The sequence below is a fragment of the Halichoeres trimaculatus genome, unplaced genomic scaffold, assembly GCF_033239565.1.
Source record: "Halichoeres trimaculatus isolate MK-OKI-2021-1 unplaced genomic scaffold, fHalTri1.1 fHalTri1_scaffold_11, whole genome shotgun sequence".
NCBI classification, from domain to species: Eukaryota; Metazoa; Chordata; class Actinopteri; order Labriformes; family Labridae; genus Halichoeres; species Halichoeres trimaculatus.
The window spans coordinates 37,104,560-37,248,738 of NW_027437189.1; the positions used below are offsets into that span (position 1 = coordinate 37,104,560).

The 144,179-nt window shown below is 44.6% G+C and overlaps 3 protein-coding genes across 5 annotated transcripts in view; 1 reads left to right on the forward strand and 2 right to left on the reverse strand.

Moving 5' to 3' along the window:
* Nucleotides 1-8,358: 8,358 nt before the first annotated feature.
* Nucleotides 8,359-99,861, reverse strand: skia (v-ski avian sarcoma viral oncogene homolog a). The gene is made up of 7 exons (XM_074682070.1): nt 98,514-99,861; nt 16,362-16,478; nt 14,592-14,707; nt 13,825-14,126; nt 13,413-13,741; nt 10,688-10,918; nt 8,359-8,707 (listed from the first exon to the last, which is right to left on the reverse strand). The coding sequence occupies exons 1-7, from the start codon at nt 99,417-99,419 to the stop codon at nt 8,519-8,521; spliced, it is 2,190 nt and encodes a 729-aa protein (XP_074538171.1). The 5' UTR covers nt 99,420-99,861; the 3' UTR covers nt 8,359-8,518.
* A 21,973-nt stretch (nt 99,862-121,834) lies between these two features.
* Nucleotides 121,835-133,509, forward strand: LOC141798993 (uncharacterized). The gene is made up of 5 exons (XM_074681004.1): nt 121,835-122,113; nt 125,395-125,510; nt 129,822-129,969; nt 130,231-130,688; nt 132,753-133,509. The coding sequence occupies exons 1-5, from the start codon at nt 121,835-121,837 to the stop codon at nt 132,823-132,825; spliced, it is 1,074 nt and encodes a 357-aa protein (XP_074537105.1). The 3' UTR covers nt 132,826-133,509.
* A 7,460-nt stretch (nt 133,510-140,969) lies between these two features.
* Nucleotides 140,970-144,179, reverse strand: part of prkcz (protein kinase C, zeta) — a 169,339-nt gene continuing 166,129 nt past the window's right edge. For all 3 annotated transcript variants that reach the window (XM_074682230.1, XM_074682232.1, XM_074682231.1), the window contains 2 exons: nt 142,016-142,219; nt 140,970-141,985 (listed from right to left, as the gene is read on the reverse strand). In XM_074682230.1, the coding sequence (XP_074538331.1) occupies nt 142,132-142,219 (88 nt within the window). In that variant the 3' untranslated portion in view covers nt 140,970-141,985; nt 142,016-142,131. The remainder of the gene's footprint in view (nt 141,986-142,015; nt 142,220-144,179) is intronic.

The window sequence follows — 144,179 nt, forward strand, 5'->3', positions numbered from 1 at the left end:
TGAGAACGTAGAGCTTTGAGAACATAGAGCTTTGAGAATGTAGAGCTGTGGGAACATAGGCATGCTCTTTTTTCTCTGATGAGATAACCTAGCTCTGTGTTTTCACTGCTCCACATTCCCACCGCTGTACCTAGGCTGGCCGAAATAGAGGACCCTCTGAAAGGTGCAGTTTTACTCTACTGGGGATGGGGTCTGATCGAGTCCAGAGGGGTAAGAAACCATTCAGTACCTAGTGTGACCTCCATTTGCCTAATGCAGTGACACACATCTCCTCCTAGAGTTGATCAGGGTCTTGATTGTGGCCTGGACTGTTGGTCCACCCCTCCTCACTGGATGTACCAAGCTGCTGGATACTGGAGGAACTGGAACACACAGTGGGATACAACGATTCAGAGTGTCTGGTGAGTGTTCTGGCCAGGCAAGAACTGGGATATTTTCAGGTTCAAGAAACTGTGGACAAATCCCTGCAAAATCGGGCTGTGCATCATCGTGCTACAACACAAGGTAATGGTGGATGAATGGTGCAACTAAGGGCATCAGGAGCTCATCACAGTATCTCTGTGGATTCACAATGCAGTCATCTGCCATGAAAGGATGCCATCCAATGAGAACATTAGCCCTCCCAGGTTAGGTTACATCAACAAACTGCAGTCAGGTCCAGGCCTTGATGAGGGCGATAAGCATGCATGCCTTCCTTCCTACCACAGGTGTTTTTTTTGTGACTCATTCAAGTACTCATTAAAGGGGACATATCATGCTTGTTTCTCCTTTTCACTATGCCAGACTAGGATGCCTGTAAAGCATTTCTGCCCTCAGTACAAGTCATTTAGTTCCTTCATTGCCCCACAATAGTGTTCTCAATATCCTCATTTTAGGCCATTCTGAAGATTTTGTTGAAACGCTCCGTTTCCAGAATGACCTCCAGTAACCTTGCAACGTCGCAGCCCTTTGTGCTCTGATTGGTCAGTTCTATCAGAGGGGCAGAGGGGGTAGAGCCAGGGGGCGGTTTTTGCAGCATGGCAGTATTTACAAAATCACCACATTGAATGGAGCAGACCAAGCGAATTTGCTGTTTGCCAAAACTTCACCGTAAGGCATTGATAGCACTAATAAAATGGCAGAGCGTAGGATACGTCCTTTTGTATTGGACCCGAGTCAGACCGGACGGTTCTGCAGCTCAGGAGATAGAAGATCCACCTGGACACAGATCATCTCAGGACGCTTCAGTGTGGTGAGTCAAACCTGTACTGTAACATGTATAGTTTATACGTGGAAATATAGACAGACTTCACCAATAAACTATTTCTATAATAGGGCTCCATCCTGCTCCTTCACTTTTCTCTGTCTGTTTTATCCATCATGCTGAAAGTGTAGTCTAAAGATCGCCTCTACCGTCAGTTCCTCACTGTTATTACCGCAGCATTATTGTGGTCCAGGTTCACAGTACATGTCAGAACAAGCATGCAAATATCACAGTCTCACAAGTATTAAGACGTCTGCTAAAACTACAGTGTTTTAACTGCTAATTCACCATGTAAAGCCGAGCTGCTCAGCAGAGCAGAGTCCCTGCATCCAGCACTCAGTCAGTCGGCTCTTGGTGGGTGTATCCCTCGGTGGCGGTTGTGTGACTAACTGACATCACAGAGGAGGAGCTGCTTTATCAGATTACTCCAATAAAAAGAAAGGATCCTCGTATCGTCACGAAGGTAGAAATCTCGTGGCCAACTGGCAATGACCTATTTTCAGAGGCATCAAATCTCCTTCTAGGATATCAGAAAAAATACAATATCTCATTTTTGAAAATTCAGGGGGTGAAAGGTCTTGTTTTCAAACTTATCATATTATATGTAAGTACTAAATCACGGATCGGCATGATATGTACCCTTTAAAGAACATGCATGTTGTAAAAATCTGTATAATCCTCTGGTGTTTCCTCTTTCATGGTTTACTGACACTGGCTGCACAGTACTCATGCAGAGAAGTGAATAATGGAAGCAACAGTTTTTACTTTCCTCCTCTTTGACCTCCGGCTCTGATATCAACATACCCTGCCTCAGAGAGAGCTCCTTATCACCCGATAAATGTCTGAGTTATGTATGAATTAGTGCATTTCTCCAGGCAGTTTGAATGAAAAGAGTAAATTTAGCTTCATAATCTTTAATTTGAGATGTGTTTAAAACACCAGAAATAAGATTTAACCTCCAGATGACTGGTCAGAGCTCCTTCTGTAAAGCTGAAGTTAAAGAAGATAAACTCAACTTCTTTTTCTCACAATGCTCACTGAGGAGCCTGCAGCTAACTCAGACTGTGCACACACTCACACACATCCCTGTACTACCATAGCTGTGTGTGTGTGTGTGTGTGTGTGTGTGTGTGTGTGTGTGTGTGTGTGTGTGTGTGTGTGTGTGTGTGTGTGTGTGTGTGTGTGTGTGTGTGTGTGTGTGTGTGTGCGCGCGTGTGTGGACACTAATGAATGTTTACATCCAGCGCTGTCAGGCTGAGTGGGCGTTAACTTGAGATCGAGCGTACATTCCTTTCTAGTTAAGTGTTTGCAGCTCATCCTTTTCTTTTTTAAGCTTTTCACAGTAATTATGGAGGTTTCTCTGCAGCTGTCCTAAAACCACATCTGACTACAAGAACCGGATGAGAGGCTGAAACTGGAGGTTTGTTCTAACGTAGCCGGGAAGTTGCTTTGCCTTTGCACCGACACAAATCCATGGCAGTTTAGCTCTTAGGGTGTGAAGGTTTTTAATTTTTCATAACCTTTTATTCTCACTTTTAATCTGGGTTATACTTTGTTGGCTCTTTGTGTTTGTGTGTTTGGCTTCTGTTTGTATTCTCGCAGTGCTATAATCATGGTTTCAGGAAAAAAGACTGAAAAGCAGCTTAAGGTTTGTTCCCTTCATCGCATTAGTTAAATTCTCTGAAACTTGAAGCAGCATCATACCTGTGAGACAGAAAACTAAACATGCATGAAATGAGAGGTTTTTACTGAATCACTTTTATTGAGCTTGGGCTCCTCTGTACTCAAATATTATTTTATATTATCTGCACAAAATCTGTATTGATAATGTTGAGCTGAAATTGTGTATGTTTACTGATGTGATAAAAACTGCTATCTGTATCTAACAATAATCACATCAGTTGGACCATTGTTAAAGTTAAAATCTCAGAAAACCTCATAAAACTAAACAAAAATTGACTCTCTTTCTCAGGTCAGGACTCAGCCATGGGTCGACTGGAGGCGACCTTTTGTGTGACTGTATCTCAATAAATAGCACTCTAAATGCTTTTTTGCACCTTTTATATTGTGGCTTTATTGTAGTTTATTGTGTTTCATATTTATGATACCAGGATGTTACGATTTGTATTTTTCTCACCTTTGTGGTTATGAACTCTGCTCTGACTTGCTTTGGAGATGAAAATTTGCTTTATAACTAACTGTGGCATTTTTGAATGGACACTATGCTGAGATGCTCATTAATATACAATGTCTCTTTAAATAATTACATAAATAAATGATGGAAAAAAACTTAATTGTTTTTTTTTCTTTGATGTTTTAATTTTGAAGCAACAACTGCAAATACTGGTAAAACTTCATTATAAATGTTTCTATGTTATGGATATATATCTGTCCATTTTCTACCACTGTAACCTCTCCCAGCTAAAGGCTAGAGGTGGGGTACACCCTGGACTGGTCTCCAGTCAATCACAGTGCTGACAAACACAGTGCAAAAAACAGAAATCTTGTCAAGTATTTTTATCTTATTATACTAGATATGAGTCACAATCTACTGATCAGTCCAGAAAAATGTCTCGTTTCAAGTTATTCAAAGATTAAAATAAGGTCTGAATTGTTGGTAACAAGTCTAAAAAATGTGCCAATGAAACAAGAAAAAAAATGCTGGATAATTTTCTTGAAACTAGTACAATGTCTCGATCCAAGTCCACTGACATTGCAATTTTTTGGGGGGGTCGCAATATATATTGCATTATTAAAGATAGAAGAATTTTCACCAGATGACTAAAATAGCTCTGTTGGGGAAGAATTTGGTTGACTCACAATGACACCATTGTATTCCTATAATACAGTTTAATCCAGGCTAAGGGGGTTTATCTGTGAATGATGAAGATTGCTGTATATGAAAGGGATCCAGGAGGCCATATCTCTGTACAAAATAGAATAGGTTTCAATTTTAGTTGCTGTTTTTCCATTTATCCAATAAATGGGGTAAATGCAATAGTCACATCACATGTGTGATGTGACTATTGCACATGTGCATATTGCGATGGGGATGTTCAAACGATAGGCCTAACGTGTACTCACACACACACACACACACACACACACACACACACACACACACACACACACACACACACACACACACACACACACACACACACACACACATATCTATGGGAAATTTAGGATCACCAGTTAACCTGATGAGCATGTTTTTGGACTGTGGGAGGAAGCCGGAAAGAAGCACGCTTGCCCTGGGAAAACAACCACACTCCACACAGAAAGGCCCACCTGATCCCAACCAGGATTCAAGCTGGTGACCTTCTTGCTGTTGCTGCTGCGCCAACCTGCACCATTATGCAGCTTGCTTCAATGCACAAAAATAGGTTTTGATATAATCTCCTATATATTGATGTTTCATTTTAATTTTTGTCTTCGACAAAGCAATGACTTAAAAAAAATCTGAAAAGAGGTTTTTATCTTCCATGTTGGTGCAGCAAAGCTGTGTGTGTGCTTGTGTGTGTGCTTGTGTGTGTGTGTGTGTGTGTGTGTGTGTGTGTGTGTGTGTGTGTGTGTGTGTGTGTGTGTGTGTGTGTGTTTCTGTATTTGAGGATGAATTAGAATAAAAAAAATTCTCTGTCTGCAGAATCTGCAGGATAATTAGGGTTTGTATGTTGCAGGCAGTGAAAAAAACAAAACAAAACTGGGTCATTCAATCTGGACAAACAACTTTATTTCTGGTAATGCATCTATACACTGTACATTCAGTCACTGTAGTATATAAGCATAGCTATTTTCAAACATAATCTCATAAAGTCCTTTACTTTACAATATAGTCCGTGTCGTGAGAGAAGGGATGGGGGGATGTTTGTTGGACAGGGGGATGAGGAAAAAAGCGTGAAACGATGAGGGAAACAAGGGAGACTGATGAATAAGCCAAGCTCTTTTTCATACTGTATATGTGGCATCATTAAATGGGAAAGCTTACATTAACCTCTTACATAAAAATATTTCTAGAACTGTAAGGTTTAAAGAGTATTAGCAGCAGCATAGGGCTAAAAAGATACATGAGGATGGGGGCAAACAATCTGCAACATGGCTGAGGAGTCACGTGTGTGTGACCCTGACTGCTATCTGATACTGAACATATGTTAAAAATATATGAACTGGTGAAAAAGTCGTCGATATAAAGACTCTACAGTAAAAAAAGAAAAGGATTGGATTAACATGTTTATGTAGGGAATATTCTCTTACGCACTGCATTAACTGTTTTTGAAACATCTCAGTTAAAACACAAATTCAAAAAAAAAAAAAAAAGACAGCTATTGTAAGAAAAGATTTCTTTTTGAAAAAGGAAACACCATGTACATATATTATACAATATCGTAAATGAAAAAAATATTTACATTTGTAAATTCTTATTCAAATCTTCACACTGGCTAGTATTTTTCTGTTAATATGGACTGTTATTGCTGCGTTTCTGTCCATTATTTAGCAAAATGATTCTCCTTTAGAAAACAAGACTTTGTTAAACCGCTTTTTCTTTTTGCATCGGGAGAATGAAGAGCCAATGTCGTTATTGTCTCCCTTCTTTAGTAGAAAACCATGAGTAAAGTAAACTACACATAGGCTATCAACTCTTCAGAGTGTAAAAACAACTACAAAATGTACCAATTTAAAGTCTGCCAAAGTCGCAGCGTTGTTCTCTGAGCAACATGAGTGACGTTAGATAAGAAAAGGGCGTCTTCACATAATGCCCTCTTTATCGTCCCCGACGAGTCCGCCGCGGGACAAACTGGGAATAAACAGTTTCATCTTTATGTACAACCCAAAGTAACAATTCACCAAAAGCAAGTGGCTTTTCAAGGTCATCTATAAAAACTGTTTGAACATGCATATCATCGATTTGAAGAAAAAAACACTCATTCAGAAAAAAGCCTGAAGCATCATCTAGCATTTGCTCAATTGTTCTCTGCATTGAAAAAAACAAAAAAAAAGGTTTGTAAACTGGTTCATTTTTAGGAATACTGATATAAAGAGCTGCTGAGCGAGGGAGGGGCTTTTAATTTGAAACCTGCAAACAGGAAGTTGATGAGAGGCCCAGCCCCAACAGCTTCGTCATCAGTTTTCCTTCTCTGGAAACCTTTCGCCCACGTCCAGGCACTTGAGGTTGTCCAGCATTGCATTTAGACTTTTTTTTGTCATCTTTTTTTTTTTTTTTTGCAAGTGTGAAGTTTTTTTTAAGAACAATATACGCTGTGTTTCTTTTTCATTCCTTTTCTAAATAAGACAAATTGCTTTATATTGCATAACACAATAAAACCCTTACACGTACAGTATCAATGCCCAATAACTGACTATATGTATGGCAAACTCTCTCAAATTTCATGCATAAAGAAAATATGAGTTTCTATTGAAAAAAGTGAACATAACAGACGAGCAATAAAATATCTCCACGTTTAAAACAACATCAACAACCAAAGGAAAAATAGCATAAACACAATGTACATTCTGATTGCATTGTACCCACTATATGACGGCAGATTTACACGTCTGCCTTTGGAATAAAATCGCGTTTTATTCTTCGAACATGAGGCTGTTTGTTCAGGCTCCTCCCACCTCCCGGCACGCTGCGGCACGCTGCGGCACGCTGCGGCACGCTGCGGCACGCTGCGGCACGCTGCGGCACGCTGCGGCACGCTGCGGCACGCTGCGGCACGCTGCGGCACGCTGTGGCACACTTTGACCGTCTGCTCTGTGCATCGGTTATTGTACACGACGCCACAACTCGACACTTCAGCAAATGACGGGTGGAGCCTTTTTTCTTTCAGTCTATTTACAATTCTTTGCCTTTTAGAAAACAGAGCGACAGGGTTACTCAGGTATAATCAACAAAATGCTTACTGGGTTTATATGATAGCAGTCATGTAATATGATGTTTTCAAATTAAACTATTGACAATAGTGGGAGTACAATGCTTTATAACAGTTTTTTGTTATGACAAAGTGCGATTCATTATTGTAAAGTTAAAAAACAACAACATATATTTCTATTTACAGACCTTAATTTAATCAAAATGAACATGTTGTGGTTCAGAGGCCCCCCCGCGTCACCCCGCTGTGATTTCAGATCTGAGGCTCTCATGGAGTGAAGAAACATGCCTCTTATCTCTCACACTCACATCTGGAGAGTTTTATCTTTACAAGATAAAGACTTCAGGGTTTGACCTAAATGCTCGAAATAACAAAAGGAAACCCGTGTGTGTGTGTGTGTGTGTGTGTGTGTGTGTGTGTGTGTGTGTGTGTGTGTGTGTGTGTGTGTGTGTGTGTGTGTGTGTGTGTGTGTGTGTGTGTGAGTGTGTGTGTGTGTGTGAGTGTGTGAGTGTGTGAGTGTGTGTGTGTGTGTGTGTGAGACAGCGGCTGTTGGAGTTTGTTCTTTATCTTCCCAAACAAGTGCTCTCTAGAAACTTAACACAGCTCGGTGTTGTTTCCAATCCCCGTCCCAGGGTCGGATCCAGAAAGAGGAAAAGCACCTACCTGAGAGCGCGCCGCTCTGAGAATCAGACAGAAACGATTTTATAAAACAACAATGGGAGGAAGAGACGGGTGGCTCGACCTTCGGGCTCGATGCGTTTCCCCCTTACTGGACCACCACGGCTTCCTGAAAAACCGACAAAACCACGGTGCCACTGTGGAGAGTTCATTTGCTTGTTTTGTTCATCTTCTGATTTGTTTGTATCTTTTTTATATATATCAAACTCCAATAGCACAGAGACACAAAGAAACTGTCTTTTTTTTCTTTACATATCGCTATGTAGTCCCTTAAATAGCTTATCCTGTGTTCCTCCATCTTCGTCGTGGCCATGTCGACACCTCGGCGGCTGTAAGTTTTTCTGTCAGCTCTCAGAATTTCAGATCACTGAGTGTCCAACTGTCCCCCATCAGAGAGAAAACAGATGTGACCGTCTGTTGCAATGTGTTTCTCTTCGTTCTCATAATCCAGTTTCAGTTTGATGAGTCCAGGAAGTTCGAGCCGTTTCCTTCGCAGTCTTTCTCTGAGGAAACCTCTCTTGGTTTGAACAGGTGAGAATCAGGACACAGGAGGTCTTTCTTCTCTGTCTCTGGTTGGAGGGCGAGTCTTTTAGTTTTGTGGTAGACGGTGTTGTGATGTGGCGGCCCTGGACTCCTGGGCGTGTTAATGGTCCGAGTCGTGTGGAGGATGTCGGGGTGTCATGGCGATGGTGGTGTGGGGGGAATGGTCGGGCGTTGATGGTTAGTTGTCAGCGGTGGTCTCCTTGGGCGTCCCCTCCTTGTCGCTGCTGGATTTGGGCCACAGCTGCTGCTGGAGCTCCTTCACCACCCTCTCCAGGTGCTCCCTGGCCTCCCGCTCGTGCAGCAGGTCTGCTCGAAGCTGCTCACGGTCGGCCTCGGCGTGCTGCAGCTTCATCTGGAGGTCCTCGATCTGGAAAACACATGGCAGAAAACAGCTGAGGTTATAGAGCAGAAAGGATCCCACTACAGAGCAATTTGGTATCTGATGATCCAAACAGTGACCAGGCTTTGAAACCTGGACAGCACCACGAGGAAGGCACCATGGTGAACTGAGCCCCTCAAACCAAGTAATAATCAGCGATTAGGAATAAGATCTCCATCTGCAGATCAGCTCTTTAGCTGGCTACAACTTAGCATGTTTTGCTAACTGGCTAATGAGTTTCAAGGACAACCAATCAGAATAAACTGAATGAACCTCTCTGCTTTGTGAGCTCCTTCTGGGATTAATAAAAACCTCCAGTCCCGCCCACTTCTCGAACTCAAACCTCTCAAAGGGAGGGTGACGAATTTTGCATTGGAAATGAGGAAGAACCCTCATTTCAAAGACATGAGTTCAGTCCTGTTTCCACCAAGTGGTCCGGTATGGATCAGTACAGTTTGGTGGGATCGGTAAAGCCTGATCCTGTTTGTGTTTCCCCAGCCAACTGCGCCACTCTTGGTAAGCGGTGGGTAAGACAAATGTAGAACAACACAGTGTACCCCACTGATAAATCCAACCAAGAAAAACATGACACAGTAAACTAATTTTCCAAACAGAAAGTTCTTAAGGAAGTGGACTGGAGATTTGAGCATGGCAGGGTTATGTGTCGTTCTCTATTACTGCTGGTGCACAGGAAGTGACAATTCTTTAAACCAATCGATGGGCTGCAGTGTGTCTAGCTACACCTTCTGGGGTCGGCTCGATATGTGTGACACTCCAACAGAAGGGTACCAAAAAGTGGGACAGTACGGGTTGGTAATTTGCAGACCTGTCCCGGAAACGCCATGAGATGGGTGCTGTATCGTGACGAACCATTGCTTGGTGGAGATGGGGCTTAAGACCAGCAGGGGTTGTAGTTTTCAGCTTTTCAGCTTTGATTTGAGAAAACTCTCCTACAACATAGGTACAACTACTTAGGGATGTCCTGATTCGATACCCTGATTGGTATCAGTGCCTCATATGGCCATTTTAAAAGGATCTGATACCATTGGCTTTCATTACATGACTGGGACCGACCCAGTTTTCACGTGTTTTCAGCACCGTCACACTTTACGGCTGCTGTAAATAAAACCACGTTGCAGCCATGTCCGCTGTATGGGACAACTTCTCTTTGGAAAGCAATGAAAACAGCGTCTTGTAACATTTGTAAAGTGAGTGTTCCTCGATGAGGTACCAACAGAGCTCTCTTTGGTACAATAAATATGATTTGTCATTTACAGCAGAATCCCCCAACGGAGAACAGGATTTATCACAGAAAGGTACTGGATTGGATAGGTGTTGGCAAAACATATCGTGAAAAAATCCATATCGGGACAACCCGAAGCTAATATTAGTTTCCAGTTTCCAAAATAAAACCAGACCTTTGTCTGGTCGACGAATGTTGATGTTTCCATCACACAAACACCAAAATCTGCAAGTTTAGGAACAAAAGTGAAGTTTCTACAAACACTTGAACTGTTTTTAAACTGTTCAGAGCCACCATCTTGTGTCAAGAGGCTCTGAAGCATCTTGTTTTAAAGACAGGCTGCACTCTTTGCAGGGAGGAACACAGACACAGCTGGAGAGCATAACCTCCCTCTTGTTTTGTCTAATCTGCATTTCCCATGGAGCCTGAGGGAAGTCAACGTCTCTTCCTGTTTCCTTTCTGAGCGGACTTATCATACATCTGTGCTCTCTGTGCTACACCCATTTATTTTCAACGGAGGAAGAGGAAATGTGGGTTTCTCCTGCCCTCATCTCTGCTGACCTTGAAAGCAAATGAGACAGCGATCGGCTGAAAGTCTGTAATTAGTCTGAGGGTGTTGACATAATCGTCTAGACTTTCTACCATCACATGTTTACCAGATTTCTCTGTCAGGGCCTGAACATGGGGCTGTGAATCTCAGGATGTTTGTTCTTTCTGTGACTGACCTGTGCCGAGTACTTTGCTCGCAGACGTCCGGCCTCGCAGCCTTTGTCGCACACCCTCAGCTGCCGGGCCTGCTCCAGCTCCCGCTTCAGGCGGATCCGCGACTCGTTGGCCTCCTTCATCTTCTTCTCGCTCTCAGCTCGCAGGCGCTCGATTTCCTTCCTCAGGTTTCGTTTGGCCTCGGTCGCCTCACGAAGCTTCTCCTTCTTCGCCACTCGCAGGAACTCCAGCTCCTGAGAGGACGACATTGTCAAAGTTAGTGTCTCTTGTCTAAAAACGAACATTCTTAAAGGGTTCAGATGATCAGTCTCAGTGTTTGTTGTTCTGATGTAACCTCTGAGAGCCCAAGGATCTGCGTGTCACGTTTGACTTTGTCTCGGAGCTGCTGACACTCGAGAGCAGCGGCTTGTTGAGGAGGTTAAAGTGTCCATGTCAGTGTTTACTCTGGGCCCAGTCAAGGGTTAGGGCAAAGTGTGAGCTGACAGAAGTTAGGTTTCCTTCCTCTGAATCATTGACAAAGTGTGAATGTGTGTGTGAGTGTCTGCGTGTGGGGAAACACACCCAGAGTCCCCTCTTGGGAACAGAGCAGCAGGGACAAACACGTCTGTCCTCCAGTTTTGTTGTTTCCCACAAAAAGAGTGAAAGAAACAATCCCCAGCACACCCTGGACTCTGCTGAGGCTTTATGCAAGACCTGAGAGCTGCACCGGGTCCCGGTCAGGGTGAGGGCCAGTTCAGGTGTCAGGGTTTAACACCAGGTCTTCATTTTGTAGGACTGATCCTGCCTTTCCACAGCTCCTCTGATGGAAAGTGAAAGTAGAACTCTGTCCCTCTCCTTTCCCCTCCCACACAGACTCCTTCGTCTGCGGTTTTTTGTTCTCAGTCCAAGACCAAAAATAAAATGGAAGTCTGGCCCTTTCCCTTCACAGCAACATCCGCTCTCATTGTTATCACTTGCCAACTCATGCTAAGCTTAGCGGACGGCAGTAACCACTTCTAATCCCTTGAATTATCATGCCTGAGCTGGAGCCGTTCCCTCAGAGTGCCAACTTTAAAAAAAAGTTTCTGTCTCGTCTGATTTCAAGAAGCTTAAGGTCTGAACGAGCTGTCAGGCTGGGAAATCCCGTTCTGAGAGCCAGCAGTGATACTCATCACTGTGCTCTTAAAGGAGATGAAATAAGGAGACACTTCATCAGCTGCTCCAAATACTCTCAGCGAGACCGGCGAACACAAGACTGTGGCTGAGAAATGTCTTCATCATTGTTGGTGTCAATCTCTAAATAAAGCAGAAAGCCTGAGGCTTTAAATTATCTCTAAAAATAACAAGAAGAGTCCAAGGCAGAGGTCTTCAACCTATGGCTCTTTGACTCCTTTGCAGTGGCTTTAAAAATATAATTGAAATAAAGAATTGTTATTTTTCTTACAGAGGGTATTGATGATTAAAGACACTAAATAAAATCCTGCGTTAACATTTAGTTGAACTAAATCTTCATCCCATCTGTCAATAAATCCTGCCACCGCTCTACTTCACCTCCTACAACATCAACAGCCCACCAACTTTCCATGCACCTGTGGCTAACCTCAAGTTTTACAGCCCTGGGAAGATAAGTACATCTACAGAAAGACTAATCTGGAAGAAAATACTGATTTTAATTCTGTGTGGATGGATTCATTTAACTGACAATGTGTTGGCTTAATGTACATGTTGATATGGGGCAGGACATTAGCAAACATCAAAAAATGATGAGTTGAGTAAACTTGTCCAAGGCCCTGTTTACACGACAACATTTCACCTGAAAACGCTAAAACGCTGTGAAAACTCAAGTGAAAAAAATCTGGGTTTACACGGAAACGGTGTCGGGAGTGTTTCAGAAAAATCCCACTCTGGAAGCCATTTTCAAAACTTTGCGTTTAAGGTCAGCTAAAACGCCATTTCCATGTAAACGCAAGGCTGATTCACGACAAAACTTTTGCGCTTCACCCTAAAACGGTTGTCATGTAAACGGCCCCTAAATGTAACAATTTAAAAAACATTTTAATTTTCATTGTTCTAAATGTTTTTCCACCTTTTTTAAAGTCCTTTTATTATTTCTGCAAATTCAAAATGTTTAAATTGTCTTTTTTTGCAAATATACTGAGTTATTTATAAAATTTTTGAAATTCCTTTAAACTTCAAAACATTTTTTAACTCATTTTCTTTCATTTTTGCAAATTTTTGAAATTTCAGAATCTTTAGCAATATATTTGCAAAATGTTTTTGCATTTTTTTTATTTCAAAAACGTATAACTTTAGATATTAGCAAAAAAAAGTGTTTATTTTAAAAATTGTTTTGAAATATTTTCAAATGTTTTTTTTTTTTAAACTTGACACTTGAAAAGACATAGCATGTTAAATAAATTCAAAAAACTTCTAATTAGAATATTATTCACTAGATTTTAACCATGTATTATTTTTTTACACTTTGTCTTTATTGTGAAGCTCTGGATTGATTTTAATCCGGGTGAGCAGAGGCAAAATGGCTTCCATGACGTTAAGGTTGCAGACCCTGGTCTAAGGTCAGTCCAACGAGTCAAACCAAAGACTCAGATCAATTAAAGAACTCTTTTTTGAGTCATGAGCAAAAAATGTCTGTCTCTTTTCTTTTTGTTCCTTGATTAAAAACCAGGCGTTTCATTTCAGACTGATGGGGATTAAGAACCTTTCCATGGCGGCGTGCGGCGTCCCTACCTGCTGGAGGCTGCGTTTGGCCTGCAGAGCTGATCCCAGCTTCTCCTCCTGCTTCACCCTCATCTTCACGATTTCGTGCAGGAACTTCTCCTTGGACTCTTTGGAGTCCAGCCCACTGTCCAGCGCCTGCCTCAGGCTCTCCAGCTCTGACTCGAGACCCAGCTCTGGTGGGGTGATGGGGGCTGCCACGGGTGGGGCTGCAGGGGGTGTTCCCTCTGAGGATGTGACGGTGCAGACGGGGCCCTGGGCGCCTGGCGAGCTTAGATCCTTCGCCGAGCTGCTGGATGAGGTGAAGGACGGTGACGACAGCGAGGACAGGGACGAGGTGACTGTTGGAGACAGAGGACGGGGTTAGGGTTCAGAGAGCTGAGCATTAATCACCCCATGACTCAGGCACAACCTCCGTGCTTACATTCATCACGGCTCTCCACTTCGATCTCCACCTCAGAGTCTTCCTGAGGTGGCGGTGGTGGCGGTGGCTTGCTGGCAGCTGATGGAGGAGGGCAGGGAGCTTCCGGGGCCGGCAGCTCTCCTGTGGCCCTCCTCTTGCGGGGCCTGGTGGAGGCGTGGGCGCCTTCACTTGGGGGTTCACCTCCACTCGGGTGGGAGGTGCTGGGCACAGACGGGGACATGGGGCCTGCCTTCCCCAGGGGCAGGGGTGTGAGTGCCACATTAGGGGCCACAGCTTTCTCCAGGCTCTTGTAGTTGTAGAAGCTGAAACGAGACAAACAGGGTCACTTCATGAAGCTGGGGACGTACCGAAGGGTCTGATTTTCTGCACGCAGGAGCATAGAGACTGAAACTTAGAGCCTGCAGCTCTGTCCTCCCACTTCAGAGAAACTGGGCCAGATCGACTGCGATACGGTGCAGCCAGAGCCGAGTGGGAGCCCACAGAGCCTCTGTGTGTGTGTGTGTGTGTGTGTGTGTGTGTGTGTGTGTGTGTGTGTGTGTGTGTGTGTGTGTGTGTGTGTGTGTGTGTGTGTGAAATGTGAGTGAATGGTGGAGTGTGGGATGCTGTGGTACAGTCAGACTTGACCCCCCCTGACACCAGCCCACCCAGACAAGTGAGGAGCATGCTGGGAGATCATCAGACCCAGATGAAGAGAATGCATGCTGGAGAAAGGTTGTTTTCTCTTTGTTTGAGCTCCTGTCTTTCGTCCTGCGCTGTGCTGGTCTCACCTGTCTCTCAGCAGGGCCAGGGGGTGACTGGAGGGCTCCTTCTCACCGGCAGAGATGTGGGGGGACCAGGGTCTGAAAGCTGAGGGCCTCTGCCTGGGCTGGATGCAGTTAAGACCCTGAAAAAAAGAGGAACAGAATAAATACTGGAAAAATCCAGACGGAAAACAGGAACGTGATAAAAATGGATCCATGCTCTTGTATTTAAATCTATCAACTGAGAGTTGTCTTTTTCTGGCAATCAGGACAAAAAGAATCAGGAAAAACTTGCTTAAGTTGTTCTTATTTCTATGAATCTGCAGTAACATGCACCCTTTTGTTGATTTGTTTACCAGAAAAGTAAATTTGCAGGTCCAAATTGGACCCCTGACTGTTTTTCCCTTCATAGATTTATCTGGGTTGGGTTTAAACGTTTAGACCCAAAGTAAAGATTTAAGGAGGAAAGATGCTAACTGTTAAGATCATCACATGTTAAAATTAACTGAACTCCTCTAACAATGGTCTGTCTAAATGTAAGGATCTTCAACCTCTGGAGCTCTGGAGCCTCATGCATCTCTTTGACTCTTTTGCAGTGGCTCCTTGTAGCTTTAAAAATATAATTGAAATAAAGAATTGCTATTTTTCTTACAGAGGGTATTGATGGTTAAAGACACTAAATAAAATCCTGCATTAACATTTAGTTGAACTAAATCTTCATCCCATCTGTCAATAAAGCCTGCCACCGGTCTACTTCACCTCCTACAACATCAGCAGCCCACTAACTTTCCATGCACCTGTGGCTAACCTCAAGTTTTACAGCCCTGGGAAGATAAGTACATCTACAGAAAGACTAATCTGGCAGAAAATACTGATTTTAATTCTGTGTGGATGGATTCATTTAACTGACGATGTGCCAGATTAATACATGTTGATATGTGGCAGGACATTAGCAAACAACAGAACATGACGAGTTGAGCAAAATTATCAATATGTGTTATTAAATTAAAGTGTTCTTTAGAAAATGTTATAATTTTTGAAAAATATATCTTTAGAAAAAATGCGATATTCTGAAATTTCAAGATAGTTTGAAATAGTTGCATATTTTTTATATTTATTTTGGAATTGTTGTAATTTTTATTTCTTTTTTAAATGTAAAAGATTGTGACATTTTGTCAATTTTTGAAATGTAAAATAAAAATGTGTCATTTTTTTGCAAATGTATTATTAACATTTTTTTGAAAAGCAAACTATGGATTTTTTTTTATTTTTTATTTTTTTTGCAAATTTATTAAAAATAAAAAAACTAAGACATCACTTGTACAATGTAATAAATTTTAAAAAATAAAACAACTTATTGTTTAGGTAATAGTTCAATAGATTTTAAGTAGAACTTTATACACTTTATGGCTTTACTGTGAAGACAAAGTGGATTTTGTGGCCCCTGAATGACTGTAATCCAGGTGAGCTGAGGAAAAACGGTTCCTATTAGTAAAGGTTGCAGACCCCTGGTCTATAGATTAAAATAACCCTGTCACTCTCAGCATCCATCATGCAGACACTCTCTCCTCTGAGGTGGATTCTTTTGGGAGACGATCGATATTTCAGGGAGATATTTCGGTTTTATTCTGCCACACTCCTCTCCCTGTCAGCCCTCTCCTCTACAGTTACTCCTTCTGTTTGCACAGCTTGCCAAATCTAAATTTACCCACAATCCTGATCTGCAAACCTCTGTCTAATGTTACACCTCATGCATCATCATCATCTGCTTCCTTTGGCTCAGCAGCACCTACATACCTTAGTGGAGGAGGAGAGGGACTGGAGCCAGTCGTGCTGCTTCTCTTTGTCGGACAGTGGCGACTGAGAGGGGAAGTCTTCATATTTGGACTTTTTAAGCGGGATGGGATCAGACACCTGGGAGACACAGACACAGGGAGAGACTGAGTTAGGTTTTAAAGATGGAGAAAAGAGTTCACAGCTTAACTTGCAAACAAAAAACGTCTGAGTCTAATCGAATGTGTTTTATGGCTGCAGCTGTGAAACTTGATATGACGCTAAAAATGTGTTTTATGAACTCTAAATCTGCACCACACTCAGTCTGCAAACAGAGAATACAACAATAAAAGACTTCACAGAGATTTTTAAGTGCAAACACATCAGGCACAAGTTGCTGATTTTTCCCACGTGATGTAAACGCACCACATGTTGCCCACTTGGCAGCGGGCTGAAGGCTGTCACAGTGAATGTCAGTGAACTGAAAACGCACCCAGTGGTGTCAGACAGACCGATAACTCCGAGTGTTTGTGTGTGTGTGTGTGTGTGTGTGTGTGTGTGTGTGTGTGTGTGTGTGTGTGTGTGTGTGTGTGTGTGTGTGTGTGTGTGTGTGTGTGTGTGTGTGTGTGTGTGTGAGTGTGTGTGTGTTAGTGTGTCTGATAGAGCAGTGCCAGGAGAGGTGTCTGATAGCTGGAGTGTGTTTAAAGGTGGGTGTGGTGTTGACTCTGTGTGTTTGTGTGTCCATCTAGGGCTCAGGAAGTTGCATCAGGGATACCAAGTCTGACACACACACACACAGACACACAGACACACAGACACACAGACACACACACACACACACACACACACACACACACACACACACACACACACACACACACACACACACACACACACACACACACACACACACAATCCAGGTTATGGCACTGTGTCATACACTCATCACACACGGAATCCAATACTGCAAGGTGTGTTTGCTCATGGGCAGCCAAGAGAGGAGGCAAGAGGTGACTAGGGCAGTGTGTGTTTCTGTCTGTGCGAGCTGCTCCTTATTTGTGTGAGTGTGTGTGTGTGTCAGTCACACACAGATGCACTCACACAGACTCACACAGACTCACAGACAGACAAGTAGGGGTTTGTTCCTCTTTCCCTCATTCGTTTGTTCATTCCCTGGTTCTCTGGCTGTGCAGCGATGACCTCAGCCTTTCCAAACTGTGGCTGTCACTAACTGCCACACACACTCACACACACACACACACACACACACACACACAGTATACTTTTCCATTGTTTTAACAACATGAACCCAGTTTAGAAAGCTCTTTTTGGGGCTGAAGTGGTGCAGCTCTCTGCAGATGAAATGTATCAGGAAATGAATTCTCACACGTTGTGCTGAGCAGAGCCAAAGCTCCTTTGCAGAGGGTCTTTAGTGGGCTTTACATGCTGAATGCATGCACTTTTAAACCTCTACTGGAAATCTGTTTCACAAGAACTTGAATTAAAGCAACCTGTGAACTTTAAATTTGACATGAGTTTGGTGTTAAGTGAGAAATGAAATAAAATATCCAATAAAAAAACAAACTCTTCTATTTGCTGAGACGTTTTGAGAGCAGCTGGCTGGATGCAGCAGGAGCAAACAGACAGAGAACAGCTCTACACCTCACACTGTCTTCAGCTCTGGAATTCTCATACATGTTGCATGTTTCTCAGCGTGCAGAGGTCATGTGTTGGAGTACAGGTCACACATGTGATGCACAGCTCGCTCCATGAATCTGTGTTTCCAGAGGCGAGATAAACTCTCTTTCTCTTCCTGTCTCTCTGCACCCTGCTCGTCCTCTGTCTCTCTTAATTTCTGCGTGTGAGGAGCTCCCTCAGGAATCTGCAGCATTCAGCCTGCAAAATACTGCAGCGCGCACACATAAACGCACAAACAGCACCATCCCCTGCGTGGTGTCAACAGGTGGTCATTTGTAATGGGCTTATAGATCCTCTGTCTCTGTGTTGGCAGCGTGTCACACTCTGCCACATGTCTGTGTAATCAGAGCCGCTCTCTCAGGGAAAGTAGCGTGGCTAGACGAACAAATAGCAGTGAAGTCTGCTGACGTGACAGCTGTCCTCGAATCTGCCACGGCCTTGACGTACAGCTCCACGACTTTCAGCCACTTTCAAGGTCGAATCCAGGGAGCTGCTCCGGTTTGAATGGCTCTGAGTAATACCTGCTCTTTAGTCCCTTTAGGGAAACATCTGATCAGTAGAAATCACTTTCTGTTTGTTTCATCTACAGTCAGCAAAACAGACCTCTGGATATTTTCTGAAGAGATGGTTTTCTAGAAAAAGCCCCATCTATGGAGGTATTCATGATCAGTCCAAGGCCGTCGTTAGAGCCTGCCTTTTGTCATCAGTGTCAGCTTTTAGAGTCTGAATACATGTGTGGTGAAGGGACAGCCGGCTTTCACTTTATCTTAATCATAGTTTTCGTAAAACGCTGGCGTTTTGCATGCAGCACATTCTGTTCCTGAGCTTTTTCCACCACTTTCTACATTTTCAGTCTTTGCATCACCTCAGGTTGGTGTTACACCAACATACCACACAGATGGATGCAGAGATACCTGCAGCTTATCATGCATTGAGGTGCACCAGGCAAGATAAAAAGCATGCACAGCAGAAACTGAAACCTAAGCAAGTGTGCATCTCTCTTTTTTAATCAAATCATCTTATCAGACTTAGGGCTGATCCCAGTTTCACCCCTTAGCCCTCAGTTTTGCAAATTTTTGCCTAGTAAAGGGGTGTCCCAATTCTCCATAGGGTTAAGGCGAAGAGGTACATGGCCCCTAAAGCAAAGACAAACCAGGACCTTACTTGAGAAATTTCACATGATATGGAAACTTCTGGAAATAAATATACTCAGGTTTTTATCAGATATCCAATTCTTTGCCATGAAAATATTAGCCATGTTTTGAATTTTTTGTTATATTTCGAAATTGCTGGTTAAAACAGCTAACGCTGCTACAGCTACAGCTACAGCTAATAATAGCTACACTGATGTCAGAGCAGGGAGACAAATCCACAGCAAACAGACTTTAGTACAATTCACTGTCTTTCATGAATGATCAGAAGCTTCATAGTAAAGCTTCTGAATGCTGTAACGTTCACCTGATGTTTCCTCTTCATAGCTTAGCAGTCCTTCAAAACAGAAGGCCGAGAGGAAAAGGGGTACGATGGGGAGACCAATAATAGACCAATAATCATCGTCCGGACAAATTATCAGCGCTGATATTGAGCATTTTGAGTCATACCAGCATTGGGCTTTTTGTAATCTAAAATTTTGTTGGAGTTTATGTAGTATCACTTCTACTGCAGATGAATATTGGCTGCAAACATGGGCCATCTGCCTCCTTGACCACTGATAATCGGTATCGGTATTGGCTGTGAAAAATAAAAACCGGTCAGTTTCTATCCTTACGTAATTTATTCACCCTTCAGAAAAACTCAGGTGTCATTTTTGTTGCTTGAATTAAGGCATAAATAAGGAAGTTAGACTTAAAATGTTACACTTGGTGTATTTAATTGTCATTTTTTTTTTACATCTTTTTCAATTAAACTTCAATCCCGCTAGTCTCTGTTGGAAGAATCCAGACTGTCGTTGCACGGGACAGCATGACTTCCCGACTCTCCATCTAAACATTTGGTTCAGGTGGAGAAAAAAGTGTGCATTACTTTAAGGCATGAGCAAAGTTTAGGTCAAAATGTTTTGGCGTTTTATTTTTGTGGTGCACTCTCTGAAACCTGCTGGCTCTGCGTTGGAGAAGCCTTGTCTGTGGTTTGTGGATTATCTCGAGATGAAGAGATGTGGCCTACATATCAGAGCAGCAACACAGGACCTGAGGCGAGAGGCCGAAGCCTGCAGATCAGTTCCCACACACACACACACACACACTCATCAAAACACACACTCACACACACACACACACACACACACACACACACACACACACACACACACACACACACACACACACACACACACACACACACAAACACACACACACACACTGCAGTGTGTCTGGGCAAAGTCTCTGTGCCACGTGCCCGCCCCCGTCTCGTGGATTACCGGTTGCCAACGCCACGGCTTTCCGTCAGGGCGAGATCCGGCCCTGGTAATCTTGGACGGAGGAAAGCGTCAGGGGGTCAGCAGTTGGCAGCTGAGCCTGCGGGACTCAGCGGGGAAGGGAGGGAGGGAGGGGGAGACTTCAGGGAGCAGAAATCTGCATGTCTAGATCACTGAGCCCTGGGACGGTGAGACGTGAAGCGAGCAGACAGCTGAGGAGGGAACTCCGGCGTTGGCAGAGCCAGCCTTTCAGGTGCAGAAAAAGCAGAAACTTCACTTTAATCTCATTCAGCAGAATGATCCCATTACAGGCCCTGATTTATTCTGATCAGGGCCTCTGGGATTTCACATTATCCCAGAGTGCCACACAAAAACGTGAGGATCCTGACACACACGTGCATGCTCACACACTCACACACAGACCCTGACCGAGGGGTGAGAGGAGGCGCAGGGGCTGCACAGCGCTCGGCTGATAAGCCCCTGACTTACAGCAGGTGATAGACCTGAGCTCACTTCAAAGACACACAAGTGAGTGTGGTGTGTCGGTGTCAGTGTTTGTGTGTGTGTGTGTGTGTGTGTGTGTGTGTGTGTGTGTGTGTGTGTGTGCGTGTATGCTCTTTATGATCCGGGCTGGATTACACAGCATAGACAGGAAGTCACACGTCTAAAATAAGAGCTGCAGATTAACAGAGGTGTGTGTCTTTTTACCTGACACCTCTCTGAGAACATGACACTTGGTAACATCTAAAAACTAACATTACACCAGTACCAAACCAGACTTTGTTAAACCCTTCAAAACCCCAAAAGACCTGGTCCAACTCCTTCAGAGTATTTTCATAATAATCTGTAAAATCTGAAGTCTAGTGTCAACTTTTTCACCACCAAATCTGTCCAACTTTACAAACCATGTCATATGAGATGCCAGAATCACCTGCAGTGATCACTTCACGTCTGTGATAATCACTGTTTTGTTGTGAACTGGGAGGAAAGGTTGCTTTGTACTCAGATCATGAACAAGCTTCAGACTGAAGGTTTTGGGTTATTTCTGTAAAAAGAGTGAGATTTTATTTGACATCACGTTAACCATGAGCGTGTAAAAACAACCCAGAAACATTTTAGAAGAACGCCGTCTTTCAGTTATGGTTCAAGGCTCGAGTATAAACTCGACACCGAGAAATGGCACAAATATTGCAGCTGGCTCTTTGAAGCATGCATCTGTCAAACGCTAATTTACGGCTCCTTACTTCACACATGGCAGCTAGGAATAGCCCCTGCATGAGAAACGCACAAAGCGGCGAGTCATGGGGCAGCGAGTGTGGAAACAGTGAAAGTGGCAGCCTCGTCTCAGCTGCCATCAGGAGGCCGCATGGGGGGGTTCATGTGAGAGCATGTGTGAGTGGTGGATGTGCTTGTTATAGTGTGTGTGTGTGTGTGTGTGTGTGTGTGTGTATGTGTGTGTGTGTGTGTGTGTGTGTGTGTGTGTGTGTGTGTGTGTGCGCGCGCTCAGACAGGATGGGTGGAGTGATAACAGTGTTCTCTGTTCAGTCTGTCTGTGCCTTTCTGAAACTCTCACAGTTTGAGAGCACTTCCTCTGTCTGCAGGATGCCCCTGTTTGTCACTCAGACATCAACACTTTTAGCTTTTAGGGTTTAATGAACTGAACAGTGAGATACACAGAGGATCATCTGTCCATTTCAGCCTGAAGTTTTCATTCTAAATGTCTGTAAAAAGACTGTGATCAGGTCGTTTGTGTCCATCTGTAGCTCCAAACTGTGGCTGAAGTTGATGGTTTACTATATGTAGCTGAAAGTTTTTGTCACTTTGCATCCAAAATATTTGTGCTGAAAGTACACTGATGCTTTTTAACAATGCATTCATACAATTAAGAACAAATTGTTGCCTCTAAGCTAATGATAATGCTAAAAACCTCATTCTTTGGGCTGCACAGGTTTGGTCCTAAAAAGCAAAACAAGCTGATTTTAGCTCAGATATGTTTTTATTTGAAGCTTCTAGTGAACTCTCAGGTAGACTTTCAATATCTTTTTAATAGATTTGTGCCATCTTCATGCCCAGATCCTTTGAAAAACTGTGAATCAGAGTACGGGTAGAGACAGACCTCCAATAACCTCTCACAAGAGCTGCGAGCTGCATTCACACGTCGTTTATAGAAGTTACATAACCGTCACAGAGACAACGAGGGAAATGAAACTTTTGCTGTGTTTGACCCTAATGTAGTTTAATCATCTGTTTCCTCACCGAGCAGATACATCCCCCTGTTCTCCCTCTTTAGGAAACTCTGCTGCACCAAAAAATAAAAAAAATCCCCAGAAGGAATGCCTGAAATGCTCCAAATCAGCAGAGGTTTCTGCTTTTATTCTGTCATACTTATTTTTAACAAATCAGAGGGTTTGTTTCTGTGTGGGAGGGTAAACTGAGGGAGCAGGAGAGACGATTAACACGCTCATCGGAAAGAGATGTTTGCAGCGTGAAGAGCTCAAAGTCAGAGCTCTGATGAACATATCCTGGTTTTATTAATAAGAGCTCAGTGCAGATCTGGGGGAAAGGTTACCCCTGATGAAGAGGAGCTGTGAGACTCTGCGTGCCGCTGAAAACAGGAGTGTCACTCTGAAGTCTGCCAGCTTTCAGACGAGCCGCTCTGGTGACAGACGCCTGTGCAGGAGGGAACACTGAATCTGTTTCTTGACACAACCTGTCATTTTCATCTCCCCTCCCCTCTTAGTTTCATTTCTGCTCCTCCCTAACCCCATCACCCTCCTCCTCAGCCTCGCTCCGTTCGTCTATCTGTCTGAGAGCGTTTCCTGTGTCATAGATTACAGGATGTTCTCTACAAACAAGCAAGATTCCAGTCGCACAGAAAAAAAAGCAAGCAAGCAAAACGAGCCAGACGGAAACTTCAGGAGGCATTATGGGTACAGAAAGAGGGTGTAATCTCAAAGCAAACGCCATCCATTTAAAGACAAAATGTGTCCAGACAAGTTTCACATCAGGACACATTTGAAGAGTGACCCAGTAAGGTTTAGCTTACAACTTCTGCGGGATGCACTTCCCATCACGTTTAGAGTTCATCTTTCTGCTCTGCACATCCTCTGCCAGAAGCTGTCAATGAGTAAAACAAGATGAATTCAAAAAAGACATCAATTCAAGAAAGTTCTCAACAAAGACCAGGGAAAAACTGTGGTTTTTGTTATTCTGTTCTACAGGAAGATGCATAAAGTGTCCATTAAGTGTTATAAGAGTTGAAGTTTCTGAGTTTGTAGGAAACTATGACAGCCTAAGAGCAGACAAAGAGTCAACCCCCTGACTGGTTTGTGGCACAGACCAGACAGTCTGTCACCAATGACTTAGTCAAAGACATGCAAGTCTGTGTAATGTCAGCAACAGCTACCAAAGTTCAGAGCACCTTACCAACACTAAGGATGCAAAATAATATCAGCACTTTATCCCTATCAGCCAATATTGGCCCAAAAAATAAAATATCCAATATCAGCCATCACAACAAATTCTGCCGATATCATAAACCAATAAAATAATGGGCTGAAGCTGCAGATGATTTTTGAGTTTTTTGTGATTTTGTTTGCACAGTGCAGATTGAGTCGTCCCATATTTGGCTCCTGTTTTAAGCTAAAGTTGAATTATCCTATATTTAAATTATGAAATATTTCAATGTTTTCCATCAAAATAATTCTTCCGGATGCACACAAGTTTTTTTCAGTTGTAAACTTTTATTTCCTGTAAGACTGGTGACGCTCGGCTAAAAGAGTTGTTAGATATCAGTAAAAAAATCGAATATCATGCATCTCTTACCAAGATGTCTGCAGCTTTGAGCTTGGTTGATGACTGTGCATGCTCATTATGAGTTCTTGTGTAAAAGAACCTCAGTAACTAAAGAAAGAGTCTGAGGATGATGATACGATAAAACTCAGGACAGTGGGTTTTTCGCTGCTCGTGACCTTTAAACAGTTAGAAACCTTCCTCACTGTGAGGCTACTCATCACTTCCCACAGAAAGACGTCTCTCCTGCTTCCAATGTGAGCGCCGTGAGCCAGACAAACGGAGACAAACAGGATGCTAAACAGGTTGTCTAACTCCCCCCAACACACACACACACACACATACACACACACACACACACACACACACATACAAACACAGGCTAAACTGAGATGAAAGGCCGAACAACCCGTTCTGTCTTTCTTGGCTCAGGAGGGCGCTTGGAGCCACACCCTGCCTGTGACCTGACTTTGGCCTCCCTGCATGTCTTACTGAGGGGCCCGTAGTGGTGGAAAGGGAGGGCCCCTTCCTGGAGGCAGAGTGAGAAAACAGCACATTCAGCAGCAAAACACAAGAAGAAAGACAAAAAGCCACATACGGCATGAGACAAACAGGTGTCAGACGACACGTCCTGCTGCCGTTGGTGCAGGAACGCCGACCTGACGCTCAGATCAGAGGACGAGTTCATGAACAGAGATACAGACAGGCTGAAGGAGAGCTGCTCCACGGCGTTCAGACAGACTTCTGATAGAAAGAGAGAACACCACTCACTCCTCTCCTCTTCTGTGTGTGTGTGTGTGTGTGTGTGTGTGTGTGTGTGTGTGTGTGTGTGTGTGTGTGTGTGTGTGTGTGTGTGTGTGGTGTAACACCCAGACAAACATAGAGGATAAAAATATAGCGAGTGCTGTGGCTGCTCACTCGAGTGAGATTCCTCGACTGTGTGTTTGTGGGTAATACACACACACCATTACACTCGCCATCACATACACACACACACACACACAGAAGTCCAATTTTGGCATCTAGTTCATCCCACCACCGTCTCGTTGGCTGAGGAGTCGCTCAGAACAATAGGGCCTCTGTCTGCACTGAGGTAAATAGCAAAAACACTTTACATAGTTACAGTCGGAGCTCTGCAGCGCTGCGCGGTGAAGGATCAGATTAATCTCATTATTCAGAGTGTGTGCTGCTCTGACTTCAAGATGAACTGGTTTGCTGACTACACTTGAAATGACCTCATCTAAAATTCCCTTTGATACGGAGAGCGGTAATTTCTCCTGCGCTCAGCATATAAGTAACTCTGTTTGTTCACCTCAAGTTTAAAAAGAGCAAGTATTAACTTGAAGGAGAACAATGTTAGGACTGGAAGACGCCTGCCAGGCACAAACTGGCAAACACTGAGCCTGTGTGTGTGTGTGTGAGTGTGAGTGTGTGTGTGTGCAGATGTGCAGACTATCAGGTAGCTGAATACAGGCGGGGGCCCTGCAGTACCTGCCCGTGCTGCCTCTCCCCTCCTAACCCATCATTTATCCCATTAGAGGGGAAGCGTCTCCTACATTCCCCTGCTACTTGAAAGAAAAACACAGAATCTGACTCTGTTTCCACACTCGTTGCCAAAAACAGCTTGTACTGATAGAAAACATGCTCGCTCCTCTGTCACCTCCCAGAGCTGTCCTGGAGCGACAGGATGACGCTGACTCCTCAATGCCTTCCTTCTTATTTCAACATTTCCTTTCATACATTGGAGAGTTTTTTTTTCCTAGATGACTGCACGGCAGCCGGTTTGCTGTTGGTCTCCTCTTCCAGGAAGAGTCCAGGGAGGCTGGAAGAAAAAACAGGAGAGAGACCTCCCAGAGCGCCCGTCGCTGGCTAGGCTAAAGGCTAAACTCTGTAAACAACTCCCAGAAAATAGTACCTTTAAATAATAAAATAGTCAAGACATGTCTGAAAAAGCGAGTCAGAGCTCATTAAAGCGCCTTTGAGGTAAAGCTCTATGAAAGTCATAGACAGGAGGGTTTGAAAATTCTACTATGGGCAGAACATTCACATCCTTTGGGTTTCCAATGACATAAAGCTGTTCTGGTTTAGTCCATCCTGCAGCCATAGAAAGTCCTAATCTGTGTCATTAACAAGGATGCATGATGTTAGATTTTTGCTGATATTTTACAGCTCATTTAGTCGATCACTGATGTTAATATTCTTTTTCAAAGTGTTTTGATCTTATTTGTCCCTGTATGTTGCAGATACCCGTGTTGTTTCAACGCAGATCTTGTGTAATATGGTAGATGCGATGCTTGCTGTTTGTAGTTCTCATAAATATTCGCTCTTCTGTTTTGTTTTTGCTGTTTTCACTAATCCATGTAAGTGTAAATTTATAAATAGGGATGGGCAAGTACCGGTATCGGGATCAGGTATCAAGTCGATACCAGCCTTTTTTCATAGAGCTGGTACTCCTGAAGACTGCCAGTACCAGCAGCCAATACTCAAGGCAAGACATCAGTAGTTGGAGCATCATTGCTGCGGTTTGACACCATGGCAACCAGCCTCTGGTCCTGTTCAGACAACATGAATGAACCAGGGAAAGTTAACTTCAGTTTAACTTAAAAAATACCTGAACTCTGACTGTTGTTGGTTTGATTTTGAACTTTTGTTAATCAATAACAACTCATAAACTCTGAGGAAATTATTTGTGTTTTATTTTGGACTTAATGTCAGAGTGACTGCTGTCAAAATGATTCGTCACTGTTAACTGAAACTTTGTGCATCAAAAGTACAAGTGGTATTGGAACTTGGTACTGGTGACTACTAAAAAGGGAGTACTGTTACTGGTATCAGTCTGAAAAACATCCCTAAATAAATGTAACAACATATAGCTTTAAAGGCAGCTGGGATTCATGTAAAGCACTTGAGACTTAGACAGCGTGCTGCAGCCTTTGGGTTAGTGTCATATTGTTATTGATCATAACGTACTTTATTGTTCACAACACTTCTGGACAAAGCATAATGTAACATGTTGTGTTATGCTGTATTTTGTTTTCTAATGTAATGTATTCTATTCTGTTGTATCAAATCTTAACATAAGTGTCTTAAAGTTTTGTGATGTAGCGAAATGTAACAGATCGCGTTGTGTCATATCTTATTGTAACAAAGCATGATGTAACATTGTATCATAATGTTTCAAAATGTGACATACTATAAGGTAATATATGGTAATGTATCGTCATAACATTTTGTAACCTTTTGTAATGTAGTGCAATGTAACCTATTCTATCGTGACATATTGTGTCATAATGTTTTGTAAGGGATGGTAACGTAACCTTGTGTTGTGTTGTATCGTATTGGGTCAAAACATTTTGAAACGTATCCTAACGTAACTTATCGTATCATAATGTATTGTATTGTACCTAAAAGAGATTGGAGCTTCGTTCAGACAGTTTGTGGTGAAATAAGAAGCATAAGACAGGGAGCGACAGACAGAAACCAAACATTTTTTTGTTCCTGCTGTTTTCAGTCAGACCATTGTAAATCCATAGAACCCTGATGGATATTAAAAGGTATCATTAACAACACGGGTCAGAGAGTTCCCCTAACTGTGTAGGAGCGTGTACGCGTTCTAACTTTACTCTAAATTACTGTTTGACAAGTTTCACATGACAACAGCACTGTGCGTGGAAAAACAGAAGGGAAGAATAATGAGAGGGAAAGGCCACAAGCCTTCCTATTACTGCCTGTGGGCCGCGCACACACACACACACACACACACACACACACACACACACACACACACACACACACACACACACACACACACACACACACACACACACAGACAGAAAAAAGGGAAGGAAAAGGAAGAGATTGGGAGGTTTGGGAAGGGAGAGAGCAGGGTCTCCATTTCCTCTCGCCAAATTTGCTTTGGCAACTCTTTCCGTGGGAATGATGAGGGACCAGCTCTTCTCAGCCGCAGAGAGCGCCAGGGCCCGGCCCACTGAGGAGATGGAAAGCTCAGAAAACGTAAGATGGAGAAGGAGTGGTGGGGGCTGAGGTTGGAGGGGGGGTAAGTAAATACAGCTGGACTTCTCCAGAGCTTTTCCTTTTCCATCCCTTCCTCTGGCTGCGGCTGTTTTCAGAGGGATCGAATGCAAACACGTACATGCTGGACGGGGAGATGGAGAGGCTGGGAGTGCACAATGAGGAGTGATTATCAGTGTGCGCAATTAGGAAACACACCAACACCAAGTCTGTGCTCTCTCTGCATGGCTCCACATGTCGACTGGAGCACAAAGGATGCCGGAGTTTTATCAGATGTTTAAGACAGTCCATGTATTTGTCCAAAAGATGTGTGTTCATCAGACTGATGATGTGCATTTTCAGCTTGGTCTCAGTAAAAAGAGGTGAATGCATGAGGGTAGAAATGCACATTAATATGAAATATATGACACAAATAATTGTTGCATGCTGATTTTTTTAAATGTATTCCAAGGACGACTTGTTGTGTACAGAAGCTCAATATGCATGTGTTAGAAGGACCATATGTTCACTATTTTTATGCAGTCAGGAGTGTTAGACCCTTAATGTGTGGAGTTATCTCATTTTTCTGCAGTACACATTGACGCAGATTAAAACACAATCGAATACTTATTGATGTTGTTAGCTTTTTCCTGAATTTTTCATCCCATTACAGCTAGCATGACACCAACAGTGCAGCTTGACCATGTAGACCTGCAGTACCTTGAGTGTCCAATTGAGGCTGACTCCAAACCCTGAGGAGTCTTCATTGGGGCTCATTTTAAGATGCAGATTTCTGTAGCTAACACTTTTTATAATGCACCTGTTCAGGTCATAGAAGATAGTAAAAGCTGCATATATTTGCATCAGGGGTGTGGTTTGTTTGACTGAAAGGTGCCAGGACAGTGGGAACACTCAAACTGCACCTCGGTCACTTTTACAGTATTTCAGTTTGGGTTTGGAACCAGAGCTGGTCTTCTTGTTTATACAATAGTAAGAGTCGGAGTGTCAGCTATTTAGGTTATTGGGATCGACTGACAAAAGGCCGTGACTAGCCAGGGTTTAGTTTGGCATCAGAGCTGAGGAGCGGCAGAGCAGAGGAGAAAATTCCTGCATTTACAGCGCTCGTAAACGTTTGCTCTGGTTAGAGGAAGGTTGTAGGAGGAATCTGCTGATGGCTCTTTTCCTTGCAGCGGTGCAGAAAGCTGCCCTGTTTTAAAGGAGGCCAGATGTGAATTATGGGTAACAAGGGGAGGAGCACGTCTGTGTGTGTGTGTGTGTGTGTGTGTGTGTGTGTGTGTGTGTGTGTGTGTGTGTGTGTGTGTGTGTGTGTGTGTGTGTGTGTGTGTGTGTGTGTGTGTGTGTGTGTGTAGGTTGGGGAATGCAGGGCAGAGGGCATATTTCTGCTTGGCGTGTAACGTGCCCTGAGGTTGAGGTTGCTTGTGAAAGGGTTAAGTCGCATGGCTGAGCAAATACATAAATAGCACTGGGGGGGTGGGGGGGTGGGGTTGTTTGGCATGGCCACTGCTGCCAGCTGGCGTCGAAGCTGAGGGTGTACACACACACACACACACACACATTAATTGGCGACTTCATTTCCCTGTATTACTTATGGGGCACTAGAACACAAGCAGGCACTCTGGGTACCCCGATCCAGACTGCAGCACATGCCTCAACATGTGACAGGCCAGCCAAGAGTGCTGTGCAAACAAGCACACATGTTTGCACACTAACTTACACACACATACACACCAAAAACAGCAGAGTGGCCTCCTCCCACACATCAAAAGAGCTCACAGCAGAAGACGAGCCTCATCCCACCATGATAAATCACATCCCAACACCTAAAACAAGCCCCTAGCTAACCCGCTAACAGCTAACAGCTAACAGCACCGGGATGGACACCCAAAACAAAACACTGCCTGTTAATCAGCCTGTACACACACCTCAGGACACTCTCACTGGTCTGCAGGGATTACGGCTCGCTCTCTGGGGTCACGTCTGAAATCTGACGTGCAGACCCAGTTTGATTCTCAGATACAGGTGGGAAACATGCACACATGGACTTGGTTTTAAAGCTGTTTATGTTTATCATCAAGGCTCAGGGACGCTTCAGCTCACTGTGTGCCAAGCTAACTGAAGCTAACCTCACATTTGGAGCCTTGAGCTCTTTGCACACCAGACACATCATTCTTGTGCAAATATTTTGTACGTTGTATATATTTTTTTCAATGCAAGCTTTCATACCAGCAACGTTCTTTTACTGTGCAAAATTGCAGCTTTTATCTTTTCAGACCGAGGTTGATTTTTCCAACGTTTCGCTTGCCACGAGTACACATCCAACCAATCAAAAAGCTCGTTGTTGATGCATCACAAACCAAAACATTCAACATTGATTGTGTTTGTGTCCCAGCACCTGGTTCTTTACAACAAAAGACATAATATCTACAAAGACAATGATTACAAAGACGTCATTTGGAGGACAATAGCTGCAGAGATTGATGTGACTCCTCCAAACTTTTTGCAACTTTGTGCTGTGTATTCCCGTCACAGTTGGTGTGCAGAGGCCTTTAAACTAATTACTGAGTGTAACTGAGCTGGATGTTTTCCTCAAGTTGTGTCCGCACAGCGTGCGATATGCACAAAAAAAATTGACTTTCAGAGTGTTTCTTTCCATGGTTCAGGAAAAAACTGGTCTTGATGTTGGGAAGGTGGAGCAGAATGATGAAAATAACCCATAGTTTCTCTCAGATACATTAAAGCTAAAGAAAGGAGCTTGTTGGAAACATGAGATGTAGAAAATGAACCTAAACTCAGTTTATTCCTCCACCTTTATCTGCTCAGGCTGAGTGTGAGTAAAGCTCTGTTTTTCAGAGTAGACTTCATTAGAAACATCAGTCCAGTGAGGTTTCATCCCTCACTGAAGGCATCATGTCCGAGCGCCGGCACTTAGCCGTGATTCCTCCTCCTGTCAGAGAAGAGGATGAGGGGGATTTAAGCGAGGGCGGGGGCTTGCAGTCAAATCCCCTCTCATCTTACAGGCATCATTACGCCTGCTAAAGCCTGATCCCCAGAGCCCTGCACTACCAGGGACCGGGACAGACCACCAATTAGAGTCTTAACCTCTGCGCTGCCCTCTCTGTCTCTATCTCCCTGACACCTAGACTGTAGCTGGAGGGGGCTGATAAAGATGCTGCCTCATGGGAGACGCTGAAAGCCGACGCCATTACTGAGTTTTTCTGCTGAATGGGTAAAGCAGAGTCTTTTTGTCTCTTTTGACCAAATCCAAATGGATTTTCTCAGGGTATCATCATGTTCCATCCTGTTTCTATTACACATCGAGCTGTGCTGAGGAGCAGACGCTTCATAAATCAGATTTAGCTCCAAAAAACAATATATGATGAACTACTTTGATCAAATTAAAGACAAAATGAGAGAGACTGAATGATTTGAAGCATAAAGCCAGAGTGTTTGATGTGTTAATGTGCACTGATTGCCGAGTTTGCAGCTGAACGCAGCCTCCTGTAAGACTTGATTTCCAGCCCAGGTGATGCTTCCAGTGCTCAGCTTCAGTATAAATAAAAGGCTCATGGGATGGTAATTCACAGATGGAGTGGTCTGCTGTGACTCAGAGCCTGTAAATGAATCGTTGATAGCATAAACAAGCCTGCAGCACTCCAGACAGCGAAGGTGATACGACGACGGTTTAGAGGATAATGGAAGGTGTGAATCCAACAACGTGTGAGACTGTGAGAGTCCTCCTCTGAAGCAGCACCTGGAGGAGTGCTGAGCCACTGTAAACAAGCAAGGTCACAGGCCCCGATGAATGAATAAATACTGTATATGTGTGATGATTACCCAGTCCAGCCGTGTGCGTCAGTGTTTACAGCCTCTGAGCTGTAAACACGGCCGGGAACCAAGAGGAAAACACGTTTAAACGTGGAGCCGGATGCTCCACGATGAAGCACGACGGCTGCAAAGACAGACACAACATCAGCGACGGGGACCCGAGCTGACACAAACATCAGATGCATTTAGCCCAAAGCGTGATCAGATGAGACTCGTGGATGTTTGGGGAGGATGGGGTTCTTACAGGCTGTCTGAGGAGCGAGCAGCAGCAAGGTCAGCCATGATTCTTTAGTGCTCTGACAACCAGTGTGTGTCTGTCTGTGTGCATGGAGCTGAGTGCACCCAAAACTTCACAAATATGTGGTTTGAAGTGGAAAAAGGGACTGTTTCCAGGGTTTGGTCTGCAGAAATGCCAACACACTTCAGTTACTGACTGTTTTTAGGATGTGTCTGCCATGCAGCTCTTTACGTTCACCTTTCTTTGGGTGTTGGTAAAATGCAAACAATGTGATCCAAAAGCTTTACATCAAAGTCTGAGACCAGTTTCGCTCTCAGCTCTATCTATAATTTGCAGGAACAACAGGAAGAGGTCTGAGTGACAGATCATGGTACTCTGAATGGTTAGCGAACTCAGACAATGTGGAGCCCGCCCATCCAGGTTAGGTTGGAATACTTTAGTCGAAAGTTGGTAAAAACGTACAAAGGATGAACTCCATCTGGAGATTCCTTGTACGTTTAACTTCAATGTTGGGACTTTGAAGCTTGAATATTACACAACTACCCCCATCCCTCATAGCTTTTGTCTTAAGAGCCCCTATCCAGGCAAAGTGAGGCACTCTCAATAGACCAGATAGAGATATGCGAGGCGTTCAGGTCCTAATCTTTATCTATGGTCTATTGAATAAACATCTATCAGGATTAATGGAGTCAAAGTAAAACTTCTCTCTCACAGATGTGGAATATTTTCACTGTCTGAACCCCTAAAGGGTAGAAGTGTTCAAAGCTGCTGAGCTGCCCTTTAGCCCCTGCGCCCCGTGGCTGAGCTGTCTCAGTAAATCCCCCGCTGCTGGTCCAGTGACGAACCCTCTCTGTCCACAAAACAAGCAGTCTTTGAGCGAGCAGAGCTCAGACGGCCAGAGGCTACACTCCTCTTCCTTCCTGTCTGTGGGGTGGGATTAGGTCAGCCTGTCAGCTGGTTCAGACATCATGTCTAGCCACCGCCACTCTCCTGACTAGGCCGTGTCTGAAGGGCCCTGCAGCCCCGACCTGCAGGCTCTCCAGACAAACTGCCGAACACAGTCTTCACACAGACAGCAGCTCCCTATATGCTGCGTAACAAGGTGGCTGTATCTATTGATGGCTATGTTTGTTGTAGTTGGGCATTAAGTGGGCCAAACATGGCTGCACTAATGGATCTGCAGACATTGCGAGTCAATTAGAGCACCACAGCGAGCCTGTTGTCGTCATGGAGGAACAAGCTTTTACACATACCGTGGTCTTCAAGTGTCATTATATGGACAGACGGGGGGGGGGGGGTTGACAGGGGGGAACTGCAAGGAGTCAGACTGCTGGCAAGGAGTCAGACTGCTGAGACAAGAGCTGGGCTTGAAAAAGAGCTCAACAGCCGTGCATGGTGTTCACACAGGGCGGAGACTCTGAGGTCACCAGGCGCTCATTGGGTCAGCTTCAACCCCCCAGGAGGGCTCGGTCACTCTGGGACTTCACAATCATTGGTTTATGAAAACACACTAATCATCAGAAAGCCACACTACGTGCAAGTCCATTCCTCTGACCTTCAGCTTATCCTGCACATCTGAAATCTCCAAACCAAGACCGATCCTGGCAGAGTCTTGGAGCTCGCTGAATGGATTCTTTGCAAACTTTGCAAAGGTCAATTTAGGGAAGCGCCGATCCAACTTTTCTGGTTCCAATACCAACACCTGGGCTGATTCGATACCAGTGTTAAAAAAACCCTGCATGCCTTACTGTGGGATAAGACTGGATATGTTTTGGACGAAAGGCAAAAAATGAGTAGCTGGAATTACTACATTTAGTGTTTATTAAACTGTGAAATATTTCACTGTTTACCAGCAAAACTTTTATACTTTCAATGTTAAACTTATCAGTACCGGTATCAGTGCATGCCTAGATTAAATCTCATGATTTAGCCAGGAAATGTGTCCAATTAATTTCAAGTTAAAGATGAATCTGCCATGTGCTTCCTCCTCTTTACATTTAGAACACACCAAGCTGTCCCAGCAACCAAGAGCATCCTCTGACCTGTTTGTGCAGACCAGCCCTCACACAGTGAACACTGCAGCAGCAGCAGCAGCAGCAGCAGCAGCAGCAGCAGCAGTGGAGTGGAGTGGAGAGGCATCAGGACTCACATTAGCGCTGTTTCCATCGGTGGAAAGCTCTCAGTGTTGGAGGATGTGTGGAGTGAAAACACCTGAACACATCCACTGATTGTTTCTCTTCTCTCAGCCTCTCTAATGGTATGCAGATGAGAGGCTCCATGTTGTTGTTTTGGTCATGCTACCACTCATGCTCTCCTGTATCAGTGGGAAAAACTGAATTTGCATTTGAACTTGTTGTGTTTTAATCTCTTTAAATCTGTTGATCACACACTGCTTGTTAATCTGATACAGGCTAAAAACTCTGACAGCTCTGAAATCTGATACTTCCCTCTTTTTGAGTCACCATTCTGTTTTCTTTCAGGTGCCGTCGTTTAGCTGTGGTTCATGCAGTGTAACACATGGGTGAAAGCATGTGCTGTTGGGGTTGTGTGTGATTACATGATTACATGGTTTTTGGTCATATAAAAAACAGCTCATGCAAAACTAACAGGACTTAAGTGAAGTACCTGTTGCACAGAGTTTAGGGGTATATGCATTCAAAGTTCAGCAAAGAACATCATGCTAACAGTTCCAGCATGTGCACTCATAAATTCAAAGTGTTGAAAAATATATTCTCTTGAAGGCTGAACTGCCATTATTCCTGGGCTCATTGGTCTGGGAGGTGTTTTATAAAGCTAAATCTGTTTTAGAGTCATGTCAGATTTCTTTATTAAAGACACATTTTCACTGCTTTAACCTTCAATGTGCAGAAATACTGCACTGTGAGCACCAGCACACCGTGCACTGCAGAGTTTTAGTGATGTCTGGTGTAAAGCAGAGACCAGAGTTAGAAAAAAAAAGTCTATATTGAATTCTGCTAGACAGGAAGTTAGAGAGTACAAGATAAAAAAAACGAGAAGTGCTCCAGCGAGAGAAATTAGGTCATGTCCTCCTCACGCCAGTGTGCGTCTCAGGGACCTTTAAGAAGAGACACAGCAGCCATGTTCCTCTAAGGATGCAGCAGGAAGCTGTGGCTATTATAAGTCATTAAGCAGCAGCAGCAGGCTGGAGTTCAGCTCACACTGGAAGGATTTAACCCACGAGAGGAGCAGGGAGAGGAGCAGGGAGAGGAGGGGAGGAGCGGGGAGGGCAGGGAGCAGGCTGAGCTCCATCCTCAGCTGCATCCATAAAGTATTTTAGGAGGAAAACTTTCCCAGCACTCCTGAAATGTCATATGCATTTTCCTGAGGTGAGAGACTCTATAGTGAGACTCTTGACACACTCCACCGAGGCAAGAGAAAATGGCTGCAGCCGCACACAGGCAGTGTGCGGGGCTCGGTCTGCAGGGCTCGGTCTGCAGGGCTCGGTCTGCAGGGCTCGGTCTGCAGGGCTCGGTCTGCAGGGCTCGGTCTGCAGGGCTCGGTCTGCAGGGCTCGGTCTGCAGGGCTCGGTCTGCAGGGCTCGGCTGGCGGACGCGGGTGCAGAGGCATTAGGTCAGGGTTGTTAGCGAGCACTCCAGTTGCGCTGTGTTGGGAATGTTTTCGACAGCTTTCAGACACTTGGCGCTAATGATGTGCTGCATGCCCTGTGGCCAGCAGGGAGTTTTTCCTCCTCTCCCTCCAATCAGTGTGTCGAACACTTTCACCAGCAGCCATATGAACTTGTAGAAACATGCCAGATCAGCCAGAAGCTGCTGGAGTATCGGAGTATAGTTATGCTTGAGCTGAAGAGCTCTGCAAACATTTAACTCTGAGAACTCTGAAGAACTTACCATCCATCGGCGTTTGCCAGGATTTGGGGTTTGTGATGTCACGGCATCAATCTGCAAGAAAAAAACCCTGTGGCAATGAAAGTGCTTCATTTTTAACATTACTGATCAAAATCAGAGTCTCTGGTTGTAACGCCATTTTGCATTATATGAAACACATTTTTTAGGTGTCCACACTTGAAAACCATGAGCAAAGAACAGAAGGCAACTCATGTAGGTGTTGTTTTCCTGCTCAGTCTACATGCAGGTTCATGCAGGTGATGTTGGCGGTGGTTTGATTTCAAAGGGAAGAACCTTAATTTAGTGAAACTGATATGGTGAAGGCTTTTTTTTTTCAACACGATCAATGTTTTCTTGAGTTGTTGCTGTGGCAGGACATCGAACCTTGGGTAGTCCTTGGGCTCTGCCCACCCCTCTTGAATTCAGCTGCCCACTTTTCACAGTTGATAAAGCTGGAGCATCATCCCCTAATATAGCAACCATGTCAGCGTGAATGCCCCTGGGGGATAACCCTTTTTTCTGTAGATATTAGATAACACCACCGTGCCAAATTTGATCCATATTCACAAAATGTCTCTGGTTCTACTTTTCAAAGTCCTCGAACACTACATCAGCGTCAGTTAATGTGAAAATAAACCATGCCATAAGTGTCAGAAAAAGTTGAATTTAATGCACGCCAAGTTTCATCATTATGGCAGAACTCCTTCCCTAGTCAGGCTACCAACTTTTCAGCCCTCCTTTATAGACACTAAAACCAAAGCCAGTAGAGATTTAGTGAACACAATCCCTTTCAGGATCCAGCACGCTGCCCATTTGCTGTGAGTCCTCTGTGATTTTAGAGTTTGGTGAATTTTCATTGATGACGTGTGACTGTTTTTGGAGTTTGAGTTCATGGTGGTCATTACTAGTCCATCCATCAACCCCAGAACACCTCCAGAGGTCTCTGCTTCCATCCTGAGAGAAGCCGCCCAGACTCAGATATTGTATCAATGTCAATTTGTCCAGGTAGTTTGCTCCAAGCAGATGACTCCAGTAAATCCTGGCTGTAAATTCAATCTCTGTCATGTTGAAGCAGAGCGGCCTTTAATAGGTGAAAGTCCAGTTGGAGTCAGTCAGAAAGAGCGGACAGGAGGAACGAATCAATGAGCAGCAGAGGCTCCCCGAGGGCCGGCGCAGAGGAGGGGGTTATAGTAAATCAATTGTCAGCCAATTCATTTCCATTGATAGCATCAGAATAATGACATGCTGTAATAAAATGGTAATCAGGCCCTCAGCGGCGGGCGGCGGGCTCGCTCTGTGATTGGAACTGCAGGGAAAGTGTTCCACATTCTCCGCTCTCATCATGTCTGCTCTTATTCATGTGTGTGTTTGTCTGCTGGAACGTGTCATTTGTATTTGTTTTTGTTGTGTCTGCATATGTGTGTGTGTGTGTGTAATGATGGGTGTGCTTGTGTGCACGAGGAAGACCTCACGTGCTGCAGCCTCTGATTTAATCCTGGAGATATGCAACCCGACGACAGCGGCAGATGGCCGGGCGAGCAGATTAAAATCTCAACAGCTAACCTCGCAGCCATGCAAACACACACACACATAAACACACACACACACACACACACACACACACACACACACACACACACACACACACACACACACACACACACACACAATTCAAGCAAATAAGAGGAGCTGAGATAATTGCTGCACACGTCTATGCACGATCAAAGGAGAGGAGGTAATGTGTGCAGGATTCTGTCTGACACTTGGGCAACCGCAGACACCTTGGACTCATCCAATCAATGCAGAGGAGGGGATATGAAAAGTGGGGTCAGAGCTGAGGTCAGACCTCATGAATCAGGATAATTGGATGAGAGATGTTGTTATGAGGGAGCGAGGGTCGGCCGTAATAAGCTGCAGATCTTGTTTAGTCAGAATCCGGTTGTTAATGCAAACAAGTCTTCTTTAGCTTAGCTTAGCTTAGCTTGATGGTTGGATGGGTGATTAAATGTCGGCTGGATTAAAATGAGGCTATCTGCCTCTTTCTGCTGCAGAATCCACAACCTCACCTCAGGGTTTCAGGTTTAAGCTCCCAAATTTTTCTACATTTCTGGATGAAAAAACTCAGATATCTGGGATTAGGGAACAAAAAGTGGGCATGAAGAAATTTGTCTCGATCCCTGTTGTTAAAATCTGATGCCTTTTAGACAAACATGTTCATCAGCTGATGCAGAATGTGCAAAATGGAAGAAAAGAAACACAACATGCATACAAGTCCCTGCAGGGTCAGTCCTTCCTGGAAGTGAAGCGCTCAGACTCTCACCCAAACACTCCGCGACAGATATTTGAAACAAGAAGAGATACTGGAAATGAACCAGAACTGGCCTCCCTGCTTCATTATTCCAGGCAAACTTCCCTGTGAAAGTAGGAGGAAGGGAAACACTGACGCTCGCTCTGCTGCCAGGATCACTGCCCTACTTCCACCCATAAAACACACACATGCAAACACACACACACACACACACACACACACACACACACACACACACACACACACACACACACACACACACACACACACACACACACACACACACACACACACACACACACACATTGGCTGTGCCAGCTGCCCCCCCAGAGCCAAACACATCCATCCTGGCAGAGATTTCAGAGAGTGGGGTGATATCACCTCACACATGATCCTTCAGTCAAACTTCATGGCCTCATAGAGAGACTGCTAAACGTCCAAGGTCTGATAAAACCTTAAACAGGCAGATGGTAAGCCAGGCTCTAAAGACCAGATACTCTGCAGATATCAGGTTCCTTAAACCACTTCCCATGAGATATGTGCCTGAGGACGACGTGTGCAGAGACAGACGGATATGTTTTTTTCAGGGCCGATACTGATGCTGATTATCAGTGGTCAAGGAAGTGTGTTCATTTGCAGTAAAAGTGGAAATATTGGCGCTGAAATTTTGGACAATACGAACTCCAATACCAGGCTCAGCAGCTGTCTTAAATTTAATTTCTCATTGGCTGCCAGATTTAAAAAAAAAATGTGATGCCAATATGCTTCAAAATGCTAAATGTCAGCACCAATCACCGGCCTGGGTGATAATCGGTCTATCCCTGGTGGTGTGTCATTAAATTCACTCCAGCCAACAGAAATCATGCACTGAATGCGACATTAAGTCACTGCAGACTTTTTTCTGTCAGTCTGAGAAGTCTTTAAACTACCTTCAGCTGTGTTAAAGCTTAAAATAGTTTCCTTTAGTCATGAATTTAATTAATGTGACTATTTCTTAATGCTGTGGAGCAGAAGAATCTCCTGTGTTATCATTAAACCAGAAAACAGAAAATTAAATTCCTACAAACCATGCAAACCCAAACCCAAACCCAAACCCAACAGTTCTTTGATTTCTGCCTTGCAGAATACGGTGAGCAGTTAGGGCCAGATCTGACACTTTGAAGACAGAAAACATGGTGGCTAAGAGAGGAATGAGACTTCCAGATGTCACCCCCAATCATACCAGTGTTCCTCAGGTTCCCAGGTTATCCTGGTCCAATGAGGATGGGGCTGAAGTTACCTTTCATCAGCGAGCAAAGGTTGATTAAACAGGCTTCACTGGCTGGAGTGTTAAATAGGCATTGGAGGCGGCTGTGAATGGAGGACTTGTATGAGAGTAAAGGCCTGCAGTCCCATTGAAGCGGTCCAAAGTGCAGGTCGGGCCGGGTGAAGTTGGGGTCACGTTGTTCTGAGGGGATGGTTTCTGTCTGTTGGCAGGTTCACTCGGAGGTTAGCGAGCAGACCCACGCCATAAACAAGTCTGAAGTTTATAGCCACTATTTGGGTTTGTTGTTCCGCCGCATTCTGGCCCTAACGGCTCGGCAAGGAGGGGTGAAGACCCAACAGAGACGAGCGGAGCAAGGACGCTGTAAAAACACAAAGAGAGGAGCAGAAAAAAAGCTCGCCGCTCAGAGGGAGGCCAACTGGACACTAAAACCCAGGGTCACTCAGGGAGCAGCTTCAGGTCGGCTCGCAGGTCAGAGCGGACGCCATGATGGGTACGGCATGCTATCTCTGTCTGTGCACACACACACACACACACACCTCCAACAAAACAAGGCTGAGCAGTGGGAGGAAGATAAAAAAAGGGGATGGGAAGGAAAATAAAAAGGAAGAAAAACAAATGACAGGATGTTGCGTTTGTGTGTGTTTCAGTGTTTGTGAGAGTGTGTGTGTGAGTGTGTGTGTTTGCATGTGGGGGTAGCAGTTGCTCTTCTTTCTCTCTGGAATCTGTTTTAATTAAAAGGATTGGTTTTACAGTAAGTGTGCGCCTGGGGGGAGACGGCTGCATGACGTGTTGTTCTGAAGCCAGGCGACCATGAGGGAGAGAGGGCTGGGTGGGACGCTTTCTCACACACACACACACACACACACACACACACACACACACACACACACACAATCACTCACACACACATTTTCTGTGCACAGTACAGGAAGGTTCGGCCCATGAGCCTCAGACCTGCAGAGCCAGACATCCACCTCAGAACAAAGCCAACGCTAAGAATGCGTGGTGATGTCATGGCGCTCTGCAGGGACACTTTAATGACTCCAGCACCTGTTTGTTCCAGGTGTGAGGTTTTATTAGCAGGTGATGAAAGTTTCATGAAGAGCCAGTTTCAGGTTGAGTGGGAAAGACATAGATGAACTTTGAAACAAGCTGCTCGGCGCTCTTCAGATATTTTCTTTTTCTTTTTGTTGCCACAACAAACTGGAAACCAAAACAGGTGTGTGTGTGTGTGTGTGTGTGTGTGTGTGTGTGTGTGTGTGTGTGTGTGTGTGTGTGTGTGTGTGTGTGTGTGTGTGTGTGTGTGTGTGTGTGTCTCAGATCATCAGCCGTCTCATCAGTCAGGGTTTGTTTAATGGGAGGTTAATGCAGTAACGTCTGCACTCTCACACCTAGACAATGAGCCATTCAGAAAGTACTTTAAAGCAGCCTGCCCTCTTCCCTTTTTTCATTATTCTCTGCTGCAAGTTTATAAATTTAGAAGGAGACCATGGTATAAAGAAGGATTTTAGGTTTAGAGTTTTCAGAGATCATTTATATTGATGACACAAATGCAGAGAAGCTATAACGTCTCAGGTGAAACAATCAGGAAGCGCTGAGTCAGCTTCAGTGATGCTGTATTTTCATGTTAGCATGTTAATGTTGTAGTTTTTAAAAACTAAACGCTGTCGGTAGATTTTAAAACTGTTGCTGCTGCCTGTCTCATCTAAAGACTGAATGAATTTTTGTTTTATTTTTGTGAAAACAGTGAATACGTGTTTAAAGGGGGAGGACACTTGATGAGCCACTCTGAGAAGAACTTCATGATCGGGTCATAAAAGGCAGTTCAACCCGTCCTTTATCAGCATAGCTGTGGCAGTGGGGTCACAGTAGCCGTCTTTGGATGTGGGAAACACTCCAAACTCACCGCCAGTGAAGGATGGAGGCAGCCAATCAGACGCAAGAACTGGAGCAGTCACTGTGGCAACTGGTAAACCCAGGGCTCTCTGTAACAGGGCGTAGACTAAACTGTTGATGCAGAGTCAAAGCAGACCCCGCTATGACTGATCCTCTGTGACCCCAGTCACCTGACACACACACACTCACACAGACACACACACACACACAAAGCAGGGATCACTATGACCTCACAGAAACAAGTCACACACACACACTCAGACACACAGGCTGTTGTTTTTTTCAGTCAGTGTGACATCCATTTGTGGATGTGGCTTCATTTCTGTGTGTTAACACATTCACATTTGAGTGTGTGTGTATGGCCCGTGTGTGTGTGTGTGTGTGTGTGTGTGTGTGTGTGTGTGTGAGAAAGTGAGAGGGGATAGGGAAAAAGACAGAGACACTTGCTAAGTAGTAACAAAATGATGGCACACACACACACACACACACACACACACACACACACACACACACACACACACACAATCAGTAGAAGGGCAAAGACTGCAAGTGATTCATCGTGTCTGTTTGCAGACAGGCAACACCAGCCATGAGAAGTGTGAATCTGTGTGTGTGTGTGTGTATGTGTATGTGTGTGTGTGTGTGTGTGTGTATGTGTGTGTGTATGTGTGTGTGTGTGTGTGTGTGTGTGTGTGTGTGTGTGTGTGTGTGTGTGTGTGTGTGTGTGTGAGCATGCAATGCTGCGCCTCCGTGTGCCAATATGTGCTGACTACCTTCTCTGGACTGTGCCAACACACACACAAAGGAGTGTGTGTGTTGGCACAGTCTGTGTGTGGGAGTTTTTTATTTTTTTTTACTGCAGGTGAGCTGCATACCTCGAGCTGAGCCACAGATGGATGGACTGATAACAGACAAGCAGGTACGGGCATGACACACACACACACACACACACACACACACACACACACACACACACACACACACACACACACACACACACACACACACACACACACACACGTGGAAGGATGAACAAAGAGTGTTCTAATGCAGCTACACGTACAGCGGTCTGACAAAGAGAGCGCTTTGATTCAGTTTAAACACTTGCTCTCACACCTGCACCCTCACACACACATACACACATTTCCACACACACGCACACACCAATCAAGGAAATGGCAGCAGCAGCGAGCACTTACTGATGACCTTTCACTCACTTCAATCTGTTAAATAAAACGCACCCCATCAATCGGGCTATGACACCACCAACATACCTCATCTCGCACACATACACACACACACACACACACACACACACACACACACACACACACACACACACACACACACACACACACACACACACACACACACACACACACACACACACACATGTGCAGAATAAGCCTCACACACACACACATTATCAATCACATGTCAGTGTGCACTAATGCACCTCATCTTTCATTCATGGGGAGGCAGCAGCAGGAATAAGCAGCATTGAGTTTTACTGCTAGCTGACCTGAACCTCACTTGGAGAGCGCGTCTGCTGGGACACCCAAAAGCTCTGCTGTGATTGGTCAAGGTCTGGTGAGGGTTGGAGACCTTCAAACTTTTGGATTTCTTTCGAATGTATGTCCTTTATCTAACAGACTGCAGGGGACAACTCCCCAGGTTGCAAAAAGACTTTCCCTCTCTAATATTCATTTCTCAATGCTAATGCTCTCAATCTTCAGTTTGAAGTCTTCTTCAATAAAACAATTTCCTGTTTGTGAACAGCTAGGGCTGTGCACACATTTTGGCTGCGAAGTGAAGTGGTTTGTTGAGTGATGTGGGGGTGTTGAGTTTTTTAACTAAATAACAATTTGACAGATGGTTGACGACTCACAGGTCAAGAAGACATTGATATACAATATAAACCAAAGACCAGCATGCAGACCGCTTAGACATGGTTCATAATAAAGACGCCAGAAAACGACATCTAGGCAGAGTACAGTTCTGACAAATCTGTCCGATTTGAATGGGTTGTATTTTAAAACTACTAATTAGACTAGTTCATAGTTGAAGTATTGTAGTTTCACTTTGAGCATATAATCCTGCAGTTAAAATGATTTATTTTTGATCCAACCTGGTTAACTAGGTTGAATAAAGAATACACATTTCATCCATAACAGCTGCAGACCTCACTGGTGTTTGAGTGTAAAGTGTGACCCTGTAAACTGGTGACTCTCAGCCGTGAATTACTGACACATTTTGCTAAGAGTCTCCAGTTAGTCTGGTCACTCTTTGCTCCAAAACACCAGTCACTCTGTAATGGTTAGAACTGGACAGAAGTTGACTTCAGGGTAGGGGTGTGAAAAAATATTGATACGACAATATATCCCGATACTTTGACCTCTGACACAATATCAATATTTCAACTCTGAGTATTGATATTTTTTTTTAAAAAAGAGAAATTCATTTTTTAGGTGAGGTGGAAGTACAATATGTTTTCCAAACCTCCACTGCAGCAGATGGCGCTGAAGAGCTACTCTGCTGTATTTTGCCTATAAACTGTATAATAAACATAATCTCAAAGTTTATTCAACGTATTTTATCCCTGAACTTGATAATACTGGTTTTGATGCCTTGAACATCAGTGATGTCTCTATTTTTGGGTCAGTTGTTTCAAAATCATTTTAAGTTTAACTATTAAATGTTTTGTAGACTGATAAAATAATATGTATAACTTTTTTATGCAATATTAGATTTTTTATGAGTAACATCGGTTACAACAAGTGACTTTTATCAGTTTCACCAGCTGACCACCTCTTCCAACCAATATTTCTTTGCAACATTAGTTTAACATCACAGTAGTTTAAGTGACAAACTTGGTGCACTTTGTTTTCAAGTTAAGCCTGGGTATGTAACACTGCATCTGACTTCAGAAACAGTCAAAAAGAAATGTTCTTTTCAGTTAAATGTCACAGTATATGACAATATTGTGATATCGTGATATTATTGTATCGGGAAGTTTTTGCCAATACTCACCCCTACCCCATGGTAAAGTACAATTTCTGGCAGCTGACTACAGAACTAAAGGACATTTTTGAGCTGTTCATGGCTTTAATGAGTTTTCAAAGAACGATAACTCGTCCGAACGAATGGAGCTAAACGCTGCTTCCAGTGCCCAAAAGCTCACACAGGTTTGATGCCGTCAAGCCCAAAGCGGTCTATGACCATTGTTGTTCAATTTGCTCACTATGGTCCAGTTTGGAGTTGAATGAAGACAGCGGGCAGGTAAGACAGGGCTACCTGTGATTCACAGATTTCTTGCACGAGGAGACCTTTAGTGAAGTCAGTGTGCTGTATTTCTCTGCCTGTATCTTCAGTCAGGGCGTGATTGAGCTTAAAGAAGCGTCCCACGCCACAGCATTAAGCACAAACTCAGGCTGCAGTCTGAGCTAAGCTGAAGCCAGTGTTTGCTAACAGATAACAGCTTCGTCAGAGACTTCAGGCTCCTAAAAAAACAATGTGGTAACGTCAGTCTACAAACGAAGTGAAGACATCCTGATGGCGACTTTCTGCGTATCACAGAGCACCGTTAGGATGACTCATCTAGCACTTTTTATAATGAGAAGATAAGAAGTGAACTTCTCTCCGTGAAGTGAATAATTTGTGTTTTGCAGAACGTAATGCTGAGACTGACTCATGTGAAGCCTTAAAATAGGAAGCAGTTGTAATAACGCTGTGAAAGGACTGGTCTATCATCGTTTCCCTAGTGTTGATTCGGTAGAGGTGTGTTTTCTGTCTGTTTGACTCGGCCTCAGCTGCACACACACACACACACAAACACACACACACACACAAACACACACACACACTCTGTCTGTCATGTCTTTCCCTCTCTGTGATTCCACACCCTCCAAATTCTTGGAATCGAGTTTCCCTCGTTACCCCCGCACCGCCCCCCTCCTCCCTCCCGCCCTCCCTCCGTCCCTGCACATGCTTTTTTTTATTCCTTGTACTCGTCAAGTCTGGCATGGCTCGTGTTTTTCACCATAGAAACCGACATAACAGACCGACACAGCCAAGCACAGGCTCGGCAAACAGAGACCAAATAAAATCCATCATTCAGCCGGTGTGTGCGAAAGCCTTTTTTCCTCCCCTCATTCTCCTTCAGGCACTCATGCCTTATTTTAGAGCAGTTCCAGCAGGACGGGGAGGGAAGGGGGGGAGAAAGTTTTGAACATAGACGTCATTTGGAAAGTGGAGTGCTGAAGGGAATAAGCATTTCAACGTGCAGGAGTAACAATGAGGAAACCATTCAATGCCTTGAAAATGTTTCACGGCTGCAGAGCAGCTCATACGAGGAGCTGTCGCCTGCTGTAATGTTTCTCATGTCGCTTCAAGATTCTCATCCTCGTCAAATCATCCAGAGCGGCTGCTATGGAGTCCAAATCTTCCAAAACTGCAGCTTCCAGCACATAGCCCCAACTAAAACCTCCCAACTTGATCCCGTTCTAATGATGTAATCCCCCAAAATGTCGGATATTTGTTTTAGTTATGTAAGCTCCCAGCCCCTCCAAACCCTCCACTGGGCCTGCCAGATGGAACAAATGACGAATCTCAGACGTTTGGCGTTCTCTGGCCGGAGCAGCAGAGGAGGGCTGCCTTCCAAACCGTTTCCTAAGATGCAAACTGTTCAATGAAACCCACACACACACGCAGATCAGAGAGTCTGAATCTGTGGAAAAATGAGCGCAGATAAAAGAGGCGACGACGCACGCTGCAGTGCCGCTCTGCCTCCACTCCTTCGCTCGCTGTGAGTGGGGAAACACGCGGTAATTCCAATGTAACCATCACATTATTGCAGATTACTGTAAGCTGCCAAAGGCTTTGGAGCTGCAGGTTTCCCCGAGCCAACTGTAAGACTTTTTAAGACCTCATTAATGCTGGATGGGATTGAGTTTAAGACCAATTTGAGAGAAAATGGATGAAAAAGCGCTGATGAAATACAGCTCTGTGGCGATGTATGCTTTTTTGAAAGTTCTGGCATCAACAATCGTATTTCCAAACGAGCAGAACGAGTCGCTGCTGGTCACTGAGCAGAGAGAGAAACGTATCATTACACGCTGAAAAATAGGTCCATTAACTACAGAAGGAAAAACTTTCAAAGAGCCGAGGACGCCCCAGAACATTTTAAGTATTTACTGCAACTTGGTGAGCGCAGCCTCATAAATAATGTGGTTTTTCTTCCTCTTACACACACACACACACACACACACACACACACACACACACACACACACACACACACACACGCTGGTCGCTGTCAGCTGACACTGGCCAGCACTGAGCCAACCGGCCGGCCGTCTGTTGCTCTGGACAATCAGCTTAGCCGCCCTCAGCCAACCCCACGGCCCTCTGGGATATCTGGGCTGAGGGAGGAGGGGCGATGGAGTCTATAGGAGCAGCTTACGTGACACACAGACGAGAGCCAGAGAGAGCGCAGACGTCACAGACTCTATCAGCCGTCTCTGGACTCTGTCAGCTGTCTCTCTGTCTCTTTACATGTCCTTTAACCTCCATCGCTCATCTCTCTGTCCGGTCTGTCGCTGTCAATTTGAAAGGCCGCGCCATGACAAAAGCCTGCAGCTACAAGCACTCTCTACCAACACGGGAGAGAGGAGGAGAAGAGAGAGCAGCCAGTTTATTTTAGCCATCGCAGGCTTCCTAATCAGATTTCCTGCAATCATTTTTATATCATCCAGCATTAAAAGCATCACATCCTGTCTCTAATGCTCACACTGAAGACGCTTCAGGTCGCTCTGAAGCTCAAACATCCCTCCATCATCCTCAGGAAGAATCTGGACTCAGCTCGTGTTTGACATCCATGTTCCACCCAGATTATCTGTGGATCTGAGGTGTGCGCGGATCCAAACTTAAAGCCTCATCGAGGCCGATCCGATCATTTCAAACATGTTGGATATTGTTGGATATACAGGAGTTCACAGAAGGTAGGTGTCAGCTGATTTGCAAAAGCCAAAACAAGAATGCAAAAGCCACAACACAACGGAAGTTAAGAGGACAGTTTTCCTAACAGAAAGAGGAAAGCTGTGAGAGTAAGTTAATGACTGTTTTCTTTTTTATCTTCAGCTATGATAAATAAAGCTTTAAATGTTAACGTTAGTGATTCATTTAGAGAAATAAAAGATGACTTATTTTTTGGTAAATAAAAAAATAAAGGTACTATGAAAGATATCACAAGGTCAGACCCTTACAAAGCTTTATTTATTATAGAAGAATTTGAAAATGAACGATCAGGTCTTTTCTGTGCCTGTTGGGATAACTAACCTCTTTATCTTCCATTATGGCTGTACTTCTGATGTGAAGTTTGTGTTTTTGCTCTTGCATTCGTGTTGTGGCTTTTGTTGATTCGTCTGACACCCACTGGCCACCGTAGACAGGGCCGTTGCTTGCACTGCATGTCAATCACCTAACTTATGATCTTGGGCAGTCTGGCTCCGCTAATTTTGTCAGTTTATTGTCGTGGTCAAGCTAAATACGATCTGGTTTGGACACACTTTGTTTTATTTTGAAAGTCACTGGGTATTTTCAGGTGGTTTCTGTGCACCACTTCCTGTCCTGCTCGATCTGTTTCTTTGTCAAACTGACGCGTAATAGCTTCAGCTCCTGGTCAAATCTGTGAGCTGTCGCCGACAGGAAAAAGCCACAGTCACATGGACTTTTTTTTTTTGTAAATGTTGATGATTACTTGAACATTTAAAAATCACCTCCCAGCCAAACAGTTTACTGTTTGATAGCAGACATCATCTGAGGAGGGTGTGCTATGACCTGAACTTTGTGAACCTCCTGACTCAGTCTCATTCTGATCCCTTCTGCTTCCCTGTGAGATCCTCTGAGTTTAAACGCTCTCACGTGATGAGGTGACATGTTGTGATGCTCGCTGACGTCTTGCAGACTGAAGCATCAGCTTGTGCATGTTTAAAACTGGAGAAAATCAAGTCTCATGTCTCCTCTGCATCCGTGATGAAACCTCGTTCAGTGAAACGTGTTTGTGTTTTCAAACCTCCTGCAGTCTGCGACTCGGTTACACTCGGCTGCTCTCTGCTCAATGACCCTTTTCTTCCTGTAAGTACGAGCTCTGTTCTCTAGTCCAGACGCCTCCCGCCCTCCTCATTTCCCCATCTTCATCCTGAAACCATGACACAGTTACATAATTGCATTTGGTAAACTATGCGACGCCTCCCCCCTACCTCCTCCACCTCCTCTGACTCCTTCCAGTCTCACATCACACTCATCTGTTATGTCTGAGGCCGAGGAGACGAGATTCCCAGACAGACTTATCACAGTCTGTTTTGTTGCAGCGCTGAGGAACACACAGTTACTTTCATCTGTTTCTCCACCAAGAGGAAAAAAAATAATTCCATCCAATAAAAGACTGAGTTTGCCAGTCGTCGTTTCAATGCTGAGAAAGTGCAGATAAAGTCCCTGAGCTGTAATCGGACTTTTATCAGTGGCAGCACAAACTGAGCGACTCCTCGTGAGCTCATGTTTTGGAGCACAGGAGGATTAATCTGAGCCCTGGTGGCCTCTTGCTCCGGGTACAAAAGCTAATTCTCATGATGGGGACACAATGTGCACAGACAACACTGGCCCCAAAATACTCCAGTAAAGATGGTGCGTTCAAAGACCTGGTGGTCTCAGAGCATATATCCATCAATCTACTGTCTCAGGATCAGCTGCTGCAGTAAGGTTGAAACATCATGCAGCTCTGGTGGCTGTTACTGGCCAATCACTGATCACTTTCAACCTCAGGCAGAGGGTAGGAGCACTTTCTCATGAAGCTCAAACTTGGTGAGCTGCTGTGAGGTAAAGGCAGACTGGTACCAACCAAAGTCCATTTAAAAAACTCTGGTCGGTTTCCTTCCCACCATTAGGTCCACTGAAGCATGAACTCAGAGCTGTAAACAAATCCTATCACAGGGTGGCTATTTCTGCATCATCTGGACACATTTAGCTCCATTACATCACAGTAAAATCTATTTCTTTTAGCTCTACGATCCAGATTTTAGCTTATGTGTGGTAGTAGAAACCCTGGTACTGATCCTGGCTCACGGGTCATCAGACTGGGACCTGGTCAGACACAGCTCCGTGTGAGCCTCTAGATGATTTAATGAGTCCAGACAAGGTGGTGTTTGGTTTTCATAGTCTCACGGTGGATATTCGTGAGTCTCTTTTCACCAGTGTTAAAAAAAGCATCGTTGTCCTTCCTCTTGTGCAAACTCCTCCTGACCTTTTTTCTCCAGTTTGACTTTAGGCCTGGAAGTTGCAGTGAAGGTGCCAAAAATTCACGCTTTTGGGGGCAAATTCACCCTGAGAGGCACCTCAATAGGTCGCACACAGAAAGGAAAGAGCTAAATCTGCACAGAGGGATGATACAACATCTGTCTTTCTCTTAGAGGACGAGGGGAAGAAAAGAGCCGTGTCCAGAGTCCAGAATGTACCAGTTGGAAATGGCAGGCCTGGAGATTTTCCACAGGCTGAGAGCTTCCTCTCTTCTCCCTCTCTCCGACTCTGTCTTCCTGTCTAAAGCCCCGTTTGCACCAAGTGGTTCAGTTCGCTTTGTCTCAGCACAAAGTACACCGACTGATCCTGAGACAAATCTCCAAATAACCGACACGAGCTGTCCCACTTTTTGGCACCTTTCCGTAAGGGTGACTAAACTGATCCCATCTTGGAAGGTGGAGCTACAACAATGCAGAGTGTTGATTGGTCGAAAGAATCGTCACTTACCATACCAAACCGTGCCAAACCATACTCAACGGTATTGTAAGGTAATGAACCAAACCGGACTGCTTGGTGGAAACGTGGCTTTTGTTCAGTCCAGTCATGAAGATAAGCCTTTCATAAATATATTAACAGGATGAACAATAACAGTACGGAGAGTGTTTGGCAGCGAGACCAGGAAACATACATTTCCTCCAAATCACCTTTCCCTTTATTCTGCTCTGTCGTGCAGGACGGAGACTTCAGTCCCACAAGAAGAAAGCAGGAAGACAAGAACTCAGAGGCAGAAAGTATCACAATGAGACGAGAAAGGGGGAGGGAGAAGAAAGGCACAAGAAAAATAAAAAATGTATCAAGAGCTGAGGCAGGCAGGAAGCCGCCTTTGGGCTTAAGTGCAGGAAAATTAACATCAAACCGTCCTTAGCTGCACAGCTCGCCACAAACAAGAGCCCGGCCTCCTCTCTGCGTCTCTGCAGCCCATAAAAAATACATTTGAAGGAAGGAAACTCTCACGTCTCGTCGCCGCCGCTGCTGAGGTGAAACTGTGCACAGAGCTGAGTGTACACAGAGTACGTTAGAAAACAAGGTCACAGTTTAGAATAGAGCAGGTAACGGCGTGCTCAGGACGGCAGAGAGGGAGTGCAGACAGATGTGTGAATCAGCCCAAGCTGAGGTGCTAATGGATCAGCACCAATAAGAGCACTTAAGCCTGTTAGAGGGAGAAGAACCACCATCCGTCAAGTGATCCAGCCTTCACTTCCTGAGCTCTGTGCTCACTTGGATTCAGAGGCCTGAGTGTCAGTCGTCTAAGGGAAGAGGAAAGTGCCTCTACCTTCAAAAAACTCTTCATCCTCCACAGATCTGTGCGGTGTGCTGCTGCATTGCTGCAACACAGACAGGCCAATACAGGACTTCAAGACTTTACTCAAAGATTAGTTGAGAAAAGTTGTCACCACACAGGCTTGTGTCGCGGCGGGAACATAAACGTATCAGAAGATCATCATCCGCTGGAAACCGGCAGCACGCTCGCAGCAGATTTGTCGCTTCACTTGCAACCACAGTGCGCCCACACACACCAAACCTGGGTTTGTGCAACCACAGCTGGATGTGAGAGTGAGTGTGTGTCTCTGTGTGTGTGTTGGATAAAGTCCCCCAACCTGATCTGCCTGAATCCCTCCCCATCTCTGAGGGGGGGGCTCAAGTAGGGAACCTAACACTGAATAGCGAGCAGCGGCCCTAGCTAGCAGTGACGCCGATCAATTTCATTGTGAAGATTAGATTTGGGGATGGAGCTGATGGTGCTCTGAGTGGGGCCAGTCATCAAGCATCTTGTTGGTCTGTTGGAGCCAACACACACACACACACACACACACACACACACACACACACACACACACACACACACACACACACACACACACACACAGACACACACACACACACACACACACACAAAGACACACACACACACACACACACACACAAAGACACACACACACACACACACACACACACACACACACACACACACACACACACACACACTTTTAGAAGCCGAGGGGGGGTTATGAAGGCAGGCTGGGGGGGCAGTTAGGCAGCTGTTAGCGTTTCAGAAAAAATTAGCACCAGGTTGGACTGTAAACAATGAGCTCATTCTCTCAGAGAGTGAAACACAGCACATCTGTTTTGGAACAAGCAGTCTTATTCAAGGCCCACACTGAGGTAATCCAGCCCCGCCCCCAACAACACCAGCCCCGCCCCTACCCATCCACCCCCCATGAAAAAGTGGAACAGGGAGAAGGACTCAAGAGGACCTGGAAGACTTAAAACATCCTCAAACTGGTATGAACAGAAAGTCCACCAGAGACACGGATTATCATTAAGGGGAGGGACTTCCTGTCTGCTCAGAGAGGGGCATGATGGGAGTAGTAGGAGTGAACATCCTAAGTTGTCCCAATGTTGTGAGAAAGTTAAGTAAGATGGTCAAAACCCTCCTTTAACAGCAAGAGTGTGTTCCTGCAGAGTGTAGAAAGAAGAGTGTGTGTTCCTGCAGAGTGTGTGTTCTTGCAGAGTGTAGAAAGCAGAGTGTGTGTTCTTGCAGAGTGTAGAAAGCAGAGTGTGTGTTCTTGCAGAGTGTAGAAAGCAGAGTGTGTGTTCTTGCAGAGTGTAGAAAGCAGTGTGCGTGTTCTTGCAGAGTGCATGCTCTTGGAGGACTCTGGTGTTCACTTTAGGTCTGATTCTAGATGACAAAGCCTCACAGGGAGATAATGTGGGTTTGTGTGTGTGTGTGTGTGTTAGTCACAGACAACACACACATCCATACATCACTTCACACTATAGCTAGTGTACACCCTGTATATAGGTCATCCTCTGAGCCTCCCATAGCAGTGTGTGTGTGTGTGTGTGTGTGTGTGTGTGTGTGTGGCTGCAGTGCAGACAGCTGCTGCAGCCACTGGACACGGCTGCGGGCTGAGAGTGTGTGAGCAGATTTCTTTAAACACAACGTGATGCTTTCAATTATCTTTACAAGCGTTCATTAAGGCTGCTGCAGGAGGAGGAGGGGGAGGAGGAGAAGGAGGAGGAGGGGGAGGAGGAGAGGGAGGAGGAGGGTGTTTGTGGAGCATGAAAATTTAGATAACTATAAAATCTACTCCTGCTCAGTGTGTGTGTGTGTGTGTGTGTGTGTGTGTGTGTGTGTGTGTGGCTGGCAGAGGGGTCAAACAGACCAGAGGAGCAGGTGGCACCCAGGTGGGGGCTGCTGGGTTGGTGGCTGAGGATTGGTGGGTGCTGGCCTTTCACAGTCCACGTGCCATCTGCCTCGGCCAGAGAGAAGGCAGAGGACGGAGGCAGGGAGAGGCACCGCCATGGAAAGACGGGTTTCCACCCAAATGCGGGGACTTTCACCAAAAGGAGACACTTTTAAAGAACCCTTTTAATCCTGCACTGCCTGTTTTACTCTGTGTGAGCTACTCTTTCTGAAAACAAAGTCAAATTGTGAATCATTTTCAAGCTGCTGCCACCAAATCTTCAGCAGTGAGTCAGACACACATTTGACTTTTGGTGTTAGTAAAATAATCAAAAGCATAACAAACCCTGAACCTCTGCGCTCTCTGACCCAGTTTTTATGCTAACTTTTTTATGCTAACATGCTAACCAACTGCAACATCCTGAGCTGAAGCAGGAAATCTCCCTGTTCAGTCTGACAGTCAGCTGACCCTGAAGTCCATGCACCTCAAACAGATGTCTTCAAGGACTTTGTTCGGACCCTGGTTCCTGCGTGCTCACACACACACACACACACACACACAGAGTACCTTTAAAAGTTCCTGTGGTGTAAAGCTCAGCGTTTAAAGCCCTGCAGATCTCTGCACCACTGCCCTCCTCTCAAACCGCTCTTACAGACTTGGCTCTGCATCCTGCAGTAAACTGAACCTCTGTAGCGCCGCTGTGATATGATGCCAGCCTGCCTACTTTAATGGCGGCTGTAAATTTGGAGCTTGATTCCAGTCCAGCTCGTTTCCACTTACACAAACCTACATCTGTTTTGCAGCGGGGAGTAAAGTGAAGGGATCGGTCCGTCTCCATAGGGACTTGATGTCACACTCTGCCAATTTAATTTGGCAAACCAATTTATGGAATAGTTAATTGCAACACTGCTCTATTTAACAGTCAAATGAGCTCTGGAAGATGTCCTCGGTCTTTGACCTTACAAATGTCACATATTTTAATCAGCACTGAACCCTGAGCGCTGGAAAAATCCTTTTCTGTGTCAAGTTTTGACAAACATAGTTTCTCTTTGAAGCAAACAGGAGTGTGTGTGTGTGTGTGTGTGTGTGTGTGTGTGTGTGTGTGTGTGTGTGTGTGTGTGTGTGTGTGTGTGTGTGTGTCAGGATGCTGCTGTTTACGAGGGTCTGCTACACCTGGCTTTCTTGTTATAAAAAGAGAGACTGACAGAAATAAAACGGGGGGCTTGTTGCGGTGCTTAAATCCATCTCAGCTTTCTCCATCGTCCTCCCATCGGAGTGAGGAGAGAGGAGGGGGGTAAAAAGTCGTATGAGCTATTTACGAGGAAGGTCACAGCGATAGGGCATGGCAAGGAGCCAGCAGTCTCTCTCCTCCTCCTCCTTCACCTCCTCCTCCCTGTGTCTTTCTTTTATCCTCTCAACTCTACCTCTGCTTCTGTAACAGAGCTGAATGCTAAAATTGACTCTTTTATTTTAGGACTGAACTTGTAGGAAGTGAATGTGTTGCAGCAGTTTTTTTCAGGATCTCATAATTTACACAAATCTGCTCTTTTCAGCTCTGTTTTTCAACTCCAAAAACCCAGAATGGAGACGGGTTAAGACATCTGTCCCTTGCACTCATGTGACAGACACGTTTGTGAGAATTAAAGAAGCTTCAGCAGAGTCTAACGGACTCCCAGATTACAACCTGTCCTGCCTCTTTCCCCCTCCTCACTCTGATTTGCAGCATTCACTGGATGAAGATGATGCAGAAATCACTGCTGCGACTCTGAACGCTCGCTGCAGAGTGTGTGTTCATGCAGATGTCTCACACACACTGAGGAAAATGTGGAGAATCATTCAGAGATTCAGAAAATCAAAATAAGAAACATATTTGATGCACATTCTTTCTTTCTGAATAAGGACTCTAATTTGAAATGATATACTACCAATGCCTAATACCTGGCAGTTGGTATCAGTACTCAACGGTACCAATATTTGGTACTTCTGTGTGTTTATGTGGTAATAAATACGAATTTGTTTAACAATAAAATCTGAAAGTCTTTCATATTTACTTCACAATACACAACTTCACAATGCTGTGTTCATGTCCAGTATGGAAAATCTCCTACTCTTCCACTCCCTCACAGTCAAAAGGATGCGTTCAGGTACCTTAACATGGTACCTTTCCACGGCCAACCATGCCTTTCTTGGTAGGCGTGATAGCAGTCACACAGTTTGGTGTGTACTGAGACACACCAAACTGAATGGCTTGGTGGGAACAGGGCTACAATGAGTGACTCAACCTGTCCTGCTCGTCTCCTTTTACCTGGACATAAATACTCAAGGTTAGGATGAAAGGACAAACATCAGCCTCTATGATGTTAACGTTTCAAATATTAAACAGAAAGCTCCTTTGAAACCATTTTAAAACCATTTAAAGAAGTAATCTCCCCCTAGTCTAAACCCTGCTGTGACCCTTCTCTTTTCCCTGCTCTTTCTATCCTTCCTTTTCTGATGGATGGATGGATGGATGGATGGATGGGTGGATGGATGGGTGGATGGATGGATGGATGGATGGATGGATGGGTGGATGGATGGGTGGATGGATGGATGGATGGATGGATGGATGGATGGATGGATGGATGGATGGATGGATGGATGGATGGATGGATGGATGGATGGATGGATGGATAAAAGATTGGATGGATGGGTGGATGGGTGGATGGATGGATGGATGGATGGATGGATGGATGGATGAATGGATGGATGGATGGATGGATGGATGGATGGATGGATGGATGGATGGATGGATGGATGGATGGATGGATGGATGGATAAAAGATTGGATGGATGGATGGAGGGATGATGGAGTGAGTCTCTGGTCAGGAGCTCAATAAGAACGTTTAGCAGTCAGTCTAGCCAGGAGGCTGGAGGCCCAGACTGCAGCTGTTCCATCATCTGGCCTCCCCTCCCTCCTCTCATCCTCTCCCTGCTGACACTGGCCTCCCTCCCTTCCCCTCCCTCTCTGAGTGGCATGCACAGAGCTTCAGTTTAATTAGAGCAAACTCTGACCACAAAGAGTGTGCAGACGTTCAGGGCAGGTATTACAGTGATTACTGTGATGCTGTTTGATGGATGGACTGTCCATGGTATCGGAGCGTCAGAGGCAAACTGCTCAGAGTGATGCTGCAGAAATCACTGCATGGTAAAGGTTTTACTTTACAATCAAACAAGCTTTTTATGACAGTGAGTTATGAGAAGAAGGCGAAAAACGCCACATTTTAAACTTGACTGTCCAAATCATAAAACTTCAGACGTTAATGCCCTCAGAAATGTGCTGAAACCAGCTCTACTGACTCTACTAGTCAGTTTGATTTAACCTGTGTCTGTAAATAAAGATGATTGATCAGGGGTGAAGTGTCAAACATCACATCTAATGAGTAAGAAAATGTCCATAACCTGTTTCAGGTCTCCACCTCAGCAGAGAATCCAGAGCTGATGACTCCCCCACCCCCTCCATCCCCACTCACACTCTTGAAAAGTGAGGAGAGCACTTGAGCAGCAGCAGAGCCAGGAGAGGGTGAGTTTGGGTGTGAAATACGACTTTCAAACAAGGAAAAAGCACCGTGGCATCGCTGGCGTTGCAGGCGAGTGAAAGCACCTAGTGGAGGGCTCTCCCTTTGATGTTTAATTTAGAGAGGCGGGAGGAGGCGAGGAGGAGGGGAGGAGGGGAGGAGGGGTGAGAGATGGTGGAAGTGTGGAGTGTGCTGAAACTCCTCTGTTTCCCATCAAAGGCTTTGGGCTCCTCTGCTTTTCATTTATTCACCAGCAGTGATAAAGGAGAGACAGAGAGGCTCAGGGACCCAGAGTGAGGAGGAGGAGGAGGAGGAGAGAAGGAGGACAGAGAAATCTGGCTCATTTTCTTCAACATTTCCTCTCGTTTCTCCTCCGTCTTTATCTGCCCCTCTCCTCCCCCTCTCCCCCTCTCCTCTGCTGGAGAGTCCTTCCTCCTCCTTTCTGCTCGCTGAGTGAGAAGTGGAGCTGTGTGCCAGGCGGAGGAAGCAATTAAAAATTAATGGAAGCTGAGTGATAGAGAAACCTGCAAGGGCGTGCCGCCCGCCACACACACTCTCTGCTCACACACGGGCACACACACACACACACACACGGGCACACACACATTCCCTCCTCTGTCCTGCCTCCTCTCTCCTCCTCTCTCAGCTGGAGCGGCTGAAACAGCGAGCACAGCAGACTCCTGCCGTCTGATGGAGTGTTGGGCACTTTGCTTCAGAGTTTCCTGCTGAAACATGGAGTACGGTCATGCGCGGGGGGTGTTAACTCTCTGATCAGGTCTGCAGAGTGTTTGTGCTCAGCTTCACAGTCACTTTGTTACACGCTCCTCTGAAGTGAAGCCAAAACAACATCAGCCCTGTTGGGATCAAGATGGAAGCTCGTAGTCAAAACAAACTCCTGCATCTGGTTCGCTTCAACTTGGACTTGAGAGCATTTCAGACTGGCTGACCGCTCCCTAAAACTCAGTGCTGCCATGACACAGAGCTACGAACACCATCCATGGCTGTGGCTGGAGCTCATACAGCAACACACACATGCATTATGCATCACGGGGCTGTATTTTCCATCTGCCCAGTTGTTTAATCCTCATTCCACATCTTAAAGCACGCTCAGTCACTTCAGTCCAGAAGTGTGCAGGTGAAACAACAATCAGCTGTTTCTGCAGAAACAACATTCATAATGTGAGGTTTTAAATTAAGGCAGCTGATTGGACCCAAACAGCGTGTGCTGTGAGGAAACCAGGTTTGGAGTTAAGGATGGTTTAAATGAACCTCCAAGTTCCACCTAATGGTGACATTTAGTGCAGTTTAAGGGTGATTTCAACCAGTTTGAGTACATTTGGCTTTTAAGCCTGTGGATGCTTCAACTCATGTTAGGTTTAGGAGTAGGCAATGATTTTTGAATATTGGAATGGTCATCCACATCAAAAAAGGGTCAAATAGTTCAAGTGACTATGGCTTTGTCCTGTCTGCTGCCTTATGCAGGATGCAGGAGCTGACACATGTCAATTTCACAAAAAAGCAGGTCGAGCAGAAAAGGAAGTTGTGCACGTGAACCCTCGAAAATGCCCAGTGACTTTCAAAATAAAACAAACCATGTCAAAACCAGGTTGCATTTAACTTGACCATGGCTACAAGCTGACTTAATGAACAGCGTCAGACAGGAAGTAAACAGGGCTGAGTTTTTACAGCTAAAACAAGAACGAGGAGACGATCAAACTGGACCGGAATATGCAGGAACTCCTTTGGAAAAATGAACGAAAATGGGGTACAGTGCAAACTCTGCAAGGTACGGCTAGCGAATCACAATTCGTCAACAACTATCAGCCATGTGAGAGTGGGGCATGCAGCAGGGCATGCAGCAGGGCATGCAGCAGGGCATGCAGCAGGGCATGCAGCAGGGCATGCAGTAGGGCATGCAGCGGGGCATGCAGTAGGGCAGGCAGAGGAAAATGCGGCGCTGTCCGCAGATCAACAGTCAATGGTTGGCTTCATCATCCGAAGAAATGAGTTTGATGATGGACGCAGAGCAGAACAGCCCTCTGTATTTTTCAAAGTATAGTGTTGGCAGGCACGTGTATGTGGGTGGGCAGCGGTGGCTTGTGGGGGGTGACAACAAACTTTGAATAATTCTTGAGCCTATATCAAAAAGCTCTTAAGCTTGAAATGTGAATCCCTAGTTAGGTTTGAAATGTAGAGCTCCAGTCATGGCAGTGTAACTTCACAGAGGCCAGTTCTGTTGCTGAGAGAAATCATCCCTGCAGGTTCGCTCATGTCCTCATCTTCTGCTGCAGCTCCTCAGCCCTCACTCCCTCTGTCCACAGAACACCACAGGACCACTAACCTGTGTCCTGGGATAGCCCCTCCCATTACACACACACACACACACACACACACACACACACACACACACACACACACACACACACACACACACACAGCTTGGACGTCCTGGGGGCTCTAACATAACTCATTTGCATTCCCTATACGAGGACGCAGACCACGCTACGCCACACGCACTTACAGCCACCCTGACCCTTGACCTCCATACCCCTCCCCCCACACCCACACGCACGCACACACACACACACACACACACACACACACACACACACACACACACACACACACACACACACACACACACACACACACACACAAATGAGTTGATGCATTTTCCCAGAGGTGCAGGGCCGACTCTTTGTTCTGAGAACATCCACTCTTCTTCTCCTTTTTCTCTTGGTGCAGAACCAAAAGGAGGATTTAAATCTTAAAGAAGTCTGAGAAAACTTTGTTCCAGTGCAGAGGAGGTGACTCCAGCAACCTCCTCCCACAGACACACTCTCTCACACACACACTGGAAATCCACTGAAGCAGAAGAGAAACAAAGCATTGATTTTTCCTCTCAGGTACCTGAACATAAAAGTTTCCTAAATCTGGATTCTGTAAACCCAGTCCACTCTCCGACCGAGTGGGGCTGATTTTCAGCTGTCTTAACACAAAGGAGCGAGACAGAGGAAGCTGTTGTAGTCCTGTGTCTGCTGCATGAAACAAAAGCTTCTGTGGTGCATTATGGGAGATGTAGGAATCAGGATTTCCTATGTTAAATGTCCATTTACTCAAAGCTGAAGGGTTCGATCTTTGTAAGATGGGCACAAAAGGCCCTACTATTAATCATTAGAAACTGTTCATTGTTTTGGACATTTTTCACACAGGAACTGTTTTGATTTTCCTGCGTCCAGCTTCTTAAACACATGAAACTGCTGCTATTCTTCAGAATCGTGAAGATAAACCATTTTTTTTAGATTATGACAGTAGAGTGGACAGAGAAATGATTTAAAGTCAGATTAGGCTCTTTTGAAATATTTGGGCTGAATAAAGAGGTCAGAGTGAGCCCTCAGTGTGTGCAGACGGAGGAAACATGAGTATGCATCAAACTAATATCAGGACCAAGCATGAGATCAGGAAGGTAGTGACTGTTGCTCTGCGGTCCTCAGGAGCTGAAAGCTCAAGTCTGGGAAAAGCTGTAAGACATGAGTTTGAACTCAGCACATCCCCGCTGCAAGCGCACACCTCAGCCTGCGGGCTGCAGCGAGCAGCGCTGTGGTGTGCTACGTGTGCTACGTGGAAGATAGCAGCAGAAGAGTGGTTACACCCAGCTCCATCACACAGAGGCCTGTGGTGGGCGGCCACTTTGGTTAAACCCACGATGGTCTACGCTGGGGGTTTCACTAAAGCAACCTTCCCCTCCCCTCCCTGAGCTGCAGCTCCTCCCTCACACCCAAACCTCAGTTTACAATGTCATGTCATGCCGTGTAGGAGTGTCTGCCCGCTGCCACTGCTGCTGTAAAATTAGTTATGCAGCACAGGTAACACGGCCAACCTGCACAGACTGAGTGTGTGTTTCTGCAGCTGTGTGTGAGCTATCAGCGTGTGAAAGGAAGCAGGTGTGGTGCATTATCAAGGTGAAGAAAGGACAGCCGCTGTTGTGACGGCAGCTGCTGATACATGAGAGAGGAGAGGAGAGAGCTACACTCACCTAGAGACGGGGAACGGCGGCAGGAAGCGGCGGCAGGAAGCAGCACGCAGACATGAAAGAGAGGCAAAAAGACAAGTTAGTCAAACAATCTTCAGCGGTTCATAAACTAGAGGAACATAATTGCACAGCAAAGCTCAGCTTCACAAAGTGGTCGTTTAGAGGATTCCAGCAAAATGAGGAATAGCTTAATTTCATTTTAATTGAAATGATCCTCGTTAGAGCGTGTGTAAGACTTACTGCTCTCATCATTACTTTCTCTCATCATTTCTATTTCCCTACAGAAACTCTAGACGGGGCCTCTGCAGCTCAGGGGGGCCCCAAGGTGTGACTGCTCAGGAATTCATGACGTTAAAACACATTTTCTTCTGAAAGCATTAAAACATCTCCTGCATGGTTCTGACTCTTCTGGTTTCAGGAGCAGAGCAGGACTTCCACACACACAAACATGTGCGTGCTGTGATTTCCTCCCTCCTCTCAGACTGGCCGCCTCCTCTCTCAGTAGTGGTTTTATATTTTTCCTGTGCTTGGCTTAAGTGACACGGCAGAGGGGGCCTGTGAAATTCCAGACAGCCTCATTAAAGCGCAGTAATTGTTTTGTGAACAGCAGCTCATAAAAAGGGCCCGCTGCCCCATCTCTTCCTATAAAAGGAAAGGGGGCACTAGGTGGGGCGAGCAGGCGAGGGGTACAGGGTGAAGGAGGACCCCGCTGTGAAGGAGGGGATGGGGGAGTGTGTTTGGGGCAATGATGCTTCAAATTACCGTCCTTCATCTTTGAATGTGACTACTGAGGTTTGACTGGTTTATCTGAGGTTTTTGTGGCTCTGACATAGTTTGAGGCCAGGATGAAGAACAGAAGCTCCTGCAGCAGGGAAACAGGCGGTGGCATAGAAAGGTCCCCACACACTGACAGGTTTGGGGTGAGTGTTTGACGTGCTTACACTCAGAATCTGCTCAACCATAAATCTCTTATCAGAAGAAGGATACCCCTCTTTAATCTGAAGCATTGCCCTCTTTAAAGCACCACACTCCTTGGCTTCACATTGCACAACTCATGAGTTTCAGGGCAAATGTTTCGTCAGAAACTGAGTTTGTTTGTCTGATGAAGTAGTGGTGGATTGAAGTCGTTAGAGAAAGAATGGTGTACATCATTATAAAGACGTTAACTGGTGGCAGCAGCAGATCCTTTGGTTCCCTGCATGCTGAGCTGCTGGTTTTGTGAATAAAGTCTGGTGGCTATGGAGGGAGTGGTGTAACAAGTGATTCTGGTTTTAAAAAGCATGTTTTTCTCTGACATCATGGTTTACATCCTTTCTGTTCAGCTGTCAGACTCGGAGGACCATAATCTGTATTAGTGAATACTAAGGTAAAAAGTGGAGCAACAGATGATCATTTTGTTAAAGACAGTCAGCAGATTCAGCAGATTGAGCAGCACAAGCTCAACTAGGGAGTTCACAACTTTTGTACCAAAGGTACTGTTGTCCTGTTGTATGCGTTCGCGTGAGGCAGGGTGTTACGTCAGCGTTTCCACTGAAAACGCTGGCTTACTGTTTACACGGCAACAGTGTCGGGAGCGTTTCAGAAAAATCCCACCCTGGAAGCCGTTTTTCAAAGTTTGCGTTTTAGGTCGGCTGAAACGCCGTTTCCATGTAAACGCGAGGCTGAAACCCAACAAAACTTTTGCATTTCACCCTAAAACCGTTGTCGTGTAAATGGCCCCTGAGACAGATCAGTCCTGGTTGTGGTCTCAGGCCCCATTCACACAGAGAGTCCCGCAAAGATTCTTCCTTCGCGTTTCCAAAAGCCACCCACGTTTACATAAGGACGGCCTGAAAACGATCTGCGTTCATACGACTCCAGGAGGACAAGTCACAACGATGTAGTAGCCATGCCAGGCCAGTAGTTGGCGATGTGGACAGTAAGCAGCATGTATGTTGCTCGGAAATCCGCCATCATTGTTGTGGTTGTTCTTTCTTTTTCTGCCCTTTTGTTGTGTGAGACGGTCGGCAATCCAACCATGATGCGCATTACCGCCACCTACTGGACTGGAATGGCTCAACTGGAAATGTGGCTGCGCACGCAACCTTCACCTGAAACTGCGAGTGCGCAGCATTTCACCCTTAAACGCACTGCTCTATGTTTACACGAGGCTGGATGGAGGAGCGGATTCAAATCTTTCCACTCTGGGGAGCATTTTCAAAAGATTGTGTTTTCACTGAAAACGCATCGTGGTCTCATCTAAATGGAAGGCCAAAACGCAACAAAATGTTTGCAGAATTGACCGTTTTCGGCGTCATATAAACGGGGCCTCAGCCTTCTAAAAGCACCCCCCCCCCCCCCCCCCACACACACACACACACACACACACACACACACACACACACACACACACACACACACACACACACACAAACACACACACACACACACACACACAAACATACACACACACACACACACACACACACACACACACACACACACACACACACACAGAGGCAGAAACCCACACAAGTGTGAGCACTAACGATTAATCATGCATACTGAGCGCAGCACCCACACATATTAGCTTCTAGCACACAAAACTAACTCTGCCATGACTTTATCTCCTCTGTGAGGGACTGAGACCCCCGGCTCTGCCTGCCGCTCTCCTGTGTTTCATTTTTATGGATTTGGGTCTCACAGAGCACCACTGACATCGCTCTCTGCTCAGGCCTTGGGGCAAAAAAACTCCTGCTCCTTCACTGCACCACCTAATGAGGTAATAGGGGCGAAGCTCCACCAAATGTGTTTGTTTTTCACACCCGGGCCTGCTAATTGCCTTCTCCTGCAACCCCACGGTGTGCATAATGACGCCAGTTGACGAACAAGTCTTCCCGTGCTAATGATGACTGAAACAACGTCAACACTTTGTCACAGCATTTGGAAAAATGCATCTTTGTCTCTAAAATTGCTTTTCAAAATCGCTCTCTGGGGTGGAAAAAACTTTCTTTTTTTTAATGCTTCTACAAAGAATCCTGCTCTCAAACCGGTCCAGACAACTCTCGGTGGTAAAAAAAAAGAGTGGGCTTTCCTTTCCGACCACAGTCTGGATTCTTCACCTGGTTCCTGCAGCCGAGCCAGAGCTGCTTTTCAGGTTTGATGCAGAGGAGAAGAAACAAAGGGAGTTGAAATTTGTGGTGCAGAATTCCCTCAGTAGGTTTCACTTTCACATGCTGATTAATCACTTAAGAAGATTGTGCCCTCCCCCCTGCATCTCCCCCTCCCTCCCTCCCTCCCCCAGCACTGATGCTCATAACAGGATTGGTCTGGCTAATGTCTCTCCGCTTAACATATTTCAAGCACGGGCTGAGAAGTGGCACGTTTTCATGTGAAAGGAGAGATGAATTGCAGAGACAAAGGACAGATGATAGTTCTTGACTTAGTCCTCTCCCTGGTGGGCCAGCAGGGGGTCGGTTCCTCCCCTCCCCCTCCTCTCTTGGCTCCCCCCTCTGCATAGCTTCCTCTATGTAGAGGGAGCCAGCAGGGGGTCCCCACTTTCCCTGCAACTAAAGGGATTAGCTGTAATTGGGACAAAAGCACTGTCCTCCAGCTTTCTTCGCCCTGGGCCTCCCTCTTTAGCACGCCGCTAACTACAGTCAGCTCCTCTGCAGGCGTCTTATCAAATCTGACTGGTCACATTTGTTCTGCATGGCTGTCTTCAGGGCTCAGGAGGAATGTGGTCTCAGACAGAATCCTTTGCTGGTTTAATGTCTGAGGTGAAGAAGACATGTCGGGCTGAGGAACCTTTTCGTTTATCAGCGACCTCTCCCCCGGCCTGGCTGTTATTTCTGCTTCGGCGCGCTCTGAGAAGGCTCTGAGAAGGCTCACATATTTCCTTTCTCACTCTCTTATCTGGCGTGTCTGTGAGGCCGCGCTGCCTCTGTTTCAGTGCTGCTGAGACCTGCTTGGATGGTGGAGACGGGCCTGTCTCTGTACGCTCTTTCCTTCACGTTTCGGCAGTAGCGGCTCTTCTCTGTCGTCAGCTGTTTCTGCCCAGAGTCAGAAAAACTGGATGCGTATTGAATATTGCAGCAACATCCTCCACGTAACCTTCAGCACATTTCTGCTGCAAGAAATCAATAAATGATGAAGGCGAGCGCGCTGTTTGGCAGGTTACTACATCTGTGGAGTTGCTTAGGTCAGTTGCAATGACAACCCACAGACACAATTATTGCAGCTCTTATCATCTGTGCCTCTTTCCAAATCCTCCAGGCTGAGCTGACACCACAAACCAACTCCTGACATCAGAGAGCAACTCATCAGCGGTCCTGAGGGGAGGAGGATCTGCAGAACAGAAGTCAAACATCTTCTCAGAGCTAATCTGGCCCTCAGAGAGGCCCATTAAACGCCGCAGCAGCCCGCCTCACCGGGCTCACTTTATGGCAACCAGATGGCACGAGAGGGGCCTGGTCTGCCTGTGAACTAGCCTCCACCCCTGTAAAACAGTGACCAGCTGACCCCGGAGCCGTATAAACCTGGAGTCAAAGACAACAAGGCTCCAACCGGCGACACACGGCGGTCAAGTCACCTGAGGAGGCCGGCCTGGCAGTTAAAGCTTCTCCCACATGGCGTTTGATTTCCGGGCTCCCTGACAGTTCAATTAACGAGGATAAAAAGATCATCCGCTCGTGTCAGTGCCTTTTCGATTCAAAAACAACACAAACAGCATTACACAGCTGTATGCTGTCACCATATACCGTCTTGTGGAGCTGCACGCGGATCGTAGGTGCGGAAGCTGAAGTTTTCTGTCACTCATTCGAAAGTTGCTTCTTTTTTAAAGGTCAAACTTTGTTTATCATGATTTCTGTCACTCAGCTGAGCTGCTGCAAGCTTCTTCTGACACCATTCCTTAGAGCTTGGTGTGTTTTCTAAGAAGCCGTCCCTCACACTTTATCACTCTATCACAGAGACCGCCTCCTCCCCAAAACTGACGGTTCTGCAGATGAAAACTGATAAAATTCTGAATAAAGCAGCAGAAAGTTCAAAGGTCAGTGTCTCTCTGACAGGTTCCTGCTAGGGTTAGGCCCTGTTGGGCTGCAAGCTGAGCTGTCTCTAATGTGCCACCATTTTTTGATTAAATCGGGTGCAAAGGACTTTATTCCCTAGCAGCTCAGAGGAGGCTCTGCAAACACTGTCAGATCAGGTTCAGGTGTTCCCAGCTGTTTGGGTCACTACTCAGTTTGTGCATCATGCAAACTTGACACCTTTGCTGTTTCTGCAACTACACTGTGAAAAACTGAAGCCATGCCAAGTGTTTTTGTCTTATTTAAAGAAAAACTTGACTTGTCACACTTGATATGAGCCCGATCTGACTGGTCAGTCCAGAAAAAATGTCTTGTTTAAGTTATTTAAAGACAAAAATGACGTCTGAATTGATTGTTACAAGTATAAAAAAACAAAACAAAAAACAAATCAAACAAAAAACTATGCTAGAAAATTTGGATGAAACAAAAATAATATCTTAATATTGAAAACTGTTTTTAAAACTTGTTACAGGAGATACAGACCTCTTTTTTGTCTATAAATGAAATAAGACAGTTTTTTCTGGACTAGTCAGGTGAACGTGCCTCATACTAAGTCTAAAAAGACATTTTCTACTGAAAATAAGACAGAAACACTTGATGAGATTTTTTTTTTGCAGCGTAGAGAGGAATGAGACCATCAGTCATGAGAATGGAGCAGCTGCTGCACTCCTGCAGCGGTGTCATGACGAGGATCAGTGCAGGTGAGTTTGCACCTTATGAACAGCCGCAGTCACACCAACTGACAAAGCGGTGAAGTCGACACAGACGTGCCTCTGAGGGCTCATTTCTAAGTGTCACAGAGGGTTCGTGACCCTCCGTGACCTCAGTACCAAACAGCCGAAGCTGTCTCCTGACTGACTTTACGGTCTGAACTGTAAAAATAGAACAAAAAGGGAAGGGGGGGGGATTACGTCTAGCCTTAAGAAATGCAGGCTGTCTTTACAAACACTATCTTGAGAAGTAATCAAGGAGGGGACACTTACAGGTTTAATTGCCCCAAATGTGTTTTAACGACCTGGAGTCACAGCACTTCTTCTTTACGGGTTTAACGGCCGGAGAGCCGGGCCACGGCGGGGTCAGGGAGGGGTCAGGTTGAATAACAGGCCAACAGAAAGTTTGGGCTGCATCCAGAGCTGCTCACGCTGCAGGACGGCCCACTCTGGAGGGGCTGCGAGCTTTAAACCCCGCGCCTCAGAAAGACGCTGTTGTGGCCTCTGAGAGGGGAGTTTATTCTGGACACGGAGGCGAAGACAAGGGGGGATGAAATATTCAAGGCCAAGTGTACATCGAGAGAAAAAAACTAATAGTAGTGTTTACAAAATGGATTCCTGCGCAGAGTGAGCAAATGAGGAAACTGCGGTCTGAGCAGGGTGTCAGGCGCTGCTGTTGGGTAACATCTGATCTCCTGCAGCCCGACAAACACCAGTGACCACGAGACAAACTGAAACTGGAACCAGTAGAGCTCTTTTCTCATTTGTCAGCTCTGTTCTCCTCATTTCCCTCCTTTCCTCTCACATCTGGAACGCACCACTGGTTTCCCTGCCATTCCCGATTCCTGCACACACACACACACACACACACACACACACACACACACACACACACACACACACACACACACACACAACACACACTGACGTCATGTGGATTGCTGTGCCTGATGGGAAGCATATGAGCTGAGAAAGGAACATTGGAGGAAGGGGGTGTTGTCACCAGAACAGGAAAGCTATCTGCCAGAACTCCACTAAAACTCACTTTTTCCAGGACTGTTTTTTCTTATCGAGCAGATACCAGAGAGGGGGAGAGCTTCTGCCCTCACGTCTCATTATTATACGCTCACACAACAAGAGCTTCAACCCCGAGAAAGCGCTGTAACATGAGGGACCTGACATGTACAGATGGACTCTGAGCCCTCTCTGAATGATCAGACTTTACAGCTTCAATAACAGGCCAACAACTGCGCCCCTCTGCTTGGCTCTGCATGTGGAACTAGGGAGTTGTTCTCCTCTCCTCCCTCTGACAGAACTGTGCAGGGGGGATGTTGGAGATCTTAGCTCTGGCAGGACAACTGTAGCGGACCTCCCCGTCATTTATTGGCTAACTCTTTCCATGGCTGCAGCGAGCATCTGAACCAAAACAAACCCCCCTGTGCTGCTCTCCACCACGTACATGGCTTCCTCTCCTCCTGCTACAGCCAGAGCGGTTGCCATGAAGGGAAAAAGAAAAACACAGAAGAAAAAGAACAAAACACAACTGGAAGTGGTCTGTGTGGGGGATCTGGATGGAGGGTTCTGGCAGGACCTGCACCTGATCTGCTCCTGATTTTCTTTCAGTGTTACAAGATGCTACCAAGAAACAATTCCACTTCTTCTCAGATGTGTGCTGCAGTTCCTGGTACTTTAGGGTGTGGTACCAACCCAGGTCTGTTCAACTGTTGCCACCAAATACAAAAACTAGGAGGGCTGGAAAGTTTGATCCACGTTCACTAAGACTGTGTTTACATCCCCCAGACCTCCTGGTACCCTGAGACTCAGCGAGGAGACTTAGAGGCCGTTTATACGACAACGGTTTTAGGGTGAAACGCAGAAGTTTTGTTGCGAATTAGCCTCGCGTTTACACAGAAATGGCATTTTAGCCGGCCTAAAAGACAAAGTTTTGAAAACGGCCTTCAGAGTGGGATTTTTCTGAAACACTCCCGTAAATAGTAAGACGCCTCAAGCGCATACAACAGGACAACAGTACCGTTGTTACGATTGTTGCGAACTACCGAGATGAGCTTGTGCTGCTCAATCTGCTGTATCTGCTGACTGTCTTCAACAAAATGATCATCTGTTGCTCCACTTTTTAACTTAGCATTCACTAATACACCAGATGATCAGCTAAATTCTACTTTAGGGGAGATCTACCAAAAGCAGCTTCTGGACAAGACAGTTATAGCACCACCTACTGGCCTGGCATGCTCACTACAGCGTTTTCAGTCCCTCAGCGTTTCCGTGTAAACGCAGATTTTTTTTCACTGTATTTTCACAGCGTTATAGCGTTTTCAGATGAAATAATGTCATGTAAACGGGGCCTCAGTGAGGAGACTGAGTGAGGAAACTCAGTGAGGAGACTCAGTGAGGAGACTTAGTGAGGAGACTGAGTGAGGAGACTGAGTGAGGAGACGCAGAGAGGAGCTGCACGTCCTCTGTTACTATTCAAAGTGTCTGAGCTCTTCAAAGTGGAAGAAACTAAATATTCTCTGCACCATTTGTTGGCTCCCTCCTCTTTGGTAAGAATCCTGTTCAACCACGTGATGATGAGAGGATGATGTTTTAATAATTGCATCAGAAAGTTGTTTAATTTAAACGAGGTTGGAAGTTATGATTACAAATACTCAAGTTACTGTGACCCACCGCCATCTCAATCAATTTCAGACCTACCATCTGCATATGAGAGCCAGTAAGGCTGTATGAACGTGACCATGCTAATGACATAAGGAAAGAAGAACTCTGCCACCACAAGCTCAGGTGTCTGGAGGTGACGTACCAGCACAACAGAGTGGATACTCAACAAGTTCTTGTGGCCACAAACTGCCACTGGTCACAGATTTTTCTGCAACACTGGAAAGATTTTTTTTTTTCTGGACAAAACACTCCGTGTGCACGTGTTCAAGCATCATCAATATTTCATTTATTCATATATTTATTTATTTCAGCAGATATACAGACTTAAGAATGTGTAGAGAAATAGACTTTTTGCAACGATCCAAACATATTTTACACCTGATTTAATCCAGCAATATACTCATTAACTCATTCATACAATGCTGAACAATCAAAAATGAGCTCCAGTTGTTTCTCTAATTGAACGAGTTTTTAAAAACATGTTTCAGTGCTGATCAGAGTGACGTGATGAAGTAATGTTTGAACATGACGTGTGATACTTTAATAATCTCTGCAGAGGAAACATCACAGACTGAGCAGCACCATGGCAGCACTCTGACATCAACATCTCCTCAAATCAGTCTGAATATCTGCTACTGACAACGCCATAAACAGTCCTCCTTAAAGAGCAATTCATACTCTAAGTAGATTTTCAGGAGAGTACTTTTTACTTTTACTGAAGTAACTGAGTACAGTTTACTTTTAATTGAGTACAATTGAAGTAATGTAACAGTACTTGTACTTGAGTACAAATTTCGAGTACTCTTTCCACCTCTGAATTTAAACATGTTTGAGATAGTTTGTTTATCTGTTTTTCTCCAAGTCACCTTATTTCTTTAAATGTACAACAACTGCTGGTTATAATGCAGCGTCAGGGACACAAAGAGCAGAGATGAGCTCTGTTGAGGCCCACAGGTAAAGGATGTTCTGTTAAATCGGGCTAATTTGACTTTGAGATTTTATTCCTGAAGCTGATAATCTGGAACAAACGTTTAGTGGATTTGTGCCCCTTCAGGTTTAAAACTGTTTGTCCATAATCTTCCTTTTTCTCAGGAGTAAACTCAGAAACCTGCACCAGCCGGTAAAGGGAGGTTAAATAAAACCAGGTGGATATTTTGAAGCTGAATCTGATCTCTAAACCTGTTTCCCCACGTCGCATCCTGCTCTTTTCCCCGTCCCTCTGTGTCTCTTTGGTTTACGCTCAGCTCTCTAACACCATATTGGTGCCACCTGCCACCAGGAAAAAGCTGAGAAGGCTTGAAATGATCAGTCACGCAAACACACACAGCCTTACACACACTCCCACTCGCCTATAGAGCCACCATAAGCATAAGAGCCGAGCATCCACGAGAATGAGACGTAAACAACAGCACCCACTCGTATAAGAGCGAGAACAAAACAGGAAAAAAACAAGAATCCGATTAAAGCGGCGAGCAGGGTGAGGTGGCGCTGGAAATGAATTGTGCGTACTTTGCAGTTGGTATATAAGCCCTTTCGTGCTGAGGGGCGATTACCTAGTTTGCAGCGCTGGTAATCTGAAAAGCAGCTTGGAGAGAGTTTTTAAAGACGCAGCAGTGGTGGCAGCCGGTCCTCTCTCCCCCCTGACCAGCTTGGGCCGGCCTCACACGGCTGCTGGAAAGAACCACATAGAGGTGCAACACACCAAATTAACAAGCCATCATGCCTGCAGAGCACTCTGTGAAGTGGGTCAGTCCATAAAAGTAGGTCCCCCCGATGCGTGATGGGCCTCCCAACGAAAAGAGCGTCATACATCCAGCAAACAGGGCTCCCCACGTCAAGGAAGAGATAACAGTTTGAGGAAAGCGTAATGAGCTTTCACAGCTCTTGGCAGCTGTGTTGGTGTTGTTTCCAACACCGCAGACAGAACCAGAGCACGGCTCTGTGCTCCAGGAGGGCGAGCCCGGAGCAGAGAGGGCAGAGAGGGCAGAGAGGGCACGGAGAGCAGAGAAGGTGGGCACCGCTCGGTTTGGAGGCTGCTGACCCTGGTCTCTGCTCTCCCACTGAGAATATAAACCAGTCAGAGCTGGAAATGACACCAGGCTGGCTCTAAGCTCCCACAGACTCCAAGGAGGAGCAACCCAGTAGATGTGAGTGAATCTCTGCGGAGAAGCAGCACAAAAATGATCTCACAACCACGTGGAGGTGTTTCAGGATCAACTAACAAGAAAAAAACGCTAAGCTTGTCACATATTTGAAATCACAATAGCTAAAATCAGGTCCTTCACAGGGCACGAATATAAAAAAATCAAAATATGTTAATGAGAAATCACCAATCAGAGGATGCTGCAACTCCTACATCTCCATGCAGACTGGAAATATCTCGAAACTATGGAGTTTTAAAGTCAACATCCCACGCAAGCTACTTTTGAATGCTTATCTTTCAAGAAGATGCATGTATCTTTAGGACTTTCAGGATGTGTTTGTGATTGTATGTCCACATAAACATATAGATTCATGCTCCTATGGGTGAATGTTGTTGAATTCTTCATAAGCTGCAGGGACAGTTCTCCAAACAGCCACCTGCATCTTAATCTGTATCTTAATCTGCATAATGTCACCTCGCAGAGCATTTCCTTCACAGCGCTATTGCCATTAATGGAGCTCTGAATTTCTCCATTATCCCCATCACAATGCTCCTGGAGCAGCAGTGACTGATATTCGTGTCGTGCTTTATTGTGAAAGGAGGTGACGACCAAAAGCCTCCAGCAGAGCTCTATAGCATGCGTACAGTATGTGCTTTAATAACCCTTACATAAGAGCCGCAAACAACGGCGCTGCTCTGCCTCACCCCGCTTTCTTTTTGTGTCCGGAGCAGAAGAATAGGGGGTAAGAGGGAGAGGAGAGAAAGGAGGGATTAGTGAGAGGGAGAGAGGCCGAGGCCCACATCTGGGTAATTGGGGATGACAGGCCACGGATCATCCCTCCCCACAACAGAACCTCTGAAAGATGGGCGGCGGGGGGGGGGCTGTGGAAATGGGGCTCAGGGCAGAGAAAGGAGTGCTGACAGACAACTGTAGCTGAGTTTTTATGCGTTAAAACGAAAGGGTCTATTCCAGCCTTTGGAAAGCGTCTGTTCCCAGCTCACTTTGGGCTGAGGACACAGGTTGGTCACAGACGTGCAAAGCTCAAAGATGGCAGGTTTACAATGGTCTCAGTGAAGATATATCTATCACATTTTCTGTTAGGTTTCACACAGGATCAGGTTTTCACTTTACATTGGTTTGGTGCCGTCAGCGTCCTGTTAGCAGGTGTTTTCAGGCTCTAGCTGCTCCATACTCCCTACAACAGACAAACCCTACAGGAGATGATCTGTTGTGAGACCAACTGGACAACACTGAAGTACTCTCAGAAGACTGTCAAGACTTTTTGGGGAGTATGCAAACATGTTAACAAGTAAACAGACTTGAATTTCTCAGTAAAAACTGTCTCTTGTTCATTTTCTGCAAAGCCTCATGATCCTAATTTTCCTTTGCAGAGGGAAAAAAGCAACATGGAGTAACTTGTTCTTGCTGAATGTAATTCCTGCAGCTTCAGTGCAGCAGGTAGTTCCTTTTCTGCTCTTTTTGTCAGGAATATGTTTCACTTCCTGTCAGGTTTGGTGCACACTATGTTGATAAGGATTTTCCATTTGCCCTGGTTTCATACCGTCCTTTAAGCATAAGGTTTCATTTCTTTACAGAATCCTTCATCACTCCACACAGCCAGCTCTATCCGTCTGCACTCTGTTCAGCACACGCACACACCAAACCGCTGTCCTCCCACCTGTCCACTGAACATAAATCGTGTGCACGCCCTCCGCTCCACGTTGGCTCCCCTCCAGCTGCAGGTTGGCAGGTTAAAGTGAGCCCTCAGGACTCCTCAATCAAAACGCTTTAGTATCAGTTTAACGGCGTAAACACGGAGCGCTTCCTAGAATACTCATCTCTGAAGCAGCAGATAAAACAACGTGTGGTTTGAAATGTGCAGTTGAAAAAAGAGGCTTTCCGTTTCATGCAAACCTTAACCCAGATATGTAAATCTTTATTCCCGTCCAGCCGCGCGGCGTGGAGCAGACAGTGCCACTCTCATTTTGTCTGCTGTAAAGCCACTGTGAAATCGTTCACTTCAGTTCCACTGAGGTAAGCATGCTGGGAGCCTGTGTGTGTGTGTGTGTGTGTTTGTATCTGTGTGTGTGCAAGTGAACTGTGCTGCATGGGCAGTGAGGCACACTGTAATGCGAGGAGAAAAAGCAGAGAAAAAAAGAGAGAGAGAAGAATGGATGAGAGAGAGAGAGAGATGAGCTGAGCGGGGCGAGCAAGGGAGGGATGGATGGGAAAGAGAACGAGAGAACGAGAACAGAGAGATGCTCTGGTCAGGCACGCGATGCTTGGCTGGAATCAGGTCAGGCCCACATGAGGCCTCCCACACACACACACACACACACACACACACACACACACACACACACACACACACACACACACACACACACACTCTGAACAGAAAGGTTCCACACAGCAGCAGAGGACGCTTCTGCAGGGTCGCACCACATTACACGGTGCTGCTATAAACCATTTAAAGGGAGAGTACAACATTTTACCCTCACTATTTGAATCTGAGTTAAACTATTACCGTATTCACCACAATATAGGGAATCTTGATTTAAGACTTTTTAGAAAAGACTTTCTGAGGATCAACTCTTTCTTTTTATCAACAATGAATCTTTAACAAAGATAAAATGAAATCAGTCTTGAATGATAATTTACGCTGAACATCGGGCACAAGCGTTTGGACCAGGGGTCTGCAACTTTTACTTTCAAAGGAGCAGGTTTCCCTCAGCTCACATGGATTACAGTCATTAAGGAGCCACAAAATCTACTTTATCTTCACAATGAAGACTATAAAGTGTATGAAATTTAAACATATTAAAGTCTAGTGAATAAGTATCGAACTGAGAACTTTTTAACTGATGAAACTTTACGTGTGATGTCTTGGCAAAAAATGCAAAAAATGTGAAATTTGAAAGAGGTGCACAACTTTCAAAAAAAAGATTGCAATTTAAAATATATATATATATATATATATATATATATATATATATATATATATATATATATATATATATATTTTAAATTTGCATCATTTTATTCTAATTAATTTTCAAAAAAAATGCAAAAATATTAAAGATGAAATTACAAAACCTTTTTTTTATGAAGTTTAGTCAATTTAATAAATTTGCAAAATTTAACATTTTTGAAAGAGTACCTGAATTTGAAAACATAATATTGTTCAACTTATCATTTTCTGTTGTTTGCTAATGTCTTTCCACATATCCACATGTATTAAGCCAACACGTTGTCAGTTAAATGAATCCATCCACACAGAATTAAAATCAGTATTTTCTTCCAGAATAGTCTTTTTGTAGATGTAGTTATCTTCCCAGGGCTGTAAAACTTGAGGTTAGCCACAGGTGCATGGAAAGTTGGTGGGCTGTTGATGTTGTAGGAGGTGAAGTAGAGCGGTGGCAGGATTTATTGACAGATGGGATGAAGATTTAGTTCAACTAAATGTTAACACAGGATTTTATTTAGTGTCAGCATCTTTAACCATCAATACCCTCTGTAAGAAAAATAACAATTCTTTATTTCAATAATAGTTTTCAAGCTTCAAGAACACCTCTGGTTAAGGAGAAGTCTGATGATCTGTTTGACTTCTGCAAAAAGAGTGACCCTTTTCTCTGTGGTTAGAAGAACTTAAGAGTGTGAGTGCTTCACTGTTCCTCAGAGTTTACACATCAACTCTCTCACACACCAGACGAAACCACACATAGCTCAGAGTCTGTTCTCTGGAAGTGTCTGTTGCATGTGTGCAGAAAATGCAGCTGAAAATGATCCACGAGCAGTGCTGTGTTTGGGGCAGGGACTCTTCAGACCACCTCTCACACACATTCAAACTAGGGATGGGTACTTTTTACATCTGAGACGATACAGTACCAATACCCGGTACCTGGCAATCGGTACCGGTACTCAACAGTACCAATTTTCTGTACTTTTTTATGTTTATGTGGTAAGAAATATCAATATGTTTAATAATGAAATATATATTTTTTTTCAATTTAACACATTTATTCTTCAATATATAACCTTGCAATGCTGTGTTCATGTCCAGTATGGAAAATCACCTACTCTTCCACTCCCTCACAGTCATAAGGATGCATTTAGGTACCTTAACATGGTACCTTTTAATTTCACATGAATCAGTACCCGGTACTTTTTACAGAATTCGGTTGGTACCTATAAAAGTACCTAATTCGGTATCCATCCCTAATTCAAACACACTCAGGAGTATGTGGAGTGTGTTCTGCCCTCAGACGTAAATGTGAGAGAAATGTGACTCTCTGAGAGGGTAGCTATAAGTAGAAGACATGCCGCTCTTACACACAGACCCACACACACAGACCCACAGACCCCCCCACACACACACACACACACACACACCCCTGACTGCCGCAGGGGTTAATTGTCGGCCCCATCGCTCTATCAGGTCACCTGACAAGTCCGTGCCATTCTGACTGTGAGACAGACTTTAATTAGAGCCGTCTTCAGGAGCTGACCCCCCACCCCATCAGCCCCTCACCACCTCACACCTCCACGCCGCTCGCTGACAGACAGCTGACCTCGAGCTGTCGCCCTCACCTCACAGAAAACAGGAGCCGAGCGCTGGCCGGCAGAGAGAGGCCGACTCAGACTCTGGACAGAAATGTTCACAGATTCCTGCAGGTTTCTGGAAGTCTTTCACGCTACCTGTCTGACTTTCTACTGAGATGCATCCCAGCTTTCTCTTATGGTGACTGTTGTGCAGTAGCGATGAAGAAAGAAAAATACGAGGATCAAGAAGCGGCACATCCCTGGTGTCAGGGAAAAGGATCAATTAAACCACTAAAGTATTAAATAAAACTCTGAACATGTTCATCAGGCATCGCAGAGCGCTGTGCACAGTGCAGGAATGAGACACCATCCTCTTTGAACCATGTGAAATAAACAACTTTAGGTGGTGAAATCACAACGAGCTGGAGTAACCAAGTCAGAACCTGAGCGAGTAACCAGAGGGTGATTTGTTTATCCATTGAGTTTAAAAACCTTCAACGCTCTAACAATAAACTTTCTTCTAAGAGGATTTATTGTGAAAGGAACATGTCCAGAGAGGCCCTGATGGCGCCTGACTCATCCACACGCGACCTTTAGTGGTGAAAACAAACCATGTGGAGGATCTTTCTGAGTCCTCTGACCAAACAGGTTGTATGAGTGGAGAAAAAACCCTCAGTTTGTATTTTTGGCTGATCTTATCTGCCATGTGGGACGTCTGTGAGTGAGTGAGTGTGGTTAACTTTTTAAAGGCTTGAATCATCTGAAGTCTTTTGTTGTGGCCCACCACTGTTCTGTCCTTTGTTGGACTCATTGTTAGTCATCGTCTTCTCGCCCTCACTGCTAATGTGACAAACTGTTAAAAGTCAACTATCTTTGGGAGGAATCTCTCCCACTTCTTCCATTTTGATTCAGATAGACAACGAAACGCTTGGACAGCAGGGGACAGTTTTCCTGCTGGAGCAGGAAGAGAATGACACCTTTCATGAAGTCAGAGAAACAACTGAGGTGAAAGTTTGAAGAGCTCGCTCAGGGACCAATCCACCTGCTACCTGATCACAAACCATCTGCATCCTCACGCTTGATATTTTTAATAGGGACATGTAAGGACTGGTCTGGGTATCGGGCTGATACCAGCCTTTTTTTGAGGTATTGATGAAGCCTGCTGATACCAGCAGCTGATTCTCAAGGCAAAAAACTTTTAGGTTAAGCAAGTCCTGCTCACCAGTAGTTGGTGCTAATTGCTGCGGTTTAACTGCAGATGAGTACCTTTCACATTTAAAATGATACGGTATTCCTGTGGTAAAAATTTCAATTTCTTATTTAAGAGAATATAAGATTTTTTCAATGTAACATTCACTCTTCAGCATATAACCTTGCAGTGCTGTGTTTATGTCCAGCATGGAAAATCGCCTTCTCTTCCACGCCCTAACAGTCACGAGATGCCTTTAGGTACCTAAACATGGTACCTTATGATTTTACATGAATGATCCCTGCTACTTTTGAGAGAATTTGGTCAGTGCATATTAAAGGACCTAATCTAGTACCCATCCCTTGGTTTAACTTAACGGCAAATAGGCACCAGGTCTTGTTCAGACGACTTGAATGAGCCAGAAAGAATTAACATTTAAAATGTTATATTTTGCACTTAAACTGTGACTGATGTCAGTATTATTTTCCACTTCTGTTAATTTTATTTTTTTCAAAGTAAACTCAGAGAGTTGATTGTGTTTTATTTTGGACTTAATGGCAGAGTGACAGTTCTTTCTTTAATAAAAATGATCTGTCACTGTTAATTTAAATTTTATGTAACAAAAGTACTAGTGGTATCAGTACTCAGTATCAGAGAGTACCCAAAAGGGAGTACTCGTACTGGTGTCAGTCTAAAAAGAAGGTGGTATCGAACATCCCTGATTTTTAAGTGTGGGTGTGTGTGGCACAGATTTATCCGGATGGTTTGTGCAGTTTGCGCTTCTGCTCATTTGGGTTGAAGCCTTTTAAAAAGTCTGCTTTTAAAAGCTAAAACTGCATGGGTGCTGCTCTAGGCTTTGTGTGCAGCTCATGCATTTGTGCAGATTTGATTTGAGATTTTTTTCTGATCACAATTCATGCTTCTCAAAGACAGACTCCAAATCTTTTGACTTCTTTTTCTGCAGAATTGCCTCCAAAGTCTGTTGTGTGCTGTCCTTTGTTTGGATCATTCTTGAAGCAGAATCTGCAGGTAAACACGCAGAGAGAGGACTTTCTGAGCTTTGTCTGGGTGCTGCAGTGAAACATCTCTACATGTGCGTGTGTGTAAGCCTGTGTGTGAGCCTGTGTGTGTGAGTCATGCTAGTATGCAGCAGCAGCAGCAGCAGTAGCATTAGCGTTGGAGTGGCTGAAGCCCGGCCCACCAGCCAGCCAGCCAGGAAGCAGTCCTGCCCGCTCCCATTTAGTCCAAGAAAACTGCATTTGCTTAGCAACCACATTACCGCTCCAATCACAGCCACAGCTTTTGGGATAATGTAGAGGTCGGAGCGCTGTGTGTGTGTGTGTGCAGTGTGTGTGTGCAGTGTGGAGGCGGTGCATCACACACAGATTTTTATACACACACTAGTCTGATGCCTCTCTCACTTAATGCTGCAGCCTCTTTCCAAGCATGAAAGGAAGAGGGAGAGTAGTTTCTTTTCTGTTTCGCCGTAATGCTCGAGCTGTTGCCGAGCCCACTCTGAGAGGGAGGAGGGAAGAGGGGAGGGAGGAGGGGAGGGAGGAGGGGAGGGAGGTGAGAGAAGGGGAGAGAAACACTGTCTGGCACTTTGAAACACACACTAAAGTAAATCCATTAGCGCTTTCCCCTCCTCTGCTCCAGCAGAGGTGTGCGACTGTCTGCTGCCCCCCGCCACCAAACCAAGAGACTGAAATAAAAGGGGTGGCTAGCTGTGTGTGTGTGCAGTGTAGCATCCACACACACACTCACACACAGCATACGACACATTTGAAGCCTGTGCTGAAGGACCACAGAGCTATTTCTGAAACGAACCGCCGGTCACTGAACTTCAGGTTAGCCTCATTAACACTCTGAATGGGACTTTGCACGACGCGCCCTGCAGTCAACAACAAGGTGGCCCACGCTCAGTGTGTGTGTGTGTGTGTGTGTGTGGATGTGTGTGCATGTGTGTGTGTGTCAGGTATCTGTGCTCCTGTAAACTCAGGTCACAGCACTATCAAGGGCAGAAAACAACATTAACCCTCCTGCAGGCTCCGTCTCCATTATCACAGACGGCTGCTGAGGCCTGAAGACGAGGCTCAAAGTTCATTAACACCACTGTATGGAAACACACACACACACACACACACACACACACACACACACACACAGTAAAAAGAGAGCGAGGCGAGCCCCAGCAGCCTGCAGATTGTGTCTGACTATCTGTTTATGGCCATTAGGGACGCTGATAGTCATGAGTTTGTTATTTCTTCTGAAACACTGTCCCTGTTTGTTGCTGCCTCGCCTTCAAACCTTGTTTGCTCTGCGGCGCAATTACCTGATGAGCTCATCACGTGACCGGAGGAATTCCACAACACGCTTACTCACAGAAAAAACACCACTTTGCATGAAATTCTTTGCAGTTTTAACAACCAATCAGAGTGCTGATACGAGTCCAGAGCAAGGTGACCCCAGCTCTCATTAAGGTGTTGTTACATAGTCTCAACAAAGCAAGAACAGTGATTTTGTGAGAAAAGATGCATAATTTCTCAGACCGGGTCCAGTTTTTTTCTATTTTTATGAACAATCGTCAAGTTTTTGCAAAAGAAAACAAAAGCTTTTTTTGCAGAAATGTGAACATGACTTTCCATAAAACACTCTGAATTCCCCCTGTTTGAACAAAAGACAGCTTCTCTGACATATGACAGAGGCCGTTTAAAAGCAGATCAACGACGCCACACATCAGGGAACCTTCACACTGCAAAAAAATATGAAATCTCATCAAGTTTGTCTCCCTTATTTTCAGTAGAAAATGGCTTTTTAGACTTAATCTGAGCCACATTCACCTGACCAGTCCAGAAAAAGTCTCTTTCAAGTTATTTAAGGACAAAATGAGGTCTGAATTGCCTCTTACAAGTTTAAAAAAATCTACCAATGGAACAACAGGAAAGTTATTCAAAACAGGACACTATTCTAGTCTTAAGCAAATTTTTCTTGTTCCATTGGCAGATTTTTTGAACCTGTTACAAGCAATTCAGACCTCCTTTTGTCTATAAATAATTTGAAACAAGACATTTTTCTGGACTGCTCAGGTGAATGTGGCTCATATCAAGTCTAACAAGTCCAAAACACATGATGGGCCTCAGTTTTCTTGCAGTGCTGCATCAGACGGAAGACCTGAAATGTTCATGAGAGACGAGTTGATCACCAGGAGATCCATGGTTTGTTGTTCTAAAAGTGGACTTTTTTACCCTCTGCCTCAGGTTTACAGGATCCAGACTCAGGACTAAGAGGTTGATCATGAGAGTCCGACCCTCTGCTCTCAGGAAAGAGCACTGAGCCCGAGCGCTGAGGTCCTCTCCCTGCTCTGCTTGCTCTGAGTTAGACCTCACAGATTAGAGCTGAGCCCCACGACATTCAGCAGTGTTTTCCCAGCAGCTTTCAGCGATTGCAAAACACTCAGCCATCATGGGTTAGCACACGAGGAAGAGGAATGAGAGGAAGCCGACCACGTGGGGCTTTTTCAGCTCTGATGGAAAACTTCCTTCCTCAGTTTCTCTCCGGCCTTTTCACCAGGTTTTATTTGTAACCTCTGATTCTGGCAGCTCCTCCTGGATGTAGCCTCCCAGCCCCCCCTGGCCTGGACTCTGCTGTTGGTTTTGTTTATGGTGGGTTTTTTCGCTGCCTCGGGGTGCATCTTTGTGAGGGCAGAGCACAAAGAGGCCCTTCTGGTGGAGCGCAGGGAGCCGGGCAGCCTCAAAATCGAGCTGGCCGGCCAGCACATGCTGGCGCTTTCCAGCCCGGAGCCGGACATTTTGTTCCACTGGTGAACTCTGGGAGAGGCTGAGCGATGGAGAGAGCCACAGGCAGAGGGGGAGAGTGAGAGGCTTCGCTCTGGAGCCAAATCACATGACTTCCAGCAGGGAAGAGGAGGGTCTGCAGCTCGGTCTGACACAGACGGACTCTGGACAGGGGCTTCCTGTAGACCTTAAAACGTCTTTAAAGTGAGCACTGCTCCGTGAGAACGCAGCTCAGGGCTGGCTGCTTTAACTCTGCATGTTCAACTATTTCAAAATGATTGTTAATGCGGGCTCATTTCATGGGGTCTCTTCAGATTCTGTACATCCTGATCCACAAAAACATTTCTCCATTTCAGATTCTGAAAAATGGTGAGTCTGCAGCCACCCTCTCTGCAGGATTGTTTGAAGATATTTTGCATTGTTTATGACTCAAAAGACATGAGATGAAGCTCTCTGTTGCCACAAATGTCTGCATTTCTATGGTTTTATTATAGATTTAGACTAAAAAGGGTCATTTAGATCGCACATTTGATGCAAATCAACTGAATCTCCATGCATTTCTAAAACTATGCCACAACTTGGAGAAAACCAGGGCTGTGAGCTTCAGATCAACTCTTTCCAGATCGAAAGAAAGGGAGGTACTGGCAAAGATTTCAATGGTGCTCCCTGGTTCTCCCTGATGAGGAGCTCCTCCTGCCCCCCCTGGGAGCAGACTCTGCAGACACACTGGAGTGTTGCATAAGGAGAAGTGAAGCAGTGTCCCACAGCAGGGCGGAGGCGCCACAGGAAGCCGGTGCGGTGTTGAAACCAGAAGTCGCTGGCTGCCACGGCTCTGCGGTGCGAGCTCAGACTGACAGTCTGCAGGGTTGTTGTGGCCCACAGTCGGCTCCCTGCTCGCACCGCCGCACGCAGAAAGGGGAAGTAGGAGGGTTGGTGGTGCAGCAGGTGAACATGTGACTCTGCAGCGCTTTGCTTGTTCACATGAGCTGTGTTTTCATTTTGCACACAAAGGCCTGTCGCTCGGCTACTGGCTATTGTGCACGGACGGTCACCCCACACATGTCACATGACCAGGGGGAGGGGGCTTCCATTGGAGCAAACTCTGGTATCAGCAACCTCTGTGACCCCTGCTGATGAACTGTAGGCCAGGCAAGGAACAACAGACCCCCGTCCACACACACACACACACACACACACAGCAGAAAACATTTACACAACCACACACACAGACTCGTGTTGTTTTATTCTGCAGTGAAATGTTTCTGAAAGTGGGGCAAAGATTTCCAGATCATTCTCACTTCTTGTCGTGCTTGGATCATGTTTCAGCCCAGATACGGTCCAGACCCAACCTGTCCAGCAGCTCTCTTTGTCTCTGTCCGTCCACAACATGCGGACCAGTTTCTGAGCGAGGGAAACAAAAGTGTGTGTGTGTCTCTCTCTGTGTGAGTCAGGTTTATTTCTCTTCTGGTGGAAGCAGAGCTAATGGACACATTAGCCGCCGGCTCGTCCCTTCGCGGCGATTAGGTGGCTGTGAGGTCATCGCTTCACTTCTGCTCCCATCCACATCAGGGATCTATCATTTCATTACTGCTGCTGGGAGGAGGCGTCCATCTCTCCTTCCATTCATCCATGAATCTATCTGCTCCTCCTCCTCCTCTGCGTCCAAACGCCGGAGCAGAAACTAAACAGTGAAGGGGAGAATGATCTGAAACTGCATTCATCTGCAGAGTGAAGCGGCCATGAATACAGCTGGAAAAGACCAACCACAGGGTTTCATTTGAGTTATTTAGGCTTGATGAAATATTATATCAGCGCTGTGTTTCCTTCTCTGGGATTGATATGGTTTGGAGTCTCTGAGGCCTCATGGAAACCCTTCGTACACATCTTCACACAGCTGTGTGTTGTCCAGCTGCTGATCAGCAGGGAGAAACACAGATTTCAAACCCACAACGGGAGAATTATCAGCTCTTAGCCCTGGAAAACCTGAAGGACATCCTGGTCCTGGAAACAGATGTAGATCTTCTTGTTGGAGTAAAAGCTTCTCTAACTCGCATACTGTGTGAAATCACTCCAGGTGTGTGTGAGAGAGAAAACACGTGTGCCTGAGCACTCAGCTATGTGTGTGTAAGAGATAGTGAGTGTGTGTGCGTGCTTGCGTGTGTGTGTGTGTGTGTGTGTGTGTGTGTGTGTGTGTGTGTGTGTGTGTGTGTGTGTGTGTGTGTGTGTGTGTGTGTGTGCTGGACCTGAGATGTATTGATTGCTGCAGGAAGTGGAATCTGATGTTTCACAGCCCTTCCTGAGCAGAACGACAGAGCAGTGAGGAGGAGGGGGTTGATGGAGGGAAAGGAGCCAGTTCATGAAAACATGAAAGGTCGAGGCAGACAGAAGAAGAAGAGGGGAGAGACGGAAAGACACAACACCTCTGGCTCTGTCCTTGAGACCAGACTAAACAAAGCCTCCTGTCTCTGAACAAAGTCAGCTCCGTGGAGAATGAGGAGAAGCCTCGCTGCTCTACTCCGCTCTGACCCGAAGCAGCTCAAAGTACTCACTCAGTTTGTGGGTTTAGATAAGAAGGACTGCAGGACACATCAACCTGGCATCAAAAGCCAAACACATCTGTTCCCGGACCTCTGCTCACTGCAGCGACGTGCACACTTCTGAAACACTCCCAGAGAGGGAAAGAGGATCCATGTTCATGTGATGAGCTTCCAGAGAGCAGGACGGAGCAGACTCTGATTATAATCTTCTTCACAGCGTGCCAATCAGCTCTCATCCACTGCGTTTGCTGTCCTCTGACTGGGCTGCAAACTGCTCCATGTTATTTACATCTTGGTGTTTCTGTGCACCATGTTCAAGACACTCAGGCTGATGACAGTCCTGTTGTGATAATGTGCACAATTACAGTTATTTCCAGTTAAACGTGATGGAGAGGGTGGAAGGCTGCAGAAGCTGTTTAAGAGAAATGATGATGATGATGATGATGAGTGTCTGAATGTTTCATGTTTTGCAGAATTTGCTGTTTTGGTCTTAGCCAGAGAAAGTGATTTCTCACAGGCCTAACAGAGGGTGGGAAATCCTCGCGTCGAGGCTCCTGTTTGCATTGAAGACGGCGAATCTGCAAATCAACATGGTTTCACACCTGCTCCAGGAAAAAAAAACCCAGAGCGAACAACAGATGCCACATCAAGAAGTGAAACCAAGGAACCAGGTGTAACACTCTCAGTCAAAGCAAACGTCTGAGACGTGGCAGAGACAGACGAATGGGACTCAGCCATCGGGTTTGGAGAGTGTTGCTCATTTGGTGAATGATGGTCCTGTTTGGAGTCAGGAGCTGTTTACAGGTTGAAGATGAGGGTCTTTAGATTTAATGCTTCCTCCGTTAACAGAGTGTGTGAGTGTTTACATGCCATGCCTCTCATGCTTCTGCAACACCAATGTGTAAAATCACACGCTCCAACACAGATATCGCACTGTGACGCACTGCAAAAAACTAAAGCTTTATCAAGTGTTTCCGTCTCATTTGAAATAAAAACTTTTTTATTATACTTGATGTTAGCCACATTGATCTGGTCAACCCAAGAAAAAGTCTTGTCTCAAGTTAGTTAAAGACAAAATGAGCTCTGAATTGCTCTAACAAGCAAAAGAAAATCTGCCGATGGAACAAAAGAAATTTGCTCCAATTTTTTCTTGAAACTATAATAATGTCTTAATACAAATACATTTCCTCTTTCCTCTCAATAAAAGAAGGGACACTGTAAGAGTTTTCTCCTAGAAGTTCATTATGACATCTCTGTTTTTGATCCTGCACCTCGCACACAGGCTGCAAACACACTCTTATGAAAGAGAGTTGAGCAGTCAGCTGCACAAGAACCATAACCAGAGGAGCTGAAAGTTCTGTGCCTTGCTCAAGTACACCTCAACAGTGCCCTAACACCTTTCCAGCAACCAGTCCTGTTCCCCAGACTTGATCCATAGCATGCATTGAGCCGCTGACCCTGAGGTTCCTGAGCCCAGTCCCTGCAGACCAATGCTAGCATTAGCTGATGGCTAAGCCCTCTCTAAAGCCCCTCTCCTCATGCTCCACCCTGTTTCTGAAGAAAACGTCCAAAAAAGACAACGTCATGTCCAAATCCAGCTTCACAATGATCCACAGAGACACACAGACACACACAGAGCCTTAAACGGTCACACACACGTTTTGACCACGTTAGCTAAAGTGTTGCAAGTCAAAACATGATGCTCTGAACCTCTTCCTTACTGGAAACAGCAAAATGTGACATATTATGCATACAATAAGAGCTCACACACACATTTATTCACACACACACACACACACACGGCTGACCTAATCCTCTGCAGACACCCAGCAGCAGCAGCAGCAGCCTGCAGAGAGCACATTTAAGGAGGGGGAGGGGAGGGGTGTCAAGTCATGGCAAGGTTCAGCTGCAGCCCTGACCTCTGTGTGTGTGTGTGTGTGTGTGTGTGTGTGTGTGTGTGTGTGTGTGTGTGTGTGTGTGTGTGTGTGTGTGTGTGTGTGTGTGTGTGTGTGTGTGCGTGCGTGTGTGTGATAGAGAGAGAGAAGATAATTAAACAGGGCAGACAGATGAGCCCAGTGAGAAGACTAGAGGTCACATGGGATAAGTCAGCATGTCCCCTCTTCCTCCTCCTCCTCCTCCTCACACAAACACACACACAAACACACACACACACACACACACATGCGTGCACGGTGACAGCAGACATATACAAATGGTGGTGGGTTTGATATAAACAGATGTCCTGTGGCTGGGTTGAGCCTGGGCTGCGTCTCTTTGAAGGAGAATGACGTCTTTGTGCTCGCAGTGGGTCGGAGGCGGATACACACTCCACACATTACCTTGTCTTAGAGATCTACAATTACATTAATTATACTCCAAGGGCTTCAAGAGGTCTATTGTCTGCTAGGCAGGAGTGGACTGTGTGTGAGTGTGTGTGTGTGTGTCTGCAGGGGGAGTGTGTTTTCAGAAAATGGATGCCAGGAAAGACACAAGTGTGTGTAGAAATGTGGATTTCTGTGCAATCAGAAGAAAACTGTGTGTATGTAGATGGTGTGTGTGTGTGTGTGTGTGTGTGTGTGTGTGTGTGTGTGTGTGTGTGTGTGTGTGCGTGTGAAGGGGGGGGGGGGGCCACTGGGGGAAGGGTGAGGATCTAAAGTCAAGGAAAGGAGGCTGTTAGGAGCAGAGGAGCGAGTCTGGACCTAGAGGAGGCTCCCTGAACCTGAGACTGAAGTGTCTGTGCCATAAGGACGGATCCTCTTTCAGCGTCTTGTTTTATTTAGCAACCCAGGGCCGTCTCATCAGCCAGAGTGCGGCTACAACCGTCCACGCCGCAGATCCATGACCTGGGGACAAGGAGCGCCCAAACCAGCTCGCAGGAAGGATGTTAACCACATTATAAGTCTTTGTTTCCAACACTTCATTCCTGAGTGGTAAACTGAGCCTGCTGAGGCCTACCTACCCCTTCACAGCCCCTTACACACACACACACAGGCACACACACACACACACACCTCCACTTCCTGAGGAGCTGCAGCAGAGGTGCAGCCTCACTTCACTGACTGTGTTTCTGTTTTAGTCAGAGAGACCAGGTCCAGTTCTGCTCTGCTAGTCTGAAACGGTCAAACCCCGCCCCCATAGACTGGTTCAGCTCCAAACCAGTGATCCAAAACTCCAGACCTCCCCTTCAGAGCTGCAGCCCTCAACTTATTTAAGTCATAACCAACACGAGAAGGTATCAGGATCCAGACTGGGACCCAGACCTGGCTGAAGCCTCCTAAGAGTAGGCTCTAAGACCTCCAAGTAAATCTCCACTACACATTTCATTCACACCCATCCCTACCAAGGACTGAGTTTGATATGCGTATTCATCCTCAGATATCTGCAGGTGAATCTTCACCTTGCACTGCGCTCAGCACATTCCTCCACAGAGTTTTACTGAGGGACATAAAGGACACACAGAGCTTGCTCCACATTCAGACCTGCGTCTTCCCAGAAAAGGTGTATCCAGTGAGTAAGGTCTATAAAAACCTCCACTCTCCTCCTGCTCAGTCTGCTCTGAGTCATCGCAACGTCCGGCCACTCTCAGACACCTCAGTGCCGGTTTAGTTAATCTTAAACTGGATTAATCAGGAAGTGGACCGACCTGTCTTACTGATCCAACAAGACAACTGAGCACTGAACTTTGACTGACTGTTATGGCTCCTATAGGAGGTCCTCTGAGGGCAGAGACCCAAACACCTGGACCCAACGGGCTTCCAGAAAATACACTAGTTTAATGTTTGGGGCACAAAGATGGTTAAAGCTTAGGTTGAAGCAGCCGCTGAGCTTTATCTGCTCATGTGTTTTTTTCTGAATGAAGCATTTCTTGACTCATTTCGTCACATTTGTAGGTTTTGTAAGCCTTCGGTGGAACAGACACCTGTTTTTTTCTCACTGTCTGGGGCCTTTTGTGCAGCCAGGTGTCTCCAATAAAAAATAAAAACTGAGAAGTTTTTTTCATCCTTTGAAGCATCATCAGTCCGATCCTGATGCTTTGAATGAGCGTCCTGTCTCTGCTTCTTCCCAAACATCCCGCTGGAAATGCAGCCAGGAGCTGCCTGTGTTCAGAGTCATGTTAAAGAAGAGTTAAAGGGCAACAGCTCCATGACAAACGCTCCCAGCAGCACTCTGACTACCTTTCTATCACCGTGCCTCTGTGTGAGTGGATTACCGAGTTTCAGTGCAGAAAACTAATGTTAGAGTGTGAAAATGTGAGGATGATAGGTGGAGAATAAAAGCTGACAGAGGCTCTTTGTTTGTGCTGGACGCTGGCTGCCATGACGCTTCCAAAAAAGATGAACAAACAGACGTAAGAGGGAGGACGGAGGCTGGAGGAGGGGGAGGCAAACATGACTCAGGCGCTTTGGGATCGCTCATCATCCCACAGCAGAGGGAGGGAGGGAGGGGGCCGGGTTATCACCTCTATCTGTCCCACAATCACAGATCCACAGCTGATACCCGCCACAAAGGAGGTGACAATGGCTCTCCAGCAGACAGCATCGCCACCCCCCACCGCCGCTCACACAACAATACCTCACAGAGCTCCTGGGAGCTGCCCTTCCACATGACCCCCCTCCTCCTCCTGCTCGGAGAGTCAAAGCAAAAACACAAAAACACAACAAAGAGGGTTCCCAGGACCTGAGACACCTCAGGTTAAGACATTTCTCAGAGTCTGTCTCCAGAACATTTCAGACTGATCTGGTCCAGACTGATCCAGACCACAACCTGCAAACACAAGGCTCAAAAACCTCATTTTCCCTCAGAGATGGACACACACTCACCAACAACTCTACAAAATTAAAAAAAGAATCTGGCACCTCCAGGTCTGCACCAAATATTTTCATGGGCCTGAATTCAAGAGTAACAGACGCAGAGAGTAAGTTTGGTGCTGTCTGGCTGACAGTTCCTGAATCCTGCTCCCTGATATGAAAGACCGGCCAGATGGTAAAAACAGTGTAGGCTGATGTTGGCTGAGGTTAATCCTCTTTCTTTTTAGCCCTGTAGATAACGCCCCACATAGCTGCAACTACCATGATTGTAGAAATGGACACAGTGCAACTGATTTCACTTTTGAAAGCAAAATTTAGACCAAAAATCTCTAAACCTGACAATGGGAGACAATCCTGACTCCATGAGCTCTGCAGATGACTCCAGCTGCCAGTTTGCTGGTTGTGATGTCAAAGCATCTGGATCTACAATCCAAAGTGGGTACAAGCTGAGAAAGAGAGGTTTTCTGAATAATGCTCACATGGTGTGTTCACATGGTGCAAACAGAAGTTCTGGATTTAACCGCTTTAGATTTGATATTTCTGATTTCAGACTCTCCGCCTTCACCAGCCTCTCACACTCCGAGTTGCAGCTCTTTGAGGCTTGTTAGACTCAACCTTTGCTGCTGTGCTTCTTTAACTCAAACATCTCTCCCCCATCACGTCCCGTCCTCTCAGCACAGATCTCTCAAAGCTGCTGACTTGACTTGGCAGTTCCCTCTCAGAGGAATCGTGCCAGTTCAATCAGAAGTAAGATTAGCGCTGCTCATTATTAGCTCGAAAATCTCCCCATAGCTGCTGTCTCTGTCTCTACCTGTGCTGCTCCCAAACCCGCACAGGGTCAGAGACGCACCTGGAGAGGAAACAGTCCCTCAGACTGTGAGTCCACGTCCCGACAGTCTGGGCTGGACCGGCAGGCCCTGATGAGGAGATACGGAGGAAAATGTAGGCCATGCCTGGTGGATGTGCAGCCCCGCACGCCGATCTGTCTGCTTCTGGATTCATTATAAGACTAAAGAGGCTGTGCGGGGGCGGGATCTGCTGCTGTGTGGATGTCTATGCTCGCGTGTGTGTGTAGTTTGCAGTTTGCAGTGTGTGTGTGTGTGTGTGTGGAGGGGGAGGGAGAGAGGAGGGGAGCATCACTGTGGGAGACAGGCAGATGGGGATGGAAATGAGTAGGCAGTGAGCTCATGCTAATCTCCTCCTACAGCTGATCCAGGCACACAAAACACACACACACACACACACACACACAAAAACACACACACACACACACACGGCTGCAAATCAGAGTCAAGCAGCCCCTCGCCCAATCACACACTAAATGAGGCGAAGGATGCCTTTGCTGTTCCAATGTCCCCCTACACACACACACACACACACACACACACAAACACACACACACACACACGCACACACACACTCATTCTGCCAGGTAAGCCCAAAATCTGGAACACGTCTGAGCCCACCTTTCATCATGCAAACACTCATTATATCACTGAGTTATTCCTGTGGGTGTGTGTGTGTGTGTGTGTGTGTGTGTGTGTGTGTGTGTGTGTGTGTGTGTGTGTGTGTGTGTGAGCCTCCATCAGACAGCCATCTGCCCCCGTGGGAGCAGCTCAGCAGCACGCGATTGGCCGTCAGTGCCTGGTGAGAGGGGCTGGGGGGGTCACCTCTTTATTTGGGGGGAAAGGTCACGTGGAGCTGGCGGCTGCACCAGAGAAGGGGGAGAGACACACCAGAGGCCAGCAGTGTTGTCATATACAAAGAGCGCTCCTCGGTTGACGCAGCAGAAAGTAACCCCCCCCCCCACACACACACAAACCCACCCTCCTGATGTCCCACCAACCCGGCTCAGGATGATGTAACTTCTGTGGCAGATCATACCTGAGTCTCTTCTTCTCCTACAGCACGCCAACAGAGCCTGAATGTGCCACAAACTGCCGCTCCATGGATCCGGATGCTAACAGAGGTCTACAGAGAGTGTCCGAACTCGATCACACACAAACACACACCTAAGTTCTTTAAGACCCATTAGATACAAACCAGTAACACAAACATGCTTCAGAGTCTCTCTGATGCTCTGTAACGGATGGAGGGGACTGTGAGCTGAGCTGCTGCAGAGCTCCTCTGGTTTATGAATTGTTTCCAGAAGATTCCTCCACAGCATGAAAACTACACCTGGCAATGGAAGCAGCTGGAAAAGCCTTTGGTAATCATAATGATCCATGTTTTAAAACTCTTTGACAGGGGCTGAGAGCTGAGCTGCTGCTGGAAAAGCAGTGTATAACGTGCAGACGCTGTCACAACCAAGAGAAGGAAAACTGCTTTTCACTTCTACTACCAACATCAGAGTATGTGTGTGTGTGTCTGTGTGTGTGTCTTTGTTTGTTCAGGTGAATCCTCTAATGCTGCATTTAGTCAAAAACTTTCTCAGCTCTTGTTTAAACATTTCCAGCTTTAAAGCTTCAACATCTCTCCACCTGTAGGCAGGTGAATGAGGTGAACTTCAGAGTTTCTCTGAGAGTCTGCGCGTAGCTCGCAGCTTTCTGCTGCTTGGCTCACACACACACACACACACAGTGCAGAAGTTAAGCGTGCTGCGGCCTCACGTCCGTGAAGGCGCTGCGGGGCGGGTTGGAGGAGGCAGGAGGTCAGAGGAAGCTGCTTGGGGAAGTGTAGTTAAGACAATAGCAGGGAATCCAGCGCCATGTGTGCGGATGAATATTTCAAACAGCCCCTCATTAAATAAACATAGCGGACCTTGCCGCCTACAGTAACCTACCATCAATAATGAATATGCACAAAAAACGGACACAGTGTCGTTCAGGAGGCAGCGCCCAGGCCAGACGGTGAATAAAACCACAGCTCCTCTGCCACGCAACACCTGCAAGAGGTCAGCGGGTTCTCCTGCCGTGCCGCTCTGACAATAATCCCGCTGAGACAGAGTCCTTCCAAGACTTAAGAATAGCCTCTGCAGGATGTGTGTGCTTGTTGGTTTCACGCTTTATCAGCAGGCTCTGAATATTCTGACAGGGATTTGAGCGAGTGGGAGGAAATACTTCATTTCCACGCATGCTCTGGCCTCAATGAGTTGCGTGCCGCGGCGTCCTCTCAGACGGCTCACATGCATGGTTGCCTCCAACAACGCGGACGGCTTCTCAGGAAGCTTTTTCTCCTCCATCTTTGAATGGATGGCTGGTTTGTAGGTGGGAGGTGGCACAAGCGCTCCAGAGAGGTTTGTTTTCCTCCCCGTCTCCTCCTCACGCGCTGACAGCAGGCCAGCTCTGCATGAAGAACGAGGCTGGCTGCACCGTCCATCTCTCAGAGAGGACGCCAGCGATGGAGGGAGGAGCCCACGGCCTGAGGGACACAGACCTCTGCAGGCTGACTTCACATGTTCCTCTTCATGGAACAGCTTTAGATTTACCTCACAGAAGGCCTTTCCTCTTGACTCCATTTTTGAACAATCTTTGGGGTGCCCATTTGATTTAAACTGAGATGCTTTAATATTTCATATTTTGGTGATTCTGTGTCTGCTTTTGTAGAGAGATGGCACTTCTTCGTCTTCTTGTGAGATCGCTGTAGAGCCGAGGGTTTCTGATCGTGCACGGATTGCCTGATGCATGCAAAGAATCACCAGTTTGCGCTTCATGACATGAAACACAGCTGAATCAGAATCCTCTTGAACGGACTCTGACCAGGCCTTTATGTTTTAATTTCTGTGCCAATCAGCTGAAAGTATTCTTCTTTGAAACAACTGAACAACAGTAAACTATGAGTGTCTCATTTCTGGGAATGCTTCTTAGAAATATTTTACACCTAGTGCCTTTAATTTTGCCTGAACAACATTTTAAATCTTTGCTTTGAGGGACTCTGATGATTTTCTTGAATAAGCAGCTGACGTACGAGTCTGCAACTGAAGATGAATCTAATCAGAAAGTTCATGATAGAATTAGGAAGAGTGTGATCAGAGCTGGACAAACGCCTGATTACTGGGACTAAAAAAAAGGAGAAAGCTTTTCTTGCACGGAAGGAAGTTCTTGGTTTGAGGTCATCAGCTGCTTGTTAGGGATAAGAAAACTCACCAGGTGCTCGCAGCTCGACCTGCAAAGCCGCAGTAAAGTCAGAAGAAGTCCCACAACACAACTTATTGTTTCTACGTGTTTCTGGCCTCATGCACAATCAAGCAGCAAGCAGGAAAATCCCCTTTTTGTTCGCAGAACTTTGAAGGCTTTGAAATAAAGCGCTCCTGGCACAGAGACACCCCGAGTGAAAAGAATCACTGCTCTTAATTCATTTTCCGCTGCTGCTTCAATGGCAGCCTTCAGAAAAATGTTCCAGACAACAACAAACTGTGCAACCTGTGCTGCTGCTGCTGCTGCTGCTGCTGCTGCGGCTGCTGCTGCTGCACTTACAGGTGCAGGTCTGAAAAGCACATCAGACACATCGCTCTTCAACTCAACGCACAACTGTTCCACGAATTTCTGTTAGAGGAGCCTTTAAGCACATTTTCTTTACCCAGAATAAATGTGCTTTTAACAGCATATAGGGAGAGGAAGAAAAGCTGCAGCATGTGGAAAGTAATTAGCCCAAGTTTTAGCACACAAACTTAACTACTAATTAAACAGCCTCTTTTAATTGACTTTAATTAGCATAGCATTCAGGCAGAGAGCGCTCTCACTCCACATCATTAAAGGCTCTGTCTTTGTGCTGTTTCCTCTGAATGCTCTCCATGCCTGCAGGTCAAATCCTAAATGTATATTTATGGGCAGATTTTTTGGCAGGAAAATGCTCCAATTATCTGTGAGCGCACCAACCGCTGAGCTGCAGAGGACGCGGCCAGGAAGTGATGCAGTTTTCAATCACACTCCACAGAAAGACACCCCGACATGGACGGCGCATTGATCCATTCCACTCTCTGTCGTGCCTCCCAGCGCGGACTTGCTGTCCTCCATTAGGGTCCAGACTGGCAGCCTGGCCCGGCAGCAGAGCTCATTACAGACAGATAATTGAATTGGTGGCTTCCTCCTTTTACAAACACAGAGGACAAATTCTAAATTTAAGAACCATTAGGAGCCCAAACCAAGCTCTGCATCCAAACATCCATAAACACAGTGACGTGAAATATTCTAGAGCAGCCTCTGACCTGAGAGCAGCTGCTGGCCCGTCCAGCGGGTGGACATGGCTGGCTGTCAGCAGGCTGAGCAAACACTGCGCCTTGCATACGAAACGGGACATTGGCCTGTTTCCCCCTGGGGAGTTCACTTCCTCCAAGCCGTGCCCCCAACCCCTCCCCTCCCCTCCTGAAACAAGCGGCCCCTTCAGCTGGAGGCCAGATCCACGCAGCAGCTCCTCGGGGTGGGGGTGGTTGTGGAAGTTGAAGGGGAAGTTTTGGCTCCTGCTCAGCAGAGAGTTGAGGCCAAATATTTCTCTGCAGTGATTTGGATCCAAATGCTCCAAACGTTCTGCTCCTTTCTCCATTTTAGGAACCAGAAAAGCTTCATGTTAAAGCTTTACTCTGAGCTTCTCCTAAACTGAGAGCGCAGGAAGAGGCACAGAGGCAGCATGCAGGAATGTGCAGCACGGGAACACAACATGTGTGCAGCATGGACACAAAATGGCTTCTGCACATGCTCTTTGCTCAGACTGGGATCTGAATGCGTGTCTGATGGACTGTAAGTGCTTTGGTCTGATCAGAGAAATCAGAAAAACAAAGAAGCATCTTCGAAAGCATAGAAGTTTCTCCTTGTCTGTCCTACATTCAGAAAACCAAGGACTGGGGATGTCCTGGTCCAATACACTGGTCCATATCGGCACCGGATGTGTTTTATAACTGGAGGATCAGAAAGCATTGGAGTTCGTTACAGGATCAAGACCAATCCAGCTGTTGATTTATTTATTTATTTATTTATTGTTATTGTTACTTAGTTTTTTATTATGACCTGGTTAAGAGAGCAAATCTGTTGCCATACAAATCATTTTAGGGGTGGAAGAAAAAAGTTGTTATACAATACATCAGGATTTTTTGTTTGACAAAACCAAAACTGATTTTTTTTTTTTTCAAATTCTTCATTTCAGTCTTTGTTTATTGACTGGATTGGAAATAAGTTAGTACTTTTCTCCAGCAGAGGGTGAATTGTTTCTCTCTGACTCAGGTGATGTGCATTTTATGGGAAAATGTGGCTCCTGGTGTAGTCTGTAGGCATCATCATCATCATTTCACTTTTCACATGGTCTGGTGTTAAAAAGCAAACGAAAAATTGCAAAAATTGTTAATATTGAAGAATTGCAGTTTAAATCGAATCGGCACCCCAAAAATCGTAATACAATTGAATCATGGGAATGGCATATTGTCCCTGCCCTAGTTTATTTTATAAAGCAACATAAAAAAGGATATGTATGTAATACTTGTTGAATTATTTATAACGGTCTGAAAATGTAGGTATCTGTATTCAATGGGTTTCGCCAAAACATATCATGAGAAAAATGGATCGACTGGAAGTCAAAAGATCTGTATTGGGACATCCCTACCAAAAACCCTTTGTTTGCTTTCATGAGAAATTCTCTCCTGAAACTCTGGAGGCTGAAACCAAAAATGTGAGGAGCATTTCATTTCTAAAACTTTCAATCAATCAGTAAACTGGTGTTCTCTTGATGAACCAATCTGCCATCTGACTTGGTGTGGCAGATTTCTTCTTTCAACCAAGTTCTGATGAGGAGGACATGTCTCATCAGGCAGCAGCTGACTGGCAGCTGTAGTTAGCAACCAGGGACAGTGCACAGCTGTTTGGTGAAGCCTCTCCTCCTGAGGTGAGCGCTGACCCTCTGTCTCACTGTCTGCTTTCATCTGTGCAGAGCACAAGAGCCGCTGCACACAGCGAGCCAGACCAAACAGGATCCTCATCCTCTGAAGGCACCAAAAAAAGAAAAAGCCTGACGTAAACATGCTGGTTTGGAACCAAGCATGAGTCAAGCTTGTGCTGGCTCCACTAAGTGGCCCTCCTCCCTCCCTTCGTCCCCATTTCTCTGTTTCATATCTCCCTGGAACAGACGGACTGTGCAGAAATCACATCATCTTGAGGGGAATTATAAAGTTAGCGACATTCGAAATCTGCGGCCGCAATCCTTATCTAAACATCCTGATGCGGAAAGCCGCTGATTATGTGTGCCACCCACATCTGCACCCGCCAGAAACCAGAGGAGGCGCAGCCAGCGGCTGGCAGGAGCTGCCTGGAGAGAAGTGCTCCACACCCTGCACATAAACTCATTTCAACAATTCAATAGTTCACTGCCTTTCTGTTTACTATCAGCGCCGCAGCTCACATCCTCCCCGATAAGAACTCCCGATGAACTTTTACTGCAAACATTGGAGCCGGCACGCTGCAGAAGCTGTTTTCTTCTAAATGATGTGTGAGTCAGATATGAGCATCATGTGCACGTCTCAGAAGGAAGCTCTTAGAAGAGCGTCTGCGGGGAGGGAAGTGTGGCAATATCACTTCCTGTGTCTGTCTGCATGCGAGACTGCTCCTAACACTTCTGTAAAAGCTTCATTAATATTCACAGAGCCGTCCGCTTCCTGCGCTGACAGCATGCTCCTCATGGCTTCTTCTGATACACTGAGAGGTGGAAGGCAGCAGTCTGGCACTTCCCCTCACATCCTGCACGAAGGTTTTCTGAGTGCCTCGGCTAAAGTACTGAAACGCGCTGACAAAGAGCGCCATAAATTCAGGAATATTCCTCAACTGCTACCCGCCACCGTGCACTCGCTCATTAGCGTTCCTTGAAACAGGGCACTCCAGGGGGGAGAAGAGGAGTCGAATTAAAAAGCGGGTTGAAATGAGCCGAGGGCTTAACACTTGGGTGCCCCGTCGGCACTTATAAAAATAGAAGAGGCCCCTGGAAGTGGGGGTCCTCGAGGTGTGCCCACTCGAGCCTGAATAAAAGTGTGTGCCAGGAGTGGGTATTCACCATGCATGGCAGGACTTTGGCTCTCCTCGGGACTTCAAGAGTCTCCCTGATTTCTCTTTCTTCTGAGGGTTTGTGTAAAAGGAGCTCAGAGGAGGCCTGCAGGGATGTAAACACTCTGCAGCTACGCTCTGAGCCTCATCAACCGGCTCAGGCAGCTCAGATACCAACACCAGGACCAGAATGGAGACCAGAGCGGGAACAAATTCATCTTACATCCTATACTAAAGTGTACTTACACCAGCATTCTCTAAAAGGCTGCTTCGGAGTTGAATCCTTCACAACAAACTGCTTTATGTCACCCACACCAGATCCTTTAGACTGCCCCTCACAGCTTCATTCTCCAGCAGCAGAGACGATCTGCTGACTCTGATTTCTGGTACTAAAACACTCAGGGTTTAAACACAAACACGTTGGTGCTTCAGAGGTCGGGGGCTGCTAGCTGAGCTAACGCTAACTACACCTCCACCTGTTTGTAGAGCTCTGCTATTTTAAGGTTTGAAGCCTTCATTACTTCATTTTCCCACAGTTCTGACTGCAGGGTGAGTTGTCGTCTGTCTCCTCCTCTCCAAACAAACCGACCCAGCAATTAAAACCACTGGATTACACCACTGCAGCTTTAAAACGTGTTTCAGCAACGTTGCTCTGAGAACACGAGCACGTCAAACAAATCCCCAGATTTTTATAGGGGGATTTATTTATCTAGCTTCTTTTGAAGCCATCAAACGTAACAATAAAAACTTCACCAAGTGTTTGAGCCGAGCAAATATCAATAAGGGCAGCAAATCACAGCAATGCACGGCGGACCTGAGGAGGAAATACAGCAATAAAAGATCCAAAATCTGCAGCCACAAGACCTCCAGAGCAAAGGAGTGTGTGTGTGTGTGTGTGTGTGTGTGTGTGTGTGTGTGTGTGTGTGTGTGTGTGTGTGTGTGTGTGTGTGTGTGTTAGAGATAGGTGGTTGGCCTGGGGTAGGTGGATGTTTGAGGGTGGGGGAGTTCTGATGTTTGCTGAATGCTCCTCTTTGTTGGGATCATATTATGTTTCCACCACAATACTTCTAAACCCTGCTTCATCAACTCCATTCATGTGTAACAGTTCATGCAAATGGTTGCACCAGCCTTTTTTTCTGAGGGGGAGGGGCGGGGTGGCTCCCTTTTATGAGACTACCACCCAACTCCACAAACTCCTGCCTGCCTGCCTGCACACCAAAACAGGGATTATAATCCAGCTTTTCACGCAGCTTTACAGTCAGATAAAGCTGAACCAAGGCGATGAATTAACACCTTTTATCACTTTTTACTTCAGTTGAATCTTTTAGAATTCAGCCCAAATCCCCAAACTCAGTCCTGTCCTTCAAACCCCATCTTTCCTGCAGGCATTAGTTCATAAACCAGAGACAACCATGATTAAGAATGCTGACACCACTGATTAAGTGTGGATTAATAATCCTCCGGTTAACTCGTCCACTGATCGCTGCAGCTGTCTCTAAGCAACTTCACAAATCCAGCAGGTCACACCTGAACCAACGCACAGACATTTCAAATCTCAGAAAGAGCAGATGTGGACACAACCAGAGGGAAAAGCAGATTCAACCCACAGAAACACACACACCACAAACAGTTAAAGAGACACACAGATGTAGGAAATGCTTTAAATCTGAGGGAATGTGAACGTTTCCCTCCCTTCACACACTCACACACACTCCCCCTCCTTTGGCTGTTGTCTCCCATTGAGCCATTTGTTGGTAAATGAGATTGTATTTACAGTGGAGGCTCATAAAGAGCAGCCTGAGAGGTAAATAATGGCTTTATGACCTGCAGAGGTGTTCTGTTGTCACCGCTGGGTGAGGCTCAATTAGTGACAACATGTCAATGATGGCTCCTTCCTTCACTCACTCACACACATACACACTCACACACACGCATGGGGAGCAGGGAGATAAGATGAAGCTCCAGATGCATTCAGGGAAATGTAAAGAGTCAGCATTAACCCTTTCACTGCTCCTGTAGTTGGGATATTTTAGTTCCTGGAGGGAATCCTCAGAGGAACTCACCGCCCGAGAACTTCCTGCAGAACGAACTATTTCTAGAAGCATGTGGGCAGATTTTTTTCAAGGACCCTCAAATACAACTTTGAGAGCCAAAGGGCTCCACTGAGGAGGGGCACGGCACAGTCAAGTGTTAGTATGCTGACATTAGAGATGTGTGTATCAGAGGGGGGATTCTGCACTTTAAATAACCTGGCAGGGGCAGCATGAGAGCAGCTGATGGACACACTCACCCTGGAGGAAGCTTTCCTCTTGTACTTGTTGGCGAAGTCAAACTTCTCCTTGATCTCGTCCAGGAGATGCTCCAGGCGGGCCTTCTCCTCTTTCCCCGTGTAATCCTGGCCCAGGAGGATGTACGCCCTCCAGTTGGCCGAGTCAAAGCCCCAGTGGCAAGTTCTGTTCTCCTGCGCCTTGTGGCTGTGCACCACGAACTTGTGCGTCGGGTACATGAGTCTGCAGTCCATGCACTGGATGCACGCTGCGCTGGGGCTGGTGTACAGCTCCGGTACGAACAAGCCCTTGCACTTGCCGAAGCACTCGTGGTAGACTTTGAAGCTCCTCTCAGTGAGCTCCAGCTCCAGCGCGCCTCCGCTCAGCTCCTTCTTGCAGCGCGGCGGGTACGCACCGCCGTAGATCAGGGCGTTGCAGAGCCGCTCCGCGTCCGTCTTGGTGATGAGGCCGCAGGACGGCGCGGAGAAGGGCAGGATCCCCATGACTTTGAGGATCTCCAGCTGGTCCGCCGTGCACCGGGAGCAGTAGATGTGCAGCTCGTCGCACACCGAGTTGATCTGCTGCAGGCTGAAGTCCCGCAGCACCGTGTTGAGGATCTGCGGCAGACACAGGCGCTTCTCCCCGCCGACCACGAAGCACGAGATGGTCTCGGCTTCCAGCACCGTCTCACACCTCTCCGTGGAGCGGTCCGACGGGATGAAGAGGGGGCCCGGCATCACCGGCGGCGGCAGATGCTGCAGGACCGGCTCGGGCTCCTTTCCGTCCTTCTTGAAGAGGAGCTCATGTTGCCATCGGGCAGAGAACGCCGCCGGTCCGCCCAGGGAGCTCATAGAGCTGAGGTGAAACTGCTTCAGAGTTTGTTGCAGTCCCGGATGAGGCTGGAAGCTTTGCCGACTTACAGTCTCCATGTTTTTCCTGCAACTTTAGAAGCGTAAATCCTTCCTGGCGTCGACCGGGGATCGCGAGTATCTATCCGTTCCTGAACCTGGTATATCCACGGCGTCCCAGAAGTGACCGAGAAGGCGAAGCGCTTCATCAAACATCCAGAGCGAAAAGTCCCAGGTTACAGTTTTACTCCGAGCCTACAGAGTGAACACCGGCCAGTCGCTCCCTGCAGCGGGGCGCAGACTGTCCATATCCGGAGAAAACCCGGCCTCCCAAACTCCACAGAAGAGAAAAGTTCCGTTTGCTGGATTCCAAAGAGAAGTAGGCGAAAATGAAACAAAAGCAGGAGTTGTGGGTCAATACAGCTCGATGAAAAAATCTGTATTTGCGGCTCTTTCCGCTGTCGAGGACTGCAGCAACCCGCTCCGTCTGCCCCCGCAGTTCACTCTGACTGTATGGAGATGAGAAGTCTGAGAGCCAGCCTCTTTCCCTCCCTCCCCCTCCCTCCCCCTCCCTCCTCGCTCTCTCTCCCTCGCGCTCCGTCTAGGTCTCTCTCGCGCTCGCGCGCGCTCTCGCGTCCCTCCCTCTGTGTTTGTGTGTCTGGCTCAGTCGTTGAATCCCAGCCAGGAATGTGAGTGACTCTGCAGGCAGGCTGGGCTCTTCCAGGAACAAGCCATCACCCCCTGGTGCCCTGCAGAGAGAGCGCAAGGAAAGCGAAGGGAGATGCTGCGTTCACGTCCCGTGGGAAAAGAACGGATCCACGGCGAGTTTTAGTGTTTTCCTACTGATTCTGCAGCCATGGAGAGAAACTACATGACACAACTCACTGACTAACATGTCACTCTGTTGTCCTAATGCTCTGGAGTTTTAAAGGGCAAGTTCGTGTTTTGCAAACTAGGTAGATGCATCTGATAAAGTTCTTCATATTTAGTGCTCTGCGTTCAGGTTGTGTGAATAAATCTGAGATGAATGTGAAAAATAAAGATGATAAATAGGAAATATTAAGCCATTTTCTGAATCCTCAGTGAGCTTGACATATGTGCATGCGCAAACAGGCAACAGATGGAGCTGGAGTCATGTGATGAAGGCTGAAGTCAAAACGTTTGGATGAAGCTTCTCCCCTACCATTATCTAAAGAAGCTTTCTAATGAAGCTCAGTCACTCAGACTTTATCTTATATGGTCCATAGGCAGACAGAAAAATGAACAGCCTAAATGCAAATACATAAACTAAAAACACCAGACATTTGATTTTCATCTAAACAATCATTTAACCCTCATCTTAAAGGCCATGGAGATCACAGGCTTTATCCAAACAAGCAAAAAGAACAAATCAATGATTAAAAAAAAAAAAAACTTAAAACAGAGGATAGAAGTGCAACAGAGGGAGGAAATGTCATCCTCAGACATTGATGTCATCACTGACAGGCTGCAAAAAATGTTGTTCACGTAGGTTGTTGATGCTTTGGGAAACAATAACTCATCATGACGTCATTATATATACTAATGACGACCCATGGTAATACTGACAGCTGACAGCCTCTGTGTTTATTCCAGAGCTCTGTATTTATCTGGGGGTGCATCCTTTATTTCCACACTGGAAGTGGTGATGTAGTTCCTGTAGAAAGTACAGTCACTTTATTTTCTGCATCATTTAAGTTGGTGCAATGATCTTTCTTACTTATGGCTAATCAGAGTTGTAAAATAAGAGGTAATTATCATTGTTGTTGTTGTTGTTGTTGTTGTTGTTGTTGTTGTTGTTGTTGTTGTAGTTTTCAACGCTGCTAATACTTGCATACTGTTTGAACTGAAAATTCAGTATGGTTTTAAGCCAACTCCTGAGGATCCAAGTCACTCCATGTCCTCACTGTCACTCCCTCTCTGTAGTGTCAGCGAATGGATGTGCATGTAATTTGACTTGTGGTCGATGGTGTACAGTCATTTTCTGGTGTGTGCACCTTTACCGTTATATCCGCAGAAGCCTTTTGAAAAGACGTTTGGTGCTTTCAATGTAAGAATGTCTTTACACACAGTTTAATTCAGGGATCACCATCAAAAAAAAAAAAAAAAAAAACCTGAAGGGATAAAGGCCCGATTCCCATCTTTCCCACGGGTCCTGAATGCAGCACAGGGACAGAAAGAGCTCCTGTGAATCTTTTGGCTGAAGGGAAAGAAAAAAAATGTTAGGAGGTGTTTCTGCGAGACAAGACAAATTTAGCTTTGGAAGGAAAAATGCAACTCGCTCGACTGACTGCGGTTTATTTATTTCCCTTCTGCTTGAAAGTGTTAAAACTGGCGAGAGGTGGCGAGTAAACAAGTTTCATGTGCTGGAGACCTTGAAAGACAATCCTGCTAATGAAATGACGAGAGAAAAAGGTTTGTTTTCTGTTAACTGTCCCAGATTAGATTTAAGAAAGTGTTTAAAATCGGAGCTCACAGCCCCAGAGTTAAGTCATTGACGATAAGCACATTTAATCACTTTATCAGGCACAGTTTGAGACTACGGCGGCCCAGTAGTGCTGAAATCTGCACAGAAAACAGCGGAGATCACAGTTAAACAGACTAGTTTAAATTTTTAATGGCAATATAAAATGTATTTTTTTTATATTTTAAATTGATATTAACAGAAATATGAGTGATAATTGGCTGACTCCGGAATGTGTATTTTCATGAAAAAAAGTGTATTCGAACTTGTGCGTTGGGTACATGTGTGTGTGTGTGTGTGTGTGTGTGTGTGTGTGTGTGTGTGTGTGTGTGTGTGTGTGTGTGTGTGTGTGTGTCGGGTACACACACACACACACACACACACACACACACACACACACACACACACACACACACACACACACACACACACACACACACACACACATACACACACACACACACACACACACACACACACTGGTAGGAGGGAGAAGTTGTTTTTAATGTTTAAGGGTTTGTTTTTTTTTTTTGTTTTTTTTTTGAAAACCTCATTTAAACTTTAAACTTTTATGAAGTTAAAAAGTTGAAAACAATGAGTGTTAATTTATCATGAACAAAATTTAAGCTCTCACCTCAGGGTCACATGTCAGAGTTGAACTGATGAAGTACTTTGCTGCTCCTGTGGCGCCCCCTAGCCAGAGACTGCTATGACTGCAGGGAGGAGCAGCCAGAGGGCAGGACCTGCGGCTGCTCCTCTGCAGGAGGCTTCGACTGATCTGATGTGGGACTGAGCAGAGCAGGACCCAAAAGGTAGTGAGGAAGGGGACTTTGGGATGGGTCAGCTCAAGTTTTATTTTTTTAGCATTACTTTAAGCACAGAATCAGTTACTACAAACAGGGAGGCTTTTTGTCCTCAGGAGTCTATTCAAACTTATTAAAAACAAACACGGACAAGACGCAAACCTTCATTTTGCACTGAATTGCACTCAAGTACGGCACAATTCAAATGGTCAGTGTGAAGCTCACAGTGTTGGTCTGCTTGATGTTTGATCAGTGATGGAGGGAAATTCACTGAGGGAGGAGGTGGAATGTGTGCAATAAATACATTCCTGCTGGGGACTGGAGGAGCAGGAGAACAGGGAAGTCGTTACCTGTTTGTGACCAGACACACCGTCTAATAAACACAAAGTTTCAATAAATCCTGAGGCCAGGGAGCACCCCTTCTTTAACGTGTTGACACAAAACAAATGTAGAGGTTCAATAAAAAAGAAGGGGACATGCATTTGATCCACTAATTCAGTTTTTTTTATTATTAGTTAAGGTAAAACAAATTCTAAATGTAAAATGCTTAGAGGAAAAGAGGGAAAGAGTAGTTATAGCAATCATTCATTCCACAGGTTTATAAAAGCTGTGTTAGGATGTTGAAGAATTTCAATCAAAATATCATACCTGAACAGGGTACTAACAGTAAAACAGTCTTATCACGAACCCACCAAATCACTAAGTGACCACCAACTCTGAAAAAGGTCACTTGAAGTAACACTGTAGAGTCACTTCAGGTAAAAATGCAAATACATACTACAAATCTACACTGTAAATACTCAAGGCAAACCTACACTGTAAATATTCACTGCAAACCTATACTGTAAACACTCACTGCAAACCTGCATTGTAAATACTCACAGAAAACCAACACTATGAACACTCACTGCAAAACTAAACTGTAAACACTAACTGCTAAGCTAGACAAGAACACTACAAACCTACACTGTAAATATTCACTGCAACCAACACTTTAAACACTCACTGCTAACCTACACTGTAAATACTCACTGCAAACCTACACTGTAAATACTCACAGCAAACCTGCACTGTTAACACACACTGCAAACAAACATTGTAAAGACTCACTGTAAACCTACACTGTAAATATTCACTGCTATCCTACATCATAGATACCCACTGCAGGCCTACACTGCAAATACTCAATGCTATCCTACTCTGTAAATACTCACTGGAAACCAACACTTTAAATTCTCACTACTTACCTACACTCTAAATACTCACTGAAGGCCCAGACTGTGAATACTCACTGCAAACCTACACTGAACATACTCACTGCATACACATGCTGTAAATATCCACTACAAATCAAAACGGTTGATACTTTCTGCTAACGTACACCATAAATATCCCCTTCAAGTGTACACTGTAAATTCTAACTGCTAATATACACTGGAAATTCTTACTGGAGGCCTACACCGTAAATTTCTCACTGCCAACCTACACAATATAAAAACACTGCAAACCTTCACTGTTAAAACACACTGCTAACTGACACTGTAAATACTCACAGCTAATCTATATTGAAAATACTCACTGCAGACCTGAACTGTAAAGACAAACTGCAGGCCTACACTGAAGATTATCACAAAACACATGATGTAAATACCCACTGCAAATCTACTCTGTAAATACTAACTGCTAACATATACTGTAAATAGTCTCTGCAGGTACTTTACTGCAAATACTCACGGCTAACCTGCTCAACCAAAACACTACAATTGTACACTGTTAATACACAATGCAAACCTACTGTGTAAATACTCACTGGCATCCTACATTGTAAATTCTAACTGCAAACCAACACTGTTAAAACTAACTGCTAAGCTACACAAGAACAATACAAACCTATTCTGTGAATATTCACTGCAACCAACACTGTGAATACTCACTCACTCACACTCATTAGAAATACATGCTGTAAATATCCACTACAAATCTACACTGTTTATACTACTTGCTAACTTACACTATAAATATCCACTACAAATCTACACTGTAAATTCTACCTGCTAACATACACTGTACATACTTACTGGAGCCCTACACTGTAAATTTGTCACTGCCAACCCACACAATACAATTACACTGCCAACTTACACTGTTAAAACACACTGCAAACTGGCACTGAAAACACTCACTGTGAATGTACACTGTAAAGACTCACAGCAAACCTACACTGATGACACTCACTGCAAACCTACACTGAAGATGCTCACTGCAAACACAATCTGTAAATACCCACTAAAAATCTACACTGTAAAAACTAATTGCTAACATATACTGTAAATAGTCTCTGCAAACCAACACTGTTAACAACCACTACAAACATACACTGTATTAACTCACTGCTTAGCTACACAAGAACACTACGAACCTATTCTGTAAATATTCACTGCATCCAACACTGTAAATACTCACTGAAAACCTACTCTGTAAATACTCACCCCAAGCCTACACTGTAAATACTCACTACAAACCAACTCTGTAAACACGCACTGCAAACCTACACTGAAAACTCACTGCTATACTTCACTGTAGATACCCACTGCTTACCTACTCTGTAAAGACTCACTGTAAACCTACACTGTAAATACTTACTATTAACCTACATCATAAATACACACTGCAGACCTACACTGCAAATACTCACAGCTAACCTAAAAATATAAAAACACTCAAACTTACACTGAAAATACTTACTGCAAACCAAAAATGTAAATATCCACTGCTTACCTACACTGAAGATGCTCACCGCAAACACATGCTGTAAATTTTCACTACAAATTTTCACTACAACAGCCTGTTTATCTTACCTGCTAACGTACACTATAAATATCCAATACAAATCTACACTGTAAATTTTAACTGCTAACATACAGTGTTAATGCTCACTGAAGGCCTACATTGTAAATTACTCACTGCCAACCGACACAATATAAACACAAAACTTACAATGTAAATTCTCACTGCAAACCATACCGTTACTGTTAATTGTCACTGCAAACCTACACTGAATCTTAGTGACCGCCACCAGACCTACCACATGGCATATAAGCAGGTGGACCCCACATGTACTGCCCACAGCTTGTGCTATTATTAAGGAAACAAAACAAAACAAAACAATGAAAGTCTCAATTGGTCCAGTATCACAAGATGGTATTGTATACTACATTTGTCAGGTAATGACAGTAAGACAAGTGCTTTGGCACGCTTCAGAGAGGTGGGCTTCGGCACAGTTTACTTCATGTAGGAGCACAAGCACGCGGAAAGTGTGTGTGATCTATGATGTATGATCACTGAGAGCGCTTCACACGACGATCATTTTAAAGTGCCTACACCTGGTCTTATACAGACTGAAAACCTTGCCTGGCCCTTCCTGCAGAGGGGAATGTCTTATCCCTTTGTTTCAGGCCTCACATGTATCTTTAAGAAATTATGTCAGGTAAAGGCTTTGTGTCGATGAAAACATCCCTTTCTCAAATCTTAAACCAGCATCCAAGTGTCTCGTTTGCTTTTGTAGGACTGAAGTTAGCAACAAGTTTGGTCCTGGAGCAGAAGATAAGACCCGGAAGACATTTATGATACTGAAGCAGCAAAGTAACTAAATCACTGGCCACGGGTCTTTTATAACTGAGCAGTGTCCATTGCTCTAAAAAGCTGTTTAGTTTTCATTGGAAGGTAGATTTTCATGAGTTGGATCAGTGGTTGACGAGCAGTTGATGGTTCCAGACACAGACTGCGTCAGATCTCATTCTTTGTCTAAGCGTGCTGCTCTGACTGTGAGGATGATCTGAGGACTGACCCGCCCAGCAGCATCAAGGTCAGTCATTGAGCCATCACAGCGTGGTCGGTGATGTTGTCTGTGAGGGAGCCGCGGGGCTGGACTCCATCACTCTCAGCCTGCAGACAGAGACCTTTCCTGAGGAGGAGCAGAGCCCTGCTGGGTTCATCAGTCTGACAGTAATCCATCCTCAGAGCAGCTCTTAGCTCTGCGAGCAGCAGGCTGGATGAGACCTCTCTGTGATACTGTATCTCAGTCTGTGTGTTCATTAAGTGGTAATAGATACAAGAGGGATACAAAGCCTGAGCTGCCTCAGACGTCTCATCTCATCAAGGCCGGAGCTGAGAGACAGTCAGGAGAGGATGCCAAACACTCAGACAGATGCCAGCATGCAGCTCTCAACCTCCTCTTCCTCCTCCTCTCTTCACATGAACTCATCTGTGCTCATCGCGCTCTCACACGTTTATTTACTGCTCTCTCACATCATTTCTTTTCATGGTCGACATGAAGGTCTTTCAGGACGTGACTTCAAGTCCTCTCCACCCTGTCTTCAAACCGTGCTCTGCATAATGTCTTTACCAAAGCTGCTCTGTCATTGCATTGCAATGCAGTTAGGCAAACGAGTTGTCCTCAGTTCTTTCTTCTGTTTAAAGAATCTCTGACAGGACTTTTCACAAGACTAAATCAAATCAAGGCACGCTGAGCTTCCCTTCACCAGCAGAAAGGTCAGCCTGAAGTTTTCAGCTCTTTTGGTCCAAATACAAGGACAAGACCTGCAGTTTCTTACTTTTCTTTTTGAAGAGAGACTTGACTTCCTGAAGAGTAAACCAAACTGCTGCATCTGTGGTGTAAAGCCTCATGCAGATTTTATTTCTTTACATTGAAATCCTCCTGACAGATGGAAAGTTAGAGATATTCTCTGTGGTGCAGCTGCACAATACATCAAACCTCCAGCACAAACCCTCACTCTGCATCGTTGGTGAGCTGGAGGAGATATATCAATCAAACGCTCTGACAAAGAGGAGTACGATTTGATACTTTTGGCTGATGGGGGACTGTATCTGACGGTCCAATCACTTTGTTTCTGCTGTGGATGAAACCATCAGATGGCTCTTCTTTTGGCGTCCCTGCCTTTGCTCTTATTGAACATGAACTAACACTGGTGATGCAGAGGAGGAAAGTTGGAGACATGACAGAGACGAGGGTAACAGCGATTACCTCAGCTGTTTGGCTGGCTGACTGTACGCTGCAACTTCAGAGCTTTTTGTCTTTGTTCCATCTGTGTAAAATGGTACACAGCATGAGCACTGCAGGAACACTGCATGTGACGTGACAGACTGATTTACACATTGATCAGCTGTAGCTTTGACACCACCTAAGCAAACCACAGCTCTATCGCGCAGTCGACTCCTTGCAGCCTCTGATTTTGTTGACATGTCAGAAAGGTGGTAACCACTCTTTGTGTTCAACGTTAAAGTCCCTGATTTTAAGCCACAAGAACCCACAGTCACACAAGCATTACAAGACCTTAAATTGTTCTAGAAAGTTCCTTCTACAGCTTTTTCCAGATTTCAACTTAGGAAGTCCTGAAGTGCTACATACCGAACGTCATGATGGTTTCCTGTAACAGGTTGTGTGATTTTGCGTCACTGTAACGCTTCCAAGATGACCACGAGCCAGGGTGACATGTGAGAGAACCAGCTAAACTTGTAAAGCTTATTTTTGGTTGCTAAAGGTAAGATTTAAGAGTTCTGATGAGTTCATAACATGTTCTTTGCTGCCTTTAAGCTGCTGTGAACACATGCTTTTAACAAATTGATATAAAACAAATCAGATCAATATCATTGTGACCATAGGCTGTATGTAGAGTGGACAGCATGGCTTCACCATTTATCATTGTACGCTTTTGAAGCCAAAATTCCCCAGTCACAGGCGCAGCCATTGGTAAGCGTTGTGCAGCCATAGTCTGTGCGGTAGAGACCGTGAGGGACACAGAGAGAACCTTAGTGGAGCCAGGTGACACAAATGATAATTATTTTTTCTTTGGAGAGTCTAATCTCTTCTTGGCTCCACCTCCTTACACATTTTACAATCCCTGAAAAAATTACACAATAACGGCAGCTGTCAGTCATCTTTAAATGTGACATGATGCCTCATTTTTAACCTCATATAAATAATAAACAAAACTTTTCAGGAAAAAGTGGTCTTGAATACAAACAGCCAAACATTATCTTCAAATCCCCACAGCATACAGTTATGAGAAACGTTTCTACCAGCTGTATTAATTTTTTAAAGTTTGACCACAGCCCATCTGACTGAGATGGATTTTTTGACCTATACAGCAGCCAGCCACCTGGGAGAGCAGTTTTTATGTAGACCTCACTTCAAGCCCAGTGAGATGACGTCTACTGTTTTTACAATCTATGGTTGTAACGTATATGTCACATCCAGCCTTTACCCATAAAATCCTCACTGCTACAGTCGTAAAGACAACCTCAAACACTAGACAGTCTAATTTATTTTTTATTCAGTTTTCAAATTTCTGTGTTTAATACGAATCATTTTTTGAAAAGAAGATTTTGTTGTTAAACCTACAAAGTAAGAGTTTCAATTTTGAATAAATTCTATTACAAGATAAAATCGACAAATGTTTGTTACTAAACATAAAAAGACTATTGGGCTGACTTATTTTCACCTCGGAAATAAGGGATACACTTACTGTAAACAGCCAAAGTGACTTATACATAAATTTACAGGTACTTTAACACTAGGGGGCAGTTGTGGGGAAAAAAGACCAAAAAGTCAAACGTGTTCCAAGCAAATTATCTAGTCTGCTTTGTGTTATCCATAATTTTCCTTGAAAGTGAAATGGGTCTAGGTCAAGGATTTTCAACCTGTGGCTTTTGAGCCTCATGCGGCTCTTTGACTCCTTTGCAACGGCTCCTTGTAGCTTTGAAAAATATAATTGAAATGAATTTTTTTTTTTTTTCTTACGGTGGGTATTGATGTGTCTAAATAAAATCATGGGTTAACATTTTGTTGAACTAAATCTGGAAGAAACTACAGATTTTGATTCTCTATGGATGGATTCCTTTAACTGACAACATGATGGCTGGATATGCATGCTTGATATGTGGCAAGACATTGGGAAACAACTAAAAAGTAAGTCAAGAAATATTGGTAATATATGTTTCAAATCCAAATATTCTTTCAATATATATATATATATATATATATATATATATATATATATATATATATATATATATATATATATATATATATATTTGCAAATTATTTAAATTTCAATTTTTTTAAATGTTTGAAAATGTTACAAAAATATATTTTTGTTTTTGCAATTTTTGCAATTGTTTAAGCTAACAATTTTTTTTTTTTTTTTTTTTTTGCAATTTTTACATTTTTAATTCCACCTTTTTCAAATTTTTAGGAAATTCAATTTACTTTTGAAAATTTAAAAAAAAAATAAAGGTGAAAAACAGAATCTTTCTGCAATTTCTACTAGTTTTATAAATTTCAAAAAACAATTTGATTTTGAAATTTTTTTGAAATTTCAAAATTTATTTAAAAAAAAATCTGCCAAATTTTTTTTGATTTAAACCTTAAAAAAAAAAAAAGAATTCAGCAATTTTATAAAAACTGAAAAACTAAGACACCGCATGCACAATTTCATTAATTAAAAAAACTTCCTTGTAGATAACTATTCAGTAGATATTAGCTGTGTGAAGAACTTGACACATTTTATTTTGTTTACTATGAAGACAAAGAAGACTTCAATCTAGGTAAACTGAGGCAAAGTGGCTCCTTTGAAAGTAAAGGTGACAGATCCCTGGTCTATGTTCTTATCGCCCAATGTGATATACTTGTCACTTTCCAGATCGTTAAAGATAAAGATAAAAGATAAAAAATACTTTATTAATCCCAGAAGGGAAATTCATTTGGTTTGTAGCTCATCTTCCAAATATTAAAGAATTGTACACTCTGATGGCTGCAGGGAGGAATGATCTGCTGTATCTCTCAGTCCTGCAGTGCACAGACGTGAGTCGTCCCCTGCTGCTTTTTCTCTGGTCCAGGATGGTGTGGAGTGGGTGATCAGTGTGACGAATGATGGCCTCCACTTTCTTCTGTGTATACCTTTCCACCACAGCCTCCAGTGAGTCCAAACTGGATCCAACCACGGAGCTAGCTCTCTTCACCAGTTTTTCCAGTCGCCTCTTGTCCTTCTGCTTTAAACTATTTCCCCAGCAGACTGCACCATAAAACAAAGCACTGGCTACCACAGACTGATAAAACATCTGCAGCAGCTTTTCACAGACATCAATTGATCTGAGCTTCCTTAAGACAAAGAGACGGCTCTGCCCCTTCTTAAAGAGTGCATCTGTATTAAGGGACCCGTCCAACTTGTTGTCTAGATGTACACCAAGATATTTGTAGGATGGCACCACCTCCACGTCCACCCCATGGATGTTAACTGGCTGATGGCAGAGCCCAGACCTTTGGAAATCCACAATCATTTCCTTTGTTTTTGAGGTGTTCAGTTGGAGACAATTTCTATGACTCCAGTCACAGAAAGCCTTTATCAGATCCCTGTATTCAGATTCCTGTCCATTTTGGATACACGCCACAATAGCAGTGTCATCGGAGTATTTTTGGATGTGGCAGGACTCAGAGTTGTATTTGAAGTCTGCAGTATAAAGTGTGAATAGGAATGGAGCCAGAACAGTTCCTTGTGGAGCCCCCGTGCTGCTCATGACCGTCCCAGAGACGCAGTTTCCCAACCTGACAAACTGTGGCCTCTCTGTGAGATAGTCTGTGATCCAGGAGACAAAGGATGGGTTCACTCCTATGTCTTTGAGCTTATCTCTCAGTATCATGGGCTGGATGGTGTTAAATGCACTTGAAAAATCAAAGAACATAATTCTTACATAGGTGCCAGGTTCTTCTAGATAGCACAGCGCACAGTGGAGCATGTATGTAACTGCATCATCCACTCCAATATGATTTCTATATGCAAACTGCAGAGGTTCTAGTGTGTCTTTGACCTCAAGTCTCAACAGACGTAAAAGCAGCCTCTCAAAGGTTTTCATAACATGTGAGGTGAGGGCAACTGGTCTGTAGTCGTTAAGTTCAGCTGGGCATTTGAGTTTTGGTACCGGTACAATACAAGATGTTTTCCACAGAGCCGGGACCCGACCCAACTGTAGACTCAGGTTGAAGATCCTCTGAAGGGGTTCACACAATTGGGCAGCGCAGTCCTTAAGCAGTCTTGGACACACACCATCTGGACCAGCAGCCTTTCCTGAGCACAGTCTTCCTAACTCTAACCTCACTCCTAAAGCTGTGACAGACGGTGACGGTGGAAGAGGCACAGGTGTAAGAGGGGATGTAGCAGGGGTGGTGGAGAGACACAGATGTGTAGAAGGAGCAGCAGTAGAAGAGGAAGTGGTCGCTGTGTCAAACTTGTTGAAGAACTGGTTGAATTCATCAGCACGTTCAACATCACCCACAGTTGGCTGCCTTGTCTTTGTGTTATAGCCAGATATGTTATTGATTCCTCTCCACACCTCGCGAATGTTATTATTTTGTAATTTTCTCTCAATGTTCTTTTTATATTTCACCTTAGCCTCCCTTAATCTCCTCTTCAGAACTTTTTGCACCAGTTTGAGCCGTTCTTTGTCGCCATCTCTAAAGGCTTCCTTTTTCTGATTGAGGATATCCTTGATGTCACTTGTGATCCAGGCTTTGTTATTGGGGAAACGGAGTACAGTCTTTGATGGTATGATATTGTCTTTACAGAAGTTGATGTATTCAGTAAAACAGTCAATCTGTTTATCAATATCTATACTATTTTCATCTGTTTCTAACAATACATTCCAGTCTGTGCACTCAAAGCAGTCTCTCAGAGCCTCACTGGCTTCAGGTGTCCATTTTCTAACTGTTACAGTAGTTGCATGCTGCCTCAATACGCAGGGTCTGTAACAGGACTGAAGTAAAACCAGATTGTGATCCAACTTGCCCAGTGGTGGTAATGCAGTGGCACTGTATGCATCTTTGACGTTGGCATATAGAAGATCAAGTGTTCTATTCACTCTGGTTGGGCAATTGACAAACTGTTTAAATCCAGTGAGACAAGAGGAGAGGCTAACATGGTTAAAGTCTCCAGATATACGGTTATACCAGATATACGGTACATACGGTTGCTAGGCGCTACCCAAGTAGCTGCCTGTTGCAGCAGCTCTCTCGTCTTTGTCTGTTTCTTGTAATTTTTTCGTCTCTTTTTCGTCATCTTTGTATTTGGAGTGGATCATTACTTTGTATGGTTCATTGTCGGTCACGGACACCAAACTTTTTGTGGCTTCGGCGGTATTTTTTACTACTTTTCTCCTGTGTTTGTCTGGAGATCCTACATGTAACCATGGCTGCATTGTTTACATGTGAAATTAGCTGTTAGCAGCCTGTAGCATGTCAATGCTAACTAGTGTAGGGCTTGATGATTTCCCTCGAGCTGAGGAGGAGGAGGTGAGGACGATGTGCTGGTTCTCGGATGTGAGCTGGGAGGTGACGACGTGGACCTGTCCTTCCATCCATCGTTGTTGGGAACATGGGATCTCGCTCCGGGGGATGGATGAGCTAGCTGTGCTAATCCAGCGGCATCATGCTGTTCACGGACGTGGCTGATGGAGCTGACATCGGACGCCGCGACACATCGGAGGAGCTTCGCCTGCTGTGAGCAGACAGGATCCAGGAGACAGAGACTGAACAGACTGCTGGGGAGGCTCAGTCCTGGACCCTGTGGAGGTGGAGACTGGCTGGGCTGGAGAGTGGTGGATGAGTGGTGGACGGGATGTCGTCATCTAATTTCTTATGGACATTTTGCACTTTCTATACCCTTTCTTACTTTGGTTTTCTTAAATGCTGCGGTGACTCCTGAATTTCCCCTCGGGGATAAATAAAGTATTTTCTATTCTATTCTATTCTATTCTATTCTATTCTATTCTATTCTATTCTATTCTATATTATTATGAGAGCCTCAGGATGTTGAGTCTGTAGCCTGGCAACAGTTTCTTGGATAACATCACATGGAACTTCAGCAGTTGCTTTGGGTGGAATGTACACGAGGATTGTTATTATATGACTGAATTCTCTGGGAAGGTAATATGGCCTCATCCCAACTGCCAACAGTTCAATGTCCGGACAACACATCTTCACTTTGACTGTAGTATGATCAGGATTACACCATCTCTGATTGATGAATAAGGCCAGTCCTCCACCTTTTGACTTGCCACTAGCTTTAGTGTCTCTGTCCAGCCGTATCAGCGTGAAGCCAGGGATATCCACACAGGAATCAGAGATGTTTTGATTCAACCAGGTCCCAGTAAAGCACAAGAGGCTGCACTCACGGTATACATTTTGTGTCTTCACCAGTATCTCCAGTTCATCCTTTTTGTTGGGCAGAGAGTTGACATTCCCTATGATGACTGATGGAAGAAAGGGCTTGTATCTCCATCTCCTGGCCTTTAACTTTACACCAGCACGACATCCTCGGAAAGGCTTCTTTATCTCAGCAGGAATAGGGTGATCCTCCAGATTTGCTCCATCGTAGTGCAAGAAGCTCCTCTCTTGAATAAACTCTCCTTCCAACAGACATATCCATGAGTTGATGTCAAAAAGTCCAGTATTGAGCAAAAATAATCAAAAAAACAAAAAAAAAAGATAAAAATATAGCAAAAACAGCAGAGTAATAACAGAGAGCTGCCAAACTTTGCTGCTACCGCTAGAAGCGCATCATTCGAAAAATCATTGGGTTAACATTAGGGTGTGATATTGAAAAAAAAAAAAACATACACACAGCAGAAACGTGTTCTATTTGCTCTATTCAGTCTGTCTTGTGTCCCCCATAATTTTTCTAGAGCCTAAATTGTGCGCTCTAGCAGTGAGATATAAACATTACACCCGAGCCAAGTGAGCTAACATTCCTCCAAACACTCCAAACAGGATCCTGGAGCAGAACAGTGACGCTGAGGTCATCCCAACACTCCTCTGTGGACTCATCCTTCAGCCAAACTAACACAGGGACAGGGACTGGACACCAAACTGAAACCCTGAGGTGAGCTCAGTGCTGTGCAGACTGGGCCCTTACAGCAGAAGCCTGGTCCAGTAAGGACACTCAGACATGGATGAGTATCTGCGTACAGACTGTCTGAATTGGTTCATGCATACAGCTGCAAACCAGGGTCCAAGTTTCTCACAGTCCTCCATCTGGCTCCGGTCTACCAGGAACACCTGAATGTGGTCATGTTTATGTTCCCATCACTCCTCAGAGAAGTTGCCTGGTGATATAACACATTTTTGTATTTCTTTAACTGGCTACCTCACTTTTACTCTCCTCGCTGTCTCCGCCGTCACCATGGCAGTAGAGAACAACACGCATCACGTGGATGGAATGACATAACGTTTCTTTCCAGGCGCCGGGTTGCTTTTTCCCAGAGTAGCACAGAGCACCGCAGGCCTGGCCCACTGCTCCGCTTTTGTGTTTCTTCCCTTCTGTGGTCGAGGTAGAAGAAAAACTGGATCATCTCATGTCAGCAGTTCAGGATCTTTCTGGAACACTCATTTAACGTGGCACTGCTTTATAAAATGTCCTCACCTTCTTTCAAAGTGGCAGGCTTTCCCATCACACTGTTTTCCGTTCATTGAAACCTCACCCTCTCTGCCCTCTTCCTCTCTTTCCTTTCTTTTCTTCTCCTTCCTTTTAGTCCAGCTTTCCCTTGTTTTTTCCCTGTTGCATAATTGCAGCCGCTCTGCGTTGGTCTCTCTCTTCTGGCCAAAAGCTTAAAAGACTCAGAAAGTCCCACCATTACTATGACTTCAACTTTCCACTGTATGTGTGTCCTAGCAGAGAGAACAGCATTTTCACAACAGTTAGCCTCCGTATGATGTAACAGACTTCAGCCAGGAGAGATCCTTCTGCTGAAGTGACACAATATCCATCGTACTAAACGGCAGAGGAGACCATGGGGTGAGGGAATAAGTTAGATGAGAATTAACTGCTCTTTATTGTGTCAAAGTCAGGAACAGATATCACTGGGAGGGAATGATGAGCTCCATCCATCCATAGCCGGGCCGCAGCGGGATATCAGTGTATCATTCGTTCATTCTTTATCCATTTTAGAATCCAAAATCGGAAAACAGATAATGACTTATTTCATTTCTTGTTTTCAAATCAAAAATCGGCAAACAGATAACGGCCTATTTTTCGCTGTTTTGACTTTGTTTTGAAATTAAAATGGAGTATGAGAGAATGGAATTATCATGGGATTTTTGTTATATTTGTTTTTGGTTTGTATCATTTTCGATGTGTTGTGACCCGGGAGTTGTTTACCTTTTTACTCAGGGAGACCAGTCTTTAGCCGCGCGGCCCTTGAAACCTGTTCACAGGGATAGAGAAGGCGAGCTACAGTGAGTGACACATAAATAGACCACTATTGCCGCACTAGAACAATACGCCAATGTTATTAAGCAGTTGTTTGAAGCTGGTAAGACCCACACAGACATTCCGGAGACGTTGCAGGACATGGGTGTCAAGAGATGCTCTGCAATGAGTGTCAGACATTTCTGCATCCAACACAACCTAGGGCGGAAACATCATGTTATTGATGCCTCCTAAATGTGATCGCTTCCCCTCTTTAAAAAACATGTACACGTCCGCCATCCTTGACAAAAACGTTAACTAATAATGTTAAACGTTTGCTATCGTGCTGCTCGATTCACCCATCAATGGAATCACGGTAGAGACTGACTGACCTTCCTGAGAAAAAAAAAATGGTAGCACTTTAGATTACAGCCCGCGTCTTACAGTGTAGTTTCCTGTCTCTTACAGTGTAGTTTCCTCAACTGTAGGGGTAACTCTCACACATGTACCATGACATTTTGCGGTATCTATCGGGTGGTTATGCTCGCGTCTTACAGTGTAAGTCCCGGAGTCTTACAGTGTAGTTTCCCGTGTCTTACCATGAACTTATCAAAACAGTGTAATTTTCCTGGACATATGCTCTAACTATGCAAACCTTGATGTATCACTTCCTCATCAGCATGGATAAAGATTATGTAGACCAATGATAAAGTTAAAAGCTGTAATGTATTGATGAGTATGGGTTTCACATAATAATGATATTCAGACGTATAAAAAACTTTATTTTTTTATACACACAGAGACCCCACATTGTAATGCTCCTTTTAAGTTACTGATCCATTAAGATCACACTTGTCTTTGCTTACTGGCTAACTATCTAGTATTTTCTGTTATAAATTGCCTCTGTTCTTCGTTGATGTGTTGTAAGCATTTTGTATATAATTTTATTCAGGCAACTTAGAGGGCAGGATTTTGCGTATTTGCGTTCATGCCTTTGGACACCAAACTTTTTGTGGCTTCGGCGGTATTTTTTACTACTTTTCTCCTGTGTTTGTCTGGAGATCCTACATGTAACCATGGCTGCATTGTTTACATGTGAAATTAGCTGTTAGCAGCCTGTAGCATGTCAATGCTAACTAGTGTAGGGCTTGATGATTTCCCTCGAGCTGAGGAGGAGGCGGTGAGGACGATGTGCTGGTTCTCGGATGTGAGCTGGGAGGTGAAGACGTGGACCTGTCCTTCCATCCATCGTTGTTGGGAACGTGGGATCTCGCTCCGGGGGATGGATGAGCTAGCTGTGCTAATCCAGCGGCATCATGCTATTCACGGACATGGCTGACGGAGCAGACATCGGACGCCGCGACACATCGGAGGAGCTTCGCCTGCTGTGAGCGGACAGGATCCAGGAGACAGAGACTGAACAGACTGCTGGGGAGGCTCAGTCCTGGACCCTGTGGAGGTGGAGACTGGCTGGGCTGGAGAGTGGTGGATGAGTGGTGGACGGGATGTCGTCATCTAATTTCTTATGGACATTTTGCACTTTCTATACCCTTTCTTACTTTGGTTTTCTTAAATGCTGCGGTGACTCCTGAATTTCCCCTCGGGGATAAATAAAGTATTTTCTATTCTATTCTATTCTATTTATGCGGGCAGCTTGGGGTCCTAAAAGTTGTACAGCCCAAACGGAGATTCCGCGATTGTTTAAAAGCATCTTCAAAGCATCTTATAAGTTATCAGTGATGCATTCTTGAAGAAGTAAGTACTTTAATAGCTTACAAGTTATCTTTAAGGGATGTTGAGTGGGGAATGAACATTTAGTTTATGTTTGTTTATGTGGCAGGAATTTTGGCTCTTATTTCCCTTACGTTGCACTGCTAATGCTAAATAGCTAGTGGGCGCATCATTTACGTTTGGTAGACACTGTCTTTGATTCACCTTCTGTTATTTATTGTTTCAGATACCATACACTGCCAGCCCTGTTGAGATGCACTACTGATAAGTGGCTGTTGGACGTTGATGTCACACACATTATTCATCCTCTTCGTTCATTCAATCTCCATGCATCCGGCCGTTGCTGTAATGCTTTTTCTGAAAGGATACATAAAAGACTGAACTGTGAACTGTGTATCTGCCTTTACTCTCTGACCGGAGTATCTGTGTGGATAAAGTGTCCAAGCATTATTCATCATAGAAACACAGATGTCAGTAGCTTCAACAGTTCCACTGCAACAACCCAGCACTTTACCTGTAACTACTGGTCAACACCTGGAACTGGACTAGAGTATAAAATGCACACTAGTAGAGGGTAGTTAAACATTAAGTACAGCGAACAAGTGTGCTCTTTATAATCCAGCCCGGTTCCAGATGTTGACCAGTAGTTACAGTAAAGTAGTGGGTAGTTACACAGTAAGTAAAGCCAACAAGTGTGCTCTTTATAATCCAGCCCGGTTCCAGTTGTTGACCAGTAGTTACAGTAAAGGAGTGGGTAGTTACACAGTAAGTAAAGCCAACAAGTGTGCTCTTTATAATCCAGCCCGGTTCCAGTTGTTGACCAGTAGTTACAGGTGAAGTAGTGGGTTGTCGCAGTGGAAGTACTGGACAGTTAGACAGTAAGCAGAGGCAAGTGTTAACTTAATGGCCGGGTTACTTAAAAGGTGAATTACTATGTGGGGTCTCTGTGTGTTAAAAAAAATAAAGTTGTTATTTTTACATCTGCAAGTCTTATCATTATTGTGTGAAACACATACTCATCAATACATTACAGTGTTTAGGTCCATCATTGGTCTACTTTATTCACAATACTGATTGTTAAGAGGAAGTGGCACATTAACAGCAAAAGCATATGTCCAGGAAAATTACACTGTTTTTATAAGTTCATGGTAAGACACCGGGAACTACACTGTAAGACTCCAGGACTTACACTGTAAGACGAGAGCGTAACTACCCGATAGATATCGCAAAATGTCAAGGTACATATGTGAGAGTTACCCCTACAGTTGAGGAAACTACACTGTAAGACTCCAGGACTTACACTGTAAGACGAGAGCGTAACTACCCGATAGATGCCGCAAAATGTCATGGTACATGTGTGAGAGTTACCCCTACAGTTGAGGAAACTACACTGTAAGAGACGGGAAACTACACTGTAAGACGCGGGCTGTAATCTAAAGTGCTACCAAAATAATCAACAACTCCCAGGTTACAACACATCAAAATGATACAAACCAAAAACAAACAGAACAAAAATCCCATGATAATTTCATTCTCTCATAGTGGAGCTCATAGCTGAATTTCAGGAGCAGGACCACACCTCAACCTCACCCCTTCCGGTATTTAAACCCTCCCAACCTTTCATGTCCTGTTTGTTCTCGCTTCATACACCCTCCCTCCCTCCCCTTCTCTCTTAATCATCTTCTTCTCCATTCATAGGGCCTTAAAGGGGGGTCCGTCGTGTCCGGGAGCTACGGCGGACTTCCTTTCGGAGTTTTCCCCACAACGGGTTCATTAATCTATCTATTCTAAATAAACCGTTTAAACGCATTGTTGATGTGTGGTCCTTGCTAGTGAATTCTCTTTTTAATTTCAAAACAAAATCAAAGCAGCGAAAAATACGCCATTATCTGTTTTCTGATTTTTTATTTGAAAATGAGAAATGAAACAACAAGTTGTTATCTGTTTTCCAATTTTGGATTCTAAAACAGATATGGAATGAACGAATGATACACTGATGGATTCAGGACCTCTCACTGCCCAGCAGAGACTTTGTTTTCTTGGATTTTTAGGCTAAAAAATAAATAAATAAATAAATAAAAACACACGCTTCACTGAAAGCCATATATGACAATGTGTATGAGGCAAGGGGCCAGAAGTTGGTGAGATAGTCCAATTAAAACAGATCCTCCCCACAGCATCTTTGACTGTGATTTTTTTTTTAACAGTGCTGTATTTAAACACCTCAGGATTTTACCGCTGAAATTTCCTCGTAAATATACGGTAACTCCTTACAGAGCAGATTAAGGGCCCCAAGGGATTGAGGGGCGTGGCCTGATTCAAAGCTCATCATGACTGATTATTGGTCCAAACAATCCTTAAGAGTGTGGAATCAATGCAGTTGCTCCTGATTGCACGAGAGTCTTCCTAATCTGTAATCATAAATGTAGTTAACATGATAGACATTTATGATTCCCAGTCAGTCCGCCTGTGACCAAAATTCTCACATCAGCTCAACCTAACTTGTAGAAATTACCCGGAGTGCTGTCAGGAAAGAGTGGGGGTCGAGTTAGAGTGAAAATGTGAGCCGTCTGCATGCACACAAGCAGGTCACCCTCAATACTTCAGGGTGTGGCACATGTGTAAATACAGCTGTAGTCGTTTGAGGATGTGTTGTGTCAGATGCTTCTTTCTTATCTGTAGTTTCTCTTTTGAAAACTGTCCCGATGCATGTCAGGTTTCAGACTTTTTTCCACAAGCTAACTTAAAGGAAGAATTCAAAGATAACAATTTTTCCTCTAAACACTGTAGATGTTTATTTTACACACTCTGTTTATACAATTTTTTTCCTTCTGCAGCATCTCCAAGGATCTCTGCAGGACTCTCACAGGCAGCTCTAGTGTTTCTTTCTTTAAAAAAAAGAAAAGTAATTTGTATAGAAATTCTGCTCAAGGACACGAGAAGGCTTTGCAGCCATTTTCCTTTTGTGCTTTCATACAAAAGAAATCAGATTATTTTTAGAGCTCACTATTTTTTGCCAAATCTCTATACCACAGGAGGGGCTGTGCAAAACCCGACGTCCCAAAAAACTGAATTCATGTTCCTCATGTTGTAGTCAAATCAAGCAGAGATGAACAAAATCTGTTTTTATAGAATGATATCCTCTATTTCAAATAAAAATAGATCTCTGATATTATTTGATCTATAAACATGGTTCCAGAGCAGAATGTTGAGGCAAAAGCATTAGTGGCTGAAGCATCGATGTCTGCTATGAGGAGATATTTTACAACAAAGATATGCAAATGCTTTAATCACTGCTTGACCTTTCACCCTTTAGTTGAACTATGTTGCATTTTATTTACATTTGAACCCCTCCAAAGTCCACAAAAACATGAATATAATATCAAACTTTCCTTTTGATATAGAAAAAAAAAGTTGTAAGGAAGAATTTCTATGCTCATAAGAGCAAATACATAGTCGGTTAACTCAGCTGCTGGTTCTCACTCAGATTTTCATCCAAAGCTGTTTCACAATGACAAAAGTTTTTAATCCACTCTTAGATTTTTGAGTTACAATGGATTTGAAGCATGCATCTAATACTTAATGAAATAACTTCACTGTCAAGTACAAACCCTTAGTTTCTCCTCTTGCATGTTACAGTTTTGTAATATGATTTAGTACCTGTTGTCACGCAGCAGCAGCAAAGTTAACAGACCCTGTTGTGCTCATTGAAGTACTATTAGGGGGCCTTTGTTTATTATGAATGTGGTTGTCACTCTTCTCTGAGCTTTTTTTTTTTTTTTTTTTTTTAAAGAAAACTCATGATTCTGACTGCCTGATTAAATACATTCATATATCAGTGGTTTAAAGCTTACCCCTTATCAGGCCTGACACAATGATCACTGACGGGTGGGGAGGTCAGTGTGTAGGATTTGTCAGGCAACAGGTCAGCATTTCTTCAAATTCTACCATTTCTTTTAGCAGGCGTTTGTTTGTCCGTTCAGGGTACACTTAGGCCCTTAATCTGAGCCTTCTCCTGAGTCTGAGCTGAGTGTGGTCAGCATAGCAGTGGTAGGAAAAGCCATGAGAGCAGATCACTGCACCTAAGTGAGGTGGTGTATGAGGAGAAGAGTAGGGGACCGAGCACTGAACCCTGGGGTACCCCTGTTAATAACCCATGTGATTTAGACACTGCTGCTCGCCCTGACACTCTGGTGGATCTGTCTATGAGGTCGGACTTGAACCATGACAGCACAGATCCTGAGATGCCAAGTTCAGAGAGTGTGGAGAGGAGGATTTGATGGTTTACTGTGTCAAAGGCAGCAGACAGGTCCAGCAGTACCAGGACAGAGGACAGACCAGCAGCTTGAGCCAGTCACAGTGATTCTGAGACTGACAGGAGTGCAGTCTCAGTGGAAGGGTCACACCTGGAGCCAGATTGATAGGAGTCAATCAGGTTGTTCTTCTGTAGATGCTAAGAAACTGGAGGATCTGAGTAACTTTGATAAGAACCGAAATGTGATGGTGAGACGCTGTGACAGAGCACCTTCTTACCTGTAGCTCTGGTGAAGGAAGCAGCTAACAGAGAGGTCCAAGGAAGGAAAAGTGGTAATCAGGAGGACAGAGTCATTGCCAAGTCACATTGATGTGCATGACCTAACAGGAGAGCTGCTGCTCAAGGTGCTGAAATAGTTCCTCTGAAGCAGAATGCCACCGTTCTGGTTCTGGAACTTCTGGTTCTCAGTTCTTCTCTGGGTTCTCAGAACCTTGGTGCTTTCTAGCAAACCAGCCTTCTTTCAAACCAGTTTTCAGCAGAATGAAAGTGTTACTCAGGTAGAAGGAGCTAATGCGAGAGCTGCATGACATTAATTTTGATGATAGTATAACTTTGGTTCAACATGTAGTGTCCTCTCAGCTGTAGCTACATGCAGCCAACTCTTTAGTTGTTTTGCACTGTTTTTTAGAATGGTCAAAACAGTACAATTGAAAATGAAAACAGTCAAAAAATTCTGCTTTTAAACAGTGCCATGTCTTTATTGGTATGAAATGTAAAAAAAGAAATCAACAAAAAAAAATATGACGGTAAATTAATAGAACTCCAAAGTATCTCTTTCTCTCTCTGCATGCTCTCCTGCATTTTCCTTTACTTGTCTGACTTCCTGTTCCATTTACCTACAGATTACGACACAACCAGTCCAAAATAAGGTCCGTAAACCAGGGGGGTATTGCACAAAACCAGGATAGGTGATTAAGCTGGCAAACGTTGGTTATCCTGGATGAAGTTAGCCTCAAGTCAGTTGAACAAAAGCTGGTCAAGTTTATCCCAGACTAGTTACCATGGTGATTTATTCTCTGCAGCTAGCCTGCTCCAGACCAGGCTAACTACCAGGATAAGATTAATCCTGCGCTGTCTCTGCTCTCTGTAATGTAAGAAATGAGCATGGTTTACAGCATTTCCATGCTTTTTCTACACATTACATCATTTAATCATCCTGCACCCAAATCTTACAACTGTAGTCATTGCATTTGCTGGTTGACTTTAGTATTGTTTATTTGCACAGATTATGTGAAGACAAAAAATAACTTTTGACAAAGACAGTTGAGAATCCTTTCTTTATTAAACTGAAGAATTATGAGTGTGTGTGGAGTACAGTTTCTTTATTGTACATGTTGGCGCTACATACGCATTAAGCCGGTCCGTTATCAACTGCCAGGCTTTTTCCCTCTCCTTTTTTTTTTTTTTTTTTTTTTTAACCACACTCGTGTTGCCTTTCTTGTGAATTATAAGTTTTACTTCTTCATATAGTTGAAGAAGCATTGCCTGTTCATCCCGCTTGAAGAAAGATGCACGTCCTTGTTCCATTTTCAATCTGTGATTCTGTGATCGATCTCGTGGTCTTCTTAAGAAGGCTGTGAACGCGCACTTAACCAAATGATCTACACCTTGGCGCTGACTAGGCTTATTCAAGCCGCACCTGCTCATTTATCCTGGATGTATTTATCCTACTTTTGTGCAATACCCCTCAGGACTGGCACAGATCTCTCAGCGACAGTTGAATTGTGTCGGGGGCCATGTAGCTGCAGACCAGTCAGGCTGTCCATGCTGACCCCTGTCCAACACTAGAGGGTCCAGTGTTGGACAGGGGTCATGAACTTTAGCTCAGAAGGTGGACACAAATGCAGGACACCCAAAATCAGAGTTCAAAGGCAAAAGGTTTAATCAAAGTCCAAACAGGGTCGGTACGCAGTGAGGCAATCTGAAACAGGCAGAGGTACAGACAGACGTGAGGCAAAAAGCGAGGTTCAAAAAGGCAGGCAGGAGTCGGTACACAACAAGACTATAACTATGACTGTGAGAGAAGGCTGGGATGAAGACTGAGACGTGCGACCAACTGGCAACAAGACAGTGAGAGACGACGTTAAAGAGGTAATGAGGGTAATAGGAAACAGGTGTGGAGGAACAATCAGGGAGCAGGTGAGACCAGACGGGGCAGGGCAGACAGGAACACATCTAAAACAGAGACAAGGGTTAGTGATTTCAAAATAAAAAGCATGACATCATGTGCAGACAAGAATGAAACTATACAGACATGACATGCAGTAGACACATCAGCACCAGAGCTTGACCACAGCATGATGGAAGAAGGTCTTGAGGAACCTTAGTCATCAGCTCCATTTCTCAGCCCAGTCCAACATCTGAGGAACCTGAGTCTAATTTATGGTGGGAAACTACAGCTGCTGGAACAGGCTCCAGCCACCCACAACCCTGAACAGGATAGCAGTTCAGACAATGAATGAATGAATGTATGAATAAATGAGCTACCGCTACAGAATATCATCATTGGTCCTGCTGATGAGAACTGGAGAATTCAAGACATCACATATAAAGCTGTGTTTGTAAAAGGTTTTGATTGCAGGACCTCTTGAATCGACCCTGCAAATATTAATAGTGTTATCATTTTTTATTGTACTACTGAAAATAAATGAATAATAATAATAAAAAACTTCTTTAAGATAAAGAAAAAACTTCAAAGAAGTTGCCAAATAATCCCAGTAAAATAGACATAAAGAAAGATTGGTTAAATATTTATTTAACACAAGTTAACAGTGTTTCAGTGATTTGAATTTATGTTATTATCAAGTTGTAACTTTATACAGTCTAACAGCAAGTTTATATTATAAATATTGAAAAACTGAAAAAAAAAAAAGTTGAAGCTAAAGAAAAGGGAGGTTCAATCTGGAGAACTGACCTATGTTTTTTTCTCATCAGTTTAGGAAACTGTTAAGAGAACTAATTTCACTGACATGTTACTTAAAAGCTTCCTACCCGTTTATACACATCTAGAACTGCATTACTTAATGTAATGCGGCCCATATTAAAAAAATAATGCAAAGGGGAAAGGGACACTAAGAATTGTTTCAAAAATGTGTTTGTTATTGACTACATTAACAAAGGAATGACAAATACATCAGCTTGTTCCTGTTTAAAGTTTATGTTTTTTTATAGTGTTACAGTTTAAAAAAACTTGTTGTTTCTTGGTGCTTTGGAAATCATTTTATTTACCTCGTAACTTTCCAAAACTTCCCTATATTTTTGTCATTTCCGTCGTAGATTTGAGGCGCATGCGCGGGGTTGGGGGACGGGGGGGTTATTTAGTGGAAAAGTCGCTCCTGATTGGCTCCAAAGAAGTGACGTTCGGTCTGAGGAACACGGAAATCCCGGTTACTCACATCAGCGCGGATTTTGTATCTGCTCCGCCAAGTTTCTGAACTCTTTCGATAAAATGTCTGAAAATCCTTTAAAGTCTAAACTGAAGCGCAGGAAAACAGCTGTGGAGGAACGACAGTCGGAAAAATGTTCAAGAGGAACTCAGAAAAAGACGCTGTCTGCTGGTGACGTCACGATGTCAGAGGCTGAGAGGTGAGTTTCGTGTTGTTGCCGAACCTCATGTAAAACTTAACACCTTAATGTTTTTCTCGCTCACCAGCCGCACATCACGGTTTTAGTAACATTATCATAAACTCTTAAGATCATGTCGACGTCAATGAACAATTTAAAGGTTAAAATTATTGATCTTGTTTTCGTTCTGCTGTGTTTGTCATGGAGGGTAAACACTTAGAGAAATCCTAATTGTGGGAAGTAGGTTAATGTTTTTAGTTTCAGCTGAATAAAAATGACTGAATACCACAATAAACAGAGGTGACGAGTTACAAGCAAAAAATAAGATAAAAGCAAAACAGTTCGATCACAGTAGAAATGGAGATCAGTCCTCTCTGTTAAAATAGACAAAATAAACATGATCTGTTGTGTACTTCGTAATGATAAAAATCGTAACGTGCATCCGTGTTATGCTTTAATTTTAGCAGTACAGTAGCCATGATCAGTACATAAATGATGCTCTGTCATACAAATTCTGGACATACAGTGCATCCTGAAGATATTCACAATGCTGCTTCCCTTTTTCCAGATTGTGTTATGATACAGCCTCATATCAAAACAGAAAAATACCTTCTTTTTTTTTGTTTTTTTACAAAATTCTACACACAACACCCCACAATAAGGATGTGAAAAAGAGTCGATCTAATTTTTTTCTTGAAAAAGAAAAAAGTCACGTAGAGTATTCACAGCCTTTGCTCAATCAGCTGTTGATTCAGCTTTGGCAGCAGATACAGCTTCAAGTCTTTTTGAAGATAATGCCACACCTCTCTTCGGGCAGTTTGACCCATTCCTCTCTGCATCTCCTCTCAGCTCCATCAGGTTGGATGGGGAGTGTCAGTGCACAGCAATTTATAGATCACTCCAGAGATGTTTGATGAGATTTAAGCCTTGACTCTGGCTGGGCCCCTCAAGGATCCTCACAGAGTCATCCTGAAGCAACTCCTTGGTGCCTTGGCTTTGGTCTTAGGGTCGTTGGCCTACTGAAAGATGAACCATGGCCCCAGTCTGAGGTCCAAAGTGCTCTGGAGCAGGTTTTCATCCAAGATGTCTCTGTACATTGCTGCATTCATCTTCCCCTTAAAGGGCAACTCCGGTTTTTTGACACCTGGACCTTATTTATAGGTGTGTGCATGCTCATATACTCACTCAGACAAACATTGTGCAGCTCGGAGTCCTTCAGAAGTTATTTAGATCCAGCTGATTTTAGCTGCACTTAGCGGGGGCCACGGCAAGGGAGCTTCAGTGTGGGTCATGATCTCTGCAAAATCGCTCATTTCGGCTAAATTTTTTCATCCATCGCCAGTGTTATCACGAACACACTCCTCTTCTGTTGCCATAGGTGAACACTGTCCACAAGCGCCACCAGTTGGCATTGAGTCGTGGACGTGCTCCTGTTAGTTGTTCTCGAGCCAGATCTTCGTCTCTCTCCCTCTGCATCCTTCTTTCATGGAGCTCCTCGTTCGTGTACTCAGGCTCAAACCGGTAAGGACAACCGTCAAACGTTTGTTTACCAGGTCAGCTCTGGGTCAGCTGAAGACGGTAGACGAGCTGACTTTATGATAACACTGGTGATGGATGAAAAATTATAGCCGAAATGAGCGATTTTGCAGAGATTATGTCCCACACTGAAGCTCCCTTGCCGTGGCCCCCGCTAAGTGCGGCTAAAATCAGTTGGATCTAAATAACTTCTGAAGGACTCCGAGCTGCACGATGTTTGTCTGAGTGAGTATATGAGCATGCACACACCTATAAATAAGGTCCAGGTGTCAAAAAAACGGAGTTGCCCTTTAACCCTGACTGGTCTCCCAGTTCGTGCTGCTGAAAAACATCTCCACTGCATGATGCTGACACCACCATGCTTCACTGTAGGTGAAACATGACGCCAAAGAGTTCAATCTTTGACCCATCAGGACAGAGGATTTTCTTTCTCCTGGTCTTCCAGGAGAAAGAGTCCTTCAGGGGCCTTTAGGCAGACACCAGGTGGGCTGCCATGAGCCTTTTTCTGAGGAGTGGCTTCAATCTGGCCTCTCTACCATACAGACCTGTCTGGTGGATTGCTGCAGAGATGGTTGTCCTTCTGGAAGGTTCTTCTCTCTCCACAGGGGACCACTGGAGCTCCAAAAGAGTGACCATCAGGTTTTTGGTCAGATGAGCGTCCAGCACTAGGAAGGGTCCTGGTGGTTCTGAACATGTTCCATTCACAAACGATGGAGTCCACTGGGCTCACTGGGACCTTCAAAGCAGCAGAAATGTTTCTGAGCCCTTCCCCAGATTTGTGCCTGAAGACCATCCTTTCTCTGAGGTCTACAGACCTCTGTGCTCTGACATGCTCTGCCACCTGTGGGACCTTATAGAGACAGGTGTGTGCCTTTCTAAATCAGGTCCAATCAGCTGAATTTACCACAGGTGGACTTACATTAAGCTGTAGGAACATCTCAGGGATGAAGAAACTTGTTTCATGTTGTCATTATGGCATATTGTGTGTAGAATTTTGAGGAAAAAAAGAAGTTGTTCCATTTTAGAATGAAACTGTAACATAACAAAAAGTAGAAAAAGAGCTGTGCTTACTTTCAGGATGCACTTTACCCCTGAGAACAACACACTTTTGACTGACACAGTGGCAAAAAGTAGTTTGAATCATGCAGATCTTCTTCCACACCCGGCCTGTATAGGAGCAATTTAGGAGAAGTTGTGCAGCACAAATCAGCACATTTCAGCTGAATTTGACTTATTTTACGCGTCTGTAAATGGAATATTTAACAAGAAGCATAAACAGAAAGTAGATGAGCGCTTAAAAACAGGAAACTAGAGCCAACAATAATTTAACCTCAGTAATAGAATTTAATTAACTCCTCTCCCACACAGTGTCAACAAAAACAGAACATTTAACTCAGAAAGGGCAGAACTCATTGCATGGATGATGCATTAGATGGCACAGATGGACATTATAAATTCATAAGTTACTGCGTAGCTGAGCCTGAGCTGGGAAGCAAATTCTTTGAGAATTTTCAGGAAACGGTCAGCGGGGAGCATGCCGGCAGATAATAAGACGAGTTAAACACACCGGAGAGTTGGTTTACATTTCATATCTCACACCAAACGGGATGAAGTTACCAGGCAGTCATTATGCATCTCTCCTGTTTTCCCTGTTCTTCTCTCTAAAAACATTTTAGCTTCACTCTTTAAATATATGCAGCGGGGTCGGATCTACATGTTTCCCTCTCTGGCTTTGTAATTGACATAGGAGCACGCTGTGCACCACATCAAAGAGATGTTCATAAATAATTTGATTGACAGATTAAAAATGCATACAAAATAATAAAAAAGAGGAAGTCTAAAATCTTTATCATATGTATTTCCCTCCTGCTGGGTGTCAGAGGATCACTTCTACTTTTAACATCTGGAAACTGGTGATGAACTTGTCAAAAATGTGTTAAAATGCAGCAGATCTCTAATGAGATGTCATATTCATGCTCACGCTGGGTGAGTGTGTGTAGAGACCAGAGTTTGATCACAGAGGAGGACTGACTGAGCAGGGGGGCTGTGTTAGAGCAGACAGTATGGAGGGCTTATGGAGACGTTAACTTCTGGAGGATGTGTGTGGCTGAGCACTTTTCACCATCCTGATGGTCACAGTTTCACTGATCCCATCATATGACACCTGATAATGATTTTTCTTTAATTAAGATCTTTATTTGAGGGAACGATCGGGACAAATGTTGAACTTTATACCAATAAGACCTCGTTATGTTTATCATCCATAGTAAAAATCTGAGGAAACGTGCAACTTGAACAGTGCAGAGCAGATGTGTTAACTCTCTGGAGGTTTCTCACACACAGAAATACATCATGAAGACTGTTAAAAGACTGCTTTACACCTTTCCAATTTTTATAGCATTTCATTCACAAGATTGTGCAAACACTGGACATCCTGCAGCGTCACTATTTCCTGTTAACATCTTTTCATGCTCCTGGTGGAAACTTACAGCAACAAAAACGATCAATAGAGCAGAACCAAAGCAGCTTTTGTTTAAGATTGTTTTGGTTTAAGACATTGTCAATCGAAGAGTGTGTCTCATCTGTTAATCATGAATCTAAAGCACAAAAGCTGGATGTTCAGACTGAGTGTGTGCAAGTGGTCAAACCTCTATATATGTGTATGTTGTAGAAGTCCCTGAATGTGTCACCCACTCTGTCAAACACTCAGTTCCAGAAACAGAAACAGCTCTGTGTTAAACCAGATCAACACAGAGACGTGCTTTTAAGTAGAGTATCTGTCTCCGTGGTCTGCAGGTCTGGAGATCCCGCTGCCTTGTGGTGGAACAGAGACCGGCCCCCAGCTGTGGAGGCTCTGTGGTCACTAACACTGAAGTCTGCACTGTCCTACCTGCAGAACCAGCACTGGGACCTGGTTCCTGATCTCCCAGAACCATCTACAGCGGTATGTACTCCTCATGTTCAAAGTCTGAAAACGTTTGACACGTGCTCTGCACTTCTGAAACTTCCTCTCATGGTTTGGATGAAATGCATGTCCGAGCGTAAATACCTGAAGGTGTTCACCTGGGTTTTACCTAACACCATCTCTGCACTGTCCCTCCTGCACAATCTACCCAGCTGTTTCCTCTACTTACCAAAATAAAAGCCTGGTTTATGATTTGAAAACAAGTTTGTAGTACATCTTCTGTTGTCGGAATTACTGCAGAGATCCTCAGCCCTGAAGGAGGATGACCAGATGTGGTGTGACCTCAGAGAGGAGGTCCCTCCATTCCCTGAACCTCCTCCAAAAACTCTTCCAGGTCCAGGTCCTGTCCAGCCCAGCTTCTCCCAGCAGAACCTCCCACTTCAGCCCAAACCTGGTCCAGACCCAGCAGACCCACAGCCGTCCTCGCACAGCGGGAGAAGTCTCAACATCAAGAAGACATCTCTTCAAGTGAAGAGATGGCCAAGTGTTGGAGAAAAAGAGAGGAGGGGAGGAGAGCTGAGTGACAAATGGCCTCTCCTAAATCAACCCAGGATTCCGGACAGAGCAGTCTTTGTGGAGGAGGGAGTTACAAACAAAGAGGAGGTGAAGGATAGAGAGGAGGAGGTGAGGAGGAGTGTTGGAGCAGCAGGCGGAGTGCTGCAGAGCTGCCCCATGTGCCTGCTGGAGTTTCCTGTTGGGTAAGAGCTGCACCAGCCCGTCGTCTTTTTTGATCTAAAATCAAACCAGTCCCTCTCCTCCATCGCTCTAATTTTTTGTCCTAATTTCTCATTTTTGGAGAAGCATGTTGGCGTTTCAGTCCCACTCACTGGCTCATTGTGCAGCTGCCTTTCATTTCCAGCTATTTTCTTTTTATTCTCTGCACCCACTGCTCTCTGTGCTGCCATTTGGAGCCAAACAACAACATTTGTGGTGTTGCAGACATACTGAGGTGATGAAAAGATGCATGTGTGATATGGAGAGGAACGTTCACCACTAAACCCTGTTAGCTTCTGATCAATCAACCAATCAATCAATCAATCAATCAATCAATCAATCAATCAATCAATCAATCAATCAGTCTGTCTGTCTTCATTTGTTCAGTCAAATCATAACAAATATTATCTCAAGACACTTTCAAAAAATATGAACAGGTCTGGACTCACCCTCTCACCTCAGCAGTCTAAGAGGGGAATAGGCTCTATGCACAGATTGCTTCTGCATTGGTGTGAAGTGGCTTGGGCATTTCCAGTTACTGAAAGAAACATTAGGAAGTGACAGTAGATTGCGTTATGACGGCAGAGTTTAAATAAATACAGTTTCTGCTGGAGTTGCCTAAAGTTTCTGTCAATGAGAGACGGAGAATCTTCCAGGTATCTAGTACAACACCATGTAGCAAATCGTATAAAGGCTTGTACGTGCTTTTATTTCTTTGGAGATTTGAAGGTAATTTGCTAACACTAGCTAGTTTGAGCTGGAAGACTTGGTTAAGAGCGTCAGGTCAATTGTACTTTGAAGTCAGTTTAATCATGTGTATACGTCTGACTTCATATGTTTGTACTTTTATTAAAGCACAAGGTAAAAATGGAGCTACAAGTTCTCTCAGATCTCCCTGAGAGCCCACTGATACACAACTCTCTTACAAGGTGTATGCTAGCTGTTAGCATACAACAATAAACTTCAGTTTTAAAGCAAAATATCCACTTTCATCACAGAACACAATAATAAGTGTAATAGTCTTACACAAGTGATTAATTTTTAATCCATTCAGCATGTTATATAGCTCTTAATCTACTAAAACGCTATGGAGCACTTGGCGCTAGCTTGATGCTAATGTACATAGAAAACTTTATTGACGTGCTAGTGGTTAGCATACATCAATAAAACTTCAATTTCCCAGCAGAAATCGAGCACACAAATAAATGTTCATAACTTTCTCACAAGAGATTCATTTTCAATCCATTCACCATGTTGTATTTTTTCTACACCACACAACAGTGGTGTGGAGATGACTGACAGAGCTGTCATCCCAGGACGCTTATGTACGATCACACGTCATCTCCTTAAGCGTGTAAAAAGTCAGATCACAATTAAAAACAACTATCAACATTAACCACACTACAATGATGATAATGAACCGATTTGGATTATTAGACGACAAACTGTCAGTATTGTCATACAGTAGCATAGCACTCTGTGGTAACCAGAAGTTTACATGCCACCCATTTTTTAATTCGGATATACGCCATGCTCACTTGTGCATAAGGCCTATGATCCAGGAATGCAGAGCCACAGCCGATGCAAACACTCTTACTGTTTTCTGAGTGTTAAAGCTGATAAAGCTGCACAACGTCAGACTGTTCATTATTCATCAGCATCTATTAATGTTTCAGAGTTACCAGCTCTACAGTTTTAAGAGTGCAGAGAGGTGAAGGTTGATTCAAACAAGGGATATTTTAGTAAATATTTCAATCTGAGCTGTTAATTTTAATCTGAATCCACGGTTCAGCAGCCTGTGGTTGATCTAAGGTTGGTAACATAAACACAGTCTGTGTGTGTGTGTGTGTGTGTGTGTGTGTGTGTGTGTGTGTGTGTGTGTGTGTGTGTGTGTGTGTGTGTGTGTGTGTGTGTGTGTGTGTGTGTGTGTGTGTGTGTGTGTGTGTGTGTGTGTGTGTGTGCGCATGTGTGTGTGTGTGTGTGTGTGAATGTGTGTGTGTGTGTGTGTGTGAAGGTGTGTGTCTCACTCCTTGTTCCTGTCCCTGCAGGTCCACACAGATGGACTGTGACGGCCACCTGGCCCAGTGTCTGTCCGAGGTAAACGCGGACGTCACCTGGTGAGGGGGGCGGGGCTCTGGCTGCTGTCAGGAGCTACACAGACTCCTCTCTTCACGGGACTGTTTCATGTGGATGAGGACACGCCCACTCAGAGAAACATGGAGCTATTTCTGAGCAGAGCGGACGTCCTTAAAGCATAACTGCTATTAATTTGTTCTCCTGAGGTCTGTTTTAGGCCGGGATCAGAACGTGTGGAGTGGGTTCTCTCTGAGGACCCTGCTGTTTAAGTTTAATTTACCCTCCCAGGCTCCACATCCCCTTCTCCCTCTCCTTTATCATCTCCACTTGTCCTCCAGTGAATCTGGTTCTAACCGGTCAAGAGGATCTCCAAAATAAAATAACAATCCAACTCTCCACAATAAAAGGCGGCCTCAGCCTCCTCACAGAAACATGTCAGAGAGTGGGTGAATGTAATTGGACATCTGCACAGAAATAACAACTGACTCATCTTCAGCCGAAAAAACTGCAACTGTTATCCTCATTTATTCAATTCTCTGCTTGGAATTCAGAATTGTGAGCTAAAATGAGTCATTGAAGTTTTTCTCAAAGCAGTTTGTGTCTCGTTTGGACCTGAACCCAGGAGCCACACTTACTGCATCAGGAATCAGTATATGTTTCTGTTAAAGACAGTCCCTGTTGTTCACTCTGTTCAGCTCTGACAGACTAGAGAAGGATGGAATGAACCGAGGAACTTGAACAGACTAAAGGAACTGTGGTTTGCGGCTAAAGAAAGGTGTTTAGTGAGGTGGTTGTTACAGCAGACTGTCACGGACTGAGGAGGACTAAAGTGGAAACTGATGAAGCTGCTGCTCCGTAACTCAAAGGTGCTGAAATTTTCCTCTCACTCAACCTGTAACTCTGCTGGAGCTTGTTCTGTTTTTCATTTTTCAGCCCTTTGTGTCTCGACATGTAGTGCCTAACATGCAGTCCAAACTCAAAACGTTACATGGTGGGCTGCCACACCAGGAGCACAAGATGGGGCTGAGACTCTCCGTGTAAAGTGTCAAATGCTGAGTTGTTCCCCTTGATTTGACAAGCTCTCGTTCGCACAGATTACTGTTTTTAAATCATGAACCAGCTCCTGTTTGTTTGTTTTTTTACCTGTGCATGTTTGCAACATGTCTGACTGTTTTTAACCTGTTATCACACCAGAGAGCCACTGCCTTTGTTTTTCTCCCATCCTGTCAGAGCTCAGGTTCAGCAGATATAAATACAACAACATAAATCTTCATGTGAAACCCAGAGCATGACTTTGAATGACTTTTAAACTGGACTTTTAAATGTGCAACTTAAAGAAAGCTATAGGAGGATCTGTTTTAATTGGACTCCCTCTCCACCTTCTGGCCCTGAGTCTCACTCACACTGTCGTAAATTACTTTTAGCGAGGTGTGTGTTTGTTTTCTTGAATTAAATGGAGATCGGATCGAAACAAATTTTCTGTGTTCAAGTCAACTTTTTACTGGATACAACACACCGAGGTGAAGTATTTATTAGTACAGTTGCGCAGTTCTACAGTTTGAAATGGGACATTAAGCAAATGTTGTAGTAGCAGCTATATGTAGCGCTAGGGCTGGGCGATATGGCCTCAAATAAAATCTGTGATTATTTTCACAAAAAAATCTATTTACGATTTTTCGACAATTTTTTTCCCAACTTTAAAGAAAACAATAAGTAAAAATGACGAAGAGAACTCAAAACCAGTTTTGTTTTAATTTTATCTAATTAAAATAACTATATTTATTATTAATGATAACAATTAATTAAACAATTCACAAATTATGATCTATCCATATAAACATAAGAGAGGGTTTTCTTCAGTAGAGTGGGGATGTTCTGAGAAAAACTGACGTATATATTTCTTCACTATCTAAATCTCAAAATGATCAGAGTATTACCTTTGAAGAGCAGCAAGTTTTACGCGTGTCAGTCACATCATTAATAATCTGCAGGGGAACCTAAAAGGGTCCCGGCTTTGGGAATGTTTCAGTCAAAGTTCTTAATCAAACCCTCAAAAAGTGACAGAAAGAAAACAGAGGATTAAAGGAAAGGGGTTTGGACGTTTACTGATGAGAGGTCTAGTTTATATTAAACTCTTTGGGCTGTTGATTCGGACCCTAAGGAACACGTGTCCGTCAAGGTGCTGGGTGTCAAAGACGCACAAGAACATTTGTTTGACATTCAGGTTTCTGTTGTTTCGTTAGTGAACTGTTAAATCACGCTGCACACAGGCGGAGTCAGCGCTTGCTGCAGTACAAAAGGTGCACAATAGTGGGGAGAAAAATTAAAATTTTTCTTTTTTTTTAATTGTCCACAAAGAAATATTCAAATTAATCGATATATATCACTCAGGCCTATGTAGCGCTATCAGCAGCCCGGTGCTAACACTGTCAGTTTGTATGTAGTTTAGTAGCCGTTTACAAATGTAGCACAGCTGGCAGCCCAATGCTGTGAGACCTCCTGGTCATGTCCTGCCAGTCATCTACCAATCAGAGCCAAAGTAACCTCACTCTTCATTTTACTGATAGACGCTCAAGTTTGAACAGACCACTGCAGAATAACTGCTGACTGTGGGTTGGAACATTAGCACAAACAGTGCAGCCCTTTTAACCTTTAGCTTGTGCTCTATCTCTCTCCTCTTTCTGCTGCTCTACTGTCCTTTTTCTGTCTGACAGTTAGGCTCCAGTGTCCACCATCACTACAAAATTAATCACAGAAATTGTTTTCAGCAGAGAAAAGCACAGATCTCTCTTCTTACTACTAAACTCCATCAGCCGACATGGTGTTGTCATAGAGACTTAAGACAAGCTTTGAATCAATCCGGTCCTGTCTAAGCGGATCAGGAAGCTAAAAAGTAGCATTTTAAAATAACCTGTAACCTGTAATGTTGGCTCTCATAATCTCATTTTAAAGTGTGGATAGAATCAGGCAGATATCTAGAAGGGAGACTTTTTAAGATTACTTGGAAACTCCTGACAGGGAATTTTAACCATTTTTTCCACATGAATTTATTGTCTTTCCTCTAAAAATGTGATTGTACAATCATATTGTGAGTATTTTAAGTGATTTTCTGGTCCTTTTTGCATGTTCTGCAAAATCTAAGCTGCAGCTGCAGGGAGTTATTTGCACACACCCACATAAATGCACCATGTTTTGCTCCTCTGCATTTTTTTCATTTCACCACCTCATAGCAAAATAACTTTGATTCAAAGAAAACAAGAAAGTAACGTGAGAGGATAAATAAGGGTTAATTGGCTTTTCCAGTCTTATAGTGTGAACAGAGTAAAGTGGTGATCAGAGGCTGTGCTGCAGTGTGAGGCAACTCCCAGGAGACACACACACACACTCACTCACTCGCACACACACACACACGCAAAAACACACACAGATGCACACACAGAAACTGAAGCATCTGCAAAGCTTATTCTGCTACCCTGTGCAAAAAATAAAAAGAAGGAACCAGTTCACGGAAAACCAGTATCATTTTAATAATTACACATATTTACAAAGATGCGATGAAGCAAAATGAAGCGAATCCAACCAGCGTCTTGTTAGAAAAAGGAATCACGGACAGAGTTTATTCGTTTTCGGATCAAATCCTCCTGCTCTCACGTGTCTGAGTGGCCTTCGCGGGGCTGTAAATGTGGTTTCAAGGACTCTCAGTTCATCTGTTGGTCCCTTGACAAACTGAACTCATGTTTCACCTGCTGTGCAAAAAAAGATCCAAACATGAAGAAAACGCAGCGTAGAGATGGGTCTGGGGAAACTTCCTCGAAATGTGGGAGTGATTGTTAGCTTTTTGAAGTCTGAGTGTGTGTGTGTGTGTGTGTGTGTGTGTGTGTGTGTGTGTGTGTATTGTACTGGACTAATTGGTGAGTGTGGATCAGCTTCATTATCTCTCCTCTCCCTATCTGTCTCTTTCGGCCCTGCGGCTCATTGAGACCCTTTGACTCGGGATCAGCTAATTAATCCTATTATGTTGTTATCACATTAGCTCGGGTCAGATTTCATCTAATAAATCAGAGCCAATGGAGAGAGCGCTCTCCACCTCCTCCCCCTCGTCCTCCTCCTCCTCAGAAGCTCGCAGACGGAGGGATCTCGGAGGCAAGGAGCCGTTGGGTCTGACTTTGATCTTTGCTCCGAGCTGATCATCGATGATGTGTTGGACTTGATCGGAGCGCTCAGCAACATGAAGCTTACAAATCTGGGTACAAATAAATTGCTTGCTGTATAAAGTTGGCAGTTTATGAAGCTACAGCGTGAACTTCATCGTATAGGAGGAATTCCTGGGTTCCTGATTTTGTTCACACTCTGCACCAGCTGTCAGGGATGGAGTAAGAGACCCTGTCGCTGATGGTTCACAGAGGGGGGCTGAGGTGTTGGGCTGGCTTTACACTGGCAACACAAACAGGCCTGGATTAAACTGTTCAAACAGGCCTGGATTAAACTGTGCAAACAGGTCTGGATTAAAGTGTTCAAAACAAACAGGTCTGGATTAAACTGTTCAAACAGGTCTGGATTAAACTGTTCAAAACAAACAGGTCTGGATTAAACTGTTCAAACAGGTCTGGATTAAAGTGTTCAAACAGGTCTGGATTAAAGTGTTCAAAACAAACAGGTCTGGATTAAACTGTTCAACACAAACAGGTCTGGATTAAACTGTTCAAAACAAACAGGTCTGGATTAAAGTGTTCAAACAGGTCTGGATTAAACCGTTCAACACAAACAGGTCTGGATTAAAGTGTTCAAACAGGTCTGGATTAAAGTGTTCAAAACAAACAGGTCTGGATTAAACTGTTCAAAACAAACAGGTCTGGATTAAACTGTTCAAACAGGTCTGGATTAAACCGTTCAACACAAACAGGTCTGGATTCAACTGTTCAAACAGGTCTGGATTAAAGTGTTCAAAACAAACAGGTCTGGATTAAACTGTTCAAAACAAACAGGTCTGGATTAAACTGTTCAAAACAAACAGGTCTGGATTAAACTGTTCAAACAGGCCTGGATTAAACTGTTCAAAACAAACAGGTCTGGATTAAACTGTTCAACACAAACAGGTCTGGATTAAACTGTTCAAACAGGCCTGGATTAAACTGTTCAAAATAAACAGGTCTGGATTAAACTGTTAAACATAAACAGGTCTGGATTAAACTGTTCAAAACAAACAGGTCTGGATTAAAGTGTTTAAACAGGTCTGGATTAAACTGTCCAACACAAACAGGTCTGGATTAAACTGTTCAACACAAACAGGTCCGGATTAAACTGTTCAAACAGGTCTGGATTAAACTGTTCAACACAAACAGGTCTGGATTAAACTGCTCAACACAAACAATAATGAGTTTGCCCATTTTTTTTAACTGTGAGAAAGATGAGTACATGTGTGCAAAGTGAGAAAGAAGGGTCGTCATTTGACTTGGTCCTGTCCCGGCTCCTGCTCAGAGAATCCTCTTCAAATCCTTAATAAGCATTAAATCTGATTTGCAGAGACTAAAATCAATCCCAGGATCAAGACCCCTGCAGAGGAAGAACTAGTTTTTTCGGCGCAGGTCTGAGTTTGTCCCTCGCTGACTGATTGTGGTGAGGGAGATTCACCCAGAGAGAAAAGGCGTTTTGATGGAGTAACTTTTTTTGTTTGTTTGTTTGATGGACTAACTTTGGACATAGAAAGATGCAGAGTAAGAAATAAAGTGTGTGACTGATTTTCTGCTTTAGAGTGAGTGAGCTGAATCAAACTCAGTCAGTGATAAAAATACGCCAAAATCAGAGATTGGCTAAACTTTAGTACATGTAGCTTTTGTTCTTTAATCCAGCTCAAAGAAAGCAGATTGGATTAAAATCAGTAGATTGGATCAAAACTTGAATCAGAATAAAAGGATTACTAGTTTGGATTAGAAAGGATAATCTAATCTTGTTTGCCTTGATAAAACATCAGCTTTGGGTTCTTTTTTAAAATCTAAATTGAATTAAATGATTTGATCCTGAAATAATCCTAATCCAAACAAAGGGCTGGTTTGCAGAAACTAAATCTGTACCATTTTAATCTGAAACAGTTTGATGATAATATACTTTGTTCTTGGGTTGTCACCTGAATCACATAGGCTAAAACAAACCCTTGGGTTATAAAAAGTTAAGCTTTTTGTTTCATAGAAAATAAAGCTCTGAGATTGAGCGAGTTAATTTTAGGGCCCCACGTAGAGATTTTGTACCATGTAGACCCTTTTAGAGTTCTGCTAATCCACATTTTGTAATCCTAATAAGTAATCTGTTTCAGATTGAGCCAATTTAGTTTTTCTTTAAAGCAGGTTGCTGCAGCAGCTGGACGAGGTGTTTGAACTCTGAGGCCATGTCCACACGTAGCCGTGCATTTGGAAAACTACCTTTATATTTTTACACGCTTAGGCCTGTCGTCCACATAATGCACAGTTTTAGGTCACTGAAAACAATGTTTTCTAAAAACTCCGGCCAAAGCGAAGATTTTGAAAAAAAAAGTTCCGTGGCTTCCTCTAAATGCCGGGAAAGAGAGGTTTTGGTTTTCAACCGTCACAGCTGAACAACAGGGGCTCATCCTGATTGGATGGCATGGGCTGGACGTCTGAAAAACGCTGACACGTGTGGGTTTGGCATGCTTTAAGCAGCACTTATTGGTGGATCTGCCCGGTGCTTGTGGATGAAAGTATTTTTTAAAATCGAATGCGGGGAAGGGGGGGGGGGGGTCGTTCTTGAAAATACCTGGCTACGTGTGGACAAGGCCTTAGTCTGCTTCCTTAGGGTAGAGGAGGCTTCTCTGCAGGGTTTCTCAATGTTTGTGATTGGTCAGATACTGTAAACTTCACCCGCTCTGATCAAGACTGGAAAACCCTGGGTTCACTTATTGAGTTCATATCCAGCTCCACAGTACCACTCTTCAGGACTGGGAATGCCTTGTTAAATCAACCCAAGTCATGGAGGGTGTTGCCGCACGTGTTAATCCTGCTTGGTAGTCCAGGCCCCAGGTCTCAGGTGAAACTCCTGTTTATCAGTCTATTAGCCAGAATCATCCAGGTAAAATCACTCACTCTACTAGAATGTAGAAAAGCTCTGCTCACCATGAAGAAATAACACTAAGATTACAACAATCCAATCTTAGAGGTCTCTGATGCCCTAAACCCTCACTCCATGTCCATTTGGACTTCTGTGTGCCAAAAGTTTTCAGTAGAGACTCCTTAAAATCATCAATGACCATAAATTATTCTGTCTCTGACAACAGAGACAGATAAGCTGTTTATTCAGACTTTCTAACCACAGGAGAAAAAAAATAGCATTGCTCTGATCTGTGGTTGCACAGAGCTGTGGTTGCTCTGATCTGTGGTTGCTCTGATCTGTGGTTGCTCTGAGCTGTGGTTGCACTGAGCTGTGGATGCTCTGATCTGTGGTTGCACTGAGTTGTGGTTGCACTGAGCTGTGGTTGCTCTGAGCTGTGGTTGCACTGAGCTGTGGTTGCACTGAGCTGTGGTTGCTCTGATCTGTGGATGCTCTGATCTGTGGTTGCTCTGAGCTGTTTTGCACTGAGCTGTGGATGCACTGAGCTGTGGTTGCTCTGATCTGTGGTTGCACTGAGCTGTGGTTGCTCTGATCTGTAGTTGCTCTGAGCTGTGGTTGCTCTGAGCTTGGGTTGCTCTGAGCTGTGGTTGCTCTGAGCTGTTGTTGCACTGAGCTGTTGTTGCACTGAGCTGTGGTTGCACTGAGCTGTGGTTGCTCTGATCTGTGGTTGCACTGAGCTGTGGTTGCTCTGATCTGTGGTTGCACTGAGCTGTGGTTGCTCTGATCTGTGGTTGCACTGAGCTGTAGTTGCACTGAGCTGTGGTTGCTCTGAGCTGTGGTTGCTCTGAGCTGTGGTTGCTCTGAGCTGTGGTTGCACTGTGTAAAGCCAGTTCAAGTGTGGAGTTGGAAACACACAATGAGCCCAAAATGGAAACAGAGACACTTTTCCACAAGACAGCACAGCCAGGCGGTCACAGGATCCTTTGGGCCGACTGCAGATGGTCACACAGCGGCAGCTCCTGAGAGGAACCTGAGCCCGGCCAGCAGGCCTGAGCACGCTGTGGAGAGCAGACACCCGCAGAGGGACCTGCTTCTGTGGAGCTGTCAGACTGTGAGGTCAGAGTTTTACCTTTGAAACACCTTCAGCTTTCTGTTTATGAACACCGGAGTGTGTGGATGCTGTCTGCAGAGAGGAGAGAGCTCGGCTTTCTGAGCACGCCGGCTCTCTCTGCTGTCTGAATCTTTCAGCTATCGTTGTTTGTGAAGCCGATCTTGTGAATCTAAAGACCACTCATAATTTGTTCTGCACCAATAATCTGAGATGGTTAATTAAAAAAAGAGATGCAGTCGTGGTTAGAGACTGTGGGGAGCTGCAGCTCTCTGAAAATATTGATTCTCTGAAACTGTGCAGGATTTGGACGCCCCCTGGCAGAGTGTAGCCATGATTTCAGATTTCTTTCTGAAGCCATGATGTGTGAAGAAATGTTCATTAAGAGATAAGTGCAATCAGAGACATGGTAATTAAAACAATCTTTGAGGCACTTCTTAAATAAAAAGAGTCCCCTCCCCCTCCTGTTCATGAAAATCAAAAGTGGAACAAACTGAGGAGTGCTGTTTGCCATGAATCTGTGCCACTTGCATCGATAAAAAGGCATCGTCAATTTTTGTACCTCTACCTACATTAATTTACACGTAATAACTTATTTTTCCTTTGTCTGTGTACATTCTTGTTCTGTGCAGGGCGTTGCGGCCCCCCTACAAGATAGAAAAAAAGGAATTAACCAAAAAAAAGTGCACGTAAATTTCAAGTTCCTCAGCAGAACTGTCATTGATGGGGATGTGAGGCGGGTGGAGACGCGTTCATGATGGCAGGCACAGAATGAGGCAGCTCTCTGTTCACATCATGAAGCCGCTCGTGCTCCAACACGAGGATGGACATTCTGACAGAGGGAGAAAGGAACGAAGACGATGTGGACAAAAGAAAAAGAAACACAGGGAAGACGGCGGAGCGACAGGGAATGTTCTGAAGTCTTTGTTTTCCAGGAGATACCAAAGAAACAATCTGAAGGGTCCAGGAGGAAAACTCTCCTGTTGTCTTTGCTTGTTGACATGTCCACAGGGTGAGCTCGTCCTCCCTGCTCTCCTTTCCTCCTCCTCCTCCTCCTCTTCCTCCTCCTCCTCCTCCTCCTCCTCCTCTTCCTCCTCGCCATGCAGAGTTGGCTCCAGAGTGTTTTTGGCTGAGACGGCAGCTTGGACAAACAGAAGGTGGGCGAAGGAGGAAGCGTGTCTCCTTCATACAGACTCTTCTGTGGATAGCAGCAGGGGGTTGATGTATTCAAATCCCTCAAACTCCGACTGGTCTATTCTCTTTATGACGTCCCTGAAGACAGAGACAGAGAGAGAAACAGAAAGAGAGACAGAAAGAGATACAGACAGAGAAACAGAAACAGAAAAAAGAGAAACACAGAGAGAAACAGAAACAGAAAAAAAAGAGAAACACAGAGAAACAGAAACGGAAATAAGAGAAACAGAGAGAGAAACAGAAAGAGAAAAAAGAGAAACAGAGAGAGAAACAGAGAGAGAAATAGAGAGAGAAACAGAGAAAAAGGGAGAGAATTAGAAAAACAGAGAGAAACAAATAGAAAAACATGGAGAGGAGGAATTAGAGGATGTGGGAAACAACAAATCTGGATCAGGTTATAAATAGTGAACTTCCTGTCCTCTGTGTGGTTTTTAACCGGTCAGTGAGGCACAAATAATTTTTTTTTTTAAGTTTATTTAGATTAAAGACCTGCAACTGTTTTGTTTTTGTTTTATGAGCCAGAGGAGGCATTGTGTCAGTGTCAACACCTCTTTATTCCCTACGTTCTGTTCAGAAAGCTTTTCAAACACATGTAAACCAAACCCTGACATTTAAAACAGGAGTTATTTTTTATGGTAAAGTATAAAAGCACAATCAACACTCAAATGAGATAAAGAATTAAGCAAACATTAAAACGAGCGGCTAGAGGAGATATGACATCAAATAAACTGTCTGTATAAAAGGAAGGCTGTTACAGTTTTCACTGCTTTTTTAACTAGACTGCATTGATTGAATGAATAGTTTGAAGCAGCAACATCCGGTTTTTGTAAAGTGAAGCCTAATTCGGAAGTGCTAAAAGATGCTGCTTATTGGGACTGCTTAAGGGGTGGCCGCAGAAAAAACAGAGTCTACGCACTAAATTAACCAAAAAAAAACCTTTAAACCAGACTGTTACAGCATTAAAAACATATCTACAGCCTGGTTCAAGAAAGGACTTAGGTCTGAAACGCTGATTTCTCTACCAGGTCCCTTTCACATGGAAATTTTCCATGCCGTGCACACTCAAGAACAAGGACAAGATGGTGGAAGAAGGGGATCTCCTAGTAGTCGGGGTGCAGAAATACAGGTATCTGTCTTTACAGAGAGATCACTGTGATAACCAAGTTGTAAATAATTCATTGCATGAAATTGCAGCCACTCTTGACAGAGAAAAGGAATTGGTTTGAAGAACCTGGAAAAATCTCAGGACAGATCATAGACTGTATAAAACATGGACGTAGTCTCCCCGGCGTCACCCGTTTGTTTCTGAAACAGAAAATGAAGCACACCAGCCATCACTGCCATATTGGTAGTGGCAAGGGCTTAGTGTACAGCTATAGGGCCTTTTTCAAACCGCCCCCTACACACTCTCCCTACCCACTACCCCTCCGTTTGCGCGTTCTCGCGGAGTGTCTGCCACATTAGGGCCATCCCAAACCGATCCGCGGGGAGGGGTAGTGGGCTTTAATACCCTCCACAAGTGAGTCTGCACGGATGCCGACTCGCTGAACACGTGCAGCGCTAAATTGTGTCCAACAGACAAATGTAAGTTCCACGCATATGTGCCTGCACAAACACTGTTAAACTAACACAAATATTTAATGATTGTCATGCAGATGTTCACAACTTTAGATGTACATGTCATTGATTAAGGCCTGCCTTGCATTTGTTCAGACAGTTCAGTGTTTATTTAGAGTGAAACATGAAAAACTCTTCAATAAAAAAAGAAATGCAGTCAAAGAAGCGTGGGAGTGAGTTTCTTTTGTATTTTCTATGTTAAATTTTCTTTTTTTTCTTTGTTTATCTGTTTCTGCCTGAGATCTAGTGAAGTTTCTGTCCCAAAGCTGTATTTATACCCTACACCCTGATGAAGTCAACTTCATTCAGCTGCGAGTGTGACTCCGTGACGGAGTGCACTCCGTCATGGAGGGGGAGTGTGTAGGGGGCGGTTTGAAAAAGGCCCATAGGGTGCCTGTCGGTCATGTGACCCTGAACTGTA

Excerpts from the sequence above, each read along its gene's own strand:
- skia (XM_074682070.1), bottom strand. The coding sequence starts at position 99,419 with ATGGAGACTGTAAGTCGGCAAAGCTTCCAGCCTCATCCGGGACTGCAA. Across the intron at positions 14,708-16,361 it reads CCCTCTCCTCCTCCACTAAG|GGTCTTAACTGCATCCAGCC; the intron begins GTATGTAGGTGC and ends TCTTTTTTTCAG. Across the intron at positions 8,708-10,687 it reads GAGCAAAGTACTCGGCACAG|ATCGAGGACCTCCAGATGAA; the intron begins GTCAGTCACAGA and ends TGTGTTTTCCAG.
- LOC141798993 (XM_074681004.1), top strand. The coding sequence starts at position 121,835 with ATGACAGCACAGATCCTGAGATGCCAAGTTCAGAGAGTGTGGAGAGGA. Across the intron at positions 122,114-125,394 it reads ATAAGAACCGAAATGTGATG|TCTAAACTGAAGCGCAGGAA; the intron begins GTGAGACGCTGT and ends AATCCTTTAAAG. Across the intron at positions 130,689-132,752 it reads CTGCTGGAGTTTCCTGTTGG|GTCCACACAGATGGACTGTG; the intron begins GTAAGAGCTGCA and ends CTGTCCCTGCAG.